This window comes from Gouania willdenowi, chromosome 15 (assembly GCF_900634775.1).
Source record: "Gouania willdenowi chromosome 15, fGouWil2.1, whole genome shotgun sequence".
NCBI lineage: Eukaryota > Metazoa > Chordata > Actinopteri > Blenniiformes > Gobiesocidae > Gouania > Gouania willdenowi.
The window spans coordinates 17,031,412-17,167,576 of NC_041058.1; the positions used below are offsets into that span (position 1 = coordinate 17,031,412).

A 136,165-nucleotide genomic window follows, 5' to 3' on the forward strand; every position below is an offset into this window, starting at 1 on the left:
CCCAAAGTTCCACAGACTTTCTTCTACTTTGACTTAAAAATCTCTTGAGCCCCCAAAGAAATTGTTTATGTGTAGCCACTGAGTTCAGCACATTCCCATCTATTTTCAGACATTACTCACATGAGCCCCAGTAAACGTCAGTAGGTGGACCCCTACAGCAGACTTACATCTGTTTATGGAGAGTAAACCATCTCATATTTCACACTAAAACTCAATTCAATGGCCAATGACATCATAGTTAAACTAAATACGATGTGCTTTAGTTAACTCCCAAAGGTAAATAGATCCCTATCAGGTCTTATAATGTGACATACTGTGAATCATTTAGCATTGTAATTCACTGAGATTTTACCATAGACGAGAACGGGGTTTGTCGACTCAAAGCAGGACATTTTTGGCGTCTCATCGTGAATGCCTGCAGCATACCTGAGCAATTGTTTCCTTGCAAAAAACAGCTTTACATTATTTTCCTTCTGCACATTGCACCTAAATCAAAACATTGCAACAAATACATCTCAGAAATATCATTATTGAATTCCAAATGATGTGTTTATGGACAGTCGGAAACTCGTAGGCAAACCTTCAGATCCATGTTTTTCTAAAGTAAAACACAGTGGATATCATGTTGACCACCGCTTTGGAAATATACTTGCAGATTACTTTCACACAATCCTCTAAGTATTTTTCCATGGGGAGATACAGGGACAGTGTATTCATATCTAATGTTTATGTAAGATTGTCTTTGCACAGATTTATATTTGGCTTATCGAGTGAGTGTGTGATCTAGATTCTTGTGTCCAAAGTATTTGGGGAAAGATACAATCTTCTTCACTGAGTTCCAGGGATGAATTGACTATACAAATTTCAATCCAGGGACGTATGGGACTCAAGTGAAGCTATGGGGCCGTGGCATCTTATCACATATCAGTGCTTTCAGGAAAACTCACTGTGGATAGAGTGCGTTTTCAGAGACTTTCAAAATCCTCAACATTCCTCAAAGTGTTTTTACACTTTATGGCTTGATGTGTATAAAAATAAACTTGCTTTGAAATGCAGCCCTGAGGGGTTTGATGTCCACCAGTGATCGCAGTGTCGACAAATCATCATGTGGATGTAGATCTCCATCAACAGCTCCACTCAGCTGGCTGAGGCGACTCTGTTGAAAATTAGCTGATTTTCACAGCGGGTGTCCTCTGGCAAGCCACACTGTCACCTCAGAAGCCTATTTTCTTGACCCCCATATCCCCCCCCCCCTCCCCCATCCCACCCACAAAAAAGTATCAAGTCTCCAAAAAATATGGAGAATATTCCTCTCTTCCACATATGGAAGGTTGAAGGGCCTGGTGCCACTGAGGCGGCTGTGCTGAGAGACCCCGTGCTATTGGATCCTTTCTGACCCAATCTTGAATCTCAATGGCTCCACTTGGACCCTACACGGCATGTTTCAATGGTTCTTTTCCATCCAGTCCCAGCTTTCATCACTGTCCTTCCTGTTCTTTTCCGCTTCGATAATCTCTCTGTAGCGCCGGCGAAAGAATCCCATCTGTCGAGGCGAAAAACGACAACGACATGAGTGGTTAATAAAGTGAACAATGTTATTAATGAACTTCAAAGTACTACAACTACTATTATTAAAGAGTATGAATGTTCTTTTGTGGTTGTGGCTAACTTTTCAACTAAATTCAAAGCAGGACAAACAGATTTTGGATTCCTCAAGTGGTGGCCGGATCCTTGCCATCAACAGGTAGAAAAAGTTCCAAGCTTCTGTCCTTTGCAGACGGTCCCTAATTCACAACAATCTAATCCCTTATTAATATAGAGGCGCATTTCGGGTGAATTTGGGGCAAAACGTACAGTAACGAGCACTCAGAGAGCGCAAACTTTCAACAAACGCCAAATATCATTTTTTAAAGATAGTTGCAGTTTTCTGGATCAGTGACCTTGATCATGGTACCATGATCATTCACACTTCAAAGGCTTGGAATAAATTCCCATCCCCATTATAAATAATACAGTAGGTCCAAATGTATGGGCACCCCCATCTTTTTGAAAAATCGAGGTTGAAATTCATAATACGGATCAAATCCAGATGAAACTTGGTGGGGTAATTGAGGAACAATCCAATACTTTCATAAAGAGCAGTCAAATACAAACAGAGATATGAGAGAGAGAGATTTTTTGATTTTTGAAACTGATCCAGAATTAGTCTATTAATTAATTTTTGGATTAGATAAAAAAATCAGCAGTGAAACAAAGCATGAAGACAGTTAGTTTAAATATAATTCATTAATTGTATATAATGTAAAAAGCAAAAAAGAGATTTCCAAAACCACTCCTTACACATTCACGCAGATGTAACAATAATATTTATATAAGATGTGTAGATTTCAGAAGAGAAATGCTTTAATCACATTGCTATAATATATATTTACCAAGTGTAATCTACAGGACGCTCTTGCTGCATATACTGTATGTGGTGCTGCCTTTCTCCTCATGACTCCATTCATTTATTGAATGTTTATTGATTCAAAGCTGTGCTCACCTCAGGCATTTCCTGAGGAGAGCAATACAAGGACATGTGCCGCTCTTGTAAGTAGAGTTTGTTTTGGCAAGATCTGAAGACCTGGGTTTGGGGGGGAAACGTAACCCAGGACCAGCATTCCAAGGTTTAGTTGTGGTTTTCCCAGTGGTGGATGAGGCAGTGAAAAAGAAAAGGGGTTCTGTGTTAAAGGGGCCTCTGGATATCAGCGTAAGTGGCATTTCCTTGCATTTGGATTCATCTGTCATGTTGGGGGTATAGTGTGAAATATTGTCCAGTCTGTGATGTTTTAGGCCAAACACAACATTATACTTCTCTACTTGTCCACCAGCTGCCTTTGTATAACTGGATACTGTGTTGACATCTACCACACGTAAACCTCTGGCTAGGCGACAAATGTTTGTAACAAAACATTCATTGCATTCTCTAATCTGTAGATATTCTGTTTGTGTTCCAGTGTTTGGTTACCTTCCATAGTAGCACAGCTAACAGCAAAAAGATGAGGATTCCCACCAGCAGACTGATGGCAATGATCCAGCCAACTACGTAACCTCTGGGCTCTTGACTGTGAAGAGCCTCGAACAGCAGCTGAGACACAAAAACACTCCAATGAGTCACAGATATTCCAACAATCATGTGCTGATGATGATGATGATGATGCAATGCAACGCGAATACAGCTTTCAGCAAAAAGAGTTTGCAAATATTGTGCAAAGGAGATGGAACGAGAGCGACACGTAAGGCCCGTTTTCAATCAATAGTTAACATTAGAGACATTTGTCATACAAACTGGCTTGCCTGTCTTCAAATATGTGATATCAATGATACTCCTGCTTTAAGATAAGCCTGAGAACAAAATCATATATGGCAATAAAATATAAATGCACTTGAATAACTGTCATGACATTTTGCAGATTTAGAAGTTGATTGAAAACTACTCAGTACGTCAACTGTCAAACTTAAAACAAATGTCCCAAAGGCCAAAACATGCAGCTTTTGTTAGTGGGAGGCTCAGCATTTCCTAAAAACAGCCTGGCTCTTTTATAAATCAAAGTTATTCAGGATGTTTCACATGACATTTTAGAGAACTGCCCTATTAGATAATCTGTCACTGACAGTAAGGTCAGTTCATTCCATTTAGATGAAGATTAAAGTGAATCAGAGCGATGGGACAAACTGCAGTTTTCACAAACTTTGTTAAAGCACTCAATGAAATTTTCGTCAGTTATGTAAAAACCAAAAAAACAACAACAGACTTTCTCAGGATCCTAATGAAGTCTGTTTTGAAAAATGACACCTTCCAATGGAAGATTTCTTCAAAGGGTTGACTTTGTAATAATGGTTTGAAACTAGGACAAACGCAGCACATTGTTCCAAATGCGGGATGACCTTGGAACGTGTTTCTCTTAGAAACAATGGTGGGACACTTCAAAACGCTCACTGAGGAACTTCACAGCCACAAATGTTGCAGGAGACGCCATCTGTGAGCCACGACCAAACCAAGTTGACACGTAGAGATTAAGCACACTGTGAAATGTTTCCCACAATAACGCCTCCCCTCATACTCCAGCTCTGGAATCTGGCTTTTGTTTTGCGTGCCAAGAAATTTCACGTGCACAGACGATGAAAGCTCTGCCGGTCATTGCTCTCTGACTCCGACTTCCATAGTTTAACTTTCTCAATCAGTAAACGTGAAGCTCATTGAATGGGGCTCTACATGTCTAAATTAGGAGCTAGCTTTCTGAGAGGAAAAACACATGGCTTAATGTCAGTTTGTTGACCTGCCACGGCTGATAAAAACTAAGGTAGCTGGTAGTGCAACCAGGGACATAGTTTGATAGTAAATGGCTTTTTAAATGTATGTAAATAGGTTCGTACGGCTGGATTTGGACTTTCCACGGCTTGATTAACACACCCCGATAATGCGATTGACAATGAAGCTAACAGTGCATGTCGTCGCGTTAACTCGATTCGTACCAAACATGACGTTCTCCGCATACACAACTTTTTCTGTAGCAACCGTCCCTCAAAAGAGACGTAAACACATAGACTGTATATTTTACCTGGTAGGAATCCAGAGAGGAAATGGTAACTATTTACTGTATCAACAGTGCCAGTTAATCACTTTGGAATGACCACTTCAAACTGTGTTGAAATTGTTTAAAAAATATTAGGTCCAATTTTTGTCTGTATTATTGTCTATTTTTATTTTCCCCTTTTAATCAGTTTTCTTTGTTCTCAAATGTAGCCAATTTTTTTTAAAAAACGCTTTTATTTAATTTAGTGCAACATGCAATAGGTGAGACAAAATCAGTGTTTCCTCACACGCTGTAAAGCACTATGCTTATTTGTGTGTACATGACAACAAAAATATTGAATTTCATAGCATATTTTTTTATTTATTTATTTATTTTTATTTAACCTTTATTTAACCAGGAAAAAAAATCCCGTTGAGATTAAAAACCTCTTTTTCAAGGGAGTCCTGGCCAAGAGGCAGCAAAGTTACAACACTGAACAGAAATACATTTACATTACATTAAAATGCATAAATATGCCTACAAGCAAGACAATATCAAAAAAGACAGTGCTGATTTTTTTTAAGCTTAAGTTTGGGTGAAAAACACATTATCTAAAAAATTATTTTACTTAAACAGATTTTAATTAATTGATTTTTAAGCTTTCTATAAAATGATGAAAAACATGCTGTACACTACAAAAATAAGCATTTTTCCACAATTATTTGGCCTAAAAACCAAAAACTTATGGTAGCATACATCCATCATCTGTACACCCTGAATAAAAAGTGGTTTCTGTTGAATTTTTTCCTTTTCTCAATATTCTAAAAAACAAATGTATATTTATGAAGGGAGATAATTCTACAAAATACTCACAGTTATTTCCTCTGGCAGGCTGTTGGGCATCTCCACTGCTCGCTCATTGACTTGCAGGTTACCTCTCGTTACAAACTGAATGACGGAGGAACTATCCTGTGCATTGAGAGAGAAAAAGAGGTGTTTTTATAACAAAATTATGCATATTCATCTCTGATTCCATTTACTGAGCCTGTCTCGTGCCTCGTACCCTCTTGAGGATTTCAGTGTTTAGTAGTAGTTTGATATCTATGCTCAATGCCTCTTCTGTTAACTGGGAACCCAAAGAGCAGGAGATAGTCATACATGCTCTTCCAGGGCGATCACAGTCCTGTCAAAAACAAAAACTTGCCCTTAAAATGGTGAAAAGCAAATGATGTGCGTGAAACGAAAAGTGATAAATGCCTCTGGTGTTGTGCAGGTTGCATATTTACCAAGACTTTGCGCCCTGATTTGGTGAAGAAAGCAAAGATTGAGTGGAAGATGCTCTCCTTGTCTTGGGGGATGGTGCACGGTGTCGGGTTCCTGTGAGGGGTGCAGTTACCCCTGCCACCGGCCACCTGAAACAAGGCAGGGGTGAAGAAAAATTCAGATGCATGTTTTATGAAGCATTGCAGCTGAACAGCATGCAGTGAAGGAGGCAAATACAATGTACATCTTTCCTGTCAATATTTGATAAGTATGTAAGGTTTTTTAAAGGCTTTAAAGCAGCAATTCTCAACTGGTGGGTCAGGACTAAAAAGTGGGTCCCGGACAGCTGGTCAAAAATAAATAAATACTGAAAGTCTTTCATGTTGGATGTCTTTTATTTTGAGAGAAACTTTGACAGGCTTGCTGTGAAATGCATGCAGGAAAATATATAGATTTGTTTATAAAAAGATTATATACGTTATATGTGTTTTCAACAGCTATTTTTGAAAAACTAAATTTGGTTACTTCAAATTCTAAAAAAAAGTGGGTCGCCATTTAACGACCTTGGCAAAATGTGGGTCCCAGGGTGAGACCAGTTGATTCACATTTCAAAATAAAAGTTTCAAGACAAAATATCGTGTAAGACTGCGCTTAAATGTGTTTCATCATTTCATTAAAAAAACCTCTTTTATATAGTACTTCATACATCATCCTGCTGCAGCGTTGTAATGCTTATTCTGACTGTAGAAATGTCGACATAAGCACTTTCCATCCCCTAAAGTAATATAAAGGTTTCATTTATTCAGACAACTTTTCCAGGAAATCTACTTTTATCTCCTGACATGATCCTCGGAGGCAAAGCGGCACATCAAAGTGATCATCAGACGCCTGAGAGGAAGACTGACAGTCGACAGTCGAAACATGTCAGGAGATCAAAGTAAATTTCCTGAAAATTTGTCTGAATAAATGAAACCATAAGATATTCTTTAAAAAAAGGAGACAAAATGGAGTTTCTGGAATTATCACCTAAAGTAGCCCAAGCTCTCTATTGTTAGGAGTCCCAGGGGCACACACAGGATGTTCTCACCCAAAAAAACTAAATATCCCTCCTACACTGGTTGAACATATGGAGAGATTTAGAGGCGTCTGCTTCTGCTGTCCTGCCATTGTGCATGCGTCTGAAATTTATGGACTAAACACCAAACATCAAGAACTTGTCCACTGCCTTTAAACAAATCTAGATCCACATAAAACGTAAGTCAGTCACAGTATATATGGTGTGTTGACAGCGTTTGAGTTCCAGGCTGCAGATGGCACAGAAGCAGTAGCTGGCTCTGCAGGTGTCCCACTCTTAGTTCGTGCAAGCTGTCTGATCCCTGAAAGTGATTCCAGATGGACTCAATGAGGGTGGGATACAGTCACCCCTGTCTGCCCATTCACACTAAATACAATTAACAGCTTGACCCCCCCCCCCATGATCTACCTATATGAAAGCAGCAATGCAAGGGTTAGGAAAATAGTCCAGCTCAAAGGGAGTATCGTGTTTCCTTATATAAATGGAAAAAGTTGTGACTAAAAATTATCAACTGGCTTCAGTAGCAACGTAAATATTTTCTCACTGAATTTAACTGGTCCAGTGGTGCCCCATACTAAACAAATTGTCTCTGATCAAAATCCAACCAGTTTAGCACCACCAGTGGACATTAGCAGGAAAACAAAAGCTCAAAATGAGTGGATCCTCCACCTGTGTTTCAATGATATGGAACATGTCGGCGCCGTTGCCAGAAAGCCTGTTTGGTATCCGGATGTCCACAGTGGAGCCAGGCAGCCTGCTCGGCCCCTTGTTTATGGCCTGGATACACAAAGGGAAATATAGTGGAAAAAATACATAAAGAAAAACCAAGAAAATAAATCTCTCTATACATGTCTCTAGGTTACAGTACCTGAACAGTGATGTTCAGCGGCTGAAAGTCACATTCCATGTTTTCCAACTGTATAAAACGCGAAGCATCGATGGAATTTCCATACACAAATGAGCTCGGTGTCACCACACTGCAGATGTTAAACAGAGTTTTAATGACAATGAAATGACACTGAAACATTCGATGAGCGACGTGTCGTTAAAAAAAGGAAAAACTTATTTAAAAAGAAATCTCAGTTGTGTTAAAGTTCAATGGAAGAAAAGCAGGATTTTTCGGCATCTGAAATTCTGTATGTTGTCATCCGTTTTAAAGACAGCTGTGTTATCAGATGCCAGAGGTCTGGCGGATCCGGAGTTGTTTTACTTCCCTCCCTTTGCCACAGAGCTATGATAAAGCATTTAGAGATAAAGCTTTTCAAGTTGATATGCTTTTTTTCTCTCCCTGTTTTCCTGTGAGCCAACAGATGGACAACCAGCTCAAGGTTTAGCAAAAGATTAGACAACCCTGTGTGCACAAAAATAAGCAAGTGCCGGTACATGTCAAAGGGGTTCATGTTTGTTCTGTTCTTACCCTGTAATCATGGTGTCGGTCTCATGAATCAAAGGGATGGACAGATCTAAAGTGTTGTCAGACAGCTTGTGCTCTGGATTTGCACTGAAACAATAAGGAAACAGCACGTTTAGATTTAAAGAACAACACTTGAACTTGGAAAATGCTGATTATCACGAACAGCTTGGTACATTTTCCCTATGAAGGTTTCAACTTTACCTTTTAGCTTGAACAAAGAACTGTAATGTGTCGTTTTCCCCCGAAAGCCGACTTGTATCAAAAATGACTGCAAAATGATACTGGAGGGGGAAAAAAAAGCAGAATTATTCATTTGCAAACACAATCAAACGGGTTAATGTAGGTTTGTGCAATAAGAAATATTGTTAACTGACAACAGAAAAGAACATTTGGTGCTCTAGATATATATTTTAAGTTATTCTAAGAATGGATGACAGAAGATAAAGTGCATGATAGCACATATTTCTCATAATAATAATACTAATAATTATGAAATAATGCATAGTTTATTCATCGCCATAGTGAAACGCTTCTCTGCATTTTACCCATTTTCCCCGAGGGGTAGCAGTGGGCTGCCTGGAGCAGTTGGGTCGGGGTTAAGGGACGTGCTCAACATCCCACAGTGATTGATGGCTCTGGAGAGATTCAAACCGACGACCCTACAAGCCCGCTTCCGTAACCACTAGGCTACCACTCCCATCCATACACATTTATTGTAACACCTTGAACATTTGGGTAAAAAGCTTTGGGTCAAAAAAACATCTCCTGGAATCAAGTAATTTAAATATATACACTGATAAATCAACCCTCTGCATAATTAATGCATACACAATAGGTTTCTTAACTTTTCAGTGATATAAGTCCGGTGTCTACCTTTTGAAAAGTCCTTCATTAGATGATGTGCACCGAGAAGCATTTCATTAAAGCTATACACAACCCATCACATGAATGTACTTTAGATGATATGGTCTAAAGCTGAATATTAACACTTTGTTACTAATTTGTGTCAGAAATGTATTTGTAGTCATTTATATAAACTTTTTGTCTTTAAATACACATGTGGGCATTGGCATTTTGGAGATTTGAAGCCAATCACCATTTATATATATATATATATATATATAAATACTCTTGTAGTCTTGTACTTGTATTTACAGTACGTTCCCAATGTTACCCAATGGTTGAACAGCATTTCAATCAACCATTTCAGTGCTTAGTTACGCATCATACAGTTCCTTGGACGTTATGACGTTTATTCTCAGAAGACTGAAAACATTAAGGTGGACAGATTTTGACATTGGACCTAACAGGAAATGAGAAATCGGACTATGAATATCTTAGCATAGATCAACGAATGCCTTCCAGCTGAATAATGTTGACACCTCAACATGGGGAAGTCTACGCTACCATTGGATGGCCTTAACCTCATGAAACCAGTTGGAGTTACAGCACGTGAATGTGCACTTCATTGAGTAATCTTTACTTCACCGTTCGTCAAGCATGTCAACCACCACAAGCATGTGTTTAAATTGCTTTTTATTGCATATACAGCTTCTAAATCACCTAAAGTTTACATATAATAGTCTTTCAGTTGAGAGGTCTTTGTCATTTGGGTTGAGTGTCTACCTAAGAGGTTGAACAAATTCTCCAGAGTTATGCTCAGGGAGAAGGATTGTTGTTAACTTTCAAATAACCTTTAAATTAGAATTGTATACTAGTTAGGGATTTACCATTTGGTTAAAGGTGGTTAGGGTGAGGAGGAGAGAACTGAACTTATCCAATTTAGCATTGCTTTCCCTATAACTTGGATATCTTTGGTAATTTCTGTTAGATCTGTGTGCAGTGTGCCGGTTTGTCTTCATGCAGTTGGTTTTACCTTAGTTTGTGCTCTCATGAAGGGAAATCCTGCGCTGCATTTGAGGAAGTCTAAATCTACAAGCCCACAGGAAATACCCTTTTCCTCCTGTGAAAAGATAGACAGAGAGAAAAAGAGGTGATGAAGACAGACCGGCTGGAGACGTGATGTGTGACAGAAGACGCTGTGAGGAAGAACTTGGATAAAAGAGGCACACTGGGACACAAAATAAACAGCTGTGTAAAGGTCAGGACAAAAAGGCAAGTAGGTTAACATGTTAGCATTTACAGCACGATCAGTAAAAAACCTCCTCAAGTGTAAACACATCAGCTCAAGTGTTCTATTGAAGTCTTAAATTAGGTTAAACACAGAATGAGCTAATCAGAGATGGCACACACTTCTTAGCGGGTGGGTTATTGGACAACCTCCAGGCTGTGTGTTTGGAAGCTTGTCTAAACAGTGGTGGAGCTTCACCGGCTGCACTGTATAAACACTCAGGCCTTGACCCTATGAGGAGTAAGAATTCTTTAAGCCAGAGTTCACAGAGGAGCTGTCAGCTGAGTTTGTGTGCTGAAAAAAAAAAAAAGACAGTGTGATACTTCGCAACTGTAAGAATTTAAAACGACAGGAGAGGCTTCGGCACTTCTGGAAGATCCCAAGGGTGATTTTGGTAAGTCATACAAAAGTCCACTTATACAGAGTGAATTCTAAATCCTTGTTTATAACAGGATTCCAGATACAAAAATTAAAGAGGTGTAAAAGTTGCCTTTCCTGACATATTTAGAGCTTATCATCCATCCACAGATGGTGCACACACCCACTATTTCTAAATCAGCAGATTTTTTCAGGTCACTCCAGGGTGTGGTTGTGCCCTCTTCATCCTCATTAAGTCATATTATAAAGCAGCTCTGCCCTCTGCATGAAGATGGTTGGGCAGAAGGGTGGCGGACCCCAGCCTAACTGGCAGTGATGGAATTTCCTCTATTTCCTGTATTCTTCTGTGCTGCTGTGTCAACACTGCTTGTCCTCCTGGGACTGGGTGGGACTGAAGGGGAAGTCAGCCAGTCTACCCGTCACCCACCTGGTAGTCGTTGAGGGAAAGCAGAGCAAGTGAGACTTGTGGCTCTGCAGGGAGGAGAGTGACAAAGTCTGTTTGTTCAGCACTTCTTCACTTTCATTCTCCTGCTTACTTTCCCTGGAGTCTCTCTGGTAGGAGCAAACACACACTGGGAGTTTTCATGTGATGGGGTCATTAGACATCACCAGAACTGTTCATCTTGCTTTAGCATCTGCTAAAGAATCTTCTGAAAGGAGCAAAGGAGTAAAAGCGAATGTCAGCCGCTATGACAATGCACAGGTGGCTTCTTCTGGGAGTGTCTTCAAATTAAAAATACCCTTTGGTATTTAGACATGTGGCTCCATGTTAATCTACCGCAGAAGTTGTCAACTATACATTTCTCCAAGGACCCTGTGTGCCAGAAGCCACTATGAGGCACTGGGGGATATTTGGTATTTAAGGCTTTATACTTGTCAGATTTTAATCACTTTTCCATTATAGAAACTTAAGGAAATGAGAAAAAGTAATCTGGGTAAAACTTTTATGAGTTCATGTGATTTTTTAAAAACCGTTTTGTTGCAAATTGGGGGATCTTTTTAAAGATGAAGGCATTGTTTTGTCTGTATATTTCATATACCATAACACAGGGGTGGACTGGGACAAATATTTAACCATGGCATTTTCTGTCCAGACCAGCCCACTACATTATCAAAGGACACCATGAATAAGCCATTATTAAGTCAGTGAATTTTGCACAATAAATGCCACTTCTTTCCTGTTTTGCCTCTTTTTGCTACCTTTGCCATTACATACCACCTGGTTCCTCTAATTTGCCCATTTTTTGGCCACTCTTAAATGCTTTTGGCCCATTTTAATCACTTTTCACTCTTTTCTTGCAATGTTTTTGCCACTTTTGGACTATTTTTGGCCACCTGTTACAATATCTGGCTCCAATCGCTCGTCAAAGAACAACATAGCGGACTGGACCGGCACACCGGGACGATATCCAGAATGCCAGATGGCCAGTCCACCCCTGCCATAACACAATGCCTGGCTATGTTTTGCAATTACCACAAAGGTACAAAGATGCAAATTCATTTTTGCAGGCATGCATTGCATTACTGCCAAGAAACAAAGTGATTTATAAAATATATCCATGTCGACTGGTTGCCAGGTTTACTTTTTCTGCAGTACAGTACTAAAATTGGAGATACATGTCAATAAAACAAAAAGAAGAAAAAAGGCATGTAGCACAAAAAGAAAAAAAAAAAAAACAATCACGACTAAAGTATTTCAGAAGCTGGTCTTGGTGACTCCGAGTCCCACAGGAGTGAAGGCAGGAGCTTCTGTAACCAATTCATCACCCAAACATTTTGACAGCTTGTGTTGCAAGAACAACAGAGAGATAAAACACACTGCTGTTAAACATGAGGGAGAGGAGGTGCAAGTTCACGCTTTGCTCATTTGAGCTGACCTTCACGGCATAAAAACAGAGGTCACATCATCACCTCCAACGACTCCTGAAGTAATAAGAAAAGCTTTGTGGCACACAGCAGTATATCAGCTCAGTGGTCTTTATGTCAGTCATTTATACTGTTCACTTCCTGTTCCTTTAGTGCAGCGGCCTATCGACTGAACTTATTGAGTTCTTTAACAAAATGAGGCTCCGGTGCTGCTGGTAACCTAACACTTAATGTCAGTCCAGTTCATTAGATTAGCTATGAAACTGAACCTGACTCCCTGTTTTTCTACTATTTGCCTGCAGCCTGTGTTCAGTTTAAATTCAATTTCAGATTCTTTGGGGGCTTCTAAATCACGCCACGTTTCATGCTTTCCAGGGATAGCTTTATTCGTCACGGGAGTAAAAACGTTCAGCTGTAGGATCAACACGGAGTCTTTTATAAAGGGGAAAAGCTGCCTTTATGAAGCTTGCGAAAGCGAGCACTAGCTATATCTGCAGGGCTTTGTGCTACAAGGGATCCAACCGACGTGAGCTGATCATCCACAGCCATCCACACGCAGCTCAGTGACGCCTCCAGGGGTAGTTCTCATCCAAGAAATTGTGTGACCATTGATGAAATGCTAGGGCTTTTCAATACAACACAAGCAAGACAAACCATTTTCTTGTCCGTTTTTGCCAATTAAAATGTGTTCTCCTTAGCGCAAATAATTTGACATGTTTGAATGTGATATCAGTGACATTTTTGAGTCTGACTCGATTGAGCCACTGAAGAATATGAGTTCAGCTAAAGGTGCTGCAGCTGAGAAGAGGCAGCTGTTGCTGTTGCCTCTTATCCTTTAATCTTCACCTTTTTCTCCATGTCTCAGGAAAAGCTATCAACTCCGAGCTCTAAACGCTGGCTTGACATTATGTACTTACTATTAACCCTTCTTTATCTCTTTTTTCCCCCCCACAATAACCTAAATTCAAGAAAATGTACACCACAGCAGAAAACTATGTGTAAAATACACAATTTGGACGTTTACTTCACTTATGCAACAAAAGTAAACTAGCCAATGGTCTGAGAAACAAACATGCACAGAAGGCTAAATAAACAGCGCTGTCTCACAGAGACACAACACACCTTCTGCCAGAAGTTGATGTAGAAAACTTCTCTGGAGAAGTTGAAGTAGACATTTGTGTCGTAGGCGTCGTCTCCAGCGTTAGAAATGGTCAGGTTCAAAGAGATACTTTTTACTCCTCCGAGGGCCAAATGAGGTTTGACGTATAATCTGTGGACGAGGACAACAAAACGTTGGCAGACGAATACATGCATGTGATGGACTGGCAGGTGTGCAAGATCAATGACAATAATCTATCAAATGAAGTTATTTTCCTAATTTTGGGTGTAAATAATGGCGAAAGATAATGAGTTGCTGTTAAAACTTTGACTTGTGCCCGATCATGCAAACAACAGAGCATACAGAATAAATAAGAAGGGAACTCCCTGAAATTGGGAAAAATACGTGGATACCCTCCAAGCATGCGTCATGGTTCTGCAACCCACACCCACAAAGCCTCTGACGTCATCTTACATCATCAGTGGTGAGAGGAAACAGCCAAGATGGTGAATGAGTGTAAACTTTACCCAGAAAGTAACAGCTTTCCGTTGAGCCGCAGGTCTGCAGCGCAGTCGTCCGACAGGCAGTTCTTCTCAAACCAAGTCTTAAGAAAAAAACAGTGACGGGCACCTTTAGTAAGACCTCACGTATTTTCTTAACACTGACTTTATATTCAAACTAGGTGGCAGTATCGTGTTGATATTTAAACTTTCAGGCATTTTTGATAAAAATGAATGTATGAATAATAAATGTGAACTTAATAATTTAGTATATTCTGATATAAAGTTGGTGAGTTTGGGATAAATCGATCCGGTGTGTGCTGAGAGACAAAAGTTCCTCTGAAATAAAGAAGTGCAGACAGTGGGGAAACACATGTGGGGCAGGTTAGAGGTGGTCTCAAAGAAAATAAATGAATCAGTCTTTTTGGATTCCTTTCAAGAAAAGCTAACACAGACAATAATAAGCTGAAAACCAACACCCTATCATAATGAGTACGAGTGGAGCTATTTCCTTCAATCCAGCAGGAAAAGACGAGACTTTTGTTTTACACTAGCTATAAGGAAAACTTCACTTTCTTTTCACTCCACAGAGGGTATTAAATATGTCAGAAATGTAACAACTAAAAAAAACAAAACAAAAACAAAGCTTCACTATAAGTGTCAGGCACGACATTTTGTTTGCTATGATGATATTTCTTAGCCATACATTCAACTTTCTACATTCTAAATTTAATAAAGAAAAATCCAATGCATTTTCAAAGGTGAAATGGTCAGAGGCATCATATTCCTGTTGCAGCTGCAGTGAAGCTAACAATCACCATTAAAACACCAACTATGGCAAAAACCGCCAATTGTTGTTTCATGTGTAATATGTCATTGATATGAAATCAAAACTCCAGAGAAAATGCACGTATCATATCTGAATCGACATTGCAGACATCCATCAAAGTGCAAAAACAATTAGTTGATGGAGTATTAAACCTCGTCACACCTCGTTTCTCGCTGCAATCTTGTTTCCTTTCCTCCATCGCAGCACAGGTGTGAGCGCTGGCAGGTCTCGGTCCTGATGCCCTGTGGGTACATGCTTCCCCAGGCTGTAGGCCACTTCAAATGTGATAGGTGTAAACACTTCTTTTACATCTTTCTGTGGAAAGAACAAAACAACACTTTTATTATTATTAATTATTATTATTATTATTATTATTATTATTATTAATAATAGAAAAAAAGCATCCTTAAACATTGACAATGATTATGAACTCAAAGTAGAAAAAGAATCCATTTGGGTGATTAAAGAAACTGAACATTGTGTCTCAAAGTCAGAAGTTTCCACACTCAAATGCAAACTTAATTATTCTGATAGAAACATGGAATTAGCTAAAATAGCTTAAATCACTTTATATAATGCTACATGTGCTGATAGCACTCACAGACACACTTGGGAAAAGCAGATGCTGATCCCTATCTTATTTGCACTATCGCTGCTATCAGCTCATTGCTCATAGTATTTGTTTAGTTACAATAAAACCAAACGCTTGCACTCCTGATAGGAGGGAAAATACATCATCTGCTCAGCGTTGTTTGCCATCGCTTTTAATCCTCACTGGATCAACCCATCTGGGGTTTTAACATGCACATCAGAACCTCAGCGCACCTTCAATTTAGAAAACGGTTTTACTTCATTGCACAGCACTTTGCAAGGCACAAAAACCCACAGCCTCTAGTCTGACATTTAATAAGTGATGCAGGTAATGGTAAAAGAATATAAAGCACAGGAAGTCCAAACAAACCTCTGCTGACCAAATCTGATATACTTTTTAAACTTAGCTCTTGTATTGTGCATTTAAATATGACTTATTAACATTATTTAAATGATTTTTGATTTGACCAAAGAAAAGCTAAGTGAAAAGAGTTATATGGCATGGTTTCTTAGTCAAAAAAGCAAATAACATATTTTGTCGCGTGAGTTTCTCACTTTTGGCCAAAGCAATGCTGAAATAAGATATCATTTTCTACTCTTTTAATCATTTTTCATAATCCAATGACTGATCAATTATTAAACCATTAAGATAAGTTGCCATTGTCGATTCAGCTGATTCCTCAGCTGATGTTTTAGACAACCATATCAAATGCGTTTCCCCTCACATCTTATTCTTTCCTCCCCGGACACAGAGGTGCCATTGTCCTGTGTGAGCTTTGCCTGGAGGTAACATGACACAATTAGCCAAAGCAGGACGATTGGTCGTACACTGTGTGAAACACTAGTAAATCCATCACTCCCAGTAGCTGTTAAAGCAGGATGTATGAAATGGTCCCTATCCAGTGGCCTTTGAGTGAACTGACCCCCTGGGAGGCGACTGCTCTGGTCCCCGACTCCCTCCGCTTATCTCACGTTTTCATGGGCCCTATGGGACCCGGGGACAAAGGTCTGAAACATAACGAGGTGTTTTCGCACAAGCCTTTGCTTGAAAGTCTGTTTTATGCAGGAGGAAATTAACTTGGTCTTTCCATTATAACAGAGGGCTGCAGAGGTATTTCTACGTCTTATTGAACAGAGCAACTATTATTGTGCAAATCCAGGATCACTTTTCCGTCAAAACCTGAGGACTGCAAAATGACTGGAGCACTCCCAAAACTCACAGCATGCACAGATTAAAAGTGTTGAGTCTGTTTGGCGGGACCTTGACCACTTCTGCCAATTGCCCCACCCACTCCACACCCCTGGTTGGGTCATTTACTCCCACCCAGTCGTGCTCGTATTTATATAACACAGGACTTCCTGAGGTTTAGGCTAGAACGGATGCATGCTAGTGTTAACTGTCTGCGACCAACTATTTTATGAAACCAACAACTGTTGCTTACAGGCAGCAGAGAAAAAGTATCGTGGCAGGAAAGTCACTTCTCACCCTCACAGCACAGTGATAATGCTGATTCAACCACACAAACCACACAGTCTGTCCTCATACACACATTGGATTGAACAAAGGAATTACTGGAATTTCAAATATTTCGATACATTTTTCGTTCCTTTAAACCCTATCAATAGGGCTGGACAATTTTGCCTAAAAAAAAAAAAAAATCTCCGATTTTGGAAAGAAAAATTTTAGTATCGATTCGATTTTCGATTTTTTAAATTTTTTTTTTCAATGCGCTTAAAAATAACTGCAGAAATAGCAGATATATTGTCAAAAGTGCAACTTTATTGCTGTGATTTTCTGATTAAGAAATCAGATAACTAAATATTTTATAACATATAACGTTACAATTGAAAAAATAATAAACTCTTCCCTTAGCATCTCAGCATAGTGTGAATAAACAGGCCTGTGGCACACATATAGCCTACTCAAAGGGTAAACAAATGTAAACAAAGAGGGGGCTGGCTCACATTGCGCTACAGTAACCCACACGGACGAAACACAAAAAAGTCAGAAAAAACCTGTGGTGGGAAAACTCAAATTTGCAAAACAAAAATCATTTTTATCTTCAAATTCGATAAATTGATTAAATCAAATTTTTTGCATAGCCCACCCTATTATATAATGATTCGTATAATGCTGGAGCCGACAACGTGAGCATCCCAATAGAATGATAAAATAAATTCAGCATAGTGTTTTTTAAAACAAGATATTCACTGCACCGCTTGGGACAAAGGCAGACAGACTTGTGCGTATTTACAAAAGCATTACAAAGACAAGGTGCATGTTTTTCTATATAAAGCCAGAGGTTAAACCCCTTACCCACAGATGTGGGTACATTTCCGTGAAAAATAAAACTCAACCAGGCACTTTGAAAAGGTTCTGATGCTGGGAGATGGTGTAATGAAGCGTGTGGGTTACTACATCCAACAACCGAACATTTTGACTTATCCTCTCGTAACTTCGGCATCCTTGAGCTTGGACTACAAAATAAAAGCGAGAAATAAAAATGGCGGATTGCTCGAAGTGTTGGACCTGGAGTTGATGTACTAATTTGGCAGTTCCGCTGCAAATACTGTGATGTAATAGTTCAAAAAACGTAATGGTGAATAGAAAAATCGAAACAGATTGAAAAATATGAGCAAAACAGAATATAAAGATATCTACGGAGCACCTGAAGAGATTAATTTGATTTTTTTTGTACTTCTAAGCACTCTAAATATACAACAAAATGCATTTAAGGGCTAAAAAAGTGGATTTAGCATGATATGTCCCCTTTAAGGTAGCAGCACTTTATAAATAAAGTAACAAATCCAAAGAATACCCCACATACTGAAGGGTATATACACCAGACAGACTATAGTCTATAGATATATTTCAAAGTTTCAGACCGATAAAATAAAATTCCACCTGAAAAAGACTTAGAACATGCAGCTCTTTTCTTGTTTTTCCTTTATTGACAAATAAGTAAACAGGTTTTCTTTGGCTTTCTAACCCAGTAAAACCAGGAAAAATTCACCTGAAACAAAGTTCATCAATGTTATTGAAATGACGAAGCTGCAGATACAATGGACGAAACAAGGCCATGATTTTGGCTGAGATGTGCAGAATGAAAATTTGGTAGACGTTAATGTCAAATAGGCGACAGCAAGAGCCAGCCGTTAAAAGGTCGTACACGATGATTGTTTAACAAATGTATTGGTAGAATAAATAATGATACTGTTTCAGCAGATGTTAAAGTGTCATTCAGCCTCGTGTTTGGATCTGCCAAAATCTCAAATTAAAGAGCCAAAGTGAAATCACTCGTTTTCAAACACGAAAGAGGAAAGATTTAGCGAGGAACCTCGGAAAAAGGAATACTGTCAAAAAAGAGTAAATATTCACTCGTAAAGAGTCTGAATCCTCTCATCAAACCATTGACAGCCATACTTATGAGGAGTTCTAGTCAAAGCATCAGCGCTGCCAGGAGACTTCAGCAGAAGCAAAGGTTTCCAACCACGGTTGTAAATTATCAAACATAGAATGAGAAATCTGAACATGGCAACTGCTTGCTTCTGTAGGGAAACCTTTGAAATGAACAAGTCCTCCTTGACTTCTCATTTACCTCAAATGCACAGGTCAGGTTTGGAAAGAGAACCTTAAAGATATAGGGTTCCCTCGCTTTAGAACAAGAGGAAAAGTAACACCTTGCCATTAATTTGACCACCATATTTTATAGATTTCATCTGGAGCTGAGGTTCATGACAGTCACACACTGATGATAAAGGCTCTGTTCCCACACATTATTCTAATTAAAGCCCCCTGAGCTTCCCTCTTTATGCTCACGGAGCAGCCGTCGCAGTGGGTGAGGGGAGGATGACGTTAGTCTGCAGAAGTCTATGATCCTCAGTTTTAAATGCCTCACGCTTGGCTACAACTCTTGAGAGTTGAGAGCTTCTCTCTCAGCCAAACCAAAACCTCCTAAGCGTGCGGCTCAGGCCTGATCATGGAAGTCATTATTAACTCGTGTGGAAAACGGCACTCCTTTTAAGGACAATGGATGTTGCTGATGGTTCAGCGCTGAGGGCATTCTTTAAAAAGGGGGCGAAGCCTTAGTCTGTCAGAGTTTAGTCGTTTGTGCGTATGTGACGTATGAGAAGAAATGTTGAAGTATTTACAATATTTACAACAGGTGGCAGAAATACATCCTCTGGGAAAAAGGTAGTGTAAAGGTCAAATGAGTGCAAATCTCTATTAACAATGCTATTCCACAGGTTGAAGGGTATTTATTGCTTCTGAAGCCGAGTACGTACAGTATAGTCTCATTTTAAGTGTTGGCATTAATGGAGAATAATCTTTTGCTTGACCTTCAGTGATATATCCATCTGAGGAAACGGCGCCTACACTCCCACTGTAAGTTAACAGGATGTATTCAGTTGTAAAAACTTCCTTAAAGAACACTGTCAAGGGCATCTTAGTGAGAATGAGTGCAGCTGCCTCTGAGGTTGCTGTGTAACTTTGAACTGTTTTCATCTTGCTGTTTGGTTCTTTTAACCGCACACATTGTTTTTATTATCTCTAATTTTTCTAAATTTGAAAAGGCCTTTTCTTTACAAGTTTTAATAATGACAAACTGAACTCATTGACTCCCTTTAGCCACAGCGGTGGTTTGTATAATGTAGTGTCCCATTGCTAATGAATTACTTGCACAGTGTTTGTTCACTGTACCAAAGAGTACTGAGTGCTATTAACACGCTAAAAGCTACTGTGCATATCATTGATCGATATGCATACATACTGCATATCGATCCCATGTTATTTATCAGCTATGTTTATGCCACAGGCATCAACAGACAAGATCAGGAAAGGTATGCATGCACACGCCCATGCACACACGCTCATGAACAGATGCAAGTCAATGACAAAAAGAACGGAAAACAAACAAACCTTCAGGCAAAGACCCATCACTTGATCTCATTATTGTATTAATAGAAAAAAAGTTTAAATTACAATTGTGCAATCAATGTCATCTTATGTCAATATAATATATAACTCATAATACAGTGAGCAGTGGTCAGTTTAATTTGGAAGGATTGTAAATCAAGTTTAGGTTCATTTAACTATACCACAGTCCAATTTCATTATGTAAACATAATTATTTCATTAACAATTTTAGCGGATGAAAAATTTTGGTAGCTAGTGACTTTGTCTTAAATGTCTTGTTTTTTTCAGAAAGTAAGACTGAAACAAAAGTTATTACATGAAGCCAGGTTTATCAAACAATGTGATATATGTTTTTTTTTTGACGAAAACCCTTATTTGCAGATTCATTTTTGGGTTTTTGTGGGCTGGTAAGATTAAACGCATGGTTTTTTTTTTATTTTTTAACTAATGTTTTTGTTCTCCACCCAGGCTTTTGGGAAATATCAGGATTCCGAGCTGTCTAATGAAGCAGTCAATAGTGCTTTGGGTTTCTGGAAATTTGAAGTTGAAAGAAGGCGCTTTTTGAAGCCAAAAATAACACACGAGGGCAAATTCAGTGAACCATAACAGTAAAGTTATCGGTTCAAGAGCTCAGGGATGAGCCAAAGCCGCCTAAAGCAGGAAGTCTTGTTGAATTGGAAAAACTGAGCATTAACAAGCTTAAAATGTTTTTGAAAACCAACGAATTAATATCACGATAGACGTTAAAACAAACAAGTCACTTATTCCAATAGTTGTTCACTTTTGACATGATTCACGTTCACTCCGACGGGAAAACGTTCCAGTCTGTGTGATGCCTGTTAAAGTCGAGGCTACGTCTCTCAGATGTCTGTCCAGCTCTGCACACTAACCAGATAAATTACTTAGAGCCTTTTCTTCTGATCGAACAGACAGCTAGTGAGTCCAGAATCAACTTCAATCTTGGTGTAAAGTCTGACAGACTGTAAAACCCAGTGTCAGCCTCCTGAAACAATGGCAAACATTAATGAAAGACACAGCTGCGGTTCTGCAGAACAGAGAAAAAAAAGTATGAACTGCTCATCACTTTCACGTGTACTTGAGAAAAAAAAAGGTGAGAAAGATGAAGTGATAAAAATGTGTCCCATGCATGGTTTAAAATAAATACGTCCACATTTTTTAAGCACTTGTTTAGTTTGATTCAGCAGCTTGTTTCTATCTGTCACACTCTCAGAGAGCCAAAGTAAAATGATCAGTTTGTTAAACAAGAAGAAGAATGTGTTGGACTAAGTCTGAGGAAAAGGGGAATACTATCGGTTATACAGAGTAAATATTCCACACCGTCACCCATAAACAGTCTGGAACCGCTCTTCGTCCCACTGACATTCTTACTTATTAAGGATTCCAGTCAACGGCGTGAGGAGCTGCCTGTGAGTCAAGGCTGAGACTCTGTGATGTCTGTCCAGCTCTAGGCATCAAATCTGATAAATCACCCTCCAAACTCAGAGAACTAGAGACACATCAGACTAACAAAAGTTTTTTTTTTTAAAGGAGTTCAACGTAAAAGGAAACATGACTAACCCAATCTCTGCTCATCACTGTGCCTTCTGTGTAGTGTTGTTTTTGTCGTGATACCGATACCCAGTTGGACAGTATAGGCCGATACCGATACATGTTGATACTGCGTTGAAAAAAATATGACCTAATTTTTGGTGAAAAAAAAAATCGCTGACATTTTCTCTCACGTGTAGGGATGTTCGTTTGTTTTTCAGCAACATGGAAACGTGGCCCTGCGATAGCTGAGCACTGAACACGTAACCAGAGGTGGACTGGGACAAAAAAATCAGCAATGGCATTTTCTGTCCAGACCAGCTCACTACGCAAAGGACACTACGTAGAAGCCGTTATTAAGTCGGTGATGGTCAACATGTGGCTCTTTATGTCTTCATCTTAATTATTAGAAAACCTTTTTCAAAATGTTTTGTCACTTTAGTTCAGACTTCAACCTTTTGCCAATAAATATCTCTTTTTTCGGTCCATTTTTGCAAATTCTTTTCGTCCACTTTTCATCCAAATAAGCTACCTTTTGCCCAATAAATACAATTTGTTTCCTTTTTCCTTTTGCACAATTTTTTGCCACATTTTGCACATTTATGCTACACTTTGCCATTACATACCACCTGTTTTTTGCCACTCTTGACTGCTTTTGGCCCATTTTATTCACTCTTCATGCCATGTTTTTGCCATTTTTGCCACCTGTTACCACGTCTGCCTCCACTCGCTCATCAATGAAACGGTAGCGGACCGTAGCAGCATTTTATAAATAAAGTGACAAATCCAAAGATTACCCCACATACTGAAGGGTATATATACCAGACAGACTATAGTTTATAGAGATATTTCAAAGACGACCAACACAATAATTTGACTGAAAACATGCCCTAACAGATGAACAAAAGACAAGTTTCAGACCAATAAAATAAAATTCCACCTGTTGTTCATTTGTTGACAAATGAGCAATGACCCAATCCACTCCTGCACATAACCAATGCTAGTAACGTTATTGGCACGACACCACCTCTGTGAAAATCTAATATAATAAATGTTTAATATGAGCGACTGTAATCTCCATTTGATTCACAGTTGTGTGTTTTTTCCAGTTATTTTTCATTTGGACATTCAAATCTTCACCACTCAAAACAAAAGTTCAGTAGGAGTGAAAATAAACCCGTCTGTCTATCTGAGGCTGAATCATGCATACCATTATGATTTGTTGTTGCAAAAAATTCAGACTTAGTGAGACGGAGGTGCTGCAAGATATGCTGGTGTGCTGTAATGTCTCCCATGAGGAAACGTGTATTTCCTCCTGACTAAAGCAGACGAGCACCATCACTTCAGCCACAGGAAACCAATACCATCTGTCCTATCACGCATGAGGCAGAAACACAAATAAAACCAATAAATATTGTGTCCCTTTCCATGACATGTGCTCAGAAGACGTTTATTTGCTCGATCCATGCTTGTCAAAGGGACCACCTTTCCTCTGGATCCCCTAACCCATAACACCAAAGCCCTGACCCTGATCCACTCAGTGTAAATCGACACTTTAATGAAGATCCCCAGAGTGCAGATAAAGAGATATAGATCTTAGTCTTTGAGATTTCAAGTTAAGCAGATTTATAGCTTTTAAAAACAATGTGCACATAAACACAAATTACAGGAAACTTTATTGGCCTTGAAGGCATCATGAAGAAAGCATTCAACATTTGACCTTTAGATAGTAAAGCCACAGCTGGGATTTATAAAGGAAGAGAAAAAAGGTGCCTCACTTGCCCAGTGGAAACTGGCAGATGGAATTGGTTATCAGCTCAAACATACCAAATTCATCAGCATGTTATTTTTACTACAGTCTTTCAACGACAGCCTGATTGAAGGCCAGTGCTAACTTTAGCTTCATTTATTGTATTTATCTCCATTTGAAATCCAGCCAGCCACCGATTAATAGATAAATGTGCTCCCTCGTACCTCTGTTCCTACTGCTCTTGCTCTCACATGGCAACACTCCCAACAATGTGTTTGTCTTTGCTCTATTTTCAGTATCGCTGCACAAACATGTCAGTTGACAGCCATGCTCTTTGCTCATAAAATGACTCCATGGATGTGATACAGAGCTGTTGAAAGTGAGCAGTAGGGTTAGTGGTACGTTTCAGTTTTTTCATTCTCTGAATTCTTGCACCGACGCCTCCGTCACCATCACGTCTATCTACCTTTAACCTCCAGACGATCCTTACTGTTCCCTGACAGACGGGAGTAAAGTCAGCATGAGGACAAACCCTAAGAAGCAAAACATCATCAGCTCTAGAAAAAGAGAAGAAGAATATGGAAGACATCCTTTTAGGGAAGCAGCTTTGGCTTTTTAGGAACTGGGAATCAAACCCACACAAGGTGGTCTCTGTCACCTGATGAGCCTGAGAATAAAATAACAATATAAATAACTATAATAACGTATTAAAATATCAATTAGTTATTTTGAAGTCTTCGTGGTTGGATAACAGCTTTCTAAAGCAGTGGTTCTCAACTGGCCTGGCTTTGAGACCGATGTTCCATACATGCAGTACGGTACAGAGAAGCCGCGACCCAGATCAAGCTACATTTTCAAGGTCTCCAATTTATTCAATGAAAACATGTTGCAGTTTGAAATTAAAGTGTAATGATGAACAAAAGGTTGTCATGCTAATGAGGATTTTTTTTCTCCTTTTAACACCCAACTATTTTAATTGAAAGCCAAAAAGAAAAGTGCATAGATGCCATTCTGAGTCCTTCCAGATTAAAAGACAGTAATAGATATATTTTTTTACTCTTTTATTGTCCAGTTAAAGGCCCGCAACCCACTAGAAATGGGTCCGCAACCCTCTTTTGGGTTGCGGACCCACTAGTTGAGAATCACTGATCGAAAGAATACGAGGATGAAAATTCAGTTCAATTGTACTTGAGCAAGAAATCTTCCAATTTTAAGTTAAACAGTGAAATGCTCACCAATATGAGCCAAAATGTGTGTATGTGTTTAGAACGCTGTGGTACCCCACAGCCGTGAGAAAGTCAGATAGCAGTGAAGCCTGTTTAACAGTTTCACATGAAAGTAAACTGAATATATGACTGTGAATTCTCCATCAGTCTGATATCAGTCCATCAGTTGGACATACATAGCCTGTGTTTATAATTACTCCACTTAATCAAAATAAAGGCTTTACTTTTCTGTTTATGAAGTTGGTTGCTGTTTGGAAAAATCAACAAACCTCTGAGAACTTCCTGCCTTTCAGAGATTAACTTCCTTTAAAAAAAAAAAAAGCTGATAAATCTGCTTTGTAAATAAACAGGAAGTCTGCATTAGGACTTTTGCATGAATTATTGCATAAAACTGTCTTTTTTTTTTTGGACAATGGTAAATTTTAATGACGTTAGTGGTTTAAGTTTTCTCATCGATAAAAAGACAGTAATGTCTGCACGACGCTGTAATAGCAGAAATGCACAGATAACGGCTCTTCCATCTCAGCAGAAAACACCGGTGTGATGGATGTGATAACAGGAGGGAGGAGGGCTCTGAATGTTGAGTTTTTCTAACAGAGCTTGGTGTGTTTGCAGGCGTTTGGGTCGACTCCATCCTGGCGATAGAGGAAGCCTCCAGATGCATCCTGCTGTGGATTCCGTCACTGTGGATGAATCTGGGACACTTTGCTTCACTGTTATTGTTGGCACCATTGTTTTCAGACAAAGCTCTGATAAAACTGCACCACGTAAAAACCCAGTGTGGTCAAATCCATTTAATGGAGCAGCTCACAGCCTCTGCAATGTCTCGTGTATACAATCCATCCATTGTGACGTCGCTGCATGTTTATAAAGGAAGCATATTTTGATATTGACGGCGACTCCACTTTATATATACATAATAATAAATGAGTGAAGCAGTGGGTGATGATCACAGATTATCCTCCACACTAACACATCCAGGACAGCATTTAAGACATTGAACATGAAGCACAGAGTTTCCTCAGCAGTGGAAGTGGGAAACATGGAAAGAGCGACTCTTTCATTGTGGTCAGGCTTGGCCACCCATTATGTTGCACTGCGGTGTCATCGTGTGGCAAAAAAGCAGCCGAAAGTCTGCAGCAACATTTTGCTGGGCATGTTTGGCTGCCAAAATCCACAACCCAATAAATCTGCTGAACCTTTGGTGTCGATTAGTATGAAGACGTGAAAAAGATGGATTTACGATGGCAAAAACCCAGAATGCCATACAGATGCCATACCATGATAATACCTTCCTTGCATTGTGCACGCACACGGGGAAATATGACTTGTTTTACGGTCACGAAAGTCGGCTGCACTCAGAAAGCAGCCTCGGAGAAGAAGAAAAGTTTATGCTGGCACAACCATGTAGGGAAATCCTGACGAAAATGTAACCAAGGGCTAAAAATAAACCTCAATCCCTCCTCTTAAGTATGAGAGTAAAAGCTATTAATACGGATATCTAGAGCCAAAGCAGTCAGCTGCAAGTATTTATATGAAAGTGTCCTGATGACATTTTACTCTTGATTTATTGTCATGGCACACAGCTTGGGTTTGTATATACATAGATGTACATGAGTGCATCAATGTAAGTATTTATGTATAGGCTATGTATGACTGTAATACATGAGGTAATATGTTGCGCATTTTGGTTTATAGTCAGTCATGAGTGTAATAGAAGACAGCTGGCATTGATTCCGCTCTATAGTTGTGTTGTTTCAGCTCTCTCCGCTCTTTTGGCTTGAGGTAAATGAAATGCTCGGAACACTTTGGGGGGTTTGCACAATTCTGTTGAACTTCACAGAAGGAAACAAAGCAGGCAGTGTGGTGGCACCGCTGGGTCTCCACGTGCCTGACAGGGTTTCTGGGACTGTGTCTATACAGTAGACTGATGGGTAGGGGGACGCACCGGCAGGAACTCCTGCGTTGCCCTTTTCTTCTCAGTTTCCTGTTTGTCTCTGGAGAGCAGACTTGGGTCAGACAGTAAGTGGAGGAGATTTTCTTTTTTGCATTTCGTTTTGGTTTGTTCTGAGGTGAAGTTAGACTGATTTCACTGCTGAATGCAGTTCAACTATGATTAGGTGACGTGTCAATCACAAAGTGTAATAAATGGAACTTTCAAAGACACAGAGGGATACTCAGCAGAGTTTTGGAATAAATACAGCACAATCGGTCAACGTTAACCATCAACAAAATGTATCATCTCTGATGCATCAATATCTAAATGGAACTCAAATATTGACACATGCAAAACTTTAAATTACATACGATGATAAATAATTGGATTATTCATCAATTAAAACACAGAAACAGACAATCATAGTATCCAGTGCATTGGAATGAACATAACTTGCATGTTTTTGGGCAGTGGGATGAGGAAGTATATTCAAGCACAGGGAGAACATGCAAACTCCACATAGAGAGAACACAGCAAGTGGGGCTTAAACTGCGCTACTAATCATTTGCCAACCACGCAGTACCTCCATGTGCCCTGATGTTTATTTCAGCTTCACATCAGAATGAGCTTTAGTAATATGCTTTTTTTTTTTTTAAAAAAAAAAAATGTTTTATTTATGCATACCATTTATTATGCTATAACAGGATTGAAAGCAGGGATATCAATCCAATGCAAGGCTTTACATACAGTATGCCATCTCCACCAATTATGCAAATATATTAAACTACTACAAATGGTTGTCTGTTGTTGGTAAATAATAATAAAAAATTAAATAAAAATAATGATTTAGACAAATGAGATACAAACCGGCTGCAGTCTGATGCTAACAAGCAGATAAACAGCTAGTTTGAAACATCATCACATTTCAATTCAATATAAGTAGGTGATGATGTGCAACAATAAGCACAGCCTATAAAAAGGTGTGAATTTGAAAGAATAATGACTTGAATATTCAAAGCATGCTCCAATAATAGCAGTGGTTATCATAAGAAAAGTTCAGTGGACACTCAAGTAATTCAGAAGGACAACAAATGTTAGGGAGCCATGATATATAGGCCACGGTGTGATGTAGGCCATGGGAGAGAAGAGGTGGTGGTGGTGGTGGGGGGCCAGGATACATTTACAAGCTAAATTGGAAAAGCAACTGTTACAGGCAGGGCATTAGCTGCCTATTTTAGGTCCTCCTTGGAGACTGTGATGCTCGCACGGTGCTACACAAAAGCCACTCATGACCACAAATGGATCTGGCTTTGGCAGCGTTTCAAGGCTCACGTGCGCTCAGAGGTAATGGATCTCTGGAGGAAAAACACGTGTGATGACATCTAAACTGCTGGTGATGTAAACACAGGCGGAGTGAGGAACAATTAACACACAAATACCTGAAACGTATATGCTACGACAAGCAGTAAATCAAAGAGCTCCAAAAACCTAAACAGCGCTGACACAATGACTAACGGAGGCTTTGAAGGAGAAGTAATATAGGCCTGCAGTATAAACTATATCACAGGGGAATGATGACAGGCAGGAGGCAGCTAAAATCAACAGGGAAGTTTGGCTTTCATCCAACTTTTATCATGCATAAATAAACCAAACCTTATTAAAATACCACTGTGATTTAAATGTTAGGGATTCATATATGCATACACGATAGATGGATGTATAAAATTCATTATGTCTTGGTAAGGTTTATGTTTAACGTGTTCTTCTCAGAAGTGATGTTTCCAAAACATCTAGCACCAATCTAAAGATCATAAATTTGACTAAGAGAAAAAAGGCTGGACTGCAATACGATCGAAATGGAGTCAATGGCTCTCATTTATCAACTGTTCATACGTTCAGATCTGAGCGCACGACGTGCGTTTGACCAAATACACTTAAGCTTCGGTGTTCGTCAATTCTGATGTGATCGTACGCTACGATCAGATCGCACGTCAGGTCTGAGCTTGTGTACGCAAATCTGAGTGTGTGAATTTGTTGTTCAGTACAGCCTAATGTGAGTGAGACGAAAATTAGTAACAAACAAGCCTTAGCTGTTATTGAAACATAAGAAGACACACCTTCAGAACAGATAAAAAAGCCCACATTATTACTGATACCTGCATTTCTTTGGCTTTCCTTCAATGGAATACTGGATAAATCCACTGACAAACCCTGCTACCGGGCAGGAGCGCATAGGTCCAACAGTGAGCAACACGCACCCGAATCACAGGAGCACTGCTTCGGTTCTGTGTTGGCCCAGCAGGGGAACGCTGTTGTCTGGGGTTTACGTATGCACGGACTCGCAATCGCCAGCCTGACTCATCTACTTTTTCTTGATGAAAATTTAAATAATTGTCTTGACGAAAAAGCAGGGATTTACGCTCTTCGGCAGTGGATGAGTAAACTTTCATTTAAACCACCATGTGCCATTGGTTAAATTAGAAAAGCACATCTTTGTTTTTCTTCATCTCAGCTGTGAGGATGCTGATTTTCACCTTGGAAACGTTTATTCACACGCTGGTCAGATTTGCACCCGTTTTCACGCAACGTTGATAAATGAGGGCCATTATCTCCAGATATAAAAGCAGACCTTTTTACTTGATGAGGAATGAGATGTGTTCATATGGTCCCAGATTCTGATATTATGTGATTAGTGAGAACACACTGATGACCAGCTTTAGAAGCTCCTGCATCAAAAGTAAAGCCACATAATCAGGCCCAATCTTTTTTTCCTTGTGTAGTTTCTAATATCTGTTATGACTTGGACTGAAGACAGTGTGTTTGCTAATCCCTACAGGCGACATCTGACAATGTTCTTATAAATCTGTTGGATTTGGATCCTGTCCTAGAGCCCTGCTCTGTGTGGTTGGACATGCTGCTGTTTCAGCTTAATCTTCTTTGACAGTACAAGACATGTATTTATAGAATGGAGCTATTAAAAATATTGTGTTATGACTTTATTTGGAGATAGTGAAATGGTGTTTACAGAGAGATTTCTTTTGTAGTTTGAAAAAGCTGCCACTACCCCAAGCGAGCAGCAAGAACGTCAGAACAGAAGCAGTCACAAGTTCAACAAGAGTACAGTGAAGCTATCATCCAAGAACTACAACACTAATACATCTGAACTCAAATAATATATCCTAGTGTACGATACAGAAGGCCTGACCGAAGTTAAAAACATGCAGGATACAAGCCATCCAGCAAAAAAGTTGGTGACTATTGACACATTTTGAGGATAGATTTTTAGAGGGTTGGTAAATTCAGTTCTCCTGTCGGTACCTGAATGCAGCATATGCTTAGCAGTGATTACCAGCAGGTATACCTGGCCTTTAAAAGCCATGAACATCTTTGTCTCCATTCTGCTGCTCACCATGCCTGCCTGATTATCCACAATAACACATCCACTTTCCCAACACTAATAAACAGAAAACCTCAATATACTTTAGGAAAAAGTGAGTTTGCACATCCACACTATTTCTCATGAGGAATGATTTATAATTTGGTCCGTTTGCATGTGAACAACACTGAAACAATTTCCCTCTAAGCCCTCTGTCCAGCTTCATAAGCTGAGGAAATATGCCCCAAATAAACCAGATGCCAAAGAGCCAAAATGACTTATTACAACATAGAAAACTGAAGAATTCCTGACTTTTTTTCTCTCCTGTAAATGAGTCATTTCCATCTCACGCACAGCACCACTCCTCGGCTGAACTTTGAATCCTACATCAGTCATCACGACCGGATCCCCCTCCCTAAACGTGTGGTACCATTGGAGTAAAAGTCTGTGTGGAGTTTATTTTTGTTCCATATGACCAAAGAGAGCACATCTGGAAGGCCTGTATGATGTTTCCCGATGCCAATAAAAACAAAGTAAAAATGATCATGATGACAGGCTTGTTTGAGGGATTTTCTATTGAAATAAAAATCCAACATTCACTGATTAGCTTCTGTGCATCCTTGTCTTCTCAGTCCTCCGTGATTTACTGAGCATCGCTTAAACTTTTCTTAACCTCAGATAAACAATTGTCAAACACGTGCTTCAAGTTTTTGTCCATATCTGAGCTCAGACTAAAAAAGTCAACAAATAAAGTCCACAGATGGTTAGAAACGTAAGAGGGGCTCAGAATAGCTCATGGCCTGCTTCCACCAGCCCTTATGCAACAGGGCTCGAGTGCTCAACCCTGACATGAAGACTTTCAATGAACAATAGCAGCTCGCAGCTCCAGTGATGCTACAATGCTCTGTTGTCATGTGTTTTCACTGCATGTTTCATGTGAAAAGGGGGTGCATGGGTAGGATGCACAAAACCCACCAACCCACCCCTTAGAATGCAGTTTGTTGGGCATCCAGCTGGTTTCCATTATCATACCTTTGGTAAGTTAAGTAACGTCCAGCTTATGCAGGCAGCAAGCTTGGGGAGTAATGGATTACAAGTAATGGCGTTACGTAATCTGGATACAAAACAATTGTAACTGTAATCCATTACAGTATATTAAAAAAACATGTAATCAGATTACAGGTATTTAAAAAAAAAAGGGGGGATTATTTAGATGGATTAAATTTGAAAAGCAAGCGGAATATACTGTACATCCGTCCAGCAGACACATGACAATTCACCGTAAGGAAGACGTGAAACCGACGCGCTGTCTGTGTGTGTGTGTGTGTGTGTCAGCATGAACCCAAAGCTTTTACTGCATGGAAACACGAACATCATTTTTCATCCAATAAGGAAAACATTATCACAGTAAAATGTGAGTGATGACTGCCTGCTGTTAAAATGTTGTCGTCATCCAGGGATTTCACGTCCAATCTAAAGAAACCTCCACAGGTAAAATTTGCCGAAAAACACAGAAATACAGTTGGCTTGTGGATCTGTCAATACTTCCTTTTACTACTAAAACAGTATGACATACCTAGCATCGGGGGGGGGGAGATTGGGCTGTAGGTGCTGAGGTTAATGTTCAAAAAATGTAACGAAGTGGCTAGCTATACGTAGACGGACAGACAACCCCCAGTACTATTCCGGCGCTATTCGTATGTGACCGATGACGTTACCGGAAGTCATGTGACCATTCTGTACGGACAAAAAATGGCCAAACAAGCGATACACGTACAAAGTCACGGTGGCAAGAAATTAAAATCTACTTCAGAAAGTTAGAGTTATGGTTAGCTAGTCCGTAACGTAGTTTAGGATTAGGGTTAGTTAGTCCATAACGTACTTTAGGAATCTACGTATTAATAGCAAACAGAAGTACTGGCCATTGAGGGGCGCTACGTATGATTACAACAATTCATAAATACGTAGCATGTCTGTAACGTACTTTAAGAATCTACGTATTAATAGCACACAGAACACACAGAATAATACAAGTATGTAGCGTCTTAGTCACGTGACCTATCATGTTACCTAAACTGGCCAATGAGGGGTGCTACGTACGGCTAGTATGTTGATACGTCTACGTGCGGATTGCCACTGCCAAAACTTAATCACCCATGTTATATCGTAACATCTGTACAGACGTGGTAAAGAAACTGGTTCGATTCGTAAACACAAGCGTGTTATGAACTGGTCACTGTCGGCCGTGACCACGCTAAATAAAACACGGAGGGGTGAATTACGAGGATGAATCCTAACATCTGAGCTCCGACAAACCCTCAACACTAACCACCTCCGCCCTCCTCTCAGTCCCCTGCATCCTCATGTTGCCTTCACTGATCGCCAAAACTGTAGGAATTACGTAGCGTGACTGTAAAAGGTGATTTTACAGTGAGCAGGTACACATATTCTATCCTTTTGTGTCGTTATTTACGTTTGGTGTTGAAATAATCCAAAAATAATCAGTTACATTACTTTAATATAGTGATACTTAGAGTAAGTTACTGATTCCATTTTTTAACAAGTAATTTGTAATTGTACCGGATTACTTTTTAAAAGTAACCCTGACAACCCTGGCAGGCAGAACATATGAGGAAGATAAACAAAGTCATTGGTGCACTAGATTATATCTTAGCTAGGAGCAGAGCCACATCACGTCTGATCCTGATGATACGCAGAGCTACTCTGGGTGTTCAGGACAAATGTGATGCATGATAACTTAAACTCATGGGAGTCACTTATCTTCCTAAGTCATACTTACTGGGTCCTTCACTTTTCATGCATTTCTACTATCATTTACCTTGTATACAGTCTGGGGCGGGTTGTGGTTTGTGCACCACACCTGACTGTGTGCAGTCCAGTCTAACTTTTCAGCTTTCAGTGACTATGTTCCGGTTGTGTCTAAAGCAATGCCTACAATTACAGACCTTATGCAGCTCCAGGGGAGGTACGTTATTTACTCAAAAAGCACAAACTGAAGAGCAAACAAGAAAAAATAATGTCAACATTGTGGATGCATTTTACCAATTTTTAGTTAATGCTAAAGAAAATATAGTGTTAATTATAAAAAAAAAAACACACACATACAAAAGTCAATTTTTACGCTGCATTTCTTTGTTTCCCACCATGACCACTGATGAATTGCTGTTAGAAATATAAATATAGCAATTGTATTCAAACAGGAGATATGTTTTCCTTTTTACCTTTTATTTAACCAGCTAGATATATTATCTAGATATATTATCTGCAAGATAAAGTGCCAAAGTAGCAGCATCCTTGCTTGTATGTACAATAAACAAAAAGGGCTGTTCTAAATTCTATATTATATGCAGTTTATTATATATAATAAAATAAACCAAAGAAGCAGCTCAAGTACCACAGTGCTTTTTAAAATATTAGTTAATCCAATCAAAATATCCATATAAAATATTTTGTGTAACTAACATTTAAATAGATGATTATTGAAAATGTTTGCATCTATTATTGATTACTAAGTCTGCATGACGATGCATCTATACACCAATTATTTCTCTCAGCCCAACAAGAAAGCACAAAAACCTTTGGTCATCTCGTGAATAAAAACCCTCTAAGGAAAACTGGAACCCTGCACCAACATCAAAGTCTATCCAGGAAAGGAGGGGCAACATAACAACTCTTAGCTGAGCAAAAATGTGGCCTGGATGGCACTTTCAGTGTAAGTGTGTTTATCTCCCAAGAAGAGAGATGTCGCTGATATGTGGCACTATAACGTGTGGACAACAGGACGATAATTTACGTGCCCACCCACGGACCGTGAGATGTTTGGTCCACGTTAACTTTTGTTTATAGAAGCTATTTGACATGGCTTACCTCAGCGCTAATGATGAATCTTTCAAAACTTTGAAATGTAGGAAAAATGTACGTGTAAAATGATGAATTTGGATTACTGAAGAACTGTCTTTAGTCCATGCAGCTTTCCATCTAATGCACTAGCTTATTCTGCACATCATCCCAGTGTAGTGGAGCTTGTCCGACACAAAGCCAACATCGGGAGAATCAAAAGTAAGTTTTGAGACTGCTGTGACCCTAAAATACATGTTTTCTGACTGTAGGACATGCAGTGCCAATGTAATACCCTGTAAAAACATCGGAGGATCAAAAAGAAATGTCCAGTCAGCTCAGAGGCTTGACCTCATAACCTTGGAGCTGTGAGGCAAATACAGGATTCACCACGGCCCATCTCCACGAGTACGATGTGTAAGTTGACTTGACAAAATGAGCTTTCTGGTATATATATGTGCAGTGTATTTATGAGGACCCTTTAATGACAGGAGTGCCATTGAAATACCAGTGAAATTTACATGTCTCTGCATGAGCAGAGGGAAACATGGAGACAATCTGTGGCTGCAGGACTAAATCACAGGGGAACACAGTAGAAGGACTATGTGATGACAAAGGAGGCTGTGTTTCATGTTCCCGTCACTTTCTACAGGCACAAATGTGAGCAGCATGGAGCAGGAACCATCAAGAGCATGACCGTCACCTTCAACCTAACACAGCAGGGTGACAAGTACGGCTTCCACTGCTGATCCACAGCCTGCGGCTCCAGAAACCTTTTCATTTACCACTCTGGGTAGACAAACTTTATCTTGGCTTTTTCATTTTCCTTTTTGTTTTCATCTGTCCAAACGTTTTAGTTGAACAGTCACGCACCAAACCCCTCCAAAAATCTCACAACATCCATTGGAAAAAAAACAAACCACAAAAGAAAAAAAACTGAAATCACTTATCAACAGTGCAGAGTGAGATTGGTAAGTGTCATTAGAATGTAAGTGAGAGATCAGCTGAGGACAGAAAGGAGCACATGGACAAACCAGCACAAACCACATGCTTTGAAACTTACTTTAACGAAGGCCGTGTAGTGCTGGCATTCCTCTTTGTTGATGCCCAGACTGAGCTTCTGGCTCATCTGGCTGATCTGGGATCCATTCTGGGTGAAGTAGACCCGGGAAGACTGGCTCTTCTGTCTCTTATCCACATCAGCTGTTAGGTTATACAGCAGCTCTGAGGAAAAGAAACAACACGGCACCCCTATTTTTTCAAGGAAATTGTGATAAAATGCACAATCCAGATCCAATCCTGATTAAACTCGCTGGGATAATTGAGGAACCAACCTGATATAACTGAGAACTGAGTCAAATTTGATAAAGATCAGTCAATTATGAACCAAGTTATGAGTTTTTAAAATTTCCCCGATGACGAGAGATAGAGATTTTTCCGTTTCTGAAACTGATCCATAGTCAGTGTACTGATCCAGATCCCCACAAAAGGTTAAGGGAATCTTCCATGGCATAAGGTCTATCTTTGGTTAGAATTTTCTCAAAATCATAATTCTGTCAAACGACTTACAAACAAATAAATCAACTCCGGTGAAACAAGTAGCTCCTTGGTGGAGGTCATTATTATTTTGGCTTTGAAAGCATCACACAAATAATCATAATGTTTTAAAGCTGCTCTGCTCTGATTGACTCTTGATATTTTGAGCTATAACTTGCATTTGCTGTTTGACAATAGAATGCATGTTAAACTAGACAATATTCTAAAATCAAGTGAGACAGTGAGGGGAATTATAAAGCTTAAACATTAAATATTACTTTAATGGCTTACCTTTATCTAAAGTACAGAGTACGACTAGTACAACAGTATCTTTACATATTAAGGCTTAATATATTCAGACAAGGTTTTTCAGGAAATGTATCTCCTGACATGTTTCAAATGCCAACTGATAAACATTTCCTGAAAAACCTTGTCTGAATGAACAAAACCTTAACAAAAGAAGACAAAATGAACTCAATTATCAGTATCTTTAAACATCATGCCTGCTGGCCTGGATTATGAGACTCTGACAAACAAACCAACCTTAGACCAACTTTTAAGTTGGAAATCTTAAGCATGAAGTAATCATTAGCAGGGTTTCTGAGAGCGCAGTGTATTGGGTCCAGGGCATTTACAATCCATTTCTCTGAATGAATCAGGCTCATTCTGAGGTCATTTCCTCACGATGGTAAAACGGTGGGAGGTGTGGTAAACACGCCCCGGAAGGACCATGCCTGCTGTTTTTAATTCACACACACAGAACATCATGAGCTCAGAGTGGAGGAGGCAAAGGAAGGATTCATTATGTATGGGAGTCACCAAAAACACAGCACTGCACTTTCCATGGCGTTCGCCAGACAGCTGAACAGAGAGGCTTTATTTAAGCCAGCCAGGACAGAGTCATTATGTAAGGACAGGACTCCTGCCGGGGGGTGCCGGGAATGACCCCACCCAAACACTGGATCAGGACTACACCTCAACACCCAACAGGCACCGCACCCACAAGCCACTCAGTCGAAGGTGAAAGGGCAAACCGTAGACCTCAGTGTCCATCAGACCCCAACAGCAGCAGCTGAGACACTTACCATATAGAACACAAAATATCTCATATATAAGCCTAATGTGACCCTATTATCAATAACAACTGGCTGTATCAATAAATACAGGGCAAAAAAACACATAAGAACTTAAAAAATGCCAAAACTGCTATTATTATTATTATTTCCACATTTACCTCTGACCAGAAAAAGCAAGCTTAAACATTTTGACAAATGTTAGTTGTTGGATAACAAAGTCAACTGTTGCTAATAGGCCACTCCATGTGACTCCACACACTTTGTTCCCTGATTATTCAATAGGCACACTGTCGTTTTGTAGTTAGATTGGATTAATACTTTTTGAGATATGGATAATTTAGTGAGGAAGAGCTGTATTACCATAACACATTTCAGTTCCCTATGTGGTGTAATTTGTGAGATATTGGAAGCTGAAAATGGACGCACAAAAATCGACACAAACCCCCCTACCTAACTTGTCCATATTTCAAACTTAAAATGTACAGTGTGCAAATTGAATTATTAAGGAACAATTGGTAAACATTTCTAAATTTTATTAGACCGGCGTGCGTGGGATGACGTGATAATTTGTTGAAATAACATGAAATGACCCTAAAACAAAATGAGTTCTCTATTGTGTGCAGCTGTGCCAAAAAGTTTGATGGTGGAATTAATTTTTTTTTTTGTTTTTTTTTTAATTCATCAGCAATGTCTGGTTAAAAACACTGTTAAAAACAACTGCTGTGCAAGCTTTACAAAGTCCTGGGAGTCTTGAAATCCTCTATTGGTGACAATAGTTACTATAACTCATGGTCAAGAGGAGGAGGAGTTTAGTATGTGTGCTTTTGTCACCTATTTGTCCGGGTAGCTGTCTTCCCCGAAAACGCATGCAGACGGAGACATTGAAGCAGTTTATGTTGCGGATGCCCTCGTGGCACTGCGGCACCGAGATGTTGATGGACACGGGAAGGAAGATAAACACATCCACAGTGATCACAGGGCGGGTCCTACAATCACATGATCAGATGCACAAAGAAATCATAAGAGAGGTGATTTATTTCCACCAAAAAAAAAAACCTGCAGAAGATTGAGTGACTGAGTCACTGCTCACCTCAGCAGCACCACACTGTCCGCCATGAAAGCTCCAATAGTAACGTCTGCAAGAAAAACGTTAGACAGTCATGCTGTTATACTTAATACAACACCTGTTGGCAGCACTTTTTAGAAATCCAAACTGAAACAACGCACAGAGGCCTTAAGCTGCCATCTTGGATTGACTTTTAGCTTTGGAATGTAGTAAACAAGATGCCTCTATCACGAGTCTCAGTCTCTGCAGATGAGTAGCAATAAGAGGCTAAAACCAAGAGGGTGAACCTTAACTTCATTCTAACTCTTTGATGCTCATGTTAAAAAATAAACTTCATCGTCTCCTCACCTGTGTACCCATTGCCATCCATGTCCACGTTGCCAGAGATGGACTGGCCAAACATCTGCAGACCAGGGCTCACACTTTGCCCAGACAATTTCTGAAACAGATGATTCTTGACTTTAAACGACATCATGTGTGCTATCATGGAAAAGCAATGGACAGAGTGTGAATTGTTTGGTTTGTGTTGGGTTTTTTTTTATCAATAAATGACCAAATGAAAGAAAGGTCAGGGTTAGTTTGAATGCATCCTGTACAGGAGCAGAATAGTATGGAGGAAAGTTAGTGTAATGTTACATGCAGAAGTCTAAACAGTAAGAGATTGACAGTGTGAATACAATATGAACCTTATCTGTGTTTAAAAAAAGTATTTATTGTTACGTTTCAGCTTGTTTAAAGATATTTTGTTAATGGTAGCTGAAACAGTTTTACTGGTTAGAAGAAAAGCAACTGTTTTTGTTATTGTTAAGAAAGTAAGACAATAGAGATTCATAATCTATGCCTTCTTTATTCACGTCTCAAACAGCTAAGTATCATATTTCACTTTTTACATATAATTTGAATTTAAAAATGGAATTTCAATATTTTTAAACCTTTATGTTTAGGAAAACCAGTGATTGAGGTGTTTGTGCTGCAGGTTAAAGAGTCTGTTTTTACTTTAAACGTCTAAAGATGTGTTAATAACTGGTTCGCAATAAATAATTCATTCAATTTCCTTCAACGATAAAACAAAACATCTTTTTCAAAAGAGGCCATTGTGTTACATTTTATTTTATCTTTAAGCATTAGGCATTTAGGGTGAAAACCTTACTTCAGCATTTCTATTGTGAAAGCAGGAATAAGCAGACTTTAGTGCAATTCCTTCAATAGTAAAAGAAAAATGTGTTAAAACTAGTGTCGCAGTGCAAATGCTTCACTGTAATTCTCCGTGGGACTAAAAACTGAATCCCCCAGGCTTCATGGCCACCTGTGAGTTTACCACACATTACTCAGCTACTTCAGCAACCATTGCATCTGCACACGTTCAATGGAAACCACATGCTTTTCATCACGATGCATTAATGAAGCAATAAACAAAGTATTCAAAGTTAAAGCTAAGGAAAAAGCTGATCGCTTTGCTGCAGAATCGCTCACCATTGAGTATTTTTTAGTGATTCCTGAGGCCTCCCCATGGTAAATGTAGACAGCTCCACTATAGTCATCCTCTTTAGGTGCCCCAATAGCAACATCTGAACCAAGGAAGACAAAACATGACTGTGAATCAATAACACACAAATGAACATGTACATGAATGTAAAATGATGTGTAAATGCACACAAAAACGTTCATTAACCAGAACCTGGGAACGCAGCTTACGCTACACAGGTAGTAGACAATTAGGTGCTGTTAGTGGACCATTAAAGTTGTGCAACCTCTGAGAAAGTGGAAACAAGACTATAAAGTTTGGCAAGACACTAAAACACCCTCCGTTCAGCGGATTACATCAGATCGTCTTTGTCATAAATCAACATACAGTGACGTCACTTTATTCTGCATATAGAAGCAGAAGCAGTGAAAGATTATTGCCATTAACCAATGAACAGCTTTAAATAGGATTAAAAGTCTGTTTTCTATGAGACCATTCATGTTTGTCAACAGTAGTTGACTAAATTATTGTCTGTCTGTCTGTGAGTGCATCTGTTTCTGCCTTTATTCCAGCTGACGAGTTATAAGATTAGTTATGCCTCCCAGCTGCCATTTTCCTTTCTTCTGCTTCCCTGAATGAACGCACACATATACTCACGTGCACACACACACACACGCACACACACACACACTCTGTGCCAGTCTGCAGACATTCAGGCACAGCTCAGACACAGATGAAACCTGACTGAGGCTTTCAGTATTGAGTCCTAAGCGCTCTCTGAGCCGAGCCAGTGCCAGGAATACAGAGCACGTATACCAGAATGTTTTGTTCTGTGTGTTTATACAATATTTGAAAATGTAAAAAGACTTTCTGCACAGACTCATTTAAAAACAAGGCCTGTTTTTTTTTTTTTTGCACCTTCTGAGCACTTAAAACAAATGTATTTTGCAACTTGAGAGATCAGGACATGCACACAATGGGAGATGAAAATTGAAGACAGAAGTCCCAAATATATACATGCAACATTCAGCATGACGCTCCAAAGTTTGCATTCGTTTCTCATCTGCCTCACAATGGTTTGGTCCACTCTGAGCTTTCCAACAGTCAAACTAAAGCATTGATTCCAGGTTGTGCAGGCTCTGTCCCAAAAGAACACTTGGAAATCTTTACAACAATGAAACAGAAATTTTACCCTCAGTGCCTCACAAAGTTTAAAAACTATGCTCTGGTTGAAGGTTAATTTAGTTTTGATAAGAGCAGACTTTCAAAAACTTTGAGAACAACTAAGAGATGAAGACGTTAGGCTTTATTTTAGTTTTTTGTTTTACAAGTTGTTAAATGTCCTGCCCCAGTCCTAAAAACATACCTTTTTCTAAATTGACCCCAGAAGAAAACGCATGTCCTGTCTCTCTATGTGTTTGCCCTGTAATGTACTGGTGACGTGTCTAGTTTGTAGCTTTCCACAGTCGCTGAGTCAACGTGGGTCGGCCTATTTCGGTATGAAAAAAACAACATTTGAGGAGCTGAGGTGAATATCACTTTGCACTAACCTTGATAACCATCATCATCTATGTCTCCGATTGCAGCGATGCACTCTCCAAAGTGTGCGTTGAATGCGTTGTCACCAGTCAAAACACCGTGTTCTTCCATCACGCCCTAAAACCAGGGTAAGATATGATGGTTTGTACTGAAAATCAAAGCTGCTGGATTTATCAGACCAAAGCTGCAAATCGTATCTTATCCAAGTGGTGATAAAGATGCACCAGCTGTATCCAAGCTCTAAACCACAGTAATTTATTATAAACACTGTCACAAATGAATCAAAGATGTGAAAACCTGACCTAATAAATTTTTTTTGGTGTTCTATCCTGTTTCCATAGATCTATTGATCTCACTCACATTTCCCTTGCTGAGGTACACAGACACCTGGCCTTCATCTCTAAGCTGGCTGTGCATGGGTGCCCCCACCAGCAGATCCGACAGGCCGTCCTGGTTCAGATCAACTGCACACAATGAGGAGCCAAAGTAAGAGCCCATCTGGAACCAAGCCGAGCCACAGAGCAATGGGTCAGATCACAGACAATTCTTCATTTGCCGCTGATAAAACGGTTCATCTTCAGACAGCAGCTATTCTGAATATGCTCAGATAACAGGTTCTGTTTCCTGGGTTTTTAAACTAATTTAATGAAAGCAAAGTAATTCATCAGTGTGTGCTTCTTAATTCAAAACAAGGTCAAACGTGTATGATTCAATCAGGGGTGGACTGGCCATCTGGCATACCGGGCATCGTCCCGGTCCGGTCAGCAAGTGGAGGCAGACATGGTAATAGGTGGCCAAAAATGGTTCATGAGGTGGCAAAAACGTGGCACGAAAAGAGTGAAAAGTGACTAAAATGGGCCAAAAGCAGCCTAGAGTGGCCTAAAATGGGCAAATAAATAGGAAACAGGTGGTATGTGATACAAAGGGTAACTTAAATGGGCAAAATGTGGCAAACAATAGTAAAAAAGGTCAGAAATGTAGAACAAAAAGAAGCAAAATGTAGGGAAAAGGGAAAAAAGTTATATTTATTGGGCAAAAGTTAGCTTATTTGGATGAAAGGTGGCCAAAAAACTTTAAGAAAGGACAAAAATTTGCTAAAAGAAAAAAAAAAAAAAAAAGGATATTTATTGGCAAAAGCTAAAATCTGAAAAATTGTCATAATTGTGTGAATAAGGGCAAAAAATGGACAAAGAAAGTTGCAAAATGGCCAAGAAATAGATAAATAGGAGTTAAAAAGTTCCCCCTTTTAAGGTTTTCTGGGAGAATAATTAAAATTAAGACATAAAAAGCCACATGTTGAGCATCACTGACTGAATAACAGCTTCTACGTGGTGTCGCTGGTAATGTAGTGAACTGGTCTGGACATAATGCAAGGACTGCATTTTTGTCCCAGTCCACCCCTGGATTCAATTAAAACAGTACAGAGCAGCTATAGCCTATATGTTAAAGCATTTTGCAAAAACACAATGTTGTTCATGTACCATTTTCCCAGAGGCTTGAAAACTCTTCACCAGAGATGTACCGTCAATTTTAAAAACGTAAACCTGTGCAGAGGGGAAAAAAAACCCAAATGACTTTAGGAAGCAACACAAGAGGACATTGAGCTCAGCAGCAGCTGGAAGGGAAAACAAAAGAAAGGCTCCTACTTTTCCGCAGCCGCTGTGCTGTGGCGCCCCTGCAACTATGTCTATTACATTAGGGGAGGAGAAGTGTCCAGCAGTTACTGCGTAGCCTGAAGACACAGATGATAATCAGTTACTGCCTCGCTACGATGAGGACAAGTTTATCATTAAACATCATGTCCTCATCCTCAAGCTCTCACCAAGATAGCTGTATCTGTGCGAGTCAATGCTGTCTTTGTTGGGACTGTAGAACGTGTCAGATGTCAGGTTGTACACTTTAATCGTCCCAGTCCAGTAGTATGACCCTGGTGCTCCCATCACCACCAGTTCCTGAAAATCAAAGAAGAAATCCATGCAGATAATGTGTCACTGAAAAAGGCAGAAACTGGGAACTGAAAAGTGAACCGCTGCTGGGTTAGCGTCTGGTTAACCATGGCCACAGACTGGTTTGTGATTATTATCTCAGACACATCCAGGCAACAGGATGGTAAACAGCAGACTTTGATGTGAAAACACTGAAAATGGCCAAAGAATGATGAGTATAAGCCAATTAGACTGAAACCCTGTTGTGTGCATTACATGTTAGTCTAGCACTGAATTCTTTTCCTTCTGACACAAACTCAGTACCTACTCGGGTTAGCTGCAACCTTTGTCCTGTGATGTTAAACATCTGGGCACCACCAGGCCTTTGGGCCCAAAGGTTCAGGCGAGGATAAAGGTTTAACAGTTGGACATCTTTTCTTTAAATTCCTCACATACTTTCACGGGGGTCGACTCAAACACTTTACCAGATCAACGCTGACGCCCCTCGCTCGTGCACAACAAAGAGGACTTAAAACAGTAGCTTTACTGTGGAGTTGATCACTATTACCATCTGCTTTATCCTTGGGCTACGCCTTCTATTCAGAGGTAATAGCTATCATTAGCAAATAAATGACATAAGCTTTTCCGTTTCTCTGTAGACATTAAGATTTAGGATGAGAACAACAAGACAAGTATACAACCAGAAATATCATTCTCTGTATGTATTGCTGTAACCGTGCTTCGTTTATGAGCTGTGAATCTGAGGCTTTCTGACAATATGTCGAAAGTTACTATTACAAAGTTTGTGGTGAAATATTTAGTAAGAAAGGAAAAAATTGGCAGCATGTGTGAGTTATAGAGAAACAATGTAAATAAAAATGAAACTGGAAACTAAGGGATCTAACAATCTATAAATACAAGGAAGGTCTGTGTGCGTGTGTGTGCGTGTATAGCGCAAATCTCCCTGACGCAGTGTCTGATCGACCTGTAACTTTTGTAACAGCTTGCGCATGATGGTGTGCATCCATTATGTTTGGACTTTTTTGGTGATTATGTTTCAAAACCTTTATTTTCATTTCATTTTGAAATCAACGCGGGTTAGATGGGACAGGCTGGAGGGGCGCCTGAGCCGCACTCACACCGATATACTAGCAAAGCTCTCAAATCTCACGCATTCACACCGTGTATATCTCACGCAAAGAAATTACAAGAGATGTGTCTAGCTTGAATGTGTTTTAGATCAGGCAGCTCAGTGCGGAGTGGGTGCATTGCGCGCGGCTGATGCGCGTGCATGTGTGTGCGAGTGAGCCCGTGGAGGAGAGATCCGACACGGCAACAGATCTCCCCTGTGTCCCCCAACCACAAACAGGAAAGGTTTTAACAGCACCTTAACACCTACGATTAACGGCACGAACCATAATATCACACGCACCCACACACACACAAAAGATAAGCACCCCTGCACTAAGAAATGTTAAATGTTAAATAAATAGTTTTATTTGTACGAATGTATGTCTTTTATCAGATTTTACCTTCAAACACGTACTCATTTGGCCATAATTGCCAACTCTTCTAAGCTCCTGCTATATGAATACATACTGTACTTCCGACGGGCACTGTACTAGTTATCAAAATTTTAAAAATGGTTTGAACAAGTTGATAGCGGAAAACTGTGTGAATAATTTGAACTTTCAAATCACATCATAATACAAAAATGACTTTGAACAATTTTTATACTAAATGTGGTAAATTGCATGCTGTAAATTAAAACAATTCTAAAAACTAAATAACAGACGTTCACTTTGCGGAGCTAAAATAAAACAAACACATTTCATTAGCCTATTATCCTTCACTTTCCGTGGAAGGCATGAGAGCTATTTGTTCATAGCATGCTCTGGTATCACTTTACCGCGGCGCTAAGCTAACTAGAAAGCTAATTTAAGCTAGCTATGCTTTGCTCTGCTCAATTTAATCACATAAATGTATGAAATTCTTGCCGGTCAGTGAGAGTGGTTTCACCCTGAGGGCACAGCTGTGCTTTTTTAGGTCTCATACTCTACTGTAGATGACTGTGTGCTTCAAATTGAGCGTAACTGTAATGTGAGACATGAGTGGGACAATAGAAAAACATGGTGCTCATACTGTAGCTAGCATCAGGAAAAAATTACATCCCCAAATGTTTTAAAAACAAAGTGTCTGAACTGGTTAAATATACTTCATTCAAATTCTATTGCCATCCTGATAATATCCTTTTCTTTATCCTGTCAAAGTATGTTTCTGCAAATATGTGTTAAAGGTGGAATTTGTTTGACCTTTTTTTTTTTTTTTTTCAGCTGCTCACTGCATCCGCTCCAGGATGAAAATACAGGAGGGGAAACAGATTTGTGAAGTTTAAAGCACGACGTCATGTATGAACGCAAACCCCAGCAGCTTTAGAAAGAAGGAAACTTGTTTTTTATTTGAAGCTTTATCTTGTGGAAACATCCCAGCAAAGTCCAGCAAAGATAAGCTGTCACTATAGGCCCTGCTAAAGATGGTCAGCTGGGCATTAGAAGAAAACACACTACATAAGCTATCATCAGTTATTTATCCAAACGACGCTGGCTTTGATATAAATACTCATGTATGTATGTATGTATGAGTGCTCATTTTCCAGAGCATTTAAAATGGCAATCAATTGTGTGAAAAATGATCTCTTTTGGGCTTTTCTCACATAATTATTGCGCTAACTGCCTTTAAAACACCAGCGACTTTAAATCAACAACAAGTGAGAGGAAAAAGCAGCTTTTAAACATGTGGTAGTGTTAATGGTAATCACCTTTCCAAGACAAGGAGTCCCCAGGGGAGAGAAAACAGACAGTGGAGGATATAATAGGGGGTAAAAGAGTTCTACTTAAATATGAGGGGAAAAAACCGCGTACAGAAAAGTGAAGTCCTAATCAAACATTTGAAATAAGAAGATAAGGCGTGAGACCATAAAGATAAATTCTATCTACTCCAGTTTTCCTGAGACAAGGGCTTACATGTGTTAATAAATTGAACAAGCTCGGCAACTGACCTCTGTAAAAACTCCCGCTATCCCAGCTTGGCATGATCCGTGCTCTTCCCCATATTTCTGCTTATAGTCTGTAAGAAAAAGACAAACCACAAATTATTTCACTGTGTTTCCTGAGCCAGCGTTTACTGCATTCCATACAGAGCTAGTCAAAGTCTAGGTCCCATCCAAGAGGATTCTGGGTGCAGAGAGCAAAGTGAAACAAGGGGGTGCACGCTACGATCGCCAAAATAAAAGCTCTTACTGGAGAGAAACAAGGGTGCCAAGTTGCGCTCAGGTTACGAAAATATTGAGGTTGGATTTGTGGAAAATGCATGTAAAGAGGGCGTGTGCAGTGTGTGACCAGTCAGAAACTCTGACCTGGGAGGAAAAGTAGGGTGTAAACAATCCTTTAATAACTCACCCCCCACAGAACCAAAACTTGTACAGAAAACATTTGTATGGGTCAAACTAAAATATTGGAGCACACGATGTGTGGTTGTGCACATGCGTCCCTCTGTGATCTCAATGCAGAGATTGCATCTTCTCCCTAGAGCTTGTGTTGGATTTATTCAGGCACTCTAGTTTCCTCCCACAGTCAGAAAACATAAATGTTGCGTTGGGTTGGTGTTTTGAAATGGATACATATTGATTTTCACCCCAAGTGCTACGAGAGAGGCTTCAGCACCCCAAAAGAGGACGTTTAGTAAATGATTCATTTGTTATGCACAAAAAATGACGAGCTGGTTTGATTTATAAAATAGAGTAAATAATCAGATTTACCTACATAAGCCTTCTTTTTTGTAAGGAACTGAGCCAAATCCATCTCCTTAATCTCTTAATACGTCGCTCCTTCGCTAATAAATGCTTCCCATTCCCACTTAATTCATATTCTTGAGTTTATAACTCACACAAGCTTTGACAGAAGCAGCATCGTTTGGCGTTTGCCGCGGGCAGCAGAGATATTAGACTTTGATAAAAATGTAAGTGAGAGAAGAAAGCTAGAAACAGTGGTTAACAATCAGAGGATCTGGACCTCCCAAAGTAACTAAAGACACATCTGTGCGGTCCACGAGATGAAAAAGGGGGAACTGAAAATAAACACAGCTTATCTACAGCCGTGTGTTTTCTCTGTACTAAGTAATAATGAGTTAAAAGTTCACAACACACACAACACGCTCGGGTCACGACCTGCATCTGTTTGCTTTTAAGATCTCATTTACAGAAAAGGTTGAAGGTCTCTTGTCTGGACCAGAAATGAAGAAAGTGTTTTTATACAGCACTGGTTCAATACATGAAAACAAAAACTGCATCGCTTGTTATTTAGACTTCCTGCTGCATGCTGGGTTTGGTGAAATCAGGAGCTCAGATGTCGTGACTGACGCAAGTTTAAGGTTTGTTTGTTGCAAAAACCAAATAGGAAATCATAGGAAGATGGATGACAGACAGGTTTGATTATTGCTTATTTTTTCTGTTTTCCTTTGTGTGCGCTCATGCCATTATATCATTTCGTGACTTTAAACTCTTTAGAGCACTGGTTCCCAAACAGGGGTACAGGAGCACATTGCAGGGAGTACTCGTGAAGATTCAACAATTTTTGGAAAATTCACCACAAACAAACAGTACTATTCCTCAATAAAATATTATAATTTCTTGAACGGTAATTTATTGAAACAGTATTAATTTATACTGTGGAGGCCATTTTATCACACTTCTGACAATAGGAGACAATATTTAGCTACATTTTACAAAGGAAACCATGTTTACTTACTATTGGAAGTAATTACAAAAAAGTTCCACTTAAAATTTCACTCATTTTTCTAAAGTTGTACATTAAGCCTTAGGGAACCAATGTTGTGAACAAATGAAACACAGTTAGGAGTTAGGAGAGCTCACTGTTCCACAAATGTAAAAACATATGAAATTATGGAGAGGTTACTTGATATGAAGAGGGGGTATACATTATTTGACAAAAATGCAAACGGCGTACATGGGACAAAAGAGACTGGGAACTGGTGTACGTGCCTTTCATACTGAATATACTGTATACAATGTATAAGTGGACGTGCTATTATTGAAACAGGACTAATTTATACTGTAGAGGTCATTCTATCACACTTCTGACAATAGGAGATAATAATAAGCTACATTTTACAAAGGAGACTGTATTTACCAACTATTGCCATAATTACATGGAAATGCATGGTATTTCATTGAAATAAATTCCAATGAAAAATGAAAAAGCGTATGAAATTACTTGTTAAGGGTGCAACGATTGCAATTTTCTGACCGATCACCAATCACCAATTTTTTTTTAAAGCCTGACCGACTGATACCGATTTTGGCCGATCCCAATTTTTTTCCATAACTGACAATAAACACCTTGAATGTTTCAATCTCATTTTATTGTAAAACATTGAACAGCACGTGTGAAACAATACAAATTGTTTCAACTGCACTTTAGTCTTTCATTTTTCACGTTTTAAAAACTAAATAAACGTGTCCAACAGGTTACAATGCAGACCTGTTTGGAGCTCTTTGACTAAAGGGCACAGCAGTATTTTGGCTTTACAAATAAAGAAAACTACAGGACAAATGAACAAAACATCTAAAACTACCAATGAAGTGTCCTGAGTTTTAAGTTTCCTCATTCTGTAGCTTTAGCATTCGCTTGATTAATAGCTTAAAATGCTGCACACTGAGCGGTGTGTTAAATGGTGAATGAGTTAGCATTTTGTTTGCAGCTCCACCAAGGCTTATTTACAGGGAGTACAAATTGCGATTTTTTTGCTCTCTTTTTTCGTGTAAAACTGACGTACTGCCGACATGCTAAGCTAACGGCTGCTCCGGCTGTTGTTGTTGTCCTGTGTTAATAGAGGCATGCGCAGCACACACACGAACACATGAGATCTTGGGCGGGTCTGTCAGTCAACTCACAGCAGAACGGGACAATGACTGACTTTAAGACCTTTGCAGAGGTACCTTACATAGATCGGCGGAAAAGGTCGGTTTTATATGCAAAGATCGGCCGATCCCCCAAAATCATAGAAATCGGCGCCGATCGATCGGTGCATCCTTAGTACTTATGATATGAAGAGGGGGTACACATTCTGTCTCTGTGCATCCACACTGTGGTGGACAGTCAACCTTCACACCTTACCTGTTGTCTATGAATGGATTGATTTCAATCCAGAGTATCGCACATTTCTTTTTAGCAAAACCAAACTTGTGAAAAACACACCCATGCGCAGGTCGTTAATGAAGCCGCAGGGAGCCCAAAGTTTGGTTTATTATGGGAAGGCAAATGTGCTCAACTGTACCTTCGTAACAAGGGATGAGAGGCTTCGTTTGTCCCTGAAGTGTCGGAGGAATGATTGAGCAATACCCATGTGGAAGGATGTGCTCCGAGTCATAGTAGACGTTTTTCCAACGATGAGCACAAGCCTGCGACATAAAAAGAAAGATTTAAGAGATTTGGGTAAACACAAACACAGGTGGCCACTAATAGGTTGAACCCTTTTATTGCGCGCTGGAGATGGAGTCAGCAGGAATTAAAATCCATCTCTAATCCCAACCACAACAGCCTGGCGCTGGTGAGAGTATCTCAGCTGCAGCTTGAGATCTGAGTTTAACGCTAAACAAGCAAATATTTATTTCAAAGTCAGCGCTTTGAAAAATTTGGTAAGAAAACATTGAGGTTTGATACTGAACTTGTCGCACCAAGAGTTCATGACACTTTAAATAGAGCTAAAGATAAAAAACAAAGTTTATCGCACAGTTTTCGAAAGAGTACCGTATATTTCTCAAACGAAGAGTGAGTTTTTCCGCCGCCTTTTCTCAAATAAAGGGAAACCCACAGCGGTATGTGAATGTGAAATTAATCTAGAATCCTGCTCTGGCTCTGGATACCTCTGTGCTAAAGACGAAGTTCACTTAATTTCCCCCCAAAAAGCAACTCCACTTCTCTGATACATGCACAGTACACACACCGCAAGCCTGCATGCATGCTTGTGGGTCATTTGTGGGAAGATAAATAGGCCTCAGATGGAGGTCTGGAAAAAAGATTCTACGTCACGAAATTCACATTTTAAAAGGAAGTCATGGCTGAAATAAGGAGAAACCGTGACATAGAGACAGAAAGTCAGCTGATACGAACAAATGAAAAGCCTGTGTTTGTAGTTTGAGCAGGGAGGCTGTGCTGTTGTCATGTTTCTGTTCGCTTACTGGTCACAAATGAGGCCTACACACAAAGTGCTGATCAAATCAGCACGCTCCACATCTGCCAAGCAGCAGTTTCGTTCCTGTTGCGCAAAAACGTGAGTGAGCGGAGAGAAACAGAGCGTTGGAAAGACACAGCAGCACGTGGCTCTGAAGAGCTGGAGCTGCTCTTTCATCATGACCCTAATGTGAGGGGCCAAAAGGTGCGCAGCTAAAATGTTGGCAGTCTGAAAGCTACACACAAATTCCAAAGACTGACAACTCCAAGAAGTCTTCAGGCTTAACTTTGGAACAAAGCAGAGGACTGGTTTGAAAATGATACCAGCAGATTCCTCAGAGGTATAAGAAACTGGACCAACAGACTCTTGTAAAACTTCTTGTCACACCTTGAGTGATGGATAAGGTGTGAATTATCTGGATTCACAGATGTCAATCAGAAGCAGGAGTTGAAACACATTCTCACCTGTTGTGTTTCATACCCAGAAGCCTTCAAACAGTGTTGTGAGGCCACGAGTTTCCCCTCACCACCCACCATAGGAGAACAGGGTTAATATTTAATGAAGGGCTGCCCTTGGATGGGACCACCACAGAGGGACTAAAGCCTAAACAAACCCTGCTCGCTGCTCTGTGATCTCTGTGCAAACACTTACTGAGCACCTCCGGGATTAACGCCAATCTGATTCCTCTAAACTACACACTCATATGTTTTCAAATAAACACGTCTACTTTTGACGAACCCCTTTCCATGGACCGGTCCAGGTCTACGCTCAAGGTAGATGTTTGGCTGGATTATGTAACCATGTGTGATTTCCAAAGCAGCTGGGCTTCACGTCCAGAATATGAAAAAAGACACTTTGAAAATAATTTAGAATCTTTTTCAAAAAGTGCCAGTCAAAACTTGTAAGAGCAACTAAATGGAGGATGAGGAATTTTGTAATTCAGGCAAAAATATTAATAACAAGAGCAGTGTGAGAGCGGCACAAACCTCTGCCAAGCTCCAAATATCCTCTTTGCCAGATATTCACAGTTATCTGAATCATGATCTTAATAATGGTATCATGATCATTCACACGTTAAAGGCTTGTAAGAGACTTTTATCCCCATTAATAATCATACATTAGGTCCAAATGTGTGGGCACCACTTTTTTTTAATTTATTTTTAATCATAATGAAAGGTGAAATCCAGATCTGATTTGGATGAAACTTGAGGAACCAAACCAACATCCATCCATCCATCTTATAAACTGCTTGTTCCATTTTCCAGGGTTGCAAATAGGCACCGGCAGTGTCTGCTGGTGCCTATTTCCAGCTTTCATTAAGCGCTAGGCGAGCGTTAGGCGAGGGTTAGGCGAGGGTACACCCTGGACAGGGTGCCAGCCCATCACAGGGCAACACACAGACAAACCACTCACACACACATTCACTCCTACAGCCAATTTAGAGACTCCAATCAACCTAACAGTCTTTTCATTGGATTGTGGGAGGAAGCCGGAGTACCCGGAGAATACCCATGCAAGCATGTGGAGAACATGCAAACTCCACACAGAAAAGACCCAAGTGTTTACCATAGGGCTTGAACCCAGGACCTTCTTGCTGCGAGGTGGATGTGCTAACCACTAATTCGATGTGAGAAATACAGATTTTTCGATTTTTGAAACGGATCCAAATTCAGTACATTGATCAGGATCCCCTTTAAAATTGATTGGAATCTTCTAGGGCATAAGGCCTATCTTTGGTTAACACATTTGTCAAAATCTGTTAAAAAATTTTTACATAATCCTGCTAACAGAGAAGCAAACAAACACAGATGAAAATATTACCTTCTCTAAGAAAGCAATATATTCACTAGAGGTGTCCCGATCCCATATTGATATCAGATATTGGTCCGATATCAGCCAGAAAACAAATATCACACTCACACTCCAACACAGGAACCTACTGTTGCTGATTATTGTTCTCTGTTTGAGTAACATCACTTGATCAAATGTTTTCTAACCTTCCGCACTACAAAATAAGTAATAAAATTATGTATGATTCATGCTGATATCGTATCGGATCAATATCGGTATCACATGGTAAGTAAAAAAGTTGTACGGGGACATCCCTTATATTCACACAATGTTTTCAATGTTAAAGATATTCCAGCTTGTTTTGGGGAGCGTACATGGCTGAGTCGCTACACTCACCAGGATGTTGCCATTGACTCTGTCCTGGCGGGCTAGGCTGACCCCCATCCACTCGTCATCCCGGTCTCCTTGGCATGTCTTCCCACACGACTCTCTGGGTTGGTTTCCTGTGAGACAATGGAAGTGTTTTAAATAAAAAGTATAGATGAAATCTTAAAGCTGGAAGACGTTTGTCATTTTTTTCCCCCACCTTTTTCTGATTGGGTTGAATGTGGGAAAAATTTATTTTTCCAAAGATGACATTTTTATTAATACAATGTGTTTAAGATTTAGGAAAACTATTTCATAGCTTTGGATTATGTACTTAAAATAAACATTTATATGAACAACTTAGTAGACATTTTTGTAGAAAGTCTTTTGGGCACATTTTCTTTAAAAATGTGCCTTTTCCTCATTTAAATGATTGACTAATTGGTCAATAAAACATTCTTTAACAATGTTAAATACACTAACAGCACAAACCACTAAACCCCTGATCCTACTGAGCTAATAAAAAAGTTGGTTAGGTCACAATACACAAGTCGACAATGGGGCAAATGCAGCAATTTCCTGAATTATCCAGACTAGAACCATCCAGTGATGTGTTACAGGCTGGATTTTTCTCACAGATAACATTCAGTGTAAGTAACTGAAGGGTTTCAGATAGTAAATTATAATCTGTAAGGCTGTGTCATTCAAGGAGGGTTAATGGTTTGGTCTGAGATTGCTGATGAAACCGAACAATCGGCGGAAGCCATAAAGATTGATCTTCAGTGACAAGAAGCCCCGAAGCAGATGGTCAGGCCTCAAAGAAAGCTCTGATCTCCACATCATGGAGTCAGCGTGGGATTATGTGGGTTCAGGGTTGTCATGATGGAACGGCCTTAAATCCACAGAAGAGCTGTGACATGGTCTCAGCAGGCTTAGCTCTACATTAGCTCTAGTGCCTCAAAAATGTGTCTTGCTTTAAATTGATAGGATAGGACATATCGCTGAATGTTTCTATATATGCACACGCAACAGTTTGCCATGAAACACACACACACAGCAAAAAAGTTAATACATCTGTGTCATATAATACCAATATTGATTAATCTGTCAAAGCCAAAATTGATGCGATTAATAGGTCGGGCTAACCACTTGATACAGGAAGCAGATGTATTAATGCCAAATAAAGATTAGGGCTGGTCGATTTCGACCAAAACTCAAAACTTGATATTTTTTCTTAAAATAGCGATATACGATATCAATCTCGATACCTTTAACCCAATAAAATCTGACCAGAAAGACAATTCTGAGTTAAATTTGTTGATGCAAAAAGCCACACAGGCATATTTATTAACAAACAGCTGCAAAATATGTGCAACTTTTGGCTTGTTCTCCTCTAAGGGACAGCATGTGTGAGTGAGTTCTATAGAGTGGCTTGTTTAGGGGAATGTCTGGGTTAGGATGCACTCTGAAATTCTTCTAACTGAGCTTTACATGCTGTTCTGAGAAGAAGTTAAAGCAGTGACCCCCAAAACGAGTATTTTAATACAAAATCAGCTATAAAATAAAAATATATATGTATTGTTATTGGCGATATTGTAATTTTTCTATATCACCAAAAGAGAAATCTCGATATATTGCCCAGGCCTAATACAATAAACCATTTTGTAACTTTTCAGGATTTGTTTCAGGGTTAATCGCTTTGAATTTTGGCCAGTCTTTAGAAACATAAGTGAGAGAACAACCTACAGATGTACGTTGTAAATCAGGAACAATATTTAAATAAAATAACCAGCAAGTTCATTTTGTCTTCTTCGTTGAAATAATATGCTATAGGTTTCATTCATTCAGAAATGTACTTTGAAATTTACTTTGATCTTCTGACATGGCATCTACTGATTGCTTTGATGTCAATTTCAAAGCACATTTCCTGGAACAAAGTTGTCTGATAATATTCAAAATACATTGTAAATAAGGTGTGGATGTCTTTCTCTCATATTTATATTCTTCTTGGTTACACACTGACCCAGCGTGAGGCTAATGATGAAGTCATGTGCTCACCCAGCTTTCCCCTATGACCACAAGAAAAGAGTAAAAAAAAAAAAAAAAGGGAAAGCAGGAGGAGTTAAAGTGGAGAGAGCTGAAGCTTCCACTTTTTGGCTCACGTGCATGGAAAATATTAGTAGAGGCATAAATCATATTTATCAAAACATTTATAGACCCCTGCACACAGTGCCCTCCTTGTCTTTAGTGTCCAACTGCCATGGAGAGGTTGAGAACAGTGGAGCATACAGTGAAGTGTAGTATAAGGCTGCATTATTCACATAAAACAAAACAGATGCTTGGGGCTGGCGGGGTTGTTCAGAAAGAAAGTGGAGGAGAAGTAGCAGCAGCAGCAGGAAAGCCAAGGGTCTCCCACTCTCTATGAGTGTTAACTTATCAACACATTGGGTAGGTTTGTGTATCATGCGTTGCCCTGACACTGCTTGACGTGTGTGTGTGTGTGTGTGTGTGTGTGTGTGTGTGTGTGTGTGTGTGTGATTAAATGGTACTGTGGTGATGCTGATGTGGTGATGTGGTGACTGACCTCTACCCAGATCCATCTCTGTGCAGCGACGCTCCGGGTTGTTGTGAAGCCGACACTTAAACACAGCACCAGGGGACACAACTGAGCTGCTGTAGGAAGAGTTGGCCCTCGGTGCCCCGACTATTACCCTGCACACACACACACACACACAAAATGGAGAACTAATGAGAGCAAAGGGAAAACTTCTAATCTGAATCTGTTAACTAATCAGCTCAATTTTTTTTCTCTCCAACAATTCACCAGGTTTCAAAATGTTAATGCGTCATTGAGACTCACCAGCGTGTGTTGTCATGATAATGCTCCAGCACAGAATAACCAAAAAAACTAGTATTTGGACCACGAAACACCAAAGGATGCTGTAAGTCTATATTATAAGAAAAAGCTACAGATATGGAAAGATAAACATATAAAACTTTCTGCACCCCAGCTTTGTGCCGAGCCGGAGGAGCCATCCTCTTTGCGCACCGTGCGTAAAACCGCGCGTAAAAGTTTCCAAAATAAAGAAGGAGAACAAAACAGAGAACTGTGGCTAAATTCCAAAAAATAAAAATAAAAAGTTTTCGTCTCTTCTGCGCTCTGACTGTCACAGTGCTGTCTCTCCTGTGTGGTTTCCTGGTGATGGCAGGAGGAAAAGTGTGAGGATGGGGAAGTAACGGTCCAGTAAATGATGGTACGTCAGCTCTTCTCCATGCTGCGTCCGTCTGTGTGAAAGAGTTGTAACTCTCTGGATCTCTTGTTGTGAAGGAGGAGTCCCCTGTAAAGTTAACAAGACACGCCAGGGATAACGGAACACCTCCTTCAAAGTAAAATCCCCCATAGGATGCAAAGCCGTTCTGTGAGCTGTCAAAATAACACAAAGTTTTTACCATGAAAAGTCAAACAGGAAGAGGAGTTTGTGGTGACGTTTAAAGGTACTGGTAACGGGTGGTTTTAAGGTGCACTGTATCACATTTCACCCATGGAACAAATAATACTGGAAGGTGATTAAGGAGGGCTTAATGCTGCCCCCTACTGTTACTAATGGAACAGCAATAGTTCAGATTAGAATAAAACGATGATGATGGTCAAACTGGTGAATTTCAAGACACGAAATAATAAATAATTTCCCAGAAACAATCAATGACTTGGTTTATTACTGATGAAAGACACAATTAAAGTGTAGCATGAATAAAACATATTAACGATTAGTTTGCAACCATTTATATGAAAAACTGGTAAATTGGGTATTCTCACAAAGTGCAGAGTTTTTCAACCTTGAGGTCGCTTGGAATGTGTAATTACTGAATAAAACATATATTTCTGAAAAAGTTTTATTCTTTTTCAAATTAAAACATGGCACACAATTTTAAAATAACTATACTTTCACTTTCTCAAATAAAATGCAGAATAAATAAAAGAAAGAAAAAAAAAAAGAAAACATATGGTATAAAAAAAACCCCCAGTTTGCTCGTTTAACAAACTTGATGAAAATAATAATTGTGGTCTCCAGAAATTTGTGATATAAAAATGGTGTCATGATCCCAGAGGATGGGAAGCACTGAACTAGCCTGAAGAGTTGGTGACGCAAAGCAATTATTTTTGGAGGTGTTTTAAATTTGTATAGCGGTTATAGGCAGTACTTTTTATACAAACACATTAATATGAAAACAATGACTAGATATTTTTTTTATGAAGCATATGAAAGTAATTGCAAAATTGCTCTTCAATGCAAAAAATCCTATCAGATGGGAAAGATTCCATGGGATTGACTGACTGGCCTTGAGCTTGACACACAGTTTGTCGTCATGGACGGGTCAAATGAACAGAGTTGGCCTGCAACAGTAAAATAAATACGCGTTGTTTTTTTTCCTTCTGTTTTTGTAAATACAAGCAAGTTGGTATAAATATTTGGATAATGCTTTAAATCTAATCAGATGTGAACTGTGAATGAAGTTAGGAAGTTCTCCTTATCACTTAAGAGGGCACAACACAATGTCAGTGACTTGGACCTGGACACCAGAATAAGTTATTTACTGGAATTATTCAGTATTAATGTAAAACAAAACAGGAGAGCTCAAATAATATGATCAAAAATAATGTGCCAGTGTGAATATCATTATCTCTGTGTGTGTGTGTTAACCCTGCAAAAGAAGGGCAACTTGCCCAGTTTTTACCCCAAACAAACAGCATAATACAGGGTAAATGTGACAAAAAAAAAGGTCATATTTGATGCAAGAAAGAAAGCAGTGAACAATGAGCAGCTGTATTTTGTAAATAGGATTTATTCTGTTAGTCTCAAAATGTATAGCAAGTCATCAGGTGCCCTATAGAACAATTTAACGATAATACAATTTACAGTTTTATCTCCTTGGGTTACTGTCATAGTGAAAATATATAGCATAGAAAAGGTCCAATCACCAATACATAATAACATGGTGCAGTGCACAGTTAAAGGGTCCTTTACAGCTTTAATGAGACAATGGAGAAGAAAGCTGATCATAAATCCATATGTAGTGTTGATATATCATTATTATTGCACAAACCAATCAGTATAAACACAATCTAAAACAAAAGCAAAACCATTACCATTTGTCTAAAATTTTTAAATTAATTAACTTAATTTCAAAGCAAAACAGTTTATGGAAGATACCATTCAGACAAATACTTTTATTCTCCCTCATCACTTTATGTTCACACACACAGATATGACCCAGTTTGTCCTCACAAACTTGTACACACACACACACACACACACACCGACGCTGATAAAACAACAGGAAACACAGAGAGGACGGTTCGATCAAATCCATGAAGTCCTTCCTTTCAGCAGCAGCAGATTTTAATCCAGAAGCACCCAACACACACTCATACACACACGTGCTCATCGTAACCAATGCTGAGGAGAGACGTACGAGAAATGTGTTCAGACGACGCACAAGTTACATTTTATTTTATTAATAAGAATGAATAAATAAATACATGCTTACTATTGTTTTTGTTTCCTCTTTGTCCAAAACTATTTGTGCCTGGTCAGGAGGAAACTTGAGCATGGAGGTTATCACTTTGGCCATTGTCTGCAGATGAAGGACGGAAAAAATTCAATGAAACAAATTACCAACATATTGTTAGGAAACGAGGAGCAAACCTCAAATTTATATTCAACTTATTGCTCAAATACAATAACAACAATATGTACGAATCACGCTCCGCTTGTTCTGTGCCAATTATTGACTAAAGATATATATATAAAAAAAAAAGAAAAACTAAATGAAACATTGTTGGTTTAATCAAGTCAAGGCCGATCTACCAGGGGGCACGAGGTTCTCCATAAAAACAGAGGATAATCAGAAACAGGGCCACTGTGCAGGAAACCCAACAGCTCCACCAACACTAAACAAGTCCAGCATGTCTTTAAACTGCATCGCAGCATTACGCCAGATCTGTGCTAACAGGGAGCCTGGGGGACATCCTCCACACAGGGGAGGTCTGCAATGGCACAATAAAGCCCCAGTGTTGGCAGATTTTAGGATCCTGTGAACAGCAATGCTAATTAGGGTGATCACTGCTAATTGTAGCAAAGAGGACTGGACACAACATGACTTACAGTATGTGGAAGTAAAAAGAGTAGCCCATCAGTAGAAATATCTACAACTACTTTCGCTTGTATTGTATTGACTATCAATACAATGATGTTTAGAAGGACATTCAGATTAACTTCTTATTCCGGTTAGTTAGTTTTCAGTCAGAATCCTAACCATGCCCTCATGGTGTCAATCACTTGTCCAGTAGCTGTGGAGCGGCCGACTGAAAAGAGATAAATACTGGCCTCTTCCTAAGTGTAGAGCTAGTTTGACATTGGTGTAAGAGCCAAAAAATAAAGTTTAAATGATTCAAAGTGAGGTAATAGTGATGGTGTAAAACACCAGCTTTATGTAGTGCAAAGTGTTGAGCCAACCATCCAACTACAGAACTAACTCACACAACACAGTTAAAGAAATGAAAGCTTTGTGTTTTGGGTGAATTGCACACAATATACATGAAGGAAACTGAAAAGCACTCGGAGGTCAGACCTCCACCATGTTATAGCACCCATATTGCATTGTTACCTAATGTTGAGATACAGAAGGTCCAAATGTTTGGGCACCCCCATTATTTTAATAATCAAGAGGAAATCCACAATCCGGATGTGGTCTCAGTGGGGCAATAGAGTAAACAACCCTACATGTCAGAGTCAAATGTCTTGAAGCTCTTATGAACTGAGACATGAATTTTTGAAATTTCCAATAATGAGAAATAAGGATTTGTCAATTTTTAAAACTGATCCAGATTAAGGATATCAATCCGGATCATCCCCAAAAATCTATTCAATTGTTCCTCATCCCATTTCAGATATATAAATATATTCTAATCAAACAAAAAGAACCACCAGCGCTCAGAATAAAATCATCTATCTGCAAACAGTTAGAAAAAACTACTTTAATAAAAAAAATACTATATTTATTGCAACCCTAGAAAAATACCTAATAAAACTTACAAAAATCACATTTTCAAAATAAAATCTGTGAGAAATAAAAGCATACTTTGGTCTCCCGTCCCATCATGTATTCAAACAGGACCTTCCTGAGATACTCCATCTCAGTGGCTTCTGACAGAGCATCCGAGCCTTTAAACACTGGATCTGTAAGAGCAAGAAAAGAAGAAAAAAAAGACCCTCATGAAGACACAGTGACCGTTATGGACCGTTAAACATTAGACCCACAGGTCCCTTTACAGCAGTGTTTGTGAGAGTCTCAAATCAGTCCTGCTTGTTCCGTCTGCTAAAAGCAAGAGAGAATGTTCCTCCGAAAACTTCCCCATTATAATATGAGAACCTATTTAAAAAGGCCACTGAGATTCAGATCGCACCATGCTCCTCAAAACAATGTTGTTTATGATTAGTTTGTGGAGTGTTTATTGCGTTTAAGGACACTGAGCATGTTGGCGTGAGCTTGTGTCAGTAACAAAACACAGAGCTTCCTTCAAATTAATTCGTCCAAGAAATATGGCGTGGCTCAGCATGAGCACTTTATTACCATGAGAGTCTGATAATGAACATTCAAATTGCTGCCTAAAGCTGTAACACCTTGACCCTTATAAAAAAAAACAACAATTATGGGATTGAGTGTGAACTACTCTGTTTTCAACCAAAGACATATCGCTAGTTGATTAACCCTTTAAACTGCATCATATGTGATTTATGCAGATTATGGTTTCTAAAAGAGGTGTTCCGATCCGATATTGATATCGGATATATCGGTCCCATATTAGCCTGAAAATGAATATCGGATTCAAATTTCCAGATTTTCCAATTTTTTAATTCTTCCCACATTTCATTTTTTTATTTATTTTATTCAATTGTAGAATAGTGTAGATATTATGTTGAAGGTTAAAAATTATGTAACCAATTGGTTAATAATAAATGAGTCAGTTATTCTCGTACCTACTGTTGCTGACTAGTAACATCACTTGATCAAGACTTTTCGAACATTCCACACTACAAAATAAGTATTTTTTTTTTTTTTTTTATTAAAGAGAGAAAAAAAATTAAAAATTAAAAAAAGTATGTATGATATTGGATCAATAAAAAAAAGTTGTATCGGGACATCCCTAGTTTCTAACCTAATTATCTTCTTTAAAAACAATTTATATGATCAGTATCTATAGTGTTTGTTTTTTTTAAATAAATCTGATGAATAAACTCTCACTAAATGTCTCATTAACATTCAGAAAAAACATTGATTAAAGTAGAAGACAGGATGAAGAGGTGCAAACATCTCTTTGATCTCTAGCATACTGCAACAGGTCACCAATAAATCCTGCTCCTGTCCTGCCTCAGCTGAGGCCATGATCCCAATGATCACAGCTTCTCTCTCTCACGCACACAGAGAGCTGTGTATGGTTTATTCACTCGGACAAATCAGTTTCACAAAGATAGTCCAACTAATGAGAGATGTAGACTGGAGGAAGTGGCTGAATAAAAAAGGAGAACTGATAGGAATATTCAGGAGGGTTTGGTGCTTCACAGTAAACATTAAGTCCAAAATCTGTAAAAGACATTAAAAGCCAAGATGGCTTCTTCACCTTTGTCCCCCTTTCTGACAGCAGCTTCTCTTTATTACTCCAACAGGCTCTCAATCTCTTAAAACCCTCTCTCACACACGCTTTGGGCAGTGCTATTAATCTAAATTGATGCATTGATTAACAGATAATCTGGTTACACTTTAACCAACAGGTTTGAATATGTATTCATAGCAGCTCCCGTCATCAGAAAACTAAAATACTGACACATGGAAAAAAAGTTTGGATAGGTTTTCCCCACATTGTACTCAAATCAACAACACACTTTGTTTCCGATCCATTAAATGAGGCGTGTTCCAATACCACAGGCAGGAATTACCAGCTCTGAGAGAACAATGAAAATCTTTTACTTTAACATTGGATTCAGTGTGACAATGGGAGTCTATCGATACATTTTTTATCATTCAAAGAGATAATAGGGAGAGACCACGGATGTCCTTCCTGCTTAGAGCATCAGACATCCATAGACGAGCAAGAAAATGATCACATTCAGATTTAGTATTTAAAAAAAAGTTTGCATTATCTAAAGGAAATGACGTTAAAGGATGTCTATCATCTAAGTTTGATTGTTTGTACAGTTTTGACAAATGTCGATTTACCAATTTATTGATTATCATCATTGATTTACAGCTTTTGTTAGGGCTCCGTTGTACAGAGGTCAGCTTCTTGATGAATTGTGGGCTCAAAATCATGCAGCTAGTCTAATAAAAGTTTGCATGTTTCTATGAAAATGTCCTTAAAACATGACTGGCACAAACAGAGGATCAAGTAGAAAAATATGGAGCTCATATAAGCTGCTGCTTTAAATCAAATGTGAAAACGCTTTTTTCTTCCCCAAACACTCCACACCCTACAGCTTTTAAAATGAATTCTTATTGTGTAACTTTACATTTTCCAAAATCATTCCCATTCAATACAGTTGGTCAAAATCCAACTTGTTTGTAATCCTTCACATCCTCTACTGCCAGGAAATACTCTGTATCTATTAATGCAAAGCTTATAATCCCATGTTCACATTTAGAGTGTCTGTTACTACTTTACTGTATGTAAAGGTTAAATGACCCATCATATACTGGCTATTTAGGTCCACTCTCCCATTACACTGGACTATGTTAAAATGTTACAAATGCCATCTTTCTTGTGCTTGTTCTTTGGGTCTGAGAGGAAATTGGATCATGGAGCAGAACAAATGGTTGTGGTGCGAACATTACCTTTGTACGTGCTCCCCAGATGAGTTACAACAGTGCCTCGGTGCAGAAATTTAATCTTGTCCTCGAGTGAATGAATCTGGTGCGAAGAGACAAGCATGCAAAGAAAAAACATAGATACGATGTTAATTCTGTGAAATATTGTAATTGCTGATTGGGCTGTAAGCATTTTGTTGTGCATTGTGGGAATGACAATGTGTGTGAGAACACTGTGGGAGGTGTTTTTGTGCGATTGTTTATGGGGTTAAACCAAATGTAAACAGATGTGTGCTGTAATTGAGTTGATGCAGTAGGAGGGCAGATGCAGCTCTCGCTGGAGGCCACAAAATCCTGGGAATCACTGCGACGGCTTTATGGTTTGGGTTTGTGCGCATGGGGGTCGGACACTCACTCTCTCCACAAAGCCCTGCTCTTTGAGACGAGCCTCGCTGAGCAACGTCGTCTTCTCAGCCAACTGAGCCTGTGGTGGGCACAAAATAGAAATGTGGTGAGACACGATTATGAATCATGGTGCTAAAAAACTGATGTGAAACACTAAACATGTAGAAATACAACACCTGTAAATCTTCTTTGGTTATCGGTGTCTAAAAAGTTGGAGAGAGAAATGACAATGTGTTAAAAATCTTTGACAGTTTGTGGGAATGTTTTTAAACTAAATTCACTTCAACCCTCCTATTATCCTTGTTCATCAATGATTGATTGTTCATCATTCAAAAAAATAAGTTTAATTTTTTTATTGTTTCATAATTCATGACTTTTCCTAACTTGATAGGTACAATTGATTAAGCATACGATTATCATGATGATATTTTTTCAAATATTGGTATTGGTGTCCCTCTGGGGTCAATTTCACTCCAAGCTGTTTTAGCGGTGTACACCAACTCTAAAATTGAAAGTTTGGCTTGATGGTGGCGTTGCAGGAAAGGTCATCACCACACCACAATCAGTAGGGTTCATACTCTTGTGTTCGTTAATGTTAAGGTCATTAATGAAGATTTGGATGAAAACTATTCAAAATAAATTACCGCGATTCTAATTTGAAAGTTTGCACTGATGGTGGTGCTAGAGAACAGGTGAAGGTTTCAATATCAAGGGGATTATTCATGTATTCAACAAAAAGCGTGCCTGACACAAAAAGGTCAAAAGTTTTCTAAAAATAATTTTCAGGAGGCAAATATCCCTGGGGTCAGATTGACCCCAAGGATAAAATATGTTAAAGATATTTGAGGATAATAGGAGGGTTAAAACAATCATTCCAACACAACTACTGCAACCAGCTTTAAAGAACAGTTTTCTGCCATCTGCACTCAGATTATATAGAAATATGTGCACATTGTTTGAATATGTTAACTCAATATTTATTTTATTTTAGGACAAGTAACAGTCCTGACGTAAGTGGGAGTGCTAGGCTCAGGACGTTTATTTAATAGACAGAGGTGATTTAGTCTAGACTGATCCTCTGACAGGCAGCCTCGGGGTGAACTACTACATTCTGATGAGTAATTGTTATCTGGCTCTTCTTCATTGCCAACATTTTGGTTTTAATTATAGTACAACATTCACTGGGGAGCTAAAGGCAGGCAGTATTTTTGGAGGTTTCTTATTATTTCCATTACTTTACCATTGAAAACATCCTCTGCCATCTGTAAATGTGGATTTAAAAAAACCAAAAGATCTTCTGCCCAAGCACATCCATTCTTCTTCGTTTTTAGAAAATTTCAGCAAAATTTTGAAGGAAGGAAGAGGATATTGAAACGTTACATGACTCATCCTGTGATTTAGGGGAATCAATTAATAAAAAAGGGGCCGTACGTCAAGACCAAGTTGATTTTATTTTTTTACATGGACAGACACACTGACTCACTGTCTGTCTGAAAAATTACTCATGAGGCCCAAAGTAGGGAAAGACCACTGGGCATGAAGCCCTACAATCCACCCATAAAGTTATTACCTCACCTGGGAAACATGCAGCACATGGAGCAGCATAATTCTTTGCATTTGTATGTGAAGGGATTTGTGTATAAGAAGAAGAATGAACACGGGGAACAGCACCTGACTAAATCATTTCTGGAGTGCTTTCTTTCAACCTGGTTCCTCTCCTGGGCTTCTAATGTATAACTGCTGCTGTGGCACAAAACCAAAGCCAAAAATCTCAAAGTATAAAAGCATTAAGAAAAGGGCTTGAAGCAGAAGCAGTGCTGAGGCCTTGTAATCTGCATTTTGCAAGCACAGCATTCCTGAGCAATTCAAATGAGCTTCACAGTATCTGGCGAGCAATAGTGTGTCACCACATTACTGGAAGTAGATGATGACCAGAGCAAAGCATGTCAGTAAACGTCCCTCAGCCCTTAGAACAAATTCTTAACTATCAAACAAGTAAAAAACAAAGCCAATGAGACTTTACATAGCGAGTCTGAATTCACCTTTTTGACATTAATTGTATACTGGGCTATGTGTTACATATATGGGCTGTGACAGCTAAAGGTCTGACAATCTCCTTATGCATCAAAGTCCATATGTATTAAATGCACCATCAGCTGTTACTTTATTCACAACGCATCATGCCTGAAGAAATAATGTGGTTTGGATCAGAAAGGTTTGTACCTCAGAAGAGCTTTGGCTCTTTGACTGTAACTCTTCTAGCTGTTTCTGAACTTGCCACACTCGGTCTCCCATTTCCTCCTCTCGACTCTGGAGGAACCAAAAAATAGAAAACAGTTGCTCTTCGCATCCCAAGACAGTACAATTATTGCACCATTTCCCCCAAATCTTTGGCTGTCATTAATATACCTTTACTTATATACAGTTAATCATCAACTGCAAAGCCATTTCCATCAACTCTTTGTCCCAGTTCTTGGTTCTGGTTACACTAGAAAGGGATTTTTCATAATGTCTAATTTCCTTCCTCAGTCTTTCAGAATAAAATGGATACATAAAGGTTTAACTGATAATATATATGTTACAGGCAAATAAAGTTGCCTTACCTTGTAATACTAATTTTTAATTAAGGTGGGAGTTCTGTATAAGAGAAGCCACTGGTCAATTGCAAACTGAATATTAAATAGATAAATTAATATTTATATTCTAAAAATTCTACAGGAAAAATGTAGTTTACCAACCAATTACAAAGATGTTAGTTATTGCTACAATAAGGGTCATTAGTCCTTCTGCTTCCAATTACTGTATGAGAAAGTAGCCACAAACTATAGAGTAAAGGAGGCCACTGTGTGATCTTTTCTAGTGAGATCAATTAGAAACAAAAATCTCTCGCGTACCTGTAAAACCTCTTCATACTTCTGAACTGTTCTGTGCAATTCCTCTTCCTTCTGAGAGATGACCTTCTTCAGCTCATTGACTTCTTCATGGTGGCTATTGATGAGCTCTTCTTCCACAGCCTGAGCTTTAACTGTGTTGGGGGAAAATAAAAGAAGAAAGTCATTGGCAACACAAAAAAAATACCATTTCAAACAACTCTAAGAAGACTCAGTATTAATCAGACCCAATTTCCCCACACGAAAATGAACCTTCATTATTTCAGCCTAGTCTTGTGAAAACAGGGGAGTTTAAGTTATTCAAGGCAACCGTTTTTTAAACATTCACTCAGGCTACACACTAAAAGAAATGGACCACGACAAAGGAAGTCTACTTAGTTCAGGCTGTAAGCATTTAAGTCGTGTTCATTTAACTTGTTAAGTAGGGATTTACTTTACTCTGCCTCACCGATAGTCTCTTTCACTGTTGCATCAAGCTCATTCTCTTTCAAAGCCACTTGTGTGTTGACCTCTCTCATTATCTGCTTCATTGCCGAGTTGTGCCTAATTTGGAGATCCTCCAATTCGAGTCTGTGAAACAGAGGAGAAAACCCCCTTAATTAATACAGACAGCACAGTAATTAGAGACTAAATATAAAAAAACTATATCACTTACTTGAGCTTTTTCTCGTTATCCTCTAACAACTCTTTCTTCATGTACTCCAGTTCCTGTTGATGTTCCTTTCTTAGGACACGCATGTCTTTCTGGAGTCTGGTGAAATCTTTGTGGATCTTCTCCTTGTCGTTTTTCATCTGAACAAGTTCTCTCTTCAGAGACTTTAAAGTATCAGCATCCTCCTGCTCTTGTCTGGTACTGTGGTTTTCTGTGTCGTTTTCCAGCTCTGTCTTTGTTTGCTGCATGTTGTTACAGCTGACAACATTCTCTACCACAGCTTCTGACGGACCCTGAGCCTGGTTCATTGTGGTCTGATGTCGCACAAGCTGGATGTTCTTCTCACTTATTTCCTCTTTTAAATGATTTATTTCTCTCAATAGGTTTTCATTTTGCTGTTCCAATGCTTTCAGTTTTGCTTCATATTCAATGGCTGATTCAGATTCCTTAAGCTCCCTTTGTTGCTCTGCATTTCTCTGACAGGAGATCAGTTGGTTTTCATACATGGCTTTTAGATCGTCTAAAGCTTTTTCCCTCTCAAGCCTCTCATTATTTACCATCTGCTCAAGTTGGATCTTCTGTTCATCCTGTAGCTTCACTAGTGCTCCCTCGAGCGACTTGTTTTTCTCTTCTAGCGTTTCTATGTGGTGGTTGCCAGAAGTTTCATTGCTCTTGATGTCCTCCAAACTAGTCTGAAGAGTCTGAATGGCATGCTCTTTTTCTTCCAGTTGGGATGCGAGCTGTTTTCTAATCTGACTGATTTTCTGTTCAGCTTTCTTTTTCAGTTCAGACACTTTCCGCGCGCTCTCTGCATTGATCCTCTCTTCCGTTTCCTTCAAGTTCTCCTCTTTGCTCTTAATCTCATCTCTCATCCTTTCAAATTCCTCTCTTTGACTTTCAAGTGTGTGTTTATACTTCTGGTTGTCTTCTTCTAGTAAGTGTAGTTTTTCTGCCATTTCCTGCTCCAGATTGCCATTTTGAGCACTTTGCATCTGTAGCTGCTCTAATGCACTCTTCTCACTCTCCCTGATGCTGTGTTGTTGTTTGAGGTCAGATGTGAGCTGTTCACACTCCTTTGTCTTTAAGGCTAGCTGTTCATGAAGGTCACTGATGCGACTCAGGCAAGTTTCAAGCTCAGATGTAAGTCCACTGACTTTCTGCTCCTTCTCACTTAACACCTGGTCCATCTCAGACTTGCTGATGGACTGATTGTCAACACATGTGGTAAGCCTTTGCAGAGCTTCATTCTTTTCATAGAGATCCCTTTCTAGCTCTACAAGTTGAGCCTGCAGAGATGAAATAATCTTCGTGGATTTGAGCTCTTTCTCAGAGAGGCTATTCCTGAGAACCTCCGCTTGCTCCAGAGCCAACTCTCGCTCCTGCTCCAATCTCTTAACGGCCTCCTTTGTTTCAGCAGCTGCCCTTTGTCTTTCTTCTACGTACTGCTGATTCAGTATATTTATGGCTTCCTCCTTTTCAGTGATGCTACCTGACAGCTGATTTTTTAAGTCACTGATGATGTTTTCTAAGTTGGCGATATGCACCTCATTTGATTTAACACTCTCTGATGCAATTCTGTTCATTTCAATCAGTTCCTCAATTTTCTGATGTTGTTCACTGAAGGATTGACAATGATTCTCCTTCTCCTGTGTTAAGGCTTTAATATGTTCCAAATGAACATTTACCTGAGCAGTCACCTCTTCTAATGAAATGCATAGACGTGTTTTCTCCTCTGTCTGCTGCTGGAGAGTCTCCTCTAAAGTGCAAATTCTCTCTCCTTTAGAAAGAAGGATGTTTTTAAGGAGCCCTATTTTTTTCTGACTGCAGAGCAGTCGATCTCTAAGCTCGTTCACCCGACACTGCACCTTCTGTTCAAGGTCATTGGATCCACTCTCCATTTTAGACTGAATCTCTGTACAGCACAGCGCTAATTGATTGCTGATCGTGATTAATTGCTGCTTTAAGTCAGCTTCCTTGGCTTTTAACTGCACAGAGGTTTCATCAATCATACACTTCATGTCCTCACTTTCCTGACATCTGGACTGCTGCAATGTCTTTAACAGTCTTTCCGTTTCTTCTAGTTTATTAGACAAAGATGAGAGCTTCTCTTTGCTTTTCTCCTTGGTTGTGTTCAGCTTGTCCTGCAGGGAGTTTCTCTCATTCAGAGCCTGGTTAAGGTTCCTCTCTGCTGACTCAATTTGCTCTTTCAGCAGCGCTTCGCCTTGAGACAAGTTCTCCAGCTTAAGCGCTGCTTCATTCAGCTCTTCTTGAAGCTTCTGGACGGTGGTCTCTCTGATTGCCAGGCCCTCCTTCAAATCATTTATTTCAGACAACACTTGTTCATTCTCCATTCTGCTTCTGCTGAGCTGCTGAGACATTTCCTCCAGTTCCTGACATTTCTCCTGCAGTGAAAGTGAATGTTTCTCCATTAGTTCTTCCTCCTGGTGTCCAAGCTTCTCATGCCAACGGGACTCCAACTCCTCCATCACATGCTTATGGGCAGCATATAGTTTCTCCAGCTCTTCCATATGGTTAGACTGCAGCTCTGACACAGCATTGCTGAGGCCTTGGGAACTATTCTGGGCCATCTCAACTATTTTTTCTTGCACTTGTTGCTCCTTCTCTTGAAGCTCTTTGTCCTTCTTTGCGAGTTCTTTCTTCATGTTCTCTTCACTCTGCTGAAGCTTTGACTTAAATTTCTCTTGCATTTCTTTGGCTTTCTGTTTCCACTTTTCCATTTTAGATTCCTGTGATTTAAGCTTAGCTTCAATCTCAGCTTTAGCGTTTTTCAACTCTGCCTCAAAAGCAGTCTTATTCTTCAGCTCTTTCTGGAGAAGAGTTTGCTCTTCAACCTTAATGTTAAGTTCTTCATTTAGAGATTTCTCCCTCTCCAACAGCTCCCGTTTAGTTTCTTGTACTTGGTGCTCTAGTTCTTGAAGGGACTTCTCTTTTTGTTGACAGTCAGTCTTTACGACTTCGAGCTGCTGCTCCAAAGCAGCCATGTCTTTCTTATAATGATCAATCTCCTGTGCAATCTTGTTTAAATGTTCATTAGACTCCTTTAGGCTACTTGCTTCTTGCTGGGACAGTAAAAAACTTTCTTGCAAAGCCTCATATTCCTTAGTCTTCATTTCTAAATTTTGCTCCATACAATGCAGTGCTTTTTCTTTGAAGGCAAGTTGTGTAATCTCTTTTTCCTTTTCCCTTAGAACAATATTCAATGCATTTAGTTCTTCTTTGAGGGTTTTTTCAACACCCCCAACTGACTGCTCATTCTGCTCTTTGATATTTGCAAGTTCTACACCATGTTGTAACTCCAAATCATGAAGCTTTTTCTCATTCTCCCGTTGGGCTATGCCATGAGCTTTTTCTGCACTCAGCAGCGTCTCTTCCAGCTGCTGTTTGCACTTCAACGCATCTGAAAGCTCAGCTGAAAGTGCCTCAAGCTCTGCCTGCTTTGCATCCAATTTTTCCATAGTTTTCTGACTCATGTCAATGACATGTGCCTGAAACTCCAGCTCCTTCTCTTTCAAGAGAGCCTCCATTTCAGCTCTGTGTTTTACCTCAAGCTCCTGTAGAACAGCATCTTGCTGCTGGGTCAGGGTGACCTTGTGCTTTTCCAGCTGCTCCTGATGCTTTTCTTCCAACTCTGAAATCTGCTGTCGGTGTTTTTTCTTCAGCTCCTCCAGCTGGCTGGAAAGTTCTTTGGACGGGCTCGATTCATCTTGTGAGACCTTGTCCACAGAGCTCTCAAGCTCTAGTATCCTCTGCAACCACATGCATGTACATAGTTAGATTATTCCTTTGTGTTGACATGAATAATGGTTTCACTGTCCTTGAAAACAGCTACAGTAACATACTGATAATATCCTAAGATTCTTCAAACAGAATGTAATTAGGTTACATAGTGGTTACCCAATATCACTGATAAGAACCAGTCTTTGGTTCTTGACAATTCCAATGATAAAATATTTCTTTGCTCCAAATATTCTACTCTTAGAGTAAATTACAGCTCCAACACATCACAATCAGTGCCATGATAAAGATTTAAAATACTATACTCACTGTTCTTGTCAATTCGAGCTCCAGCTGTATCTCTTTTAACTTATTGTCAGCTTCGGTCTTTATTGCCGTTTTCTGTAACTCTGCATCCTCCAGTGCTAAAGATACCTGCTGCTCCCGTTCCTTGGCTAATAGCGCCAACTCTTCTTTGCACTGCTCCTAAAGACATAACATTTAGATATGACCATAAAATACAATTTTAAACTACTTTATTTTAAATATCAATGATTCAGGCTATGTTAAAAAGTCAAATTTACAATATAATGCGTCACCCACCACAGCTTTGTTGATGCTGGCTGTCATTTCTTCATCTTTAGCGAGCATAGCTTCACTGTGTAGCATCTCCAAATGAGCTACTTTTTCCTCTGATGATTTCTAGTGCAATCAAACATATCATCCCTTTTATAGCTTTTTATTGCCATGGTATGTTACATTATTGTTTAAAAGCCCAAAAGGCTTTGCGTTTTTCCTTGAAAATGATTTCTGCTGACAAAAATCAATATTACAGTTTAACTTTAAATAACTGACCCCTCCCCATGTGACAAATTAATTAACTTAGCTGCTGTTTTTTTCTTTTTCACTATTATCATCATTATTATTAATTGTAATATACATAAATATTAAATCATTAGGGCATTTTCTGACCTTCATGATGGCAACGACCTCCTGTTTGACATTTGTGAGTTCCTGCTGCAGAGTCTTCCTCTCTTCATCACTGGCCTTTTCCACCTGTCTTACTTGCTCTTCCAGCTGACCCTGCAGCTGTTTTCGGGCCTCCTCCGCCCTCTGAGCGACACCCAGAGCTCTTTCAAGCTCTTCAAAGGCTGGTATACAGAAATGGTAACACTTAAAACTTTTAAGGAAACTTACCAGTTCCGTAGTAAGTGATTTTGACTCACCTGACTTTTCACTTTTTTCTTTCTGTTCCTGTAAATCCTCTATCTGTGTGGTAACTTGTTGGAGGCGGGAACGAAGTTGTGCAATTTCTTCCTCTTTCATTTCGAGCGTCTCATGCATTTGCCGCTTGGTTTCAGCGATGACCATTCCCTATCAAACAGTGTTATATATATATCATCAAAAACAAGCACAGAAAAGTTTAAAAAACATCATTTCAAATCCCTACTTCAGTCTTATTCATTTGAATATTTTCAACATAACAATTGTTTCCAAATTTCACAAAGACATCTCAAGAACTGTAGTCACATCAAAAAGAGCTAAGATTAAAGTTTAAGATGAATAATATTATGGAACTTCAAGGTGTCTGGCCTCTTGCCTTAAAAGCTTAGTAAATAAGGACTAGCAAAACCTTCAACAAAGATTTCTAGGCAGCTTATTACCCACCTTGTCCTGCTCCAGCTGCTCAATGTGGTTTTTGGCATCACGAAGCTGATTAATAAGCTTGGTCTTTTCATTAGTGTGGAGCTCCTTTAAGCAAAAATAAGACAGTTATACAAATTGAAAAATTCCTTGTTGATAATAATCAAACATTTTTGTATGGCTTTGTACAGTGTATCATGGTCAGATTACACAAAGACAAGATCATTTATTCACCAATCAGTCAGTGATATAAAGAGAACAATCATGCAGCAAAACAAACATCGCTTTGTCTAAATTTTGGCACGTTTGACTAAAACTATATTCTCTGTAACACAAGATCAGCAAACAAATGAAAGGAATTTAGCTCAGTTAGTTAATAAAGACGAGTGAATCTACACTGTCACCACATTCTGTCCAATACCAACTGGTAAATGTAAAGAACCCACTTTGTTGTTGCATACTATTAAAAATAATGAACAAACATTCCACAGGAAAAGTAAAATGTTTAAAAGTCAGATAACCAAAATGTTAAACAGTGTCAAGCTGACATGTCACGAAGCCCCCTTTCTGGCAATCAGCCAGAGAATTTGGATATTTGATGTCTCAGTTCAATCTACCACACAGAAAAAAACTCCCATTATCAAGGGAGCATAAACAGTCCAGTTTAGATTATGAAAAAAAATTATAATTACAAAAAACAAAGCACTTAATTCAGCGGAGCTAAAATAATGATTTTTATAATTACAATCCCAAACCGGAAAATTGCTCTGGGTGCATATTGTTTATATGACGCATAAAAAGTTACAAAACAAAATTGTGTAACTTGAAAAAAAACAAAACAAAACAAAAAAAAAGCATTTATAATACATTTGAAGTCCTGCCTCACTTCAGTAACTTAGATGTGAAATACAGCATAGGCACCTTTATCTTCTCTAGCTCCTGTAGTCGCTCCTGCAGTTGCTCATGCAAAGTTTCATTTTCACTGCTCAGCAGAGCAGAACGTTCCTTGTGCGTTCGTATCACTTCTTTGCACTTCTGCAGAAGGTTTTCCTGTCTTGTCACTCTCTTTTGCAGAGCCTCCATGAGCTTGGCTGGATCACCATTGCCCTCTCCTGACCAGAGAATAAAGTTCTGGTTAAAGATGCGACTACAAGTTTTGTGTTTTAAAAATTTCATAATGAAAGAAAATTATCATCATTTCAATTTAAAACCCAATACCTTCAAATGTTTGCATTTTTGAAGGACTCTGTGGGACAGAAGCAGCGTCCTCGGAGATCTTTTCTTGAGGGACGTCACCTTCAGGTTGAAGCACATCGTCTCCCTTCGCTCGTTTCTTCAGCAGAGAAACCTTCAAAGAAAAAAAAAATGTTTCTTAGACTATTTAATATATCAAATATTTATTTTGTTTGTTCAATAATTTATTTGCATCAGTTTTACATTAACATGAAATAATGCTTTTTCTAAACAAATCCCAGCAACATGCAGGGAATAAGTTTATTCTTTTTCAGTGGATTGTCCTAAAACAAAATAATTATTCAGCAATTTTTAAAAAAAAAACAGTCAGATCTGTCACTGACAGGAAACTTATTTCTTTTTTTCCCCACTTCATTAAAATCTTATGGATTAACAAAATTACAAAAAGCCACAATCAAGTGAAAGTCTGCATAGTTTAAAAACATGCCCTTGCTGCTAGCACCCTCACCTGTGTTTGTAGAACAGAGATCATCTGGTCTTTCTCCTCCAATGCTGCATCAAACTCCTCCTGAAGATGTTTCTTGGCCTGTTGGTCCATTTGAAGCTCCTACAAAAGATGTCGTATAAATCAATCAATCTCTGAAAATTCATTACAACTAAGATGTTATCAAGTTACAACCCAAACATCACGCAAAACCTTGTGTCTCACCTCTCGAAGCTCCCCTATCCTTCGAAGAGATTTGTCTTGACTTTGACTTAAAATTGCCTTAGGGGAAAAAAAAATAATACCAGTTAGTTTTAATGTTTTTGCTCCAATGAATCAATTGATGAAAAAAAAAAAAAAAAAACACACATCAGCTGAGTAATCACCTGTGTCTTTTCTTTCTCTCTCTGTACAGTACGGTACGCAGTGACCAGCTGTAGATAAACACAAATGTGCAACAATAAATTATGTCCATAAATCACAGATGATGACCAAATAAACCCTATATGATGTAACCAGTGGTTCATACTGAGTCTCTCACCTCTGAGTACTTCCCTCTGTACTTTCCCAAGCTCCTCTCCACTCTGAGGAGTCGGTGCAACAGTTGTTCTTTTGACATGGACTCTGCTTTTCCTGGAGGCTCCTCTGCCTCACTCTCAATATCAGAGGGTGGATCATAGGTGGAGACACCAGGGGACTCGTTTTCTCCAAGAGGTGTAAGGGATTCTCGTGATGAGGTCCGTACCAAGCTTTCTTTAGATGGAGAACGAAACAAATGTTCTGCTCGACTGGCACCACCACGAATCAATGACTCCATTGAAGGAACTTTGAGCTGCAGTTTTTGAGCAAATGACTGGGGCTCCTCTCTCTGCTGCACACACACAACAAACAAAAAGAAAGCAGCACCAATCAGATCATTTAGAACAGGAGTGTCAAACTCATTTTAGTTCAGGGACCAAACAAAACAAAGTTTTGCCTCAATTGGGCCGAACCAGAAAATACTGCATTAAAATTATGGCTTATTTTAACACTTCCACATGTAGATAATAGCTGTACTGGAATAAACATTTCTTAGGATGTAAAGCATGGACTGATATATAGTGTTAATTTATCAAATAACTAATGCACATGTGTTAAAATTAAGGCCTGTGATCCATTTTTCATGAATCATAACATCCATGTTTGCTCATTTCAAAGAGAAAATGACTGAGAAAACATACATTTAAACCCTATATACAGTAATGTTTCAGATGATTGTGCATCACTGTTTTGCATTTAAGTAGATCATTTTTTATTGTGTAAGTAGTCATTTACATCGATTAATCAGTAATGTCAATAGGCACAAGTTTGGTCAAATGTTTTTAAGGTAATTTTCACTTTGAGCAAAATCCTAAATTTTAGAAACATTTAGAAAATAAAATAGCCAAACGTACCTGAGGAGAGGCCCGTCCATCTCCGTTGATGCTACCTCTTGGAGACGTCTCCGGGCCTTTAGTGGCGCTCTATTGGAAGATAAACCATAATGAGAAAAAAAAAAAAGGAAGACGGAGCCACGAGTTTCTCCTGAGCCAGTTAGTTATCAACACCCAGCATGGCTCTCTCTGATTACTCTGGAGGGAGCAATATTAGTATTGCTGGGAGCAATGCAGGGGCAGTGGGTACCCTCATGCAACTTGGAATAAAACAGATGGGTTAAATACACAAAAGAAGGCATCTCTACAGCACAATGAACAAAAAGGGGTTAGGACGATACACAACAGAGCAGCCGTGAGATCAGAACAAACAGGAGGAGCGTTGATATTTTAATAAAAGACGTCCAGTCGTTCTTAGTGCAGCTGTACAGTAAAAAGCACATTTAGCTGCTTAGTTGGTTTAGCTGAATTGTTAGAAGCAGTCAGTACATCTTCTCATCCTTCATCTGAGTAACTCTTGTATGCTACACACTGAAAAATCAAAAAATATCTTTCCTTGTATCCTGTTCATTTCCGAGAACCAGCAAGGAGGACAATGCTTTTGTTTGTATGAATAATGATTCTAATAAAAAACACCAGATCAAACTTGATAAATCCCTGTAAATGTGTCTTAACAGTCACTTTTTAAAAGTTCACTGCCCTGCAAGGCATAATTTCGCCACGACTGGACTGCATGTGTCAGGCCAAGCATAAAACTGGACAATAACTCATAAATAAACAGTGCGTAGCATCTGTTTATAAAAAAGTTTAAATGCTGCCCATCAAACCTCTCGCAGGGGAAAAATAAATATGAAGGCCTCCAACTTACAAAGTTAACAAGCTGAAAAAGTAGCAGCAGGCACAATATTTATAGGCACATTAAGATTAGGGGTGTGTACTGCCTGGCATCTGGCGATACAATTCATATCCCAATGCATAAGTCACGATACGATATATCCCAATATTAAAGTACAAGGCGATTATGCATTTTATTTATATATGGCTTAAGAAACAACTAATCTATAAATGTGTCCACCTTCATGAGATAATTTTGTATAAAATATATTTTATTGGCATATTTTACACTCAAAACATTGACTTTAACATGCCATGTGCCAACAACTTAAAATAACATGAAATTTGCCTGTGGCTTTTAAACCACCTTTGACTTTATTGCAACATGACTTTAGTGCAACTTAACTGAGGTATATGCCTAGAACAAGAAATAAATGCAGAAAGTTAGCACTTTATTTTTAGATTTTACAGAAGCTGGTAAACATGTCCAGGTTTCAGCGCACTTCTTTGTGCAGTTACGATGTCTCCTGCAGTAGAAAACACTTTCCTAAAAAATAAATAAATATGGATGCATTTGAGAATCGATCCGAGAATCGCACAACGTAATATCGCGATATATGGCCAAAAATATTTTTCTCAACACCCCTAATTAAGATTCACGATTGGGCTCAACAGGTGACTATAACCAACTCTTATAGTAAATCTCCTGCAGGCAGCAAACAATACCACATCCAAAGTATTAACAGTAAGCACACAAGTAATGTGGTGCCCTTTAAATCTTATTAAGGTCTGCAGTGAAAAATGTGAGCCAAGAAATGTTCTAAAATAATTTGCCACACAACCAACTATCGTCTTTGCGAAAGCTTCCTTTACCTTGTACAGCCAGAAGGACAAAACTTCCAAATCTGCTCCTAAAAACAACTGTCATCTAAAGAAAACATAGGGCACTTTAATGTGCACAAGTAGCACACACGTCTATCAGATTTTTCTGCGACAACTTCCAAAATATTAGCAATAACACTGTTATTTGTGGCAGTTTTTTTTTTCTCTAAAAGACTTGTATTTCTTTGAAATGAAGGCAAATGGGAGTCATTTGCAAAGCAGTTTTTAAACTTGCTAATGGCATGAAACATAAATACTGGGACATGTAAACATTTGGGTAAAATATATGCACAGTATCATCAATGTTTGTGTGAATTGCATCATTTTTTGAAAAGAAAGCAATTTATATTTATTTTTCCGTTTTCTCTTATCCTCAAGGACCATTGAGAGAAATCTGAAACCAATGACAGATTTGAAGATCAGGCGGGATAACAGGGTGTAAAGGGTCAATATTGCAAGCAACTAAAGATCATACCTACAGTAAATACAAGGAGGAACTATTCAACCACTTGACAGAAAACTAAAAAAAGGAGGAGCAATAAAACAACTTGGGTTAGAATACACAGAAGCTTCTTCCACTATGTAAACCACACCACCTATTGGATGCAGGGTCAGCCTACATATAAGATGCCTTCTTGTTTCTAACTCCAAAGCAAACAGGAGAACAAAAAAAAACAAAGCAGGGAACAAGCTGTCCCTACATCTGTCACAGTCCTCTATCAAATCCCAAAAAGGTGTAAAAGATTAGAAGGAGGATCGGGTGAGGAGGAGGAGGAGAAAGACGAGGAGACATAGGTGGAGGCAGGAAGTGAGGACAAACTCACCACACCGGCTACCTGGGCTGATTTGGGTCGTTTTGAATGGTCCAGAGCAAAGATAGTATACTCAGAGAGAAAAGCGGGCTCTGCTATCATCCCGGCCAGCATCTGACCCCGTCAGTGCAGTTACGGGACGAAATGTGGGGACAGGAGAGGGACACAGAGAGCAATGAGAAAAAAAATAACACCATGAGAGTGAAATAAATGGTGTGCTGAACAAACCCCCTAGAAGAGGTTGGTGGAGAGAGAGAAAGAGAGAGAGAGAGAGGGAGAAACATTGTGGTTGAAAGAGTGAGTGAGAGAGAGGGAGTGAGAGAGAGGCTGTGATAGAGTGAGAGAAGAGAAAAGTGGAGAGACTGAGATTGAAGAAAAAAAATGGGAAAAGAGTGAAACATTCAGTCAACATTAATGTCATGATTAACAGTTTGACATCTCTGCCATTAGAGCAAATTTTTTCTCTGTCTTTTTTTTTTAATATAGTTATATAAATAATATTTACAGTGCATATTAAGGCTGAAAAAGATGTCAAAATGATAATTTAAAAGTTTGTGAGGTGACAAAACATGTTTCAGGTTTCAAAAGGCAACCAGTGGAACTTTAGACAAAGTGAAATCCGACCTTCCAAGGGATGAGGGGGAAAAGTATGAAAATATGGGCAAGACAATCTCTGGCAGAACCAACTTTCAGTTTCTACTAAGATAAATCCCAACTGCGACTGATAAAAATCTGTTTTTATTTCACAGGATTGCATTCATGAGATTCAAAACATCCTTTTCTGAGCTCCAAGGCAACTAGATTTTTCATGACATGGTCAACCTCTCACCGTCTGTTCTGGTCTCTATAATGAGTTAAGGAAGTCCTTGCCAATATCTGCTAAGGCAAAAAGCAGTGGCCTGTCACCAGACATGGAAGAGCACAAAGAGAAAGAAACATCAATTATTCATTATAATGCTGATACATGGTCTGTTCTCCAGCATCCCAATGCTGTTCTCATTGTTTATGAAAAGTCCTCTTGGATCAACAGCTTCAGGGCTACAATAGCTGTCCCACTGATAGGTTTTTAATAATATAATTATCTGAATAATTGATCAAATGGGGCCATTATGTTCCACATATGAAGTGTGCAAATAGAAAACCTCAAATTCAAAGCCTGCACTCTCTCTAAACTAATAGCAGCGTTTTGTCACGTACTCACTGTCAGTCGGCACAGCCAGCACTGCATGTTACAAAGGGAACTTGAAGCACAACAAAACACAAGCCATTATTTTTGAATAGCTGCAACATTACGGTGGGCCACAAACTGAAACACAAGCTGGGGAGAGAACGTAATCAGGCTAGAGTTTAAGCAAACTAACTGCTCACCTCTCTGTCGCTGGCAGAAGGACTGCCATCATAAGGAAACGGTGGTGTTAGGCTTCCTCGTCGACCTCCACTGCCCACCTGGAAAACAGATATGTAATACCATTACATACATAAACAATATAACCAGTAAAATACTCAATTACAACAACATTAACAAATGTAAAATGTTTTTTCTCACTCTGCTAAGTGTTTGTTTTGTGTTTTAAGTCTGTCTTGTTCCCCTTGGAAATGTACCCTGATCGCCCACATATAATTGTTTTGTAGATCCGCACTAATATAAGAGAACAATAAAACAAATTGCTTTAAACACAATAAAGTAAATGCCTTGGTGTACTTTAAAAAATCTGAGTTATGGTATAGCTACTTTTAGCAAACATCTAGGCCTCTTCAATCATAAAATAAATCAAACAGGCACTTTTACATCCAACATCTTTTAAAACAGGTTTGCAGGTGTTTACATTACAATATGGTATTGCCCTTTAAGCAAGCAAGTCATCGTGTCATGTCCTGTGTGACAGGAACACGCCTTATTGTAAAAATTGGTAGGAGCTAATGCTTGAATTAAATCTAAATAAATTGTAGAGAGCAAATGAAAAATATTAATCTTTACAAAAGCAAAAATCAACCATTCATTAACTTAATGCAGATTTGGTAAAAAAAAAACTTAACTTTACACAAATCAGAAAAAACATCCAAAACCAGTGACTTAAGCTTCCATTGTTCAACATTAGCATTCATTTTTTATAAAAAATAATACTGAAACATTTCAGGGGGAAATAATGAGGAAATGCATTTTTATATTCCAATTAATCAATAAGCGTGTACACAAAAAATATAGCAAAAAAAAAAAAAATGTAAAAGTTAAGGTTGATGTAAATTAGACTTTGTTATTGGCATATTTATAGAAAAAGGAGGCTGCTCAATGCTGTACTTCAGCAGATTGTGTGTTTGATTCTTGATTATTATTATTTATTTTTTTTAATGGGAAGGTTAAAACTTGCTATGACAGTGTAAAAACATCAAGTCGAGGGCAGGCTACTGCCTTAGACAGATTGACCTTACACGAGATATCTAAATTACAATGGAATGTGACTGTCAGTGTAGGCAAACAGCTATTATATTTTATTATTTATTTACTCATTTCTTTATTTAATTAATTTAAGGTATTGTTGTTGTGTCTATGTTGTGTTCTTTACTTTATAGATTTAATACTTTACAGGTGGATGATACTGGATAAAGAGAGTCTCTGTTGGCGTGTATTTCACAACAGTGCAGTGTCTCAGGAGGTGGCAGAGCAACATAAGTCATGTCCATTCATCTATAACAAAGATGTTCAGCAGTGTTTTCACTGATTATCCACTTCACATTTACAAGATCGTGTCTATCTACTCTATATAAGAAACAAACACGTTCATTATTGTGGCAGACATTTGACATTGAATGGACAGTTGACAGCTGCTTGTTAAAACAGCAAAACTCCGACCCGCCCATTCTGCCACGGTGTCCATAGTACAGGGGATAGTTAATGTTTCAGCTTCAAACTATTAAATAAGTAAAATACAAATTACTATAGTGATACTGCTCAGGGATTCCCTGTTTACGGAATCACATGAACGCACCATACTCATCATAGAGCAAACTAAAGGATTAAGGACTTTGCTAAAGCTAATAACAAACAATAACACAAGATAGGCAGCCCAATAAGTATTCATAAGAGGGATTTATTCAGTATCTGAAGTTAGACTGCGAAATCAAACTTCTACGAGCACTAGTTGCTCCCGATATCAGCAGCTCAGCAATGTAAACAGAAGCGAGCTTAGCATGTTAGCTCCACATTCACCAACCTGGGCCTGCTGGGGTGACTGTGCATTTCTCTGGACTGGCTGCTCCTCGTGTATCCTCTGCTTGAGTTTTTTAAACATCTCGTCCCACTGGTGATGTTAGCAGTTGATGGGCAGAAGGCTAGAGGCAGGCGGGGATGAATTTAATTTGTGGCTAGCCAACCATTCGGAGCTCTGACACGCACTTCCTTGTTCAGCTCTGATTTCCAGCAGGTGGCATAGCTCAGTGCGCATGTGCGGCCAACGTGGAGGGGGAAAAAAGTGACGTCACTTTTAAAGGTCCAGACCCGGATAGAGTGACCACAGCGCCCCTACTGGAAACACTGAAGCACTGCAGCTGTATCCGTGTTCTATGGAAACTCATCCTAAACAGCTAGAGTTAGCTCTAATTCTTTTTCAAATTGTACTGCTTGTTTCAGATTGGTTTTAATTTTTGAATAGAAACAATAAGACTTAATGGTAAATGTCTTGCTAATCTTAGCCAAATTTCTCAAGACCCCACCCATCTTCATCTGCTTCTTAATCAAATTTCAACTTTACATTAAATCCCTAAAATCCATGGAATCCAAACTCGCCAAAATACATTTTTCTTTATTCAAAAATGATGTAATTAAACAGCTATTAAGTCAACTGCCAAAATTTATTGGGGTTTATTTTTTTTAATTTTATTTGTGTGCATCTTAGTGTTATTAAGAGGTGTTTTAAAACAGCAAAAGAAAAAGATTGTTCTCCCTAACATTGATATTATTCTACCTTAACCCCCTTTCAGGTGTTTTTGAATTTGACACAATATCAGTTTTTTCTTCAAGAAAAAAGGGAAAAAAATGAAAAAAAGTCATTTTTTGTGTCCTTTAGTTAAATTAGATACCATTGAAATGTTTTTAGAACTACTTGGTTTGAGTGTTTAAACTAAATGTTTTGAACTTTTATTAGTTGTCTAAACATACAAATACAATATTTTGTGTAAAATCTGTATTTATTTATTTTTAGAAATTTTTTTTCATTTAAACAGATTTTTTGTATTCACCCTTTCATAGTGTCTATAAGTAAGTAAGTAACATGTATTTATATAGCGCCTTTCACAGACAAAAGACACAAAGTGCTTCACGACACAGCTTAAAATCAAAAGGTACACAATACATACAGTTTAGAATCAAAACGTACACACATAAAGGGCCAAGACGATAAAATCATAGCAGCCCAAGAATAGCTAATTAGAAGCTTGAACAAATAAAGAAGAGTTTAGTTGTCCATTGATTTAGGTGTTTACTTCTGATCAATCAAACTTATTTTTGGCTCATCATTCTACAAGTGCCTAACATCTGTTTTATAAACAGATTCAAATGAAAGCAGCCATATTATATCCATATTAAAAAGGTTTAGTTTAGTGAAAATGTGTTTGCTGTATTCAAACCGATAGCAGAGCTCCCAGTTAAAGCAGCAGGAGACAGATGTGCACCTACGATTCAGTGCATAGAACACAGCAGACCTTACAGAGCAGATCAATGAGCAGGAGAAAGGTACAAATCCCCGGAGGAGTTACACAACCCAATTAAATACACATCTCCAGTTCGACCCCAGGACAATGTTCATTTCAGCAGTTTCTGGTCAAAGTTTCCACAAGATGAGCAATGAATGTATGAGATATCCAGTTCAACTTTATTTGTTTATGAAAAACTTAATTACAATGCATGAATAAAACACAATACAAATTACTCTTAGATATAATTATGTGCCGATCAGGCAATACAGTACAACAGCTTAACACCTGGATATTCTGAGCAGGGTTTATATGTTTTCTACAAGTGTGTATAGGTTTTCTAGCGGTGAATCCTTCCGAAATTTCATTAAAAAGCAGATTTATAGTGTAATTTTCCTTTTCAATATGTTATTTTTGTCTGGAATTCTATTTTCTTGTTTTATTATTAAATGAGAGAAGTGGTCAGGTCTTGATCCAAATATAATTTCTCTTTCTTTTTTCATTTTTTAAATAACAATCAACAGTAGAGTTGTAACAACATACTCACAATACAATATGGAACACTGAATAGGGCACACGATACAAAATACTGACGATACAAAATTAAAAAAAAATGACAAAAATTCCAACGAAGACTAACAAATGTGAAAGAAATGTTTGTTGATGAAAAACAATTTTACTGCTAAAGTTTAAGAAAGCATTTAATCATCATTTCCTCGCTCTGCTGAACTCCTTTAAAATTTCTTTTTCTACTTGATTTTATTTTGGGAATGTTTAAATTTCCTATCGAGAAATTTCGTAATATTCCTAATTAACAGTTTACATTGTTGACATCTGAGACAATGTTTAATTTGTATTTTTACATTTTTCAGAGAGCAAACATAGGGAGGAAAAGATCAAAGGGCACAGACCGAGTGTGAAGTGGCCTAAAGCTAGATAGAAGAGAGTGGGACACAGCTATGGGATGCAATCACAGGCTTGATCTCCCTGTAGCTGGCCACCTTTGATGAGGGCGTCTCGTGTTTAAAAGGCCAAAACACCCTCTGATTCAAAGGAACACTACTGATAATGCTTCTTAAATTTACGCCCTATATTTCTTCCTATATCTGGGACTATATATCATTTTACTACCATATTTTGGCACAAAGGACATTTTAACATCACATCCCGTGTTCAATGATTCTAGTTCCGGTATACATTTTACTCAGACATTTGTAATCGGTGTTATTAGTACGAGATTTAAAAAAAACTTTCTGCAGTGTCTAACAACCAAAGAATGAGTGCTTGTTTCCTTTCTTTCTTATCTGAAGTGTCCTTGAGATAATCTCGAGAGCATGCTGAGATTTTCTGGGATCTTATTTTCATTCAAATTTGAACAAAACTGCTCAATGATGCTCATGCATCACTATAAGAGATCAAGGATCTGTAAAATTTGCATAATAATTATGTGCCGGTACACTGACCACATCTTGCTCCTTTTCGACCACCTACAGAGACATCATCTGCTTGTTTTGTGCCCTTACATGCTGTCACAGTGAGGAAGAGGAAGAGGAAGAGCCAGCCTTTATAGGATAACAAGCAGCTTCTGGAAATTTGTTTTTTTCCAACGCAAAATATATGCTAATGTGATGTTTATACCAATATACACCAATATATTTTTACAGGTAGATATGAGCAATCGGTCACAAGATTTGAATTTTTCCATATAAGGCAGTGTTTGAGGGTGAATTAGATCCAGTAGATGGTGCTACCCCCAACAAATCCACCTCAATGCAGCTCAGTGTATCTTTTTTTTTTTTTTCAGGCAACCCAGAATCATTTTATAGCCTAAAGAGAAAGAAATCCCTCTAACACACATTGAATGCAACACATAACTTTGATAAAATGCTTACAAAACAGGGTTTTTAACCTAGCTGGCAACCTCGCCTTCACAATGCATTTAAACTGTCTGAGTGAGGAGAGAAGCTCCTAGAAATGGTCTAAAAAATAAAATAAAATGAAAAATAGAGGAAAAAAAGAGAAAGAAATGGTGATAGGGAGCCTCATATATATTCCCCACCATCCTTATTTAATCTGCAGAATTACAGTAGTAGTGCAACTGTTTGAAGATCTTAGTGGATCTTGACTTTTACCCTCAGTAAACTGGGATAGGCTGCAGCATCCTGCAATAATGACTCATTATGCACAACGTAAGGGGGAAATATGAAGTCAGCTTCTGAAATGTAAATGTAAACTTCACTTTATACACAGATTAGTCATCCTCTGTGTAACACACACACACACACACACACACACACACACACACACACACACACACACACACACACACACACACACACACACACTAATGTCTCCCTCAAGGACACCCCACTTAGGTATAGGCTGGGTTTAAATTTCATTACCAGATTGAATAATTTGATGAATCACTTTGTGTTTTTTAAGGAATAAGGCAAAAAGAAAAAGGAAAAGCAACAATTCCTATTGCTTTTAGCTTCAGTGCTGTTTACTGATTTGCCATATTGTGAGACTGACGTGTATCTAAAGTGACTAATGGCTTACAGTCTCAGGCTGGGAGATACTCATTTGTTGTCATTACAATGTGTGTCACAACATCAAACACAAGCAAACATTAGAGCTCATGGAGCAAACATTTATTTTAAACTGTGGGACGTGTGACTTACAGAGCCGTCCCAGTGTGCATGCACAATATGCTGGAGAGGTAATTGGTTGAAAATGTTTAAGCGTGTATTGATGAAAATCAATTGGAGATTCACTGGGGAGTGAAAGCTGCAAGGCGAGGAATGAGAGGAGAGAGTAATGAAAAGATACTCCATCTCTTTTTTGATCAAATTTTACACTTTATTTCTGAGGAAAAACACAACAAATGATATCACTTAAAATCCTAATTAGTCAGGACTGAACAATGATTTTACCATTTATGGGAAGTTACCAAAGCCAAACATTTCATTTCAAATTATTATAAGCTTACAGTAAAAGGAGAAGAAGCAAATATTACTTAATCTTCACGCCATTAACCCGCTTCATTTACGTCACAGATTAAAAGTTATGATAAATGCTCATACAGCTTCTGATCATGCTACACAAAACGAAATCACAGGCTTTCATGCAGAGTAACAAAAGGGGGGTTCCTTAAAATAATAGAAACACCTGTTAGTGCACGCAAAGTATCAAACTGGTAAATATATCTAATCAAATACCACGTTATTAAAAAGTAATTTACCCAACACTAGTCAAGACTAAAAAGAAAACCAAGTACCAGCATCACTTCCACACACAGACTTGTATAAAAGAAGACAGAACATAGATTTTGGTTTTTGACATTCTGCACCATCTGCGCTTTTGGTGTGAATCACAAATGTTTGAAAGAGGTGAAGTATTTTTAGTACTTAGTAACCGGAAAACAAATTGTCCCGCTACTTATTGATTTATGTAGTTTTTTATTATAATTTGTGGTGTCAATTCTTTTTTAATCACATGAGTTTTCTGAGTTAATTGTAATTAACTGTGTATTTTGTCTTGGCAATATGAATGGAACACACAAGTAACTCTGCTCCACCAAATGCATTGTGTGAAACAACAACAAAGGCTCAGTGTTGTTTGAAGTACTTTTTTTTTTTAATTCCTTTACAAGGAAGCAGATATCTATTGTTTTTTTCTTGTTGGAAATCTCCAAGTCATTTGTAGCCACTATAGGTCAGTGCTGAACTGCATATTCCCTCAGCGTGAGCCAAACTACAAAGTCATAACAACATGATCAAGTAAGATCTTTGTGTTTTAACCAGCTTAACAGCAGAGCATGTATTTATCGAAGACATAGTGAATCATGCTCTTATGCAGGAACAGACTGTGAGCAGTGCAGTGAACATGTTCCAAAGGTAGAAGTCGCTATGCTGTCATCATATTTCTTCTACTATCTGTGGCAATTTGTACCCTTCCAGACTTTTGCAGACCCTCAAAGATTCCCACGAGTATAGGATGACAAAAAGCCAATGAAGTAGTTGTATGTGTCCAGTAGATATGGAACTTGGTTCTTAAACCACGCTGGGTGCATTATACTGGTCGGTTATGTTTATACCTAATAAGGTTTGTGTGGTATTGTTTAAAATCAATGTGATTAAATGAGCAGTACTTTCTGAAGGCTTAAGACTGACACTGGAGCCATTCATTCTAGGCAGTGGCTGTCCGTACGGTTGCCGTATCAATATACCGACATTCTATCCGTACGCAGCGCCCCTCATTGGCCAGTTTAGATCACGTGATGAAGACTAAACCTAACCCTAACCCTACAAATTGTAGCAATATAGGGTTTTAACCTAACCCTAACCCTAAGACGCTACTTACTTGTACTTTGGTAGACATACCAATAGCACAGGGGGTTGTCCGTACGGCAACCATATGAATAGACACCTTCTTAACTTTAACACCTATAAATATAATATATCAATGTTTAAAAAAAAAAATAAAAAAAAAATATACGAGAACAATAAGAGAACACAACAATGGGGCTTACATAAGTACTTTAAAACATCCATACACATTAATCATCATCATTCTCCCTGGAAACTGGTGCAAATAACACAAACCACTGTTATTCTCCTCACAAATATTAGAAGTTCGCAAATAGTTAGGTGTTTTTAAATTCATACTAATTAGTTTAATCAACTTCACCATTAATTATTTGTCGTAAAATCACAAAGAGGAAGCTGTCCCTCTCAGACAGCGTCAGATTTTTGTCAGACTTGTACAAATGTTTTTGTTTTTTTCTGCTCACTGTGGTTTCTAACAGACTTTTCAGAATGCAAGAAGGTAATGAAGTGGACTGGAAAGCTACTGTCTCACTGAATGCTGCTTTAAAATACTTTTGTTGTGAGAAGCAGCCGTCATCAAGGGGAATCCCACAAGTTTGGGATTCACACTGAGAAACACATTCCCTGCAGGGTTTTTGTTGTTGTTTTCACTTCCCTCCTGTTGTTCTGACAGCCAGTATGTCATATAGCCTTATACTTACCATTGCTTGCAAAAAGAAAAAGGAAGCTGAAATAACAAAAGCAATAAGTAACAAAAAGATTTTTCCTCAAGATAAACGAGGATACATGCTCCAGTAACTGATTAAAGTTTCTGGGTGAGATGTTAAATAATCGATTTTGACAAACACTCACACTTTGAAAAAGTTTTTTGCATCCTGGGAGATGGTGTGTATGCCTGGATGAACGTTGTGTTGAGGATGCACTGATCCAAGTCATCAGTCAGGGGCTGATTGATTTATTTTCCTCCCTGATGTGTTCACGTACACCGCTGGTGTGTGTGTGTGTGTGGGTGGAGGGGGGGTGGGGGGGTAGTTTATTCACTTCTGGCTCATCTCATCTACATCACCCCAATAAATCCATCTAGTGTCCATAGTATATTAAGGCACTACTAATCAAATCCCTCACGTGTTTTTCCTTGTAAGTCTAACGTTTAAACACATTTCATATTCCTATACTAAACTGTTAGTATTTTCACTGTAGGAAAGGTAAAATAGTTGCTTGTTCATTGGTTACCTTCTGTTCAGACAGACTTACATCAAGAGCTACACTCACATTCAAGATATCTCTTCTGCTCATTGTCGTCTGACAGCTTTTATTTACAAGGTCACGGCGGCTTTGGCCTAGACTGCGTTAAATCTTCCACTTTTCACAAACATATTTACAATATAATAAGTGGTGCTCGACACAACCTCAGGACGACCTTCATTTTATTAGTATTTCGTTCTTTTGTTAAAGTAAAGAATATCATGGAGATTTGTAAATTACTTTCACGCATAATACACCTGAGGCTGAGCTGTTCAGGGGTGGCACGCCTTTAATTTGTTATTCCAATTTGGTGGATGAAATCTATCCGTTGCAGCCACACATGCAGTATAGATGCTATTTAAGAGAAAGCAACATTGCATAATAAGTTATGAGCTGGGCTGTGTCACTTATCTCTATATTTCCTACCTATACTAATGCAACAACACAGCAGTTTAAGGTCAAGCTAACCTCTCATGACAGTAATAAACCCAGTTCATGTTTGTCACGACAGACAGAGGTTCATCCATCGCTGACGTTATTGATTAACATGTCCCTGGTTTGTTTTTATGGTTACATTTTATTCCTTTACAGGGATCTGAGCACTGAGAGAACAGCTGCATCTCTTCTCTCTCGTAGAGCTGCAGGGCTTGTCTTTTTGTCTGTGTGAACATAAAATTAATAGAAATAAAAGCAACTTCTGTTTTAAGCTGTGATTCCTCCCTTTGGAGCTCCAGGGCAAAGCCACTGGAGAAGAAAAAAGTATTTAATGTAACGATCTATAATTGGGGTCAAAGCTTTATTATTTAGACTCTAATTCAAGTTTTTGCTTCAGAGTCATTTCAAATCATTTCTCGAAATGTAAAAAAAAAAAACATTTACGGTTTTAGTTCCAAACAGTATGTTTATGATAATTACCTCTCCTCCCTAGCTGCATATTAAGCAGATGCTGTACCTCTATAGGTGCCGTGCTGGCAGGATAAACAACATCAAAGATAATTATCACAAATTTGAGTTTACTCTATGTAATACATATCGGTGTAATTTAATAGCTTTAGAGCAGTGGTTCCCAACGTTTCTTGTCTTGTGTTCATGATTCTCCAAAAGTAGAACATAACACAACTGAATATTCAACGCAAGTCATTTTATTTCATCTTCTTAAATTGAACACTTAATATTTAGGCATTATCTTCTTATTTAACTCAAATTAAACATAAAATGATGTTGCCTTCAAGGCAACACGAATGATAAATGTAAGAAATAATATTATAGTCAACATTTGTATAACACTGTATTATCATTACTAATATATTATGATTTTTTTGTTAAATAATAATAAAGTTGAAATTACAAAAAATATGAATAAATAAAAATAATAACTAATACAAATGAATACATACAAAGCAAAAGGAGCTTCTTTGAATATATCCCCTTTAAACAGGCATTTCAACTTTAAAAACAAGCCATTGTGCGCACACGTACCATTTTATTGACCCCTGGTTGAGAAACACTGCTTTAGAGAACTCTCCCACTGTTTCATGAAACTCAAAATAAGCAAAGATCTCCCATTTGATTCAATTTAACAAGTCAATAGATACAGGCCTCCATCTGTTCCATGTTTGAATTCAGGCTTTATAAATGAAGTGTCAGGTTAATTTAGCCAAGGCTTTTCAGATTCAGAACTTCACATTTAATTATACTTTTATGTCTCTGCAGCGGCAACAGCCAAAAACCGGGGGCAATAGGTTTCCACAAGCTCACTTTAATTCTAGTGAATAAGATGTTTTAACTGCGCCTGGAGACAATTTCATTTCATTTGTCAGAGTATTTCCTCTTGGACCCTGGAGTGATGTGATGATGTATACTGTGGGGATCACAGGGCAAATGTCACGACACAAGATTTTATTGGACTTGGGTTTGAAGAGTTTCAGTAACAACAACAACAACAATATAGAAGTGATGTGGTTGACCTTGGTCCTAATGTTTGGGGTTAACAGGTTCATCCTGTTCTCCCAAGAAACAAAAAACATTCCTTATGAACTGTATGACAGAGTTACCGTGTGTGATGATGACGATTACCTGTTTTTGTATGATTCAACAGTTAATAAAGTCTCAATAAAGATATTATTGTACTACAGTGCTCACGCTACTTTTTTGAGTATATTTCTAAATCAGTCATTTTACTTGTACTTAAGTCATTTGTTACATATCTACACCCAACCATTACTGAGTAAATTATCATTTTTTGTTTTAAAATTATCCATAATTTGAAATAATACATATGTTAATAATCGTGCCATTTATGACCAATGCCCAGCCATTTTCTTTCTCAAGTTTTATTTCTAAAGCGCTTTACAACAACCAAAGATGACCAAAGTGCTGTACACAATAAAAAATACAATTTAAAAACAACAAAATATATAATTAAAAAGAGACTATTTTCACATTTAAAACAAGTGCCACAGAACTGTGTATCAAACGTCTTTCTAAACAGGTGAGTCTTTAGTTTTGCTTTTATCAGGGGCAGGTCTTTGATGACACATGACTCAAGCGACAACGAGTTCCAGAATTTTGGATCTGCCACAGCAAAAGCACGATCACCCCACTGTTTGCAACGTGACCTGGGCACCTCGAGCAGGTGGTGTTGGGCAGAACGTCGGGCTCTGCTCGACGTGAGGCCATGGATGAAGTTGAAAACAAAAAGGAAAAGTTTGTACTGGATTCTGAAAAGGACCGGGAGCCATTGCAGGAAGTAAAGGACAGGTGTGATATGGTCACGTTGGTGAGGAGCCGGGCAGCAGCATTTTGCACAAGTTGTAATCTGAGTATAGAGGTCTGATTGAGTCCAAAATACAGTGCATTGTAGTAATCCAATCGTGAGCTGATGAATGCATGAATAGTTTTTTCCTGGTCGGAGCGGCTGAGTAAAGGCTTCACTTTGTGAGAAGGCGAAGCTGGAAAAAGCTTGCCTTAGCTACAGAGTTGATTTGCTTGTGTTAGTTTGCTTTTACAGCAATGGAGGTTCATGAAGCCTCACAATAGTTCTCGGAAGTGAGAAGAGCGGAGTAGACAGTTTGTGATGCACTTTTGAACGGTAAGACGTTTAAATAATCATATTGGATATTATTATTATTATTATTATTATTATTATTATTATTATTATTATTATCAGCGTATCTAAACTCATTAATGTGTGCCTTATTAATGCATTATTAATGAATTAATAATGCATTATTAACGTGTGCATATGGCTGTGTACTGTATAAATATTGTAAATCAATGCAGTTATTGACGACAAACTACCTAAAATCCTTGTTATGTCCTTCAAACTTATGTTGTCGTAACTCTCTCTAAACAGCTCTGAGGTTGGGGTTTCTACTTTATACTTAGAGCTTGAGAATTGTATTTTATTTGAAATTGAATTCATTGGTGTTATTTTATGGCAGTGGCTATCCGTACGGTTGCCATATCAATAGACCAACATTCTATCCGTACGCAGCGCCCCTCATTGGCCAGTTTAGGTCACGTGATAGGTCAGTTATTGGCCAGTTTAGGTCACATGACTAAAACTAACCCTACACCTAACCCTAACCCTAAAATGCTACGTACAGTACGTGTACTAATTGAGCTACTTTTTACTTGTACGTGAGTATTTTATGTATGACTTACTTGAGTATGATATATCACTACTCTTTACACATCTGACGATTACTGTAGACAGTTCTTAGAAGTATGTTGTATGCAGGGTATCTGTGTTACCCGTTTTGGATGAGATGATTCATCAGTGTAGCACACATTCCCTCTGTGTGAAACAAAAAGCTTCGTCCTTGCAATGAAAATCATTGAGTTGTACAAATTGCTGACTAAGGAAAGCAGCAGTTTCTATCAAATGAGTTTTAATGCAGTATGTATGTTGCAGCGGGCTTAGGCTATATGTTTGTCAGTCCACAACAAAGCAACGTGCTGTATAATTATAGCTCTTTATTCCTCCAACACTCTTGCTGAACATTGAGTTTATGGTGCGAGCATTTCTGAGCTGCTGCTTTGTTTGAGTCATTTTGTAAGATGTTACACATTTTACAAAGGCGTTAGACTCAGTAATTTAATCCATGTTTTCAAAAATGATGGTGCACACAGAAACCAAATGTTGTGTATCTCAACCTCACACATGTAGGTTAAAAAGTTTGAAGGAGAGTTCTCAAACAGAGTCTATAGAAAGAGGGAGCTCTATAGGCAACTGCCATCATGACAAATTGATCACAGAGAGAATCAGATTCCGTTCTCAGCACAGTTCAAAGCTTTGATGTCTTTGTAGTGATTCAGGTTTAAAGTGACTCCACATACGAGTAGAAAAGATGCCCACAAGATCAACAATTGGAGCAGATTTTTCAAAATATGATTTGCACGTGTTTCTTGTGACTTTTTGGGAGGTTTCAGAAAATGTAGCACGGGGACGACAGGCGGGTGGCGGCCAAGTCTTCATAGCAACGTTTCTTTTTGATCCTCCGATATCGGCTCTTCCTAACGATGTGAAGCTGAATTTACAAAGCGTTGGATTGTCTTCTTTGTGAGGAAGAAAAAATACAGAGAACACTGAGAAGCACCAATTTTTAAGATACAAGATCGCTCTCTCAGTCTCACAGATTATCAAAATATCAGCTTTTCTTCTCTGGTTCCAGCTTATTGGATGTAAAACTGTATCAGTAGCTACTGTTAATTACTAAATCTCTTCCATAACTCAATCATTCTGCTAGCTCAGCTTCAGTGTTCTGTTGTCTATAAGGAATTAAGCGTTTAAAAATAAAAAATAAAAAGATACTGTCAAAGTTTCAGCTGCTTCATCAAGCATTTATTTAACATATGGTACATGGCTATGAACAAAAAACTGCAGCATTCGTCTGAAACTGATTGCAATTTTAATGAGCTTTTTTTTGTCGATAAGCCTCCAATTTAGGCTTATCCACTTCGAAGCTCTCTTTCATTATTTTTCTATTTTAATGTGGAGTTTTGTAAAGGAAAATATGAACCTGGTTGCTCTACTTCAGTGATTCAAAGCTCAGTGCTTTAAGATTTGGGCACGATGGGTGTTGGAGATTTCGTATGATCTGGAGAACATATGAAAAGTCAGTCTCAACAAGAAAAGCAGAAACAAACAAAGAAAGCAACAAAAGCAGACAAAATAACAGAAAAAGCATAATTTCAACAAAAATACAAAAGCACCAAGAGAGCACAAAGCCAAATCTCCTCTTTGCCAGATATTGCCAGTTATCTGGATCAGTGATCCTAATCATGGTACCATGATCATTCACACTTTAAAGCCTTAGAAGAATGGTCTATCCCCATTAATAACAATGCAGTTGGTCCAACTGTAAGGGCACCCCCAGAATTGCAAAGGAATGTGCAATCCAGGTAAGGTCTGGATGGAAGTCGGTGGGGTAATCAAGGAACCACCTTGAGAGAAATTTCTTAAACATAGGTCATTACGAACCAAGATATGAATTTATTATGAGTTAGTTGCTCTTTTTTTTCTCTAACACAGTGATAGACTTTCACACATAGAGAATTTTGTGGGAGAAAAGTCATACATTGCAGTACAAGATTTCCAGATGATCAGCTGACTAACCAAGTCAGTGCGTTTTTACCACAAAAGTGAAATACTGGTTTCACAACTGAATGGGCAACCTTAACACAAATAATTGGCCTTTCTGGCTTTTCCGTGAGTACTTTTGTCTCTGGGCTGTAAATCTAATTGGATTCCTGATGGTAAATCCATCTCAGTAGGATGGCTGGAGAAAATGGTTTTGACTCGAAGCAAATGGATAAAGAAACACAACATCACACATGCACAAAAATGGGCTGTAGGTTACAGGCCTGATGCAATGATTGACTTTTGTTTTTATCAACCTTTGTGTCAGAGATAACTGCAGTAGCCAATTTAAAGGTAGAACATGTGCTTGTACCCGATGACAGCTGGAGATTGGCATCAGTAGACCCCTGTGACCCTGAAAAGGAGCAAGCAGGTTGAAAACTGATGGATAGATGGATGGATGGATGGATGGATAACTGCATCTGACCACACAGCCGTTAATCCCTAACATTACTTCACCTCATAGCCAGTCAATAAAGCTGATATCCAGAGTTTCTGAGAAATCTTTGTTTATGTAAATGCGAAAAAATACCTAACTAGTCTTTTACTATGGTCTACTGCCAGTTGTCATTCATATTCAATAATGTATATAAGTCCCTCCTTCGTCCTATAGACCCCTATACAAATGGAAACAATCACAGAGTGCGCCCAGCCAATAGGCTTCAACTTCCTGTTTTTGAGAGTGTCAATCAAAGTGAATGTGGAACTGTGCACGGAAACAAGGCCGCGCATCACAACAGCAAACAGGAAAATATGATTTTGGCTCTTACCTGACCCATAGACCTATATCAATGCAATGTTCTGCGAGGCGCATGCAGAAAAGTAGAGGCGTGGCTTCTGGCAGATTGGTCGAGGTAGAGGGAGGAAGTGGACCTGTTGAGGGCGGGACATCGAGATGCTTCTTGGAAACTCCGTATTTCAGCTTTAATGTGTTGTTGGCTAACAAACATTCCTTCTGTGAATCTATTCTGATACATACAGACACATGCTGAGATTACCTTCATAAAGTAGCAGACATTGAGTCGCTGTGACCCTGACATCTTTAAACGTCTATCACTCTTTGCATTCTATTCCACATGTAACACCTTCATTTTTAGGCCAAATTGTTGCAGCGTTCCAGTATAAACTAACCACAACCAGGTTATTTATAAGAGAGAAAAGAATAATGTAATGCGCCTCAGCTGTCAGTGTGGATCAACATTGCGTTTCCTTTAAATCTGATCGAAAACCCTTGAACAGACGCTCCCATTGTCCTCAGAGTTACAACATCTCTTAGGCCACAGTAATACAATTAGTTTTTAAAGTACTTGTTGAGCCAGTTTCAAATCAATATTCACATCCTCTGTTAACATCATCACAGTGAGTGTTTTACCTGCCTCATGGTTTATTATGAGCTATAGCTCAGGTTGCATTTAGTCTCCAAAATAGCTTAAATTGCAGGAGTTTAGAGGAGGACAATCAAAACAGTGACTGTTTAGTGATAAAATAAACAAAATATGCTGACCTCACATTAACAAAAGTCATCCGTGCCCCAGGATATTTCTAAGCACATGAGATTTACCATCACAAAACAAATCACAGAGGCTTCAGAGAGGTTCCTAAATATCTACTGTACTGTATCTACTGTTTGTAAAATTCAGGATGACAAAATGATTGATTCTACCATATGCTTTCATCAGCGCAAATCTTGCTCAGCGGGATGAGAGGAAATCCATTCATTCATTTCTCACTGTAAGTGGACGTGTGTCCTCGCTTGTCTCCTCATCTTTATTCACTGCAGTGGCCCTTGTTGCTGCACTCTGAAGGATTGTCTCTGTTTTCCCTTCGTGCTCAATGACACAGCCCGGTCTGAATGTGAGTTCTTAAGCAAAAGCTCCAAAGCAGTCTTTTTGTTTTTGGTTTTGCATGTGTCACAAAACAACCCAGCCAGAAAGCTGTAGCTCTCCCTTTTCTAGTGTTTCCAATTCATGCTGCAGCAGAAAAGGCCATTGTTAAGTTTCAAAATATAACACAAGTAAGAAAAAAAAAGAAGAAGAAGATTCCGTGCAGCAGCTTCCCTGAGTCTGACCAGCAGCTTGAGATGAGTAATGTTTCTGAACAACAGACACGACTGACTCATCTGTGACGCTGCTTGAAAAGTTTAAACTGTTACACTGTTCCTTAACTTTGGCTATAACTATCTGTGGTGCTAAAGTGTATTTAGGTAACCTTATTATTCATTCTATTTATTTTTAGGACACATTTGCTGATTGTTGTCGTTGATGGACCCAATGCACTCGATGACTAACTTATAGTTCTGCTCATTAAACTGTATGAAAGCCATTCAAATGCTAAAAAAAAAGTGCATATGACCTAATTCATGCACAAGGTGGTTTGGCAGTCTGTTGCAGATTAAATATACCAATAGTGCACTGTATTCTTTGAAATGTGATCTGTCACCACTTCAAGCATCATCGAACAACTTACACATTAAATTAAAGTGTCTTGTAGAGCAGTGATTTTCAACCACTTGCTGTGAGAGATTGTCAAGTGTATTGTGTAAAAGTGCTATATTTTACATAAGCTAGGGGCCTCTATGTAAACTCAGTCCTGGAGCATCATACATCAAGCTTTTTATTGTCTGCCTGCTCCATCACAGCTGAGAGGCTTTCTGTATAAGTGTATAATGACACTTAATCAGATTTAGGTTTTTGTAACAGAGTCAGTTGACATAAGATGGAAGAAGGGAGCACAAAATAGCTTCTAAGTAAAATATTTTTACTTTTACAACTTTTTTTACCGATGAATGATGGATACTGCGGGAGAAATTTAACACAGGGAACGAGCCTGTCGGTTAAAAAGGTTGCATCTGTAAAAAAAAAAGTTCACACAGAATCGCAGCAGGTTACTGTCAGTTACCATTGTGTTAAAAGCAACATCATACAGCTGCTTTTTTCAGCCCACAGCCACGTAGAGAGAGGACTGTGAGAGTCTGTGTTGCTCTGCCAATAGTGATTTTCCTGCCTTCTGATACAATGCACTATAATTGAATAAAATTGGCTGCTATGATGCTATCTATCTATCCCGCATATGCGACTTTTCATTGACGTCTTCTCCAATTACATCACAACCTGTGTCTTCCCAGCAATTTGAGGTATAGATTGGATTTGACAAGGACAAGAACAGTGGCGGAGCTGAAGTACCTGCATGGGTTTGCCCTTCTTCTGCAGCCGGCTTTGATATTTGCGAGCTGATTAACTGGATTAAACAGTGTGATCAATACAAGCTAAAGACACGACAACACTGTCTTTCCCACAACCAGACAAATGCACTTTGATCAACAGAATGTAACTCATGATCTCAAAAGAATGAAAGCATTAACACATTACGTTTCCTACAGTTGGATGTTTTTAAAGTGTCAGTCAATTTTTGTTCAGCAGCTGCAGCTCTTCATTGATTTTTATTTTTATATTAAATTCTTTGTGTAGCCATCCAAGCAAAAATAATAGAGGTCTTTTATCCCCAGAGCTGCAGTTTTTAAGCCTTGACGGGCTTTTGGAAACATATCCAAATGAAGCCCTAACACTGTAAAAAAAAAAAAAAAAAAAAAAAGGCAGTTTTTTCCCCTAACCAGCAATGTTGTGCTTGAATGTTTTTAAAAAATGTTTTATAAACCTCCCAAATCACACATTCTCGTGATCATGATGAATTATAATCTTTTTGCAAGAGAAACTGTGACTACAGAGAGTGGAAAGAAAGAAAGAAAGAAAGAAAGAAAGAAAGAAAGAAAGAAAGAAAGAAAGAAAGAAAGAAAAAATTTTTACAATTTACCTTGCCAAAATTATTCCAAGACTCATTTTGGGTTTGGGCTGAAAACCACTGCCAAAATAATATTACCATAAAATCTGAAAAAATGTATCTGCATATTTCCTCTATACATTATAGATAAAATTTGGTTAAGAAAATAGAGTTATTAGAGTAAACTGGTTATTCCCCAATAGAATCAAGCAAAAAGCTAATTTAGGGAAAGAGCATATTGTCCCACTCTATAGGTGTTTTATTATTAATGGAAGAATTGTTTCTGCCTTTGTGTGCATGCATGCACAGCTGCACCAATGCGTTTCCACTCAAATGAGTCTCTACCCTCAGTGCGCATGGCACACTGACATGGACTGCACTGGAGTGGAATGAAGAATATTGGCACATGAAGACAGAGTTGGTGACACTGGGGCTGATACTGTTTTTGCTCAGTCAGCTGTCTGAGCTGTTAAATCTGTGAACCACAGGAGGAAGGGTCTACAAGCCTGCGACTAATGCACGATCACACATCGGGATGTGATGCACCTCAGGACTGCTGCACCAGAGGAAGGAATGGATATGGGCATGGATCATCTCAGGCTGGTTACGGGATTTGGAGCGTGATTTTGGCGCAGTGGCTGAAGAGAATACTATTACTACTACTACTACTACTTCTGCACAGACAGCCCAGCGCGTCGTTCTCCGCCTGCATTGCCACAATGTGTACACTATGAAAGTGTTGCAACTCTCACAGGCTTTCATCCACAAGTGGGTCTTTTGTTTCTTCTTCTTCTTCCCCGCATCCCAGTCACAGGTAGTGTCACTTTCCTACTATGATGATCCAGCTGGAGGGCAGGAGTCCCACAGGAGCGCACTGACAGGGCAGGACAGGGACTTCCTGCTGCTGCAGACGCGTGAATGCCGTCTCCGATGTGGAGCTTGTCGCTGTCCGACCTGCGAGTGGTGCTGAAATTTGGATGATGCCAGGCCGACTGCGAGGCTGCCGCTCGCTGCACTTCAACGAGGACAACGGCCGCTTCGTGCTGCTCGCCGTCCTCATCGTGGTGTACCTGCTGTGCGGCGCTGCGGTCTTCTCGGCCATCGAGAGGCCGTCAGAGCTGCGGGCTCACGGCCGCTGGCACGGGACGCTCCTCAACTTCAGCGAGACCTTCAACATCAGCCTGCGGGAGCTCAACTCCTTCCTGCGGGAGTACGAGGCTGCGATCGCCGCCGGGATCCGGGCTGATGCTCTGAGGCCAAGATGGGATTTTACTGGGGCTTTTTATTTTGTTGGAACTGTGGTGTCGACAATAGGTGGGTGATCCCTGCATTCCCATAATCTCACAGAACCTGACACCTTCTTTAAATAACAGTCAAAACCAGCCCTCCAATAAACTCACACATTAAAAAATGAACCTAAAAATAAAGCAACAACAAAGAACCCACTATCTTATGCAAACACAATGAAATAAACGATTTTGATTCAGTTAAAGTGAAAAGTTATATCGTGATTTTAATCCATATAGGTAAAAGCAACAACTTGATTGACTTAACCAAGAAACTATAATAGAATAATGGTTCACCTTTATCCTACTATAGGCATTATAGTGAACGTGTTTGGCGAGAGCACATGTGTCAAACTTAAGGCCCAGGGGCCAAATCTGGCCCTTTAGAGCAGTGGCACCCCCTTTCTCTTATTCCTGAATCAAAGTACCCCCTTTATCTGACTACAACATCTTGCTTAGACTATATGAAAAACTACTATAAAGCATAATGATGGATTAAATGAGTAATAACACACATTATAAATAATTTAATTTAGTAAACAAGTGTAATGAAACAGTATGTAGTGCCTCCTGAATAGATTCATTTCTATAGTTTTCCGAATTTCCAGTCATCTCCCACCTGGTGGACCAAAACTGACCCTTGTACTTTCAATTCAAGATCTTTTCCATCATTATCATTATTATGATGATAAATTTAACTAAAAATAAACAATATGAAACCTCATATTTTTAATGCTTTCATTTGTTAATATTGCACTCTTAAGAATTTGAAAATTCAAGATATTGTTTTGTTGTTATTTCTCTCTCTCTCTCTCTCTCTCTCTCAAGTACCCCCTGTGGTGCCATTGCGTACCCCTATGGGTAAATGTACCCCTGTTTGAGAAACACTGCTTTAGAGCATTCAATTTGGCCTGTAGTAGAAAGTTCAGAAGAAAATACATAAATTATTGTTTAAATTACCATGCAAATAATTCAGTTGTAGATCTAAATACACAACATCAATGAAACTCCACAATATTTGGAGGATAGCAATTTTCCCATGCTTTTATTAACTGACTGCAGTCATTGTAAATCCCAAATTGTTCAAAGAACTCAATTTTCCAGAAATCATTTCACATAATATCCCCAAACTAAATAAAAATTGGTCACAAAATCAATGACATTTTAAAGAGAAAATCCTGCAGGGACTGATATCTGTCACTTACTGCTTGGATATTGTCTGGGCCTTATATCATTTATGTATCATTTATACATCGTGTAAAGTTCAAAGTTGGGGACATTAATGTTTAAAAGGCTAAAATCTATGGTGCACTCATGTTCAAGCTACCTTGCATTTGGCCCCTGAACTAAAATCAGTTTGACACCCCTGGGCTAGAGGAACTGATTCTATCCCGTCTACTCCTGACCATAGCAACAGAACTGTTAGCCACATCTTCTGGTCCAACATCAGCCTGATCTAAAAATAAAGCAAGTTAATAAAGTTTAAAATGTACTGCAAACTGATCCAAAACTTTGTGAAAAGGCTTCTCAGAAAAGTAAAATAACCAAATTGACGATGCCACTAAAGCAGTGTTTCTTAACCTGAATCTAATCAGACCCCAGGGGTTCATTGAGTCCATCTCAGGGGTCAAGACCCACAGTAACAATGTGCTACACAAAATACCATTTCCATGATGAACTATAGTTTATTAAAATAAGTTAGAACAATACATGAACAATGCTAAATTTTAATTTGAAATATGAATGTATAAAAATATTGCATTTTAAAATTTAATAAAACATATACAGTATCAATGTTTTGAAGAAGTCATAGTGTATTTTTCAAATTACAACATTTGGTGAATGCACTGATTAAACTTGCAGTGTCCAGTACCTGCAATAAGGTTAAGAAACACTGCACTAAAGTTTGTCTGCATGTGCTGATGTTGTCTTTATTCTTAGCAGTAATAACATCCATGTGAAGCACTTTGGCAACAGGGACAACATCTGACTCTGCTGCCATTTGGAAAAAAAACACTCAGTTCTAGCTTATAGGACAGCACCCATGGGTGCAGCCTTTTTTGCCATAATCATCCAAACAAAGAAGAATGTCAATGAGAAGCCCCTTCTGTTCCCCCATCTAACATTTACTCATGCAATAGGTCAGAAAAGAGCAAGTGTCCCTCGTAGGGAACCCAAGGGCCCAAGATGGTGTACTGCATGCCTGATAGGCCGACACCCTGCATGCACTCACACCTCCAGTGAGTGAGTGAATGTGAATTGATGAACGGTATGATCTCACCTAAGGTCATCATTTGAGATGACAGCTGCTGTCTGTCTCTGACCTTCTCCCCAAACTCACCAGTACAATCATACTTACGATGTCGTACCTCTGGCTCCTCTTTTTGTGTGAGCGCTGCAGTAAGGAGAGCAATAAAAAAAAAAACCTAATAGCTTCTGAAACATACAGAGATAATTGGATCCACACCAAAATAAAACCCATGACAACTTTGTTTACTGGCCCATCCTTTTGCACTCATAAATGTGAGGAGACGATGCTGCCAGCTCGGCCTCAGGCTGCAGAAACAGCAGCTGTGTTTGTGCACACGTCAGAGACAGGTGAAATCCTTTGTATTCTACTTGTCACGCAGCCTGACGCACTTTGATAGTAAGTCTCCATGCACATTTTAGACTCTTTTATATTGTGTTTGGAGTTTTGGTTGGCTTTGATCTGCACCCCCCTCCAACCCTCTGGCTTGTGTGCTACTTTTTCAGCATGCTCGCAAGCCAGTGACATCGATGGTTGTTTTTGGGGCTCCCTACATAACACTTTATCAGAGCAACATCCCCCTGTGAACTCTATACTCGTAGCCAACACTTCTTCATCTGTGGCTTCAAATTAGTTGTGACTTGGTGTTCCTCCAAAGCATTACTTTGAAAGCAGTGACCATGTGAAGCCATTGATCACATAGGGTTTAAAAATGTGTGCAGGTCAGTACTGCTGTGGTTTAGAAATGAAAAAATGCCTTTTTTATCTCAGTTGTTTGATCAATTGCAACAAGAAGACTGTTTGATGCATTTATTTAGGGGGGAAAGTAGACACATCTTTGACATTACATGACAGCATGTAGTACATATTGTAAAAAAAAAGTATTCAAAGTTCTTCAAAAAAAAAAAACAAATAAAAAGCTCAGGTTTCACCCTAAAAAGGTTACTAAAGGAAAACAAATGTTTTGGAGTCTATGATACTGTCAGTCTCTCTGATGCTACATTGTGCAATTAACTGCCTTGATTCAAGCTCTCAGCCTTTATAGTAGGGATATGTGATACAGATTTCTATGTTAATTTCCCAGTGACTACACACAGCAGATTGCGGTTCTTTTCGTGCTATGAATTTGATCCACAACCTTAAACATCTGAATAGGCTTCTTACACTTAAATCCTTGCCTTACATTGTTGTTTCTGTCATATATTTTACAATGAACTGGAATTTTCTACTCTGCAAATGTATACATTACATTATAAATGCTACTTTATTATTCACTTTCAATGATTTATATAAGAACAGCAATTCCGCTATATTATCCAGGACCAAATCATTGGCAGCAGATTTAGAGTACTCAAGTTGAAACCTTGGTAAATCAGACTTGTGAGTCCAGAACACCTTAGATATTTGGTTTAAGTTTTCATGCTTTCAAATACTTTGTTGTTCTTCCTTTTGCTTTGAGACAAAGCTAATATTCCCACTGAAAAAAACCACTGCCACCGTTAAAAGTTGTTGCAATTTAATAGTTTGCCTTCATAGTCTAGCATATTTTAGAAAAGTGTGTACCAATAAAGAGGCAAAGTAACAGCCACATAGATGCCAGGACCTAAAGAATTATAGAATAGTGTCCAATTGCATCACATTCATACCTATAAGTGAATTATTATGCATATTGAAGCTTGTTAGTCTTCAGTTTCATTCCAATTAATGTTACGCATTATCCCTTGCTGTTACATTAAAGGTGTGAGAGTATGAGAGAACATAAAGCTAGATGGATCCCTTCAATTTAAATGTTGGTACATTGTTTTAGAAAGATTGTTACAATGTAAGTGAGTTCAGAGCTGTCAACACTGTTGCTAGATTACCACGTAAATATGATTCAGTAGTTAGTTAAGATTAAGTTGTGGGAATTCATCCTTGAATAAGTTATGTTTGCATTGCGATAAGTCACCTTAGGATCATTTTCTTAGCTCAGTAGTTTTGTTCTACATTCACATCACAGTTTCTGAAGTGTCAAAGAGGAGCCCTGCTTGGGTAAATCTTGACATAAGATATGTTTTTGATAGCCATGCTGTTTAAATAGTGGAAAATTTATGCTACCAATTGGTTGGAATGTTTGGTGTTTGGCATATTTCAGCATATTACAAGTCAGGATGGGTCCTGACCACATTCTGACTCGTTTCCCTTCTAACAGCCACTGCAATTTTCTGCTCCTTCACTCCTATACTGTATTTGTCTACTAGGAAAAAGCCTTCAATGCAAAGCAAATCCTGTGATGAGCCGGCGTCATGTCCAGTGTTCATCTTTGTCTATGCCCTTAGAGAGCTACAGATAGGCACCAGCAGACCCTCGTGACCCCGAACAGGAACAAGCGGTGTTAGATGATGAAGAATGAAGGCAAGCAAAACAAATCAAACTGTTTAATAAATGGAACGCAAAGAACCATAATATTGTTTGCCTTTAAAATAAGAGATGATTGCACCCCAGTGTGGTCCAAAACTTCAAAATGAGAAAATATGTTGAAGGAGTGCAGGTCTATTAGGAGCAGATTTACTGCCAGCTCCCTGCTATTACAGCAAAGTACCGAGTTCCTTTTCCCTGAGGACACATTGAGAGATTCATCACCCGGTTAAAGTTTACAGAGACGCACCAAACTTGGTGGAAGTTCCATCTACTATATGTTGAAGCCACATCAAATCAATACTTTACATTTTTTTGCAATTGATCAAATGACAACATGCTACTGAACGAGAGCATGAAAACCAATTAAACATACCTTAAAAACATACAAAATGAAAAGCTGGTGAATTTGACAGCCAACTAGTTGGTACGCTAACCAGTGTGATCAATCTTTAAAGATGGTAAAAAGCCAGAGTTGAATTAGTAACTAATGGGGTTGTTTTCTTGTTAAATTATGTCTATGTAACTGCTAAGATCTCTATAATCCTTAGAAATAAACATTAACAACATATCTATGATTGCTAAATGATAATATACTGTATATGAAAAGTCATTGCCATAATTTATTCTTAGGCGTTAAACATTATTTTTGCTTCTAAAAAGCAAACAATATTGTCACTTGAAACTTTACCATGAAGCAGCACATTTGTGGAACTCCTGTCATTAAATTATTCATGTGGTGCTGTCAGAGGATTTTGTCCAAAACTGTGAGATTTGCAGCGAAGTCTGCAACATATGTCACAATTCAGGCACTGCAATCTCTGCTGCCCACAATGCAACCACCCTTCAGACTGTCAACGAGACATGCCCATATGCTACTGTTCATGAAGCTGCTACATAATGTGAGGTAAACTCAGAGGAATGTAGCATGTGTACATTATTATAAAGAAATCACAGCAGAATTTCATGGCTTCAAGGGAACCATTGTTCATGTTATAGTATGTTAAGGTTTAATTTATTCAGACAACTGTTACTTAGGAAATCCACATTGTTTGCTTTGATGTTTCAAAGGAAACACCAAAGCGATCAACAGACCCCTCTGACAAAGACTGGCAGTTGACAGTTGAAATATGTCAGGAGATCAAAGTGGATTTCCTAAGTAACAGTTGTCCCAATAAATGAAACTTTAACATAATATTCAAAAAGAAGACAAAAAGAATCTTGCTGGAATTGTTCATGTTACTGTAAAGTTGTCTCATTAAAGCTGATATCCGGAGTTTCTGAGAAACGTCTCGATGTCCCGCCCTAAACAGCCTCCCTTCTTCCCACTGCCTCTCCCAATCTACCAGAAGCCACGCCTCTATTTTTCTGCACGTGCATTGTGGAACATAACAAGGTTGCATCGGGTCACATTGATATTGGTAGGAAATCATATTTACCTGTTTGCTGTTGTGACGCGCAGCCTTGTTTCCTTGCATAGTTATGCATTCACTTTGATTGACAGTCTCAAAAACAGGAAGTCGAAGCCTATTGGCTGGACGCAGTCGGCGATCGTTTCCATTTGTATAGGGGTCTATAGGATGAAGGATTGACTTATATACATTAATGTATATGAATGACCACCGGCAGTAGACCATAGTAAAAAACTAGTTAGGTGTTTTTTTGCATTTCAAAAGAATCATATAAACATCAATCTGTGCTATTGTTTGTAGATGGTCATCCTGGTTTAATTCATGAAAAATAATCAGTTTCTCTAAATAAATGATAAGTTTGAAAAAGCAACCCCTTGTTAGCTGAAGAAAACGCCATGATTTTTTGAAATAACCATTTCAGGAAGAGAAAGACTTTGAATTACAGGTCCTCCTTCGTGCCTGTGTTGGTAAGCGATTCGGTCTAATGGCTCACAGGCTGTCGTGTCATCCTTTTTGTTCCAATTTTAAAAGTGCTGAATTGGTAGCTGATTCCTTACTGACTCATACGTGAGAGCTTTGTGCAACTATTACATGGCTGTCTGCTTGTGGTTCTGCAGCTGAGACACAAACCACATTTACTCACTGCTGTACGCTTGTTTTGGGATTCTCGTGCCTCTGAGGGTACAGGACGATGCTGCTTGCATTCATTTGGCATTTAAGCACATCAAAGTCACTCAACAAACAAGCGTGACGGCTGGCAGTGTTTTTGCATTGACGCTTTGTTCATTTTAAAACTAACTGCTGCCTTTTAACTTGCTTGGCGAAAAACATCTGTGTTGTTTATTACTGTGACTTACTGGTACTTGCAAATGTGCAGGAGAAAGTGTTTGGGTCAGGTTTGTAATCTGTAAAACAACAGACAGCACTGGTTTTCCTGGTTGTCCGTCTCTCACTTACCCTACTGCTGATAGACTCTCCCAGATGGTGCTAATTTCTTTGTACCTTTGCTAATAACATGACGAGAATTTCACTGGATTTTCTTTACAATGCTTATGTATTTTAATGAAGGTTTATAGTGAGGTGCTACAGAGTGAGCTCATTTAATAACTCTTCTCGCCTCCTTTTTTTCAGCAGCTGAACCCTACCCCCCACCCCCCCCCCCCCCCCCCCCACCCCCCTCCTCACCCACCTCTCTTTAGATGTCCTGCACAGACTCAGAGGAAATGTCACTGTTAAAAATGGAAAACACGGGGCTCTCAGTCACATGAAAGCAAACTCAGGGTCCTTTCAGATTGTGTTCACTCCAGTAATTCAAGACAAACATTGGATTCCCGCAGCAAAAGCCTGGCTGAGTTCCAAAACTTATGACACATTTAAGGGATTATGAGATAGGAGATCTCTGTCTTGTGCAATACACCAGAAAGTCTGCTTTAAAGATAAAGACTTTGAATTGTGCTAAAGAAACTTTTCTAAATCCCTTATTAGTTCATTGTGATTTTTAATACATTTGGAAATACATTGGCGTTATTTTTGGTATTGTTATAGCTCTAAAATATTAAGTGTCCTACTTTGCCCCGACACTGTGTCACTAAGCCAAAACTCACAACACATTAGAATAAAAGGTTAGATGAATGTCAGCTGCCATTAGTTCAGCCTACTGGCTTGTCAAAAATACTGTTTTGGTGAATATTCCTTATGGTCCTGCAGCTAAATTCACGTTTTATATAAATCATTAGCCTCAGTACTTTTGAGCTTTAGTTTGAACTACACATTTGGTGCTGATAGTTCTGTGGATCTGTTTGAGGTTATGCAGTGCTGCAGAAAATGTGCAAGGAACAGCATGTTAACATGGCACGACAAATGGACATTAGTAGCCTGGAAATCCAGATGCATCTATCTGTATTACAGCTAGTTCGATGATACAGGGGCTGAGTCTGAATTGTTCAAGGCTAGGACATTAGAGGTATATAAGGTGTTCTACAGACAAATTATCAAGTTACCAATGATAGACAAAAGGTATAGCACCCATCAGTTGCGGAACAAATCAGAGCTGGGCCGGGGGCGGGGCAAATGACCGGGCTCATCGTTTTACAACATGCACATGCCCGCAACAACGGGGCTTAGAAGCTTCGACACCACGGAGAGTGACTATGTCATTTTGAAGTCCATCAAACGGACATGAAGTTTAACAAAACAAGAGAACAACAAAAACCATTAGGATGGTCACTAACACAACTTCAAAGCATCTCAGCACCACGGAACACCCACTTTAACCATTTCAACTCAGAGCCTGTATCAGTAGCTATAAAGTTTAGTCAAACTGGCACAGTGGCTCACATGTTCACAAACACTATTTCAATATGAAGTATTATAGACCTACTCACCACTATTTGAAGTGCATACGACGAGCCTTGCGCTCTGCGAACTCGTCCACAATGCTCTGTATGTCCGTTTCCTTTTCTCTCTCCTTCAACATGACAAGTCCACTCAGTTTCTCCTGTCCCAGTGTGCTCCTCAACAGGTTTTTAATGAGTTTTAACTTGGCGAATGAGCGGGACACGTGACTGACGTGGCGAGCATACCATGTTGTTTACATATGTGACGATTGAAAAATTGAAAAATGGCAATGAATGAACCTCTGTTAAGGCGTGTAATACGTTCGTAGTATGTAGAAAGCTTATCACCTAAGGACGCGGCCGCTTATTTAAGGAAACTCACTTTAAGAACAGGTGAACGATTGTGGGACCCATGCAGCATTCCTGAAAATAATTTGTCATCCGATGTGCGCTCCTGGCCTGATGTTCAATGGCCAGACATTTATACATATGTGATTGAAAAACCCAGTGTATATATGACTAAAAAACCTAAAAGCATTAAGTCTCTATGATTATAACTACTTGTTATGAACGGGCAGGTAGGTGGGTTGCTATACTCCTGTTAAGGAAGATTTCCATGTATTCTGATTAGTTTCAATGGATGAGTTTCCATCTCTACATTAAGTCTCCTCCTAACTGTCCCATGTCTGCATACAGTATCAGTCCATTTACAGATTTTTCATGGTCACTTTTTACTGGCTCCAGACTGAGATAACGCTCCGTCCACTCTGTGCACCAAGCTTGCGTGGGCATGCACCTAATTTAGTATGCATACGTCACAAGAAATAGGTCTATATAACCCCTGTATAAATCTGCATGATGGGTGACTGCTCATACTCTGTGCGCCTCTGGGCACAAGTCATGGAGGGCCCGCTTTCTCCAGCTCCCCTGAGCCATAGTAGAGGCCCAACTTCCTTAAGTCCTACCTCTTTTCCGGGCCCCTCAGGGAGCGTGCCGCTCTCCCAACCCCCCCTGAAGCCCCGCCCCTGGTATGTACTGTATGGACTAAGTTCAGAAATGAATTGATGCCATTAATTATTACCTTTCGATGATGCCAAAGACAATTTCTTACTTTAACAACAGCTTTTAACTTCAGCTTCCTATCATTTACGGAATATGGCCATTCATTTTTCCTAAATGTATCACCTCCACAAAACTAGCCTGTGGTAGAAGACAAATGCAATTAGTTTATCAAAGTAAGACAAATAAAATGAGGGTTTTATACACTTTAGCATAATGTTCATCTGTTTATTTGGATCTCCATTAGCTTTTGGCGAGAGCCATTGCTACTTTTCCTGGAGTGAAGCGTGTGATGTGATATAACGGGAGTTTAATTGGGAGACCAATTCATGCTCCGAAGATGAAGTATTTAGAATTTGAGTTTAGCGAGCATCGATAGGTTTGTTTAGGTTCAACTCCTGTTTAGTTTTAGTTCCTTTTCTGGTTTAAGTAATTTTCCTTTTTCAGTGGGTTTAGGATTCCTGTTTATGTCAACACACCCATTTTTGTCTGTATGTGTGCTGATTAGGCTCCCTCTGTTTCCACTCAGGTGTACTTTATCTCCTAATTGTCCCCCTCCACTCTTTAAAGGAGACATATCATGGTTTTAAATCCTTTCTTTTTAGATATAAATCATACAGTTGTGGACTATATAAAGCGGAACTGCAATGCTTGGGTCTGAAATCCTCATTATTATAGCTCCACAGGCCCCTTTTCTGATGTGCTTCTGAGAGGAACTCGTTTTGGTGCGGTCTCTTTAAATGCAAATGAGACACTTCATACCCCGCCCCCTCTTCAGGTTGCAGAGGTGACACTCGGTTCAACTCCACCCTGTTCGGCCATTTTTGTAGTTTGATAGAAGAGATACGATTGTCTAGCGGCACAGAAACTTTTTATTCACACGTTATTTACAAAATGTCAACAACAGAAGACTTGTCCAGCTTTACATGTTCGAGCCACAGTCTGACCCGGCGGAGCGAGATGAAAATGAAGATAATGAACCTGCAGAACAACGTCTTCATATGAATGTTAACAAGTGAGCTAACACAAGCACCGAGCTCACGCTAGCGCCAAGCTAACATCACGAAATGCATTTTAATACAGTCTTTTCTGAGACAAAAACGGCAAAATGAAATGACTAATGAAAACTTTAGACTTTAATTAAATCACGTAGGCCATATCATCAAGGATCTAAAATGAGCACACAGCGCTAACATATGCAGAAGGTGCAACTGCTAATGCTAACAAAACAATGACAGGGACGTCTTATCATCACACTTTTTAGCGTTATTTACAGCTTACCGAAGTGCTCTGTTCGTCGTCTCCAAAGATAGAAGGAATTGAACCCTCAATCAGACGAAGTCTTTCTGCAAATCCTTCTTTATACTGGCGAAGCAGTCATCCTTGAAGTGCTGCGCGCACACAAAAATGACCTTACCCACAGATGTGGGTACATTTCCGTGAAAAATAAAACTCAACCAGGCACTTTGAAAAGGTTCTGTAATGAAGCGTGTGGGTTACTACATCCAACAACCGAACATTTTGACTTATCCTCTCGTAACTCTGCATCCTGGAGCTTGGACTACAAAATAAAAGCGAGAAATAAAAATGGCGGATTGCTCCAAGTGTTGGGCCTGGAGGCGATGTCCTAATTTGGCAGTTCTGCTGACGTTGTTCAAAAAACGTAATAGAGAATCCAAAAATCGAAACAGATTGAAAAATATGACCAAAACAGAATATAAAGATATCAACGGAGCACCTGAAGAGACTAATTTAAACTTTTCTGTACTTCTAAACACTCTAAATATACAACAAAAAGCATTTAAGGGCTAAAAAAGTGGATTTAGCATGATATGTCTCCTTTAAGGAGTGTCTCAATTAACACTGAGTGAGTATTGGTGCATTGCCATTACAATCGGTGTGTCTACTACTTCATGTCAGTAAGTCAGTCTGCTAGTTAGGGAGGTTGTACGGTACTTAACGTAAAATGCGTCTGATATATGGACTCAGTTTTGTCCTGTATTTCTCTGAAAAACAAAAAAATCTATGTGTTTTAATGATAATGAAAATAAAATCTTTATGCCAGCCCTTTTCTGCTCTGAGACCAAAGAGGTGACAGTGCACTCTCACATACACATGAGTGTACTGATATACTATCCAGCTCATTACATTCGCCGCTCCTGCCCATAAAATATAGGCACAACAAAATAAGTACACCCCGATGGATCTGATTCACAAGTCTGAGACACCAGTGCCTGCCGTCCCTTGAAGCAGTATATGTGCTCCTTCTCTGAGTGCAGAAAAAAAAGGCTTCAAAAATACAGAGCAAAATACAATACAGTACTATCGTATTTCCATTAATTTGCCCTTTTGAAATAAATCTAACCATTTCGGAAAACTAAGACATACTTTACAGCCAATATGATGTGTTCACAGTAAGTAGTAGACTGAAGAAAACACACAGCCGAGCAAATAATATCGGATTTTGGTAGAAAAACTGAGCCTTTAACACTTACAGAGGATACAGAAGATACCTTCCATACTGTATATGTTTTATTAAAACACAGGTTCTCAACATAAAAACCTTTTTCTATTATTAATGCATTGGATTTTATGTAGAAATTTATCATAGACACTCAAAGCGCTTCACAGAATTAAGGCATTATTCTTTCACTCCACACTTAGTGGTGGTAAGCTACTATTTTAGCCACAGTTGCTCTGGAGCAGAATGACAAAGGCGAGGCTGCCATAGTGCACCATCGCTACCTCCGACCACCACCAACACTCACTCATTCACTCCATTCATACTAGGCAATGAAGGTGAAGAGTCTTAGCCAAGGACACAATGACAGATACCACTGGGGTGACTGTCCCCCACTGTGGCATCTGGAATTCTCAGTGGTCTCCATGCAATTACTAACCAGGCCCAGATCTGCTTAGTTTCAGAGATCTAACAAGATCAGGCAATGACTGGTGTGACCTCTCTCTTGGAATTTGATTTTTTTTCCTTTTGGTCAGAATTTCAGTAAATTAGTATCTACTGTGACTAGTGTGACTATTCCTTATTTACTGTATCTATAAACTGCTTCATAATTTCATTTAATTCTTTCATTTAATTTTTTTCTTTTATTTTAATTTAATATTGTTCAAGTTATATTTTAGTGTTTGGCTCATTATTTTGTGATATCAGTTGAGAATCACTGTATTATTATGGTCACAACCTGGCTTAAAAGTATCTGACAAAGATGGAGACCACACATAGTTGCCATCCATCTTCCATCCATCTTCTCCCGCTTAGCCGTTTCCGGGTCGCGGGGGCAGCATCCTCAGTCGGGAGGCCCAGACTTCCCTCTCCCTGGCCACTTCCTCCAGCTCTTCCGGGGGGACCCCGAGACGTTCCCAGGCCAGCCGAGAGACATAGTCTCTCCAGCGTGTCCTGGGTCTTCCCCGGGGCCTCCTTCCGGAGGGACGTGCCCTGAACGCCTCAATAGGGAGGCGTTCAGGGGGCATCCTAATTAGGTGCCCGAGCCACCTCATCTGGCTCTTCTCGATGCGGAGGAGCAGCGACTCTACTTTGAGCCCCTCCCGAATGACTGAGCTTCTCACCCTATCTCTAAGGGAGAGCCCAGCCACCCTATGGAGGAAACTCATTTCGGCCGCTTGTACCCGTGATCTTGTTCTTTCGGTCATGACCCAAAGTTCATGACCATAGGTGAGGGTTGGAACGTAGACCGACCTGTAAATCGAGAGCTTTGCTTTTTGGCTCAGCTCCCTTTTCACAATGACGGACTGGTGCAGACTCTGCATCACTGTAGACGCCGCACCAATCCGCCTGTCGATCTCTCGCTCCATCCTTCCCTCGCTCGTGAACAAGACCCCGAGGTACTTGAACTCCTCCACCTGCCAAGGCTTAGCAAATATATTTAATGAAAAATAATAAAATAACTCTTAGAGTTATCAAACATGATTGTCAGTGTGCATGCAGCGTTGGGTGTAAGAAACAAAACCTACAAACAAAAACAGTCTCAGTCTGAAGAGATAGAGCTCTGTGAGCAAGGTGTGCTGCATTGCTAAGATGATTAGCCCCTGCCTCATTACCTGCAACACAAAGGCTGCGTCCAAATAGTCCCTCCTATCTCCTTTCCTATCCACTGTTCCATAACCCCCCATGGATGACGTCACAGGGTTAAGGAAAGGTGTTAGGAGAGGAGTTAGGAAACGGCCGTCACGTTTGTTTTGACAATCAGACAAACTTCCTCTAGGTGACGTAATAATCTGACGGCCGCGAAGTTAGTGACGTCTGCCGTGGTGAAAAAACTACAGATTTTTTCAGCACACTTTCCGCTGATATAATCTCAGAAATCACACGGTTTGAATGTAAATCAAAGGAAAAGAGACTACCAGGCTACGAGAACAATGAAACTAACTCACACTCACCTTCTACTCAGAAATAATAATTATGTTGACTAAAACATAACGTAGATAAAAATGTCTCCTATTTCTTATTCTTGAACCACAGAGTGTCCGTTTTGTCAGTTATAATCTGATAATATGTCTTACATATAATAAGATATGGGTTTTAGGTTATTTATTTAAAGTTGTTCAAGGCATATTATTGCATTGAACTTGCATGATCTCCATTACCTGTCATCGCTCGGGTGTGCGTGTCCCTTTAAATGTTGTCGGCGCAAGGAATTGGGGGTCAGCATTATCTCGTCTCCTTTTGTAAAGGATGCATCAGTGTTTCTTAGGCTAAAGGAGGTAAAAAAGGAAGCATTGAGCCTCCTTTCCTGAGTTTAAAGAGAACTTGCACGCTCTTTATCACGGCCTCCACTTAAACACTTCATGGGGTGAAGGAACAGTGGATAGGAAAGGAGATAGGAGGGACTATTGGGACTCAGCCAAATCAACAGCCTAAACAGAGGAAACAAGGAAAAGGAATAAGGCCTCCCGAGGCCGTAACGTTATGTGTTTGAATACTAAATTTGCACTAATACTAGTACTAAAGGCAGTATGTTGAATTAAATGTTTGCTGTTGTTGTTTTTTCCAATCAGAAATGGAAATGAGCCAATGTGTGAGTATGCCTGTGTGCAATTGTGTGTTTTGGCTCCTTTCGTCAGTAACTGATGTCATACAGGTCAGGATGGCTCTACACTCACCTCCGCTCAATCACAGAAGGTCATAAATCTGACCTGCCTGGCTGAAACCTGTGCTCGCCTACACATAGTAGCTCACCGCCTGAGATCATCATCACCAAGTGATGATGATCTCACCATTTTAGAGGACACAGCAAATTTATTGAGCCTCCTCCTCGTCCAATTAGCATTTTTACTGATTCGGCTCTTTGCACCTAAAGTCCAGAGAGAGTGCAGCTCTGCAGCAACTCTCTCCTCTGCAGTCCACTGACTTTCTATGTTCGAGGTTAATTTCGACAGACATTTCAGATGTCATTTTTGCGTTAATAGTTTGGTCATCCTCAGTCTCTCTGACAGACTAATTTTCTGCAGCAGTGGACTCAATGCTGACTTGCAGCTGCGAGTGTTTGAACGTTCTCAACAGAAGCAGGCAACCTTTGACAGGATGGGACTAGACTTCAACATACAGCTGCAAAGTGTTTGCAGCCAGGAGGCAATCATTTCTATTCTGCGATGGTTGAATATTTATCTGCATCTCAGGGTCGCGTTTATAAATAGTTATCAATGTTAATGAGCTAACATCAGGTTGGTGAACAGTGTGATTTGGCAGACATCCACATGTCTCTGTGTGAGAGCAGAAAGAGGCAAGGACAGCATCTCTCAAATGCTGCACAGCAGTCCATCACATGACTAAAGAAAAGCAATGTTGAATATTATTAAATGAAACACACTTTAACTAATTGTCTACTGAATTAATCATTTTAATATGTTTTAATCCCTTTCACTTATCACTTCGATTAGATGCGCCACTATTATCACAGATTGGCTCCTGTGAGCTTTGTTATAAAACAGCCCAATGTAAATTCTGAGCTTTGAGATAAATCAGGAAGATTGTTGATCATTATGATTCGATTACAAGATGGAAAAGAAAAGACAGAGCGCTGTGTCATCCCTGCAGCTTCAGATCATGGATCATGTAGTGAGAGTAATGTATATAGTACGTTTGAATTAGCGAGCACACTACTCCATCCTTCCCGGTATAGGCAATATTGTTCTTGTGATAAATTCATGTGAGATTCCAGAATAATCTACAGATACACAGCAGAATCACCCAATGATTTAGCATTTTTTTAACTCACGAGAGTAATTACTGAAATCATTCAAGCACCAAACTCTACAGCCTACTGCCACCGGCTGCAAGGGATAAGCCACATGCTTATTACTTTTTTTCTCAATGCATTAAGGAGGTGTGAATTGTTTTCAGTTAAATAGACAGAAGAAGACTTTTGGCATTCACTTTTTCTTTTTTGGCTTCTTCCGGGCTGCAAGTTAAATGCTAGAATTGTCTCCAATCGTACCAGAAACATCCAGCAAATGCTAAGCATTATTTAATAGTGACCGACAGAGCATAGCTTCATCATTCCTCTTGGACAGTTTTTCGTTGTTTCCTCTTGAACGCTCCAAGATCATTATTGTAGCTGTCACTAACTTATCTGCGCTTGGCAGAGGTCTGTGTCTTTGCACTTGCTGTTTCAGGGATTTGTGCTCTCACATTAGCAATGATTAAATGGCCGAGCATATTTCACACAGAAGACCAAAATCTGCTGCAAGATCTAACACACAACACAGATGCCATGTATTGACAATGTACCTGTTATGCATTAGCTGAACAAGGCATTGGCTTATCTTACCGATCTCAGTGTGACACAGTTTTGAAAGGTCCACCTGGACAGGTGTGTTTACTTTGTGTTCTACAGAAAAGAGCAGGTTGGCTTTATGAGCCTGAGCTCTTAGCTGAACATTGGCCATGCGTACAGTGCAGTGTAATAGAAAAGACAAGGACACAGCCCATTGATTCATCGAGTGGAGGCCATTAATCTGATGAGAGAATGACTCCTCTGCCCCGTACAAAAGAAGAACAATCCTTACTCTGTGCAGCTAATTTCTAAAACCTCACAACTGAATTCTGATCTCACTTATTAAAGATCTGACATCACTTACTATGTCTTTTTCTGTCTTCAGGAATTTATCAAACTGATTCCTTTCTTTTTTTTTAAGTAGACAAATAAACATATTTTGGCATAGATTCAAATAGAAAGAGGCTTTATTACAATAAATCAATGCAGAGTACATTGAAGTCATCAGTCTTAATCTCTTCAGCTCTCTGCCTCTGAATAAACTCATCGGTTACAAAAAGTGAAGGTTATACTTTCACTTTTTTTCATGTGAGATCATAGCCCGATCAGCCATAACATCAACACCACCTGCAGGATATTGTGTCCCACGCCCCCTGTTCTGACACCTTTCTGTCAAAAGCAGTAATTTTGTGTTCTCGCTGAAGCTCTATAGATCATTAGCCACTCACAATCATGACCCTGTGTCTGATTCAACATTTTACACATCCTGAACCACCTTTAGTGGTTACTGGACATTGCAAGCCAGAAACATGCAGTAGTTATCATCTGATTGGCACATTTCAAGGTTTTTTTTGTTACATCTCTTCAAGTAAGCAATTGTTTGATTTGTGAAGAACTCACATCATCAACAAAACAATTCAGCTTTAGAGAGAATTCTGAAGTGCATTCGTGTGATGGGTGAGTATTGCTTTAAAGGGTAACTGTAGTGATTTTATTACAAGCTCTAGGTCATACATTTACTAGATGTTTATAATTGGTTCATTTCTTTAAAAGTCCTTGTAGAACAGCCAGGAGGAGAACAACCTCAATGGCCGCCATTTTGCTCACCTTAGACGCCGGTAGTGATGTTTGGCCATTAGCGCTGCTGGTAGCTCTCTGACAGGTACTTCTCTCGCAGGTGTTCCCTCTGTAAATCGGTTCAATGTCCCCAGACTCTAATCACCAGCCTGATCTTGATGATCACATCTCAAATTTAAAGCTGCAGTATGTAGAATTAGTAAGACTGGAATGGAAACAACCAGAATCAGAGTTATTTAAAGTGACATTGTTGCTAAATCTGGCAATTTTGTAATTCAACTTACCAACTTTTTTCTCAATAGCCCCCTCCACTACGGGTCAAAGACGCTCGGTGACAAGTTGGGAAGAGAGCGCGTTGAGCACATTTTGAGGAGGGGCTTCGTTCTTAAATGGTGAGAAGTTTCAATAACTAACCTGAGACACTGACCTCCTCACTAATCCTCCTCCAAGCAAGGTCCTTTCTACTCATGTCTTGATAGTAATAGTCCGCTGGGTTAGACAGCTTGGAACAAGCACATCATAGTTGTGTTGGCTTCCTGTTGTCATCCGGGTCCTACAGTCCTGTCACGAAATGTTGGAAAAATTTCCTGATTGGTCGGCGCACTGCGATTCTAGCCAAAAGTTCAACAATCGCAACTCTAGCGTCGGCCACGTTGGAGGTACGGGACGCGTATCAAAAGCTTGAAATTTCCAAAAGCGCAGCGTTTGCCACGCAAAAAGCTTAAAAACACGCCTCGCAGGAGGCGCAGGAGGCGCTGCGGGATCCCTCAACGCTCCTAGAAGCGTGTCCACCATACATTGTGTATGTAAACCTGATGCTTTTGATGCGTTGTGAACGTACCATAATACACAACCAAAGTAGCTACACACATCGTTGTTTTGTGCAGCATAATAAATAAAATGGCATAAAATAAAATGTTGATATAAGCACTACAAAAACCTAAATATAGAGGAAAACCAGAGAACTCATGTAAGAGACTGCACCAGATTCAACAACTCGGCATTTCATCTCGCTAAAAATCATGGCTGCTCCCTATGAATATGTATTTTCAGGTACAAAATCATTCAAAAAGTTCTCTAAATGTGTGTTTAAAAAAAAAATACATGAACATATTTTGTTTATTATTCAATGCTATTAAATTTTATTTATATAGCGCTAATTACAACAAAAGTCATCTCAAAGCGCTATCATAATATGAAATTTGTAATAAAAAGAAAAAAAACTCAACAAATCCACATGAACAAACATCAGCGACAGTGGGAAAAAATGACTCCCTTTTAACAGGAATAAATCTCCAGCAGAAGCAGGTTCATCTGTTTGGACTGTTTGGGTCAGGATAGAGAGATTAAACAGTATATACAGTAAGTTATATACATTTCAACAGGTACCTTTTAAGCTATAGTTTGCAAATGTGTGAAAACTATTTTTTTTTTCTGTATCTAATATATCAACTATATGGAGAAAACATTTTACTGCTGCCTGCTAATTCACGCTCACTAAAAGGTAAATTTGATAAATACATAAGCAATTCTCACCCTTTCATCTTTTGGTGGTATTAATGTATTGGCTCATCGTGAAGTATGAAGATGACATTTTTAAGAATGAATATCTGTATTGATATTGATTTCGTGTCATCCACTGGTTTCCTCTTGACCATGTGAGCTCAATAATTTCATAAAGCACGTTACAAATAACGTCAAAGCCGTGTCTGTAGTATGCGATTATGTCAATGACTGTTTGACCTAACTCATAAAGTAAAATAAATATTTTGATCAACATCCCGAGATCAACCTAAATGATTGCATAACTGCCAGTTTTTTGTTTTTTTCCCCACAATCTAAAGCAGCAGTAATATTGGCTGCAGAGAGCAGATGCTGTGTTGACGGTTTTTCAGGTCTGGCTGTGTTTCTGCTTCCTCAGCCTTCTGTCTGTGCAGACCTTCTGCCATGATGCGCCTGTGAGTGAAGACCTCCTGTTTGACACAGAAACAGAGTTATCAAAGAGGGGGGGGGGGGGGGGGGGGGTGTTTGAATGCTGTTTTTCGCTGATACCCTTATCAGGTCAATTTAGGACTGATCCCACCGGTGGGAGGTGGCTGGCTTGACAGGGACTTTGTTGTTCGAAGCGCTTTAATTGGAAGACGCAGAGCAAAGATTACACTCATGTTTTGCATATAATGAACCTGCTGCTCAAAAAGGCCACAGGGAGATCGACGAGTGTTTGTCCTTGGTGAGCCATGTTGACCTTCAGATGCAGCACAAGAGCACATCATCCACTCAGACATAGACACATGACTAAGGGATAGTCACTGGCATTTCCTCTCATGCAGGGAATTTATCTATCACTAGTTATATTTCTAAATGATCCACAAAAATGAATCATCATTATTTATTATCAAGATTTGTAATGAACACATACATATAACATACCATCTTATCATAGCATTTGAAAAGAATCCATGTATTTCATGGATATTGATAATGGCTGTATTCTAAATTGTCATTTATCATCAAATAAATATTTATTAAATCTTTTTGGCATATTTCTATCTTATGCCAAACTTTTTTACATAAACCAAAATGAACTAGAGGTAAAAGTAAATAAGTAAGTAATCTTTATTTATTTATTTAGCGCTTTTCACAGGTAAAAACCACAGAGTGCTTTACACAAACTTCAGTATCATCCCATCGAAAGAGAACATGGAAGAACAATAACAAATAACATGTTAGACACTGTCATTAAATTGCGAGCCACTTTTTTTTTTTTTTTTTTTGAGATTTCAATCAATTAAATTTAGTTTTTTTTCAAATAGATGTTGAAAACACAAATGATGTTTCTTTTTAAAAAATATATATATTAATCTCTATGTTTTCCTGTTCAAAACTTTCTTGAAAAATAAAAGAAAAGTCCAACATGAGAAACATTAAATATTTATTTAATTTTTGACTAGCTGTCCGCGAACCACCCAGTACAGGTCCGTGGACCCACTTTTGGATCCCAACCCACCAGTTGAGAATCACTGGCCTAGGGCATTTGAGGCGCCCCGTATTTAGATGAAAACAACTTCAGATTTATTTCTCAATTGCACTAATTAATGGTCTTCATATTACCATTGATATGTAACATTCCTTTAGGATTTGGATGTGATGTATGGAACTCTTCAGCATATCTTGAGGGAAATACATGAATGCATTATGTGCAACACTATACACATTATTTTTATTGTTTGACCTAAGATGAAATAAAAGCAATCCAGTGTTTATCTCAAACCCATGCCAATGCATTAACATGCAACAAAGCCCTTATAGAGTACAGGGAACGTACAGTGTTATACAGATTATAATTATCTGTGGCTCCTCTCAATGAGCAATCTCTTCCATAGTACACATTATTATCATTTGATCCAGTGTTATTCATTTTAATTGTCATCCTGGATGAGAAACAGCAGTTAAGAAAGATGAATGTGCCTAATGTTAGTTCTGCTGATATTACAGAATATTGACAAAGACAGTCTGATGTTATTTCTTTGAACTAAATCCATCTGTTAAACTTCCGTTAATTCATCCAACATATGCTCTTCTACAGCCGCAGTAGAGATTAATAGAAGTTGATTTTATCACATCTCCCCAACGGGAAGAACGTTTTGTCAAAGGAAGAAGAATTAAGTGTTCACTTTATAATGAAATACTGCTGTTAACACTTAAGTTCTTCAGTAATTAATCTTCTTCTGTTACAGGCCTTACTCACACAGCACGGCTCTTTAAAATCCTCTCACTCATTGTACATCGGAGAACAGCACTCAGCATCGCCCTCACTAATTTGTAATATTTCTTCAGGTCGAAACTTAACTGAGTAACCTAATGAGATTATAATGATCATTTAATCTGATCGCCGATACTTGCTAATCTTGTAAATTTAGTCTTACAGTCAGCGTCACGGTGTCGATGATAAAAACCAGTACGGTGTGAATTTATTTTTGTCTTCTTCACCCTGATTTTCCCACAATACGATAATCGTCAGTGCTTCTTCTTATTCTTCACATGATAACTTCAGTCACATGATAACTAATGGATACTAATGGCACCATTTCCCTCCTGTCTCTACTGATTGAGTCACCAGTGTGTAATTATGTGAGTCGGCATCATTAAACAGTGAGGAAGAATAATAATTTCATACTTTATTTAATGATAATAAAACAATGCTCTCCAGGCTCTGGCGGGGTTGGATTTACATACGTGTCATTTCTTGTTTTATCAGATGACGAGATGAGCATCTGAAGTGTTTTTGAATTTTTATTTGTTTATTTATTTATTTTAATACTTTATTGCATTATTTAACAAGCAAAATGTCAATTTCACAGACAGCTGTCATCAAAGGTGCACTGCATTTTTTTTTGTATATATAACACAAAACAGACAAAAAAACAGAACAAAATTAATTGAATAAATAAATAAATAAATAAATAAATAAATAAATAAATAAATAAATAAATAGGGGATATATAAATAAATAAGTAAATTTCATTCATGTTTTGTAAGTTATCTCTAATTGCTAAAGTTATTTTTTCATCATCTAAAGTTTGCTCTACCGTTCTCAACCAAACATTTATTTTTAGTGAGATTTGTTGTTTCCATGCCCTTGTCACCTGCTTCATGGCTGCAACACACAAAACATTCAAAAGTGGAATATCCGCCTTGTTTATTATTAATTGTACATGTATTCTTAAAAGGTGTTCTAATTTCAGGTTTTTGATTTAGTTCAAAGATATCCGTCAGCGCCTTCTCAACTTCTTTCCAGAATTTGCTCAGAGTAGGACATGTAAGAAGCATAATGTATATAATTTCCCTTTTCCTCTCCACACCCTCTCCAACATTTAGTATTTTTCACATTGATAGGGTGTGATAAAGTACCTCATGCTTACCTTCCATGCAAATTCTCTCCAATATTTGCAACGAGTCATCTTTAGGTTTCCACGCAAGATTTTTTTTTCCATTCCTCAACCTCAATGCTAATGTTTAAATCTTTTTCCCATTTTTCTCTTACCTTATTTTCAATTAAACAATGTTTTTGTAATATTTCATAAATATTGGAGAGATTTCCTTTAGCTTTATTTGTATTTTGGACCAAGGCATCTGAAGTGTTGTTTGCTAACCAGAACTGGGGTCAATTATAATTGTAATTGCATAATAATTACAATAATTACACAAAAAAGGACGGTTCAGAAGAACTCAAGAATGTTTCACCAGAGAGACATGTAAACCCATGTAAATTTGCGATGGTAAAACAGGGGACGGGACCCGGATAAGCAAACTGCTTCTCTCGTCTCCTTTTTCGGCATGTACAAAAAAGAAAAAAAAAAAATGTAAAAAAAAAAAAAAAAAAAAAAAAAGTGAATGTAACCATGTCGGAAATAAAATGAATAAATAAATAAATAAATAAATAAATAAATAAATAAATAAAATAAATAATCAATAATTGATTACAATTGTGGCATGATTATAATTGTAATTGTAATTTTTTTTTAAAATTGAAATTGAGTTTAGATAGTTGACATTGTAATTGTAATTGCCATGAAAAGTCCATAAACATTGTCAATCATAATCTAACTCTAAATTGGGGAACCATGTTACAGTGTACATATGTTGTACTGACACTAAAAATATTAAAACCTAGATTTTCATTGATTATGGTAGCCTAACAAGGTAACCAATAGATAGGAAAGAAATGAAATGATACATATTTGTTTTTAGTGTATTTCACAGCTGATTTAGGACCCGTTATCATGACAGATGCTAACAAAAAGCTAACACAAGAGGAAGGTTAACTTTTATTAGGTTATTTATTTCAGGCTCAGTAATTGTGATTAATTGTATTTGAACTTTAGTAAATAAGAACGTAATTATAATGCTGGTGACTGTAATCATAATTGAATTGTAATTTAACATGGGTGATTGACCCCAACCCTGTTGTTAACTTTCCATGTATTTTCTTAATTTTGAGCGAGTTTTAAAGTACAAATAAAGACGATTTTGGTAAATGAAATAATTTAGTGTTTGTGTTTTTGGTTCTGCATCTTAGTTATTTGTGGTCTTACCAATAATACGCCTTGACGCTGCAGTAGAGCTGAGCTATGAAATGCTACACTAAATCAATGGCTGGTGCCTTTTTTCTTTCTTTGGTAATTTACTCAGTAATGAGAAACGGAGCCGAGCACTGTCTCTGTGTCCAGAAGGGAGATGTAATCTGTTTTTTTGGTTTTTTTCTCTCTCAGTGATTCAGACCGGTTAGGCAGACTTAGATTGCTAATTATTTAATTATAAAGCACAGAAATATGATTAAACTGAAGGACTTCATTTGGGCATCCTCCACTCTTCACCTTTGCCTGTTGCTCAACATTGTCACGATTCAAACAGCAGATAACATTAAACTGTTTAAAAAAAAAAAAAAAATGTAACAGCTTTAAACAACATTTGTGCATCTCTGTGTAGACATAAGGGGATTGTCTTCACTCTTGTCTATAAAGCAATCTGTATCAATCAGTGTTGATCTAAATGACCCAGCATGTCAACAGCAAACCTCATGAGAGTGGTTTTTCGTTGTGGCAGATAAGGTCCAAAAAGCCATTTTGGCCATCATAAAGGAAGTATTGTCCAGATATTGATGTCATTTATTACCCAACAACGATGGTGGGTGGGAAAAGGGGGGAAAAGCACTCCTCTAATGTTCCGAGCAGACTAAATTGAAGGATAGACATGATAGAAAAATCATTTAACCTTGGCCTGGAAGTGAACTACCTGATCTATCAGCACGATTTTATTTGTCGACAAATATAACATCTGCTCTTCAGTGGATAGGGACATCACACGGCGTGTGTGAGAGTGTGTGTGTGTGCGTGTGTGTGCATGCTTGCGCGTATATGTGTGTGTGTCTTTAGTATACATTAAAGAACTATCAGGCTCATGGTGACTTGTAGATGCAGCACATTATCTGACTTTCATACATCTTGCACGAGGAGATTAGAATTGCATTTGCAACATATTACGTGCAGACAGATGCACACATAAGCAAAGCTACCAATAATAAAAACTGTAACGGTGCATAGAAACCCCATTATCTGCATATGCAGATATGCAGTGGTAATGGCTAAACAGCAAGTTTAATGCAATGCAACAGTTTGTAACTTCCCTATAACTTCCCTGTACTTTATTAATTTTTTTTTTTTTTTTGGCTAAAAGTGATTGTGAACATCTGATACAGAGATCTGTTTTCTGTTCAATGCACTTTGGTATTGTATGATACATCAGGTCTGGTGATGGTTCTCCAAGAAATTATGGAATGAGTTGCTCTGATTGAAATCTTGTGAAGACACTTGTGAATGATGACTGAGGAGCAGAACCAATGACTCTCCTTAACACAGATATGTGCTCCTTATCAAATATGCAGTAGAAGTCATAAACACCTCTCCTCTCCTCCCCACTCCCTCATTTAAACTGAGAAAGGAATTCAAAAATAGCAGGAGTAAAAACTACAGAACTAAGATTGTGGGGCTAAATTCATACAGTAGCTAAGCTAATCTCTGTCTTCTTTGATGCAAATTGGTGCTAAAACACAGTAGGCTATAAAAAGATTTGTGGACACAGTTTGACAATGTAAAATTTACCTCTGTGCTGTTTGTTGTAGATTAAGACGACTAGATGTGTTATCCTTGTGGGGCTGAGAGAGCAAGAGAATAAATGTTTAGGTTCTTAGTCAATATTTAAAAACACATGGAGGTTAATTTAGAAATATTATTGTATGTATTGAAATCTTCTGACTTTATTACAACCTGCCTCTAGGGCGATGCCAAGAAAAGAAGGGATTTTTGAAGGAGCTCAGTGTCAACTCTTGAGGTTTGAGGTTGAGCTTCATTTTATTTAAAAGAGACAGTGCATATCATAAAATATGACAATTAATTAGACAGAGAAGGTTTGTTTTTTAGTAACAAAGGGGGGAAAAACAAAGAAAGAAAAAGGAAAGACTTCAGACTTTTCTCAGATCCAACCATACCTCCTTTATATAAGTCTATAGAGCAGAATGTAAAAAAAATGGGCTGTTGTTAAAACTAAGGGCATGTTGCCAGGCTATCCTTTACTTATCTAAGACGTTACAGCAAGGATGGATGTAGATCTGTAAATATGGAGGTGTTTTTAAAGGTCCCATATCATGCTATTTTTCACCTCTATTTGTTCTAAGAACCCCAAAAACATAGTATTTGATGTTTATTTTCTCAAACTCGCCTGTTTTCCAGAGTTTTAGCCTCTATTTATGCATATTCATGAGTGGGTGTGTCTATAGACGAGACACTAACCTACTCCCTGCACGGTGACGCAGGGCCAGAGGACGGCCCACCCTCCACCCACCAACTCCGCAGTCGAGCTCACGCTGCTTTATAAACATGAGACAATGCTCACCTTTGTGGGCGTGTCTGTTTGCATGTCAATCACAGGAGAGAGCTTCCTGGAGGCGTGGCTTCTCCAGCTCAGTGCTGCTTCATATTCGTCATCACAGTGAGAACGCGTCATCAAATTGGAGCGAGGTGTTTGGGCTCGCCCTGCAGTAAGAACGGAGCAAATCACCCTCTAACTAACGATTGAGGGAATCAATTAAAAAAAATCATTTTGGGCATGTGTATGAAGCCCACATTGCACTTTTATCATGTTTAAAGCACAGAAAAGTTGACTTAGCGTAACATGGACCCTTTAAACTGGCAATTAAGGAGTACATACACACTGAGGCATTGCCCAAGGCTCTATCAAGACTGAGCATGTGAGAGTTTGATAACACTTTAGTTAAGGGAACATATATTAGCCATTAATTAATTGCTTTTTCACTATTTAAGTACTTATTAATGCCTTATTCTTATTAATGCCACGTAATGGCAGTCTCACAGTCCAAACAGGGTTAGGGTTAGGATTAGGGTTAACGTTAATCCTAACCCTAGCATGTTGAGATCGTAATTCATATACAGCAACTCCCTTACTTACTACTAATAAGTAACAATTCTGAGGTTATCCATGAAAAACTCTTAGTTATTGGCTTACTGGTTGTATAATAAGGTCATGCACAATGACTAATTAAGAGTCAATATGTTAATAATTTGCATGCGAATAAGCAACTAAAAAATTATTAATAGGTGTTCCCCAAACTAAAGTGTTACCGAGAGTTTATCTACTCTAAAGAGCTCTTAAGTGATACAATTGAGTGCTTTACATTAAGAAATTCCAAAATCTAATGCAAGTCAATATTTATTGCTGTGGAACCTTGTTCAATAAAATAGAAACTCTAAGCAATCAATGTTATTGAGTTAAGGAAATGGGAGTTAGATAGCTTACTGATTCCGGTGGCTACTTCTAGTCAGTTGCATTTATTGCATGTTAAATGTTTTGCTCTTTGTTTTGAGGATCTTAAGATTCAATTACATTACAGCACAAGCAACAAAAGTGTACCATTTCTCTTGAAATAAGTTCTAATTACCCAGAAATCATATTGAATGTTTAAAGAACTCCCTCAGGTTTGTTACAAACATTTAAAAATACCTATACATTTGAGTAGTCATGTAAATTGAGCATCTGCACTGCACTCATCCGTATACAAATAAAGTTTAATTTGATTGAACTGTTTTTGACTTTTTGAGGTGTTCTCGTGATATTACTTTCAATTAACTGGGGAAACCAAAACAACTGCTTGTTTGCAGAAGAGTTTTCTTATGAAAAATATCCTTTCCTTTATTATTAAAACCTCCCATAGTTTAAACATCCTTGTTAGGGTCGCATTCTTAAATCAAACTCTGAAAGTGTTAAAAAAATATATATATATATATTTTTCGCATCATCTGTGCGATCCAGAACACTAATCATAAATGTGATTTGAGGGGATAGAGTGACCTCTCGATCCAGACACTCTAAATAATTACATTTTGCCCTCTGTTCACACTGAATGCTGTCACTCCTCCATTTCTGATACCTACGTAGACCTATCTGTTTCTTCTAAGAACATTAGATCACACTCTGTATTTGTTTACTGTTATCTTTGTAAGAGCAGAAATTCAACAAGACCCATCGCAGACCTTTGGGAATTAGCATGATAATCCCATATTACCTTTGAATCATAGTCACAGCCCTTTAGTCATAGTCTTCTTGTTTTCTCAAGAGGGTAGATTACCCATGATGTGATACAATAATGCAGAAATGGACTGTGTAAAGAAAACTTAGACACCATATTTTTCAGAAGTATTTGTGTCAATTGTTTCTTTCTATTATTTATTTCTGTATCTAGTTTACATAATGTTTTTTTTTTCTTTTAGTAGTAAAATAAGGCACGTCCCTTCTGACTTATATTCTCTGTTGGTCTAACTCTGATCTGTCTTTTCAGGTTTTGGGATGACAACACCTGTGACAATTGCAGGCAAAGTATTCCTGATTTTTTATGGACTTCTGGGATGTGCCGCCACCATCCTCTTCTTTAACCTCTTCCTCGAACGCATCATCACCCTCCTGGCTGTTGTCATGAAGGCGGTTCGGGAGCGTCGCATCAGAAACAGTGGCCTGCTCCCACCAGGCCTCCGCCACGACTTCTCAGCCTACTCCCTCCCAGGATGGAAGCCGTCTGTGTACCACGTGATGCTGATCCTGGGCCTGTCGGCCATTACCATCTCCTGCTGTGCGTCGGCTATGTACAGCCCAGTGGAGGGCTGGGCGTACTTAGACTCGCTGTACTTCTGTTTCGTCACATTCAGCACCATCGGCTTTGGGGACTTAGTCAGCAGCCAGAGTGCATCCTATGAATACCAGAGCCTCTACAGGGTGGTCAACTTCTTTTTCATGTTGATGGGTGTGTGTTGCATCTACTCGCTCTTCAATGTTATTTCAATCGTCATCAAGCAGGTGCTCAACTGGATGCTGGAGAAAATGAGCTGCTTATTCTGCCAGCGCTGCAATAAGGCTAACGCCTTCCTGGGCAGACGTAATGCCATTCGCCCAGGATCTAAGGGTCGCCAGGCTCGGTTTGGTCCGACACCTGACCCAGATGGACTTTGTGATAGTGACACGGAGGGACGCAGACTATCAGGGGAGATGATCTCAATGAAAGACCTGGCAGCTTCAAATAAAGTGTCGCTGGCTATCATGCAGAAGCAGCTTTCGGAGTCTGCCAATGGATATCCCAGGACAGTTTGTGGCAGCTCCAGACACAACGGTTTCTCTGGGGGAGTCGGTGCCTTGGGGATTATGAACAACAGACTGGCAGAAACAAGTAACTCCAGGTAGAATGACTCAAACTGCGAGGCTGATCACACTATGAATCTATTATACATTAGATGGAGATCACCAATGTACCAGTTTATGCATGACGCGAACACCTGTGGACATTTTTACGGGTCATGACAGTAATTACCATCACGGAATCATCAGAAAATGATCAGCTGATGCGAAGAATGAAGAGGACTCCCTTCACTAACCTCAACCCAGAATAGTTCATTAAATATTACTGCTGGTCTGCAGAGGTATTGTGTTGGTATACCGTACTTATACAGCTAAAATGGTGCAGAGTAAAGGAGCCAAGGGAAGCTTTAAAAGCACTTTCTGTTGTTTAAAATCATTCAGAGTCTTTCTGAATGTACATAATGAATGCTGATATAAAGAAGTGTAATCGGGGAATGATACAGCACACACTGATCTATGCATTTTACCTCATGCATTTTTGCACCATTTCTAGACTCTCCACTGAGTGTGCATCCCCACTTTTTTCATGTTCTATCCTCAGGTGATTGTTTTTTTTGTTTCATGTAGGAAGTCAGTGTTTCAGAGCATGGCTGGCATGTAGCTGACGTCAACTGCGTTGCAATAGCTGACAGCAAAAAGGCATCCTGTTTGTTAGAGAAAAGGACAGAGTTTAAGAATGAAAATTCATTTCACAGGAGGCAGAAACGGGCTTATCAGCTGAGAACCTGCCTGGACAGCAAAAGACTTGGACTTGAAGGGTAAAAGTAAAAGAAGTCACCTCTGTCATAGGCTTTTTTCTTTTTTTAACAACTGTTGGAAAGGAAGTCAATTTTAGATCAATAATAGCTTTTAAAGTTAGATTTTTGATTCAGACATGTAACAAAAACTAAGTATCTGGGATTATTTGCAGGTGTTTGCATGTCTATTATGAGAAGAATTTGAAGCATTCTGAAAGTTGCTTTTCTAAACGCAAATGTGGATTAGATTGTCATCTATTCTATATATCATATTTTAGATTTGTTTGTTAAAAACACAAATAATTTCCTTTCTTGCACTGATTTATCAATCGGGAACAAGTGGATGTGGCGCTGGGACAAACTGTGGTAAAAACCTTGAGGGGGTGTATTTTCCTTCTGTTTGAATTGGTTGGGGCTCAATGGATGGATGTGTGTTTGTTAAAGATGTAATGCGATTCTGTCAAACCTGACGATTGATGTCCTTGTTGCTGGCAACTATCCCTTCCATGATGCTGGTGATTTAATAGAGCATGACGCAGTTTGATGCTTAAGAACTGTTGCAGAGGCAGGGACATGGGTAGTTTGTCAGTGCAAGGAGATAGCGATCTAGGAAAAAGTCTGTAAGAAAAGAGCTGATAGCAGCAGTGGAAGAGTAGGAGGAAAAGGACGCAATGGTACTGACTCCTTCCATACTCACATTTTACGCCCAGCACAAATAAAGATCGAGTCGCTCTCAACCAAGGACTTTTATTGTATCATGAGTCCACAGTCTGCTCCAGTGCATTTTTCTGTCACCTCTGCAATGATTTAACACACTGCATCAGAACACTCCATTTTCCTTTTTGCATTGCAGATGGCAGCACTTTCCTCTCGTTCATTATTTTATACTAATATAATACATAGCATATACAGTATGTATATACATTTTGCATTGGAATGTCTCCAAACAGTAGCTCCCAATTATAGATAAGGACAAAGGACACTAGTGATTTCTTTCTCTCAAATTTCTTTCGCGCATTGTATTTGGTACAAAATTCAACTTCTTTAAGAGGGAAACCTGTAACTAAAGTAAACCGTAAACTTGCATTAAAAATGATACCAAAAATGAAAACAAACAACACACTTACATTCAGACAGAATATCTCCAGTGATGTTTGTCTCTGTCAAGTCAAACCGTTTCGAACACACATATATACTGTAACACAAATATAAACCTCCGTGTAAAGGAATCAGCTATTGGTTCCCCTGAAAATAATAGCTATTATCTGTCCCCATAGAAGACTAGATACGTCAGCACACTGTAGCAGCCCGCTGAGCGTGACGTGCCTATGTGGCGGCCATCTTGGTTGGGGCAACGTTCCCATTAAAGGCAATGTACATTGAAAAATCATCCTTTATTGTCAAAGTCAGAATATGTGCTATTAATACAGAACGTTTGATTGAAATAAAAAATAAAAAAATTGTTTGCATGCCTTCTAAAACAATGCAAAGCCCTGTAACTTTGACCTGGCGAGCTTAACCTTGCCCTAGGCACGCAGCTCAAAGAGGCATATCTACTCTTCTATGATATCTATATCCGTACCCTTTAGATACTGGGAATACAGGGGAAACATTTCTCAGAAAACCCTGGCACCACCACATCATTGTATCCATGTTGACCAAAGAGGGAAATATTAACTACATTTTTTTGTTACGATGATAGAGCTGTGTCTCTCCGTCAAGCCCCTTACAAAATGTTAAAACCTCTGCCATTTAAACTTTTTTGTTTTTTAAACCAACTGCCTTTTTTTCATTGTGTCTGTGTATAGATCTAAAACATTTTCTCCACAGTCTCACAGGTAAGAACAGAGAAAATGACTCAGGTAGTTCATCGTTTCAGGCTTGTCCTATAGGTTTCCCTGCATGCCACTATGGTAAAGCCATATGAGATAGCTGTACATATACAACAGAGTACTCTTTAAGACTATTTTTCTATTTGTAGCTTTCAAACATGTACCTGTGAATGATAAGTCTCATATGTCTCAATGTCTTGTCGCTAAAGAACAAAGTGAAAAATATATTTTCCTGGTGTTGAAAGAAAAGTTTGCCACTTGACACATTTAATTTGATGCAGTGTGATAAAGAAGAAAAATGTTAAAACACTCTCTCCGACTCTCCTCAAGAAAGCAATTACATGCTTTCCCCCATATTACACTTTAATCTCCCAAAGACTCAACTACACAGAAGACGCATATGTTGGAGTTATTAAGTTTGAAATATTCTGCAAACAAAGAAAATGCCAAACCCTGAGATGTGCTGGCATGTTGTAGCAAATGACACTGTGGATGAATACAATGGTGTCTGCTCTACTCTAATGTGTCTCAGAGGTCTTCTCTAGAATAATGGCTTCCAGAAGATGTCATTTGTGAACCTGTTTTTCGTCCTTGGCTGAAAGCTCCATCAGCAGGAAATCTGGTTTATCTGTCAGCTTTAAATTCATCTCAACAAGAAACTATGTAAGCAACTGGATTTGTTGTACAATATCAAATACAAGGAATTTGATCAAAAAGGTTACAATATATACTAATTTTAACAATAAATTCAAACTTTCATTCCCTAGAATTAATTTTTAATCAAAAAGTGTTTCTTTAGTATTTAGAGTAATAATAAATACTCACCTTAAGTGCATGTGTGACTTGAAAACCTACTACCATGCTTTTAGTTCCTGCATATTCCTCATTGAAAAGATTCTAGTGTGATGTGTATCTGTGTCCTTTTTCTTAAACCTTTTGCATTTTGCAAAAATGATCTCCATTGATTGCAATGGTTTTGACTGTCCTGCTGTCCTATTTGTCTTCTGTAAGAAGGGACAGATGGTCTTGGGATTTACTGTTTGTTTTTAACAGCAGAAAGGCCTTGTTAATGTGAAATGTCTCTGATTCACCATCTTGTCTGCATTTGTGTTTCCATCAAACACAAAGTTTGGTGAAAAAAAAAAAGGATGCAAGCCTGCACTGTTTGTACATAACATGGGTGAACATGGCTGACCTGGATCACAGTGTTGCATGACTTGCAGGGAAGTTGCTCTGTGTTCATGCGTCCCTATATGAATAAAAAGCAATGCTGACAGCATTAACACGCTATGTTCTTTGAGTTATGTGATTCGTATTCTACAGCGCTCCACTGTAAAGAATCTCCATTAAATTGTCATGCTTCCATGATTATTACAAACCTGATAATAAAACAGACAGATGATGTAATGAGTGTAAACCTTTATGGCTGTTGATGGTGCTAACGACACATCAACAAGTTCCAACGCTTGGTTACAGGCATTTTCTTTCCAAAGTGCTGAAATGTGTTTAGGGCCTGAAAGTTACTCAGATTTAGTACATTAGTTTGATTGGGAACAGCTTCTTCTATAACAGAAAGCCAAACAGCTGAGTGCTTTGGCAACAGAAGGCTGTATTTCTACTTTGCTCGAGTGCTTTTGATTCTATGATCTTGAAGAATCACACTGTCAGCTCAATTTTCAAATCCACTGTGCATTGCATAGGCTTTTTTCTTTTTTTGCACTTGAGGGGCGATAACTAGATTTCACAGACTATGTACAGTATAGGAGCTGTTGAGAGTCTATGTGATGCACAGTGATGAAAACTTTTGAACCCAGTAGACATCATCACAGTGGATCTTTATCTTACATTGAGTTCACAATTATTGGCAGATTTCTTCCATTTTAAAGTTCCACGGTATAACTTTTATATTCATGCCTCGTAGATCATATTTACTGACTTCTATAATATATTATTTAGGAACCACAACCAATAGAACTTCTTTTGGTTGTGGTTCCTAAATAATTGAATGAATACAGACAGTGTAAACGTCCTCAGTGAGACACCGGTAACCAAACATCCTTAAATTCATTCACCTGAAAGACAATCACTGCTGTGCTAGTTACTGGAAAACTGTAACTTTCCACTATTTTTAGATACCTCACTTAAAAAAAGATAGCTTACTGATTATTTAAATCAATAAGCAATTTATCATTGCAAAAAGTAACATTTGAGTTACTTCCAAATGCTCCAACTGTTGTCCTTATAGCCGTCATGTCAGTCCTGTTACCGGATAGAGAATAATACAATGTTGATCAATTTGACAGTTTTCCTGCTTTCCCATCACCTCAATAGCAGTATTATGTCAGACGTTTCATGTTTCCTTTACCGCATGCCACCTGGGTATGATGCTCGTTAGAGGACGTGGCCACTGTATAAATAGGATGCGTGTTTTCCGCCACATACAGAGCATTTCCTCTGTCAAGCTGTCCCTGGTTAACAGTCACTCGGTTCAAATCCAGCTGATGTTGTGCAAACGGAGTGCCTTAAATCACTTTGGATGTGTCAACTGGGTCTCCTTTAGCTTCTTGCATTATTGAACTTCCACAGATTTCATATACTGTTACTGCAGCAGAAACATCCTGTGTCTCATTAGAGTGAGTCTGACACACAGCAGCAGCAGTCGCTGTGTAGCAACATGTGTTAATGTGTAAAAAAAACCCTTGTGCTCTAGCGTCACGAAACAGAGATGCATATTTTCATCCACAGGTGTATCTGAAGAGTTATTTTACATATTTCAAAAAGCTCATTCTCAGAGTATTCATTTATATTAAATACAATACTATATTTCTCTTTAACTACAATAACACCTTCGATAAAGCTACGAAATATCACGAAGCAGACTCCAACACAAAAGTAATGCTGTGGTTACACAGAGCCGACAGACACATTACAAATGTCAAATCTCCGTGGTACGTAACACATTTGTTACATTTGCAGCAAAGCGCAACCTATTGGAGAAGTTCCGTAACAGCAAATAGCATTCGTGAAGAAGTTTTTGACGTGTCAAAAAGTCTTCCAAAAATGCTACAACGGTGACCATATTCATGGTGTGCGTAGCGGCACGTGAATATCCGTATTTGGAGCTTGAAAGCCTTCGGAGTGTTGAAGAACAGGTCAAAGTCCAGGACCAGACAGCAGCCGGCGCCCTCCACACAACTTCTGATGCTCCTCCAGTACCTCCAGTTACTCCTCCAACTCCTCCTCCTGCAGCTCCTCAGAAGGGAAGGGGCTCAGATGGACCAGAGGTGCTGCTGTATTTAACTTTACATAACACTTCCTGTTTTCACATTGGGCTGTACCATTTACATGCAAACAGGGGTGGTGGAACCGTCCCCTAACAGCAGTCTGATGACCAGTCGGATGTGTGGAGCCAAATATATGCTGATTCAGCAACATTTGCCACACTCTCGGCAATGTTTGTTACCAAGCGTCACTGCTACGGCCTCCTCTAGGTTGTGGGGTCGCAACATAAATGCAAATGCCAAAACAGAAAAAAAACTGTTGTTTATTAAAGCAAAGTCATTAAAAGTAGCAACAGAATCTTCTGGTCCTCTCAGCCCTTTTATACCTGTAGAGCTCCTCCTCCCGCTCCACCTGATTACTGATTTGAATCAGGTGTGTTTGGTGAGCTGGAGGAAGGGCAATTGTTTCCATTACAGATTTTTGCAAGCCTCGTAACTCCCATAAAATCTCTTTGCTGCTGGAAGATGGACGCTCCAAACCTCCTTTTAACACCCTGTATTCCTTTGTTGTTTGCTATCTAATGAGGCAGTAATAATTTTAACTATAATGCTAAAAAATTTTAGTTTACACGTACCGCGCCACGTTTTTCTTGGAGAGAAGTGATCATGTGACCAGGTACCTCACCATGTACGTCACATTCTGTTACGTGTATTTTGCAACACATTTCAATATTGAAATGTCTGAAATTCCACCTCATGAAAGCGTAAAAATTTGCAAGGGTAATGGAAACGCAGCTAGTCACAGAGCCTCACAATTTAAAACTGACTCGTGCCAATTATTGTATTGTGTTGAAATGTGAGACACTCTGTCACGCATATAAATTCCTGGCATTCGTAATGTGTCGGCGCTTTGTGTAACCCCAGCATAAAATATAACATGTATTGCTCTCATTTGATGTTTAAAAACAAATAAATCCTCAACAGTTGATTTAGTTTCCAAGTCATCTGCACGTGAGTCAACAGTGCGTATTTGTATGGGGCTCTAATAGATTAATTTCTTTGAGCTCCGCTCCTCTAGATCACACAGCTAATTGAAAGCACAGAAAAACAGCTTGGCTCTTCTGTAATGGGTGGATCAGGATGTTAGTCATAAAGGGGGAGCCTGTAATTGCATTCATTAATAAAATGAGTCTGATTCCAGCAAATTATGCAGAATAGATACATGCATTTATCTCCTTGCGCAAAGGTTGAGGGGAGTCTGTGGAAGAAATGTGCCACGATGTCTGCGTTCATGGGTAATTATCCGTTTAACAAGAGGCCTGCTTTTCTTTGTCTTTATGGGGACGTGAACACTCACCCTACGTGATTGCTTTCTGCAGTCTCCTCGTGCAACACTGCAAATGATCCTCAGGGATTTTATTTGGCAGAAATATTATCTACAGGTTGCCAGACCTGCACAGATTATTTACTGCTGCCTGTTTTTAACTGCAAGTAATCAAAAAAAAAAAAAAAAACACCACCCTTAATGCAACACATCCAATTCTGCTTAATTGTTAGAGTAAATGAGTCAGACAGACACAAGAATAGAATAGATGCATTTTCTTTTGCTTTCCTCTCTAATGTATGCCTTACAAACTAACCCAAGCTTCCACACTGATGCCTTGGGAACAGTGAGAATATTTCTTGAGGAAACAAGATTGCAGTGAGGCCTGGAGCGGCGGGCTGGAGTCTCTTCTGTGCCTCCAGAAACCTCTGCTTCCCTGCTGATTACTAAAGACTGTTCACACCATCCATCTCTCTTTCTCTCTCTGCCTCCTTGTTACCCCCCAATGATTCTCCACAGCTTCCATTTTTTTTTATTCCCAAGCACACACATTAGAACCACAAAGACATGCATGAATCGAGTCTCTCTGCAGAATGCACAACTCCACCCACTCGCGTGCTTTTACAGTGTCATTTATCTGCATTTAACATTGTCACAAGTGATTTAGTTGAAATCCGTTGAGAATTAACTCTTTTTTTGACCCTGTCAAATTGATTACATTGCTCAATCAGTCTTGGGAAGAGAGGGCAAAGCACTAAACACAACTACATTTATAGTTGTTGGATCATTTAAAATAAGGGAGGACTGAGGAAAAAAGGCAGTGATGAAAACAGAAATATAAATCAGAAAAAAGAAAGACAATCAGTAAAAAAAATTTAAAAAAAACGCAAGAAACCGATATGAATAATTGGATGTATAAGTACAACAACAGGTGTGTTTTGAAAAGTAATTTAAAAGATGTGTCTTGGGAAGGAGTTCCAGAGGGTAGGGGCAGTGACAGAGAAAGTTCTGTCCCCCCATTCATCTTATATAATTTGGTGAAGAAAATATCAATAGTACGTTAAGAGAGTAAAAATAAAACTCTTTGTAGTTGGGTTTCACACAGAAAAAGCAATTACTATTTAGCGGTTTCAGAAGTAGTCCTAATGTTAGAGCCAGAGGTGAATAGTCTGCAGAGTGTAACCTGATGGCTGCAGGTACAGTATCTTAAGATCAAGCCAGGGTCAACGATCCATCTTCCATACTGGCAGCTTCTCTTATTCAAGCTAAGGAGGAAATAAAAGGGTGCATCATAAGGAAAACAAATGCAAAAAAAATTAAAAGTTTTAAAAGTGTGGTAAAGCTTAAGTTGAAGTTTTATGCATGAGGCTAACATTACGCTGTAATGTAAGTTGTCATGAAGGCTGTCATTAAGTGTCGTTCGTTACTCTAACCCAAAACCTTTGTTACCTTAACCCTAATGCTGCGTTCACACTGAATGCGTCTTCCGCAGCACCGGACGCATCTGCCGCACAAAACGTTCCGCATGTGATCAAAAAATGTCCTCATTCCCTTCATACGCACGTATGAAGCGAAGCACCACCCACCAGTGACACATTCAACTCAGTGAGTTTCACTGCCTGCTGAAGCGAGGAGCTGCGCTCCTTTTTCTCCTCTCACAAACATAAACCACCAGTGAAAAAAGCCGGTGTGATTAGCGACTAATGCCATCCTAGCTCAGTGCCAATGATTCAAAGATGAAAACTATAGAGAGAACTTACTGATTCTGCTCCACGCCAAATCCTTCCTAGTCCGGTCCCAGTTATAAAGGCCGTGTCATACAGCTGCAGGTGGTCACACACATCACATCTGGGACGCATCTATTCATTGACTTTGTATGTAATCTGGACGTACGGACATTTCGTGAACCATCCGGTGTGAACGCAGCATAACCCCTAACCCTCACCCCACCCCACATAACCCAAAAAATGCCAACATAGCTCCAAAGGTGTCATAATTTAGTGAACGGTGTCATAATTTAGCAAACGGCACATAATGCCAGCCTTCATGACACCTTATTCATGCTAATGACTGATAATGACTGTGTAATGTCAGCCTTATGAATAAAACTTTAGGTAAAGTGCACCTCACAACATGATCGACGAGCACTAACTAAACCACAGTCACCGTTTCACACAGCTCATACTTAACAGCGTGTGTCCATCCCTGCTGTCATGCTGACAGAGTCATGTACAACAACATGCTGAGCACAGAGTGGTCAGAAAAGGGGAGTGTTTCAAATGTTTTCCTTCTTCAACACACCTGAATGTGTTTATTTGTGTTCGTTATTATTGCTAAAACATGGAGTAATGTGACTCTCCTGGAACAAGAATAAAGCTTTACACTAAACATGATACACTAAAAC

At 38.8% G+C, this 136,165-nt stretch overlaps 3 protein-coding genes across 6 annotated transcripts; 1 reads left to right on the forward strand and 2 right to left on the reverse strand.

Annotated features, from left to right (window-relative positions):
- Positions 1 to 1,270: 1,270 nt before the first annotated feature.
- On the reverse strand, positions 1,271 to 55,872 carry itga9 (integrin, alpha 9). Its single transcript, XM_028468819.1, has 28 exons — positions 55,190 to 55,872; positions 54,914 to 55,041; positions 52,360 to 52,466; positions 49,276 to 49,399; positions 45,980 to 46,047; positions 42,819 to 42,948; positions 42,643 to 42,728; positions 42,478 to 42,540; positions 41,357 to 41,494; positions 41,008 to 41,113; positions 39,466 to 39,560; positions 38,341 to 38,431; positions 38,017 to 38,062; positions 37,758 to 37,912; positions 35,378 to 35,538; positions 15,274 to 15,426; positions 14,310 to 14,386; positions 13,806 to 13,953; positions 10,185 to 10,271; positions 8,510 to 8,589; positions 8,312 to 8,395; positions 7,763 to 7,871; positions 7,564 to 7,671; positions 5,843 to 5,968; positions 5,620 to 5,739; positions 5,430 to 5,525; positions 3,008 to 3,127; positions 1,271 to 1,543 (listed from the first exon to the last, which is right to left on the reverse strand). The coding sequence occupies exons 1-28, from the start codon at positions 55,780 to 55,782 to the stop codon at positions 1,445 to 1,447; spliced, it is 3,498 nt and encodes a 1,165-aa protein (XP_028324620.1). The 5' UTR covers positions 55,783 to 55,872; the 3' UTR covers positions 1,271 to 1,444.
- Positions 55,873 to 57,156: 1,284 nt separating this feature from the next.
- On the reverse strand, positions 57,157 to 80,590 carry golga4 (golgin A4). Of its 4 annotated transcripts, none has more exons than XM_028468809.1 (25): positions 80,351 to 80,590; positions 78,507 to 78,584; positions 77,151 to 77,252; positions 74,632 to 74,700; positions 73,740 to 74,066; positions 73,585 to 73,632; positions 73,424 to 73,480; positions 73,223 to 73,321; positions 72,739 to 72,868; positions 72,442 to 72,632; positions 71,545 to 71,628; positions 71,103 to 71,250; positions 70,849 to 71,027; positions 70,480 to 70,578; positions 70,207 to 70,362; positions 66,145 to 69,908; positions 65,938 to 66,059; positions 65,493 to 65,623; positions 64,822 to 64,908; positions 62,775 to 62,801; positions 62,609 to 62,677; positions 62,221 to 62,296; positions 59,473 to 59,570; positions 57,880 to 57,966; positions 57,157 to 57,788 (listed from the first exon to the last, which is right to left on the reverse strand). In XM_028468809.1, exons 1-25 carry the CDS (start codon positions 80,426 to 80,428, stop codon positions 57,774 to 57,776), a joined length of 6,321 nt encoding a protein of 2,106 aa, XP_028324610.1. In that variant the 5' UTR covers positions 80,429 to 80,590; the 3' UTR covers positions 57,157 to 57,773. The 4 variants fall into 4 exon arrangements, with proteins under 4 accessions (XP_028324610.1, XP_028324609.1, XP_028324612.1 ...); XM_028468808.1 differs by having other exon boundaries at positions 73,740 to 74,069; XM_028468811.1 differs by lacking the exon at positions 77,151 to 77,252.
- A 17,038-nt stretch (positions 80,591 to 97,628) lies between these two features.
- kcnk12 (potassium channel, subfamily K, member 12) lies at positions 97,629 to 127,158 on the forward strand. The gene is made up of 2 exons (XM_028468906.1): positions 97,629 to 98,135; positions 125,800 to 127,158. The coding sequence occupies exons 1-2, from the start codon at positions 97,799 to 97,801 to the stop codon at positions 126,690 to 126,692; spliced, it is 1,230 nt and encodes a 409-aa protein (XP_028324707.1). The 5' UTR covers positions 97,629 to 97,798; the 3' UTR covers positions 126,693 to 127,158.
- The last annotated feature ends 9,007 nt before the right edge of the window (positions 127,159 to 136,165 follow it).

Bases quoted from the DNA above. Each gene is read 5' to 3' on its own strand.
- itga9 (XM_028468819.1), bottom strand. From the start codon at position 55,782: ATGGTAAAAACTTTGTGTTATTTTGACAGCTCACAGAACGGCTTTGCA. The intron at 42,729-42,818 runs GTGAGAGCTTGA...CTGTGTCTTCAG, and splicing joins GCACAGATACAGCTATCTTG to GCTACGCAGTAACTGCTGGA. The intron at 38,063-38,340 runs GTGAGGAGACGA...TTTTTCTTGCAG, and splicing joins GGATGGCAATGGGTACACAG to ACGTTACTATTGGAGCTTTC.
- golga4 (XM_028468808.1), bottom strand. From the start codon at position 80,428: ATGTTTAAAAAACTCAAGCAGAGGATACACGAGGAGCAGCCAGTCCAG. The intron at 71,028-71,102 runs GTGAGTCAAAAT...TCTGTATACCAG, and splicing joins AGAAAAAAGTGAAAAGTCAG to CCTTTGAAGAGCTTGAAAGA. The intron at 57,967-59,472 runs GTATGCTTTTAT...CTTCATCTGCAG, and splicing joins TGATGGGACGGGAGACCAAA to ACAATGGCCAAAGTGATAAC.
- kcnk12 (XM_028468906.1), top strand. From the start codon at position 97,799: ATGATGCCAGGCCGACTGCGAGGCTGCCGCTCGCTGCACTTCAACGAG. The intron at 98,136-125,799 runs GTGGGTGATCCC...CTGTCTTTTCAG, and splicing joins AACTGTGGTGTCGACAATAG to GTTTTGGGATGACAACACCT.